Consider the following 109,559-nt stretch of genomic DNA (forward strand, 5'->3'; position numbering starts at 1 on the left):
ATATCAAATTATATTTTTTAGGGTAGGCTATTGTGAGTTTTCCTGGATGACATGTGCAAGTTAATATATCATTTTACACACACACACACACACACACACACACACACGAAAGTAGGTCAGTGTGTCAAAGAGAAACGTCACACTGCGTTAAGCCTCTCGTGAGCTCAGCTGACATGTAAATAAGCCTCATCTTTGTGTTGTGTTTGACGAATATCTGTTCTCATAAAACTCGTTCTTCTGTTTTCAAGGTTTGTCGGCTTAAACAGGACAACATGGGAACTATTTTGTTGGAAATATGTTTATAATATGGAAGTTTTGTGGTCTGTAAAGTTGTTTTGTTTTTGAAGACGTCTCATAATGCTCACAGAGTCACCGAGGATCCATATATTTGATCAAAAACACATAAAAACTGCAATATTGTGAAATATTAGTACAATTTAAATCAGCTGTTTTCTATGTGAATATATATATTTATTTCTGTGATCAAAGCTGAATTTTCAGCATCATTACTCCAGTCTTCAGTGTCACATGATCCTTCAGAAATCATTTTTGCTGCTTAAGAAATATTTATGATTAGTTGTGCTGCCTAGTATTTTTCTGGAAACTGTGATACATTTATTTTCAGGATTCATTCATGAATAGAAAGTTGAAAAGAACGGCACTTATTGAAATAGAAATGGTTGTTTAAGATGTCTCATACTGAAAAACATGTAAGATAAACAAAATATATGAACAAGTGGAACAGTTCATTTCTTTAAAAGGGAAGTATGTTGGTAATAGTGTTGATACAATGTTGGGAGACAAGTTTTTTAGCTCATTTTTGGTTTTATATGCATAAAATAAACAATTAAACTGCCTTAAAATTGCTTCTTTTGATGTTGATGTGTTTGAAAACTGAAATGTCTTTATTAACACAATAAAATTTGGCATCAGCTTTAATTGTTAAAGCAACTTTTTATATATGTATATTAAGGACACTGCACCTTTATGGTAGTATTTTGTGTTGTTGTATAAGGTTATTGAGCAGAAACGTGACATCACAGGAATATAGGACAAGCAACCCTTATTGATTCAGGGTTCAAGGTTTCTTCTGTTTATGGTACAGTACAGTGGATCCTGCTAATTAGCCACTCATTATATAGGGCTACAAAAACACTGCATGTACTAAAGCTACACTAAATACACAATATGCACAAAGAGTTAAACATGAAAAACAGTATGTGGCATTAAAAATGACTTGTCTTCACACTAAAGAAATATAGTCTGTCATTATGAAATCAATCTTTGTTTAGGAGGTGTGCAGGGTTTATTTTATGCATCTATGTTTTCATCCATGTGATGAATAATCATCCATAAATGCAAAAATGCTGACATATTTAATTTTTGACAGGAATGAAAATGGGGCTGTAGGGATAAAACATTCAGTAGACAAAAACTCCATAAAATGCTTTGAAAAGTTGTGAGCTTTGAAAGTTTCAAAAGGTTCAAACATTCACCGACTGTCCAGAAGGAAACATGATTCATTAATAACCAGTGGGTGTAGACGATCTGAAGATCAAGGTAAACTGTACTTTAGATGAGAAAACTTTCATGTACAGTAAATACCGTAGCACATGCTGTACGCCCAAACTGATTTGTAGCCATAAGTACTTCTTACATTTCGTATTTTTGCAGAACTGAGAGACAAGGGACAAGGTCTTTTGTCAGAAGACTAATAAACTGCTCTATTTTGCAAATTATCAGTACTGCAATGCAATTTGACAGGATGCTGAATTTATTTTACTGTACTGTAATTGACACTGTACTGTATTGTATTCCAAATTTATGTTCAAATCTTTGTTATTTCAACTTTTCTAATGCTTTTCATCTACTGCAACAAAAAAATAGCTGTAAAAAAAACTAAACAGATTTACACAGTTAAACACTGTTTTCCATTAAAACAGTAATATACCTTAAAAACAATGCATTCTGGGTAATATTATTTGTCGTTTTCAAGAAAGTAGCCTATACTTAAGTAAGCTTAAGTAAGTTCAGTATTGACGCATTCCGGTGTAAAAATCATTAGTTATTAATTTAGTTCATTTATCTAGCTCAGGAGAGCTGTTAACACTGTTGCTGCGGGTTGTTTTTCATGTCCGCGGGTTGAAGTGACGCCAAATAACATTTAGCCCCCTGGGATGAGAAAATTATTATGGGAACCCCACCAAAAAAATGCGGATTTTAAACCCTGGAATGCGATTTTTACTGGGGGACCCCTGAAATGCGACTGGGCGGGTTTTGTTGTGAAAACCTGGCAACCCTAGCCGCAGGTTGTTTTTCATGTCCGCTGGTTGAAGCGGCCCCAAATAACATGATATTAAGCCCCTGGAATGCTAATTTTACAATGGGAACCCCGCTAAAAACGCGAATTTTAGTCCCCGGAACGCGATTGGGTGGATTTTGTTGTGAAAACCTGGCAACTCTTGTCGCAGGTTGTTTTTCATGTCCGCGGGTTGAAGCGACCCCAAATAACATGATATTAAGCCCCTGGAACACATTTTACATTTTACAATGGGAACCCCGCTAAAAATGCTAATTTTATTCACCGGAACGCGATTGGGTGGATTTTGTAGTGAAAACCTGGCATCCCTGGCCGCAGGTTGCTTTTCATGTCCGCTGGTTGAAGCGACCCCAAATAACATGCTATTAAGCCCCTGGAATGCGAATTTTACAATGGGAACCCCGCTAAAAACGCAAATTTTATTCTCCGGAATGTGATTGGGTGGATTTTGTTGTGAAAACCTGGCATCCCTAGCCGCAGGTTGTTTTTCATGTCCGCTGGTTGAAGCGACCCCAAATAACATGATATTAAGCCCCTGGAATGCGAATTTTACATTGGGAACCCCGCTAAAAACGCGAATTTTATTCCCCAGAATGCGATTGGGTGGATTTTGTTGTGAAAACCTGGCATCCCTGGCTGCAGGTTGTTTTTCATGTCCACTGGTTGAAGCGACCCCAAAAAACATGATATTAAGCCCCTGGAATGCTAATTTTACAATGGGAACCCCGCTACAAACGCGAATTTTAGTCACCGGAATGCGATTGGGTGGATTTTGTTGTGTAAACCTGGCAACCCTTGTCGCAGGTTGTTTTTCATGTCCGCGGGTTGAAGCGACCCCAAATAACATGATATTAAGCCCCTGGAACACAAATTTTACAATGGGAACCCCGCTAAAAATGCTAATTTTATTCACCGGAACGCAATTGGGTGGATTTTGTAGTGAAAACCTGGCATCCCTGGCCGCAGGTTGCTTTTCATGTCCGCTGGTTGAAGCGACCCCAAATAACATGATATTAAGCCCCTGGAATGCGAATTTTACATTGGGAACCCCGCTAAAAACGCGAATTTTATTCCCCAGAATGCGATTGGGTGGATTATGTTGTGAAAACCTGGCAACCCTGCCGATACGGCCGGGGGTTTCAACTGAGATTGTGCTGAGGGGTCGGTAAGTGTCTCGAAGCTTCGGTGACGGTGTCATAGGTAACATCACTAGGTTTGGAAACCTCTCTGCGACAGCAAAATCCAGCCAAAAGTCGCGTACCGTGAGCTTGCCGCAAGGTGGACGCGAACCTAACAACTACAAACTTCTCATGCGCACTGTAGCTCCAACACTACGCATTACTGAAGCCCTTGAATCTGCCACGACGTCATTAACGTCTGCGCAGTTGGCAGCGGCTGTTGACGTTCTCGAACACACTGGGAAAATTTTGCGTTGTGGTCCGCGCGCCCGTGTGATAGTGCAACATTCCGTATGGATTTAACAATCTCTAGCGTGACTTCTGTAAGGACACACTCTCCTGCTGTGTGTACTAGTCACCACACACGTTTGGTTTGTGTTTTGTTCGATGTGGGCAGGTTCTGAGGACGTACGAGGCTGCTAGAGACTAAGGAAAGTATATGTTAGCCAGCTAACTGCTGTCAGTCAGTCTGAAAGTGACAGTAAAACTTCCCTAACAAGTGACTGCGACGTCCTGTTGGGGCTTAAACCTGCTGTTCCTGTGACTTTGGATCATCACTTCGCATGAAAGGTAAAGAAATTATGCTGTTTTGTGCTCTTCACATCTACTGTTTATATTAGCTTCGGGACAGACGAGTGACGAATCTTCGCCTGAAATACATCTCTTACCTCATTTACTAATGAGAAGATTTCTGAATGTCTGTAAATAACATCTGAAGACACGCCAAAGCTTGGTTTCATTAATTACTTGCAGTATTTCACACTTTTGTATATGCTCAAGTGTTGATTATCGAGCTCTAATCTGCTTGAAACGGACGTTTAAAAATGCATTTGTAAATGTTGAAATTAACTAAGATGCTTTAGAAATGTTTTATTGATAGTTTATGTCGACTAATGTAGGTTAAACAAATGAAACCTTATTGTAAAGTGTTACCGATAATAATTATTTTTTATATCAATTTTTTATGTTGTTTTGATATCTGTTTAACTTACAAAATGACGAAGACAAACAATCAGCCATTACAACAGCAAGTAAATTATAATAAAAAATAATTAAAGCTGGTCAGTTACAGAGATACAGAAAACAAATATTTGAGACATAATATGCTTCAAAATATATGCAAGACTAAATTATAATGATAATTCTTTAGTCATCAATGAGGTGAACTTTTTTACTATTTAAAAGTCCTGTTTTAAAGTATTTAAAATCATGCTTGTGATTTAGGAATTGTGTAAATATTGATTTATTCTAGTGTACGTTGCCTTAGTCACGTTCACATATTGTGTCTTCTTGGAAGTGAGGATTTAATTCAAATTTAATTTAAATGTGTCAGTAACATTCAGAGGGTGTTAAGAAAGCCATGTCGGTTTTATGAGACTGTTTTATTATGTAACATTACGGTTTAAGTATGTATGAATCTTGGTAACACCATGGTACCTTATAAATATCATGCTTGATATATTCATGTAATTGTTTTTCATAATTTGCATTTCAAACATCCAGCAAAACTGCTCAGAATCACTATTATTTGGTCGTATTTGCTTCACAGTTTGTTGTCTAAAGTGGTTCAAGAAAATGTAAACAGCATGGAAAAGATTGATGTTTGCTCTTGTGGGTCAGAAAGCTGCATGTGAGACACTTGCATGTTAGTTTTGCATACACACTTGTACATGCCCTCTTGTTTTCTCCAGAGGAGGAATGGCGTTGAGCACTAAGCTGTGTCGTGTGACTCTCGGGGTCGAGGGTATGACCTGCGGCTCCTGTGTTCAGTCCATCGAGGGCCGGATTGGGAGTCTGACAGGTGTCATTCATGTACAGGTGAGAGTGAGTTTAATGCCATCACATCAGACGCAATAATTGAGTTAGGGATGCACGATATATCGGCCACAATATCGGTATCGGCCGATATATGTTCATTTTAATGTTATCGTTATCTGCCCAATTAGAAAATTTGGCCGATATTTTAAAGCCGATAAATAATGGATTATTTTTCCTTCAGATGCGCACTGTTCACCATGATGGTTTTGAATTGCTTGAAATATGATTGAAATCACTTCAAAAAGGAAAATACATTTAAGTACAACATGTGCAGCGCAAGTCTGTCATATAAAATACATAAAATTATAATTGTGTGCTTGGGACATGTGAAACTTTTGTTTTTGTAATCAGGCTCTCAAAAATTATATATGATTTAGATTTATCAGCCGATATAAATATAAAGGATTATCGGTTATCGGTATCGGCCAAAATTTCATATCGGTGCATCCCTAGTAATTTGTTATAATACAAATTTACTGTTTTGACCCTTTATCAGTATTACGGTTATCAGCCACCCTGACAACTTTTAATATACAATTTTTTATAGATCACTATTATCATATCCAACTTTATTGACTGTATATCATATCTCTCTGAGCTGATAGCAGGTCTAACCATACAGTATGTTTAGTTTGATGATTATGATTATTAACACATTTTATATGTGCCTTTCCAGCTTATTGGCGTTTCCACAATTATAATCAATGTAAATTTCATCCTTTATCCCTAAACAAACATATAAACCTAGCTAAGCCACAGATTAAATTTCCAGGTGTCCTTTTTCCGTGAATCATTGTGTGAGACCAGACTCTAGGGCTCTTTGGGTGGCTGACAGAGCAATCTGAGAGCAATATATGGTGGTAATAATATTTACCAGACCTTCCCTCCAGCGACTGTCACGTAATTGAAGAAAGCCACTCGTATGTTGAACTTAGAGACACAGCCTAATTGTTGAAATTCGTCTTGCCCTTTCCCTTAAAACACAGTTACCCTGCAGACATGGGTCAAACAAGCAGATAATTTAATCATTTGTTTGTCTAAGATGCCGTTTTAATCTTTGAAAAGCAGACTGGTGGTATTACTATTGACCAGTACTGTCAAATGCCAAATACTATAAATGTCTTTGTTACGAACAGAAGCAAACAATATGGCTCTTTCTCAGCGAGTGGTCAATAAAGCAACTCAGTCTAGAATTGTGCTTATTGTGCAAAACAAACTTCCTGTTGTCTCTTCATGAGGAATTCAGGGTTTAAGGGTCATATGATGATATGCGTGACTCAACAGTGTGAGCTGCCGGAGGAATCACACTGGCTTCATCGTCACACACACATGCGTTCGTTTAAAGCTCAAATGATCGCAATGCACATGCTTAACCCTTGTGTGTCAAATGTCAATTAAAAAAAGTTACACACAGGTCTATAGAGGAGAAAAATGTCCATGTCCAAAAGCTTGGGAGCACAGATTTAAGTTTGGTCTCATTTTAAAGAAGACCCTTGGCAGATTATTTTTTGAAGAAAAATAAAATTAAAAAGTGAAATAAAATAAAAAAGTTATAGAGGTTTAATTTTATGAAAATGATTTATGAACATTATTTTATATAAAATATATATTTTATGAAACATGTTGAACTCTAAAACTGCTAGAAAATCAAATCCATGAATCTAAACAAGTTGTGTTCCAAATATGAAGTTGATATCTCAAAAAAATGAGCTTTCAGTAAGATTTTGTTTGGGCGCAGTATCGAATTTTCCCCGTTAGATGCCAGAAAAGCTCCACTGGTGCACACAGTGGTTGGATTTGTAATTACAGTAAAGTTTTTCTCTCTCGAATATTACACACAATTTTTTTTATTACACGCATACAAACCACACTCTGACATCCACACCAACACAAATACACAATTATAGTTGCATAATTTATCCAATTGCGAGAGGTCCCGGGTTCAAATCCCGGACGAGCCCCCAATTTCATGTTACGCCCTGTCTTATAATAAGCAGAAGCAGAAATTAGGAATAAAGTGAGTATTTGCTTTATAGGCCAAACCTGAGAAAATGGCACTATTTGGTAAAAAAAAAATAGTAAAAAATTTAATTTTGAAGCCTTAAAACATATACTGTATCATTTTATAGTTAAATGACCCTGGGATTAAAAATTGTAGTTTTAATGGGTTTCAATGGGGACATTTTTGTCCTTCAGGTCCTGAGTGGAACTATTTTATGTTACTAGTGTAAAATAGATTTATTAAGGGAAATGAGGGTAAAATAGTAAAATTCCAATAAAAATACACACTTGTGCCAAAATGTATGCAGTTGGCATTAACACAGGCAAAATGATCAAACAAACAAAACTGAAAAAGACAAAAATATCCATAAGGACACACAAGGGTTAAAGCAATGAATACATATTTTTAACTACATGTGGGTTAAAACTACACATAACAGCAGCTCACACTCGGAAAAGTTTGTCAGGAACATTAACTAGTGATCCATGCAATTTTTTTTTATTGTTTATGAAAGAAGTCTCTTATGTTCATCAAGGCTTCATTTATTTGATTAGTAAAATCAGTAATATTGTGAAATATTATTACAATTTAAAATAGCTGTTTTCAATGTGAATATATTTTAAAATATAATTTATTTATGTGATGCAAAGCTGAATTTTCAGCATCATTACTCCAGCATCATATCATGTGACACTGAAGACTGGAGTAATGATCTTCAGAAATTCAGCTTTGCATCACAGAAATAAATTATATTTTAAAGTATACTGCAATAGAAAACAGTTATTTTAAATTGTAATAATATTTCACAATATTACTGTTTTTTCTATATTTTTAATCGAATAAATGAAGCCTTGTTGAGCATAAGAGACTTTTGACCGGTACTATATGTATCTCAATACAGCTGGAGTGCTGTATTAAACAATCAGCATCCAGGACCGGAACTATCTGCTGCATAATGAAGTATTGTGCAACCACAGACACGTATGCCATTTCTAGTTACTGGAACAATGCTGTTCTACGAGTAACTGTATGGCTTTTATTGGGCAATTGGACTGTAATAGAGGACAGATTAGCACATTATGACCTTTTTTTTTTTGCACCATAGGTGTCTCTGGAGCTGAGCAATGCAACTGTGACATATGACAACACTTTCCATAGTCCAGCATCCTTAGCAGAGGCCATTGAAGATATGGGCTTTGAGTCCAGCCTGACAAACGCTACATCAACACCAGTTCAAACAGAAACCAAAGTCTTCAGCAAAGCAGGCTGTAGCACAGACTCTGTCCAACTGGCACGGAGCGCACTGGCCCAGACGAAAGGAGTGCTTGAGACGCAGGAGAGCGATGATAACCAAAGCCTGTCCGTCACGTTTGTCCCGTCTCTGGTCAGTGTGGAGCAGCTTGGGGAAGTGATGCGCCTCCTGGCTCCTGAAGCGCTCAGTCCACAGGAAGGGCCGACTTCTCGCAGCTCGAGCGGGGTAGAGGCGGTGAAGATGCGTATTGAAGGAATGGTTTGTCTGTCCTGCACTACAACCATCGAGGGCAAGATTGGGAAGTTAAAAGGGGTTGAGAAGATTAAAGGTACCTGTGACATTTACCTTTGCTTGAGTAAAACAATTGAACTTTAACAGTTACTGGTGAATTGTGAAATTGTGAAGTTTGCATGGTAAAATTAAGTTTGAACACATTGACCTTGTGCTGACAGCAACTGTAGATAAGAATCCGATCTTACATAATCTATACATTTAGGTTGTACAGATAATGAATAAAGATGACCTTCACTTTCTTATATCTTGCATTTAACTCCACTATCTGACAGTTTCAAAACAAATGTCATAGGTGACAAGTATGAAGTTACCGAAAAGTTATTTTGTGATGCTACATTAATGTTGTCATGATACTAGAACTTTAATACCTTGAAAATATCGATATTTAATGACTTTTTTTGATACCACAGGGAAAAATTGCCACAACATTAAAGGCATAAAATTTTACCAATTTCTAAGTTCATTTACTTTTGACCATAGACCAAAGTATTATTATTATTATTAACTGAAACTCTGCTGTTCGAGATTCCTCAGGTCCGACAGCTCTAAGAGGGATTACATAATAATAATAATAAATATAGCTGCAAGCAGCAATTAATAGGGTTCATGCGTTTTAAGGCCTTTAAGCACATGCGTAAAAATATTTTTTGTTTTATTTAGCAAGCCTGTGCCCATCTCGATCATACCAGGAAAAGACACATTTACAGCCAATACAGGCAGTTTATCATAGAAAATATGTGTTTTTTAAGGTTTTTAACAGTTATCAAGGTTGAGCCATAAACCTGGGACTTGTTCGCCAAAGTTGTTTTTTTAAATAATCTCTAATATTTAACGAACGAGTCGATGGACCGCGGCAGTCCTAGAGGCAAAGTTGTTCAGAATGAGGAGTTCTACTATGTGGTATGAATTTCGAGGGTGTTTGCAAAAAATCGTGCACTACATGATCGTTTGTGCACGTGAAAAACGATTTCTTTCAAATTTCTCACAGGCCTCTAGCGAGTTTCTCTCCGATCGACCTCCGTTAACCGCCTAATAGCTGCTCAAAATTCATTGGCTGATGGTGGACATGTTTTTTTCGAGATACGTCAGTGTCCTCGTAGACAATCATGGCACCTCGGACAAAGACACTGCATGCCAATTTTCAAGTCGATCGGACTAACGGTGAAGTAGTTATATCCATTTTCATGTTTTTTGCTGTTATAGTGCCACCAAGTGGCCAGTCGCTGCGTCCTTTTTCACGCGACCACAGAATGAGCTCTTATGATGTTGTTTAAATGTTATAGTGATTTGAAAATAAATTGCCAATATGTGCCTCTCTGACACCATCTAGTGGTTATAGTGGTAATTTTTTAATTTTAAAATAAAAGTTTTTGTTTTTCATAAGGGTTAGTTTTCCTAAATCGCAAAACTTACGATCAAAGCAATATGTGATTCATCTTTGGACGCACCACACACACATTGTATTTGTCACGTCAAGATAGTAAGATTGGATGACGGTGTGGTAAGAAATCAAGTCCCCCCCAGGAATCGGGTCTCCTTTAGGACCCCGAGTGATCCCATTGGTGCCTGATTATAATTCCTGCAAAATCACATTATGATTTATATCATTTTAAATGCATCATAATGACTCGATTTCTCATGACAAAGTCTGCCATACCTTGGCTTTTGGTGAAATTATTTTGGCTTTTGGACCAATTTTTTTTATTATTAACTCTTGATGTAACATTTCCTCAGTATTGATGATTTTGGTTCTGTTCATGCTTTTTCAGTCTCTCTAGAATCCCAGGAAGCTGCTGTACTTTACCTGCCTTATGTCATCACGGTGGAAGAGATTGTGAAACAGATCGAGGTGGCTGGTTTCAAGGCCATCGTTAAGTCCAAACCTCGTCAGTTAAAGCTTTCGGCTAGTGAAGTAGAGCGTTTGCTCGGCTCTCCCAAACAGACCGCCTCCTCTCCAGAGGAGAAGGTTTCCGAACCTTCCACAGACTCCAGGATCACCACACTGTTTCAGGTTACAGGAATGCACTGCAAGTCTTGTGTGGTAAACATTCAGGACAATATATCCAAGCTGCCTGGAGTGAGCTCAGTTGTCGTGTCCTTGGAGAACAGACAAGCTTCAATTCAGCACAACCCAAAACAAGTCTCAGTGGTGGAGCTACAGAAAGCCATTGAGGCCCTTCCTCCAGGGAATTTTAAAGCTATTATCCCAACTTCACCAGAGCCAAGCTTCCTCCAGCCTCTGGTATCAGTAGCGGAGATCCACATCGAGGGCATGACCTGCGGCTCCTGTGTTCAGTCCATCGAGGGCATGATCTCTCAGAAGAAGGGAGTGAGATCAGCCCAAGTGTCACTGGCCAATCATCAGGGAACCTTTGAGTATGACCCTTTACTGACATCCCCTGAAGAGCTGAGGGCCTCCATAGAGGACATGGGCTTTGATGCCTTTCTGCCTGGTAAATGTTTCTTCTATTCCATTGGGGCATATCTTCCCTTCTGTATGTCTGAACTACTGGCAGCTATAGGCTGGTTAACCGTTTTATATCGTCCCATTTATGGTGCTTATTGGTCGTAAATACCTCTGATGCAGCACTTCATATAGCTAACAAACCTAAATTGCAAGATTGAGAATAACAGGATGAATCTGAGGCAAACCAATTCCGTTTGAACCAGGTGGTTTTTACATGCAACTTCCAAATAAGTGTCTGTCTTTGGTAATTAGGTAGTATGATTATTGTTGGGTAAAAAAAAGCAGGTTAAAGGGTTAGTTCACCATATATTACTATATTTGAACCATGACTGCCACAAAAAAGAAGGTCCACTTCTTGGTGAATTTTGCGAACATATCTTGGTCATAGTTCACCACAAAATCAAAAGAACAAAAACAATAAATTTGCATTTGCATTAAAGAACCCAAAAAATGAAAATTCTGTCATTTACTCACCCTCAATTTGTTCCAAATCTGTTTGGTGAACACAGAGGACAAATAGGAGTAAACAAACAGTTGATGAACCCCATTGACTTCCATAGTAGGAAAAAAATACTATATAAGTCAATGGGGTCCATCAACTGTTTGGTTACTGACATTCTTCAAAATATCTTCTTTTCGTATTCAGCAGAAAAAAGAAACTCATACAGGTTTGGAACAACGTGAGGGTGAGTAAATGATGACAAAATGTTCATTTTTGGGTGAACAATAAGACAATGAACTTTACTTTAGGGTCATTTTTTTCTGGCATTGTGACTCTTTTGTCATTACAATGGAGCACATTTCCTTCCCATTTCTCAACACTGTCATGTGTCTGGATTGTTTGGGTTTTGAATTTACAGAAATGCAAGTCATTATGACTCGATGTTATTTAAAAAATGAAATCTGCATCAATTAAAGGCAGTGCAGTAAATACTACCATGATGTGTAAATAATATTTTATTCTTCTTATTATATTTAGTAGCATTGCACTAATAATAATTGGTAAGAATGCCACAATAATTTTAATAGGGTTTTTGGCGACTGCATTTGATTAAAAAAAATAATAATATTGTGAAATATTACAATTAAAATAACTGTTTTCTATTTGAATATATGTTAAAATTTATTCCTGTGATCAAAGCTGTATTTTCAGCATCATTACTCCAGTCTTCAGTGTCACATGATCCTTCAGAAATCATTCAAATATGCTGATTTGCTGCTTAAGAAACATTTATGATTATTATCAGTGTTGAAAATAGTTGTTTTTTCAACAGTTTTTTTTCTCAGGATTCTTTGATGAATAGAAAGTTCAAAAGAACAGCATTTATTTACAGGTACGCTATGTATAATGGGCGTCCATACGGGATTTGCACAAAAGATTAACATGACGGCACATGCTAGTGGATGAGCTGAATCAACTCCACAGCAACTACATAAATTTATCCACTAACCATTCAGAAACGTTTAAAAGTTGTAACTTCTTCCTAGGGCTGCACGATTTGGAGAAAAAATCTAATAGCAGTTTTTCTGGTTAAAATTGCAATTTGCGATTTAAAATGCGATTTTATAAAACAAATGAAAAAAAATTTATAAACAATACCAGGCTTGTTTTGCTTGTTTGTAGGGCTGCACAATTTGACCCGAAATTTTGTGCTAATATATTATTTTGACTAATTATTTTTATTATTATTATTATTATTATCATCATTATTGCTAAATAAAAATATTAAACCAAATAAGAAATATTACTGTTGTAATAACTTTCATTATTAAAGTATTTAGCATTAGTATTTAATTAAAAATATAACTATAATAATTAGAAAATAATATTTAAAACTTGTATGACAAAATGTGGAGTTACCTGTTAACATGCAAGCAGTATGTCTATAAATCATTAGAAAGGTCTATGGATTTATTATCAAATATTATATTATTATGATAAAAATCCGTCTCAATAATTTCTTTATTTTTGTCAGGAGGTATGCAAAATCAAAAGTGGAGTCCATGTATTTAAATATGAACTACGTGCCTCTAATGCATCCACTGTGGAAAAAAATCCCCTGTTTATATATGTATGTATATTTATATAATTTAAAATCGCAGCCTTTGCAATGTCATAATCGCACTAAGCCAAATCGCGATTTTGATTCGATTACGATTAATCATGCAGCCCTACTACTTCCTGAGTCTCTCCATCAGTGTCGACTCCGGTTTGAACAATGTAAGGCTGAACACCGTTACTGACAATCCTCATTTTGGCTGCGTGAGATTTTCCAGCTTTGTTGTTGTTGAGCGACCGAAGCATGAGCTGTTAAAGCTCCGCCCTCTTCTGGAAAGGGGGTCGGGAGCAGCAGCTCATTTGCATTTAAAGGGACACACACAAAAAGCGGCATGTTTTTGCTCACACCCAAATAGGGGCAAATTTGACAAGCTATAATAAATGATCTGTGGGGGATTTTGAGCTGAAACTTCACAGACACATTCTAGGGACACCAGAGACTTATATTACATCTTGTGAAAGGGGCATTATAGGTCCCCTTTAACACTTTTTCCTGCCTTTTTTACAGAGACAAATTCATTGGTGCCTTCAGTGGTCAAAAGCCCATCGTCTGTCCGCAGCTTATCGTTATCTCCAGTCTGGTCAACTGTGAAAGAGAACGAAGCAGAGAGTGACGCGGAGCCTTCAACAAACACTATTTCCAAATGTTTTATCCAGATTGGAGGAATGACCTGTGCCTCCTGCGTGGCCAACATTGAGAGGAACCTCAAGAATGAGCATGGTAATCCCTGATATTTCCAAAACAAAATAATGCTAGATTATATGTGTATATGTGTCATATTGTATGGTTATAATTAATTCTCCATTATGTCTTTCTTCCACAGGTGTACACTCCGTTTTGGTTGCACTGATGGCCAGTAAAGCCGAGGTTCGATACAGCGCGTCAATCACTGATCCTCAGAGAATAGCGGAGTTTATCCGAGAGCTCGGTTTCACTGCCACAGTCATGGAGAATTACGAGGGCTCAGATGGAACCCTGGAGCTCGTGGTTAGTTTTTCAGCTTTATATTTGTTGATTTTTGACCAATTTTTCTATCAACAAGAGTTTGTGGACAATGTGTCTCTTTTCAATAGGTCAGAGGGATGACATGTGCCTCCTGTGTTCACAAAATTGAGTCTAACTTGATGAAGCAGAAGGGCATCCTTTATGCTTCGGTTGCATTGGCGACTAATAAAGCCCACGTCAAGTATGACCCAGAAGTGACCGGCCCTCGAGATGTAATCAGATGGATCGAGGTGAATTCACCTTCATTTTCATGTGAATAAATATCATATGTGACATAGACAGTATTTTAGCTTAGTTGTTTGCTAACAAAAACAATTGTTTGTTTTACATAAGGAGCACTGGTTTGAGTTGGCGTTCTGAATCAGTCACTTATTAAATTCAGTGTCAGTTTATTATGTTTAAGAAAAAAGCTATAAATAATATTATAGGGAACTATGCTGTCTGTTTTGTAGCATGTTCTTACATGAACTTCCCTATTTTTGATGAACAGAACATGGGATTTACAGCCTCTCTAGTGAAGAAAGATCGTCCTGGAAGTCACTTGGATCACAGCCATGAGATCCAACAGTAAGTAAATGAACGAATATGTTTCTGGAATGAACCTGTTTTTGAAAGTGCCCCTATTATGCTATTTTAAAGGTTTTGTTTAGGAGTCTCCTACAACATGTTTACAGGCAAGTCAAAAAACACTTTAATTTTCTCATAACATACACTGCAGCATCAGCTCTTTTCTCACAGTGTCTGAAATCATTAGATAAAGGATGTAGTCTCTCTAATCTCCTTCTTCCCAAGAGCTCTGCTCTGCTCTGATTAGTCAGACGGCCCAGTCTGTTGGCCAAGTAGATCTCGCCCCTCATTGACTACCATAGTAGGAAAACAAAATACTATGGTAGTCAATGGGGGGCGAGATCTGCTTGGTTACAAAAATTCTTCCAAATATCTTCCTTTTTGTACAGCAGAACAAAGCTTTGGAACAACTTGAGGGGGAATAAATGATGACAGAATTTTCATTTTTGGGTGAACTATCGCTTTAAGTCTTTAAAGGGTTAGTTCACCCAAAAATGAAAATAATGTCATTTATTACTCAACCTCATGCCGTTCCACACCCGTAAGACCTTCATTAATCTTCAGAACACAAATTAAGATATTTTTGTTGAAATCCGATGGCTCAGTGAGGCCTGCATAGCCAGCAATGACATTTCCTCTCTCAAGATCCATTAATGTACTAAAAACATATTTAAATCAGTTCATGTGAGTACAATGGTTCAATATAAATATTATAAAGTGACAAGAATATTTTTGGTGCACCAAAAAAACAAAATAATGACTTATATAGTGATGGCCGATTTCAAAACACTGCTTCATGAAGCTTCAGAGCGTTATGAATCAGCGGTTCGGAGCGCCAAAGTCACGTGATTTCAGCAGTTTGGCGGTTTGACACACGATCCGAATCATGATTCGACACGCTGATTCATAACGCTCCGAAGCTTCATGAAGCAGTGTTTTGAAATCGGCCATCACTATACAAGTCATTATTTTGTTTTTTTGGTGCACCAAAAATATTCTTGTCGCTTTATAATATTAATATTGAACCATTGTACTCACATGAACTGATTTAAATATGTTTTTAGTACATTAATGGATCTTGAGAGAGGAAATGTCATTGCTGGCTATGCAGGCCTCACTGAGCCATCGGATTTCAACAAAAATATCTTAATTTGTGTTCTGAAGATTAATGAAGGTCTTACGGGTGTGGAACGGCATGAGGGTGAGTAATAAATTACATTATTTTCATTTTTGGGTGAACTAACCCTTTAAGTAAAGACCAAACATTCGTTTTTGTAATGCTTATTTTCCGACAGTGGAAAAGCGGCTAATAACTCCATTTATCTGCACTTTGATCTTTGAAACTTTGCAGACCTTTTACATTCACAAACAGCTGTATTACAGACTACATGAAAGGTAATATCTGAAAAAGCATAATGGGGCACTTTAAAACAGGTAACCCAACATAAGAATCATGGCAAAACCTGATGTCCACTACCTGCTTTCAGCTTCTTGATAGAACACAGCTAATGTCTTTTCTTTTGACCCGTGTGCATAAGTTGGCTTTGCCGTTTTCTCCTAGGTGGAAAAGATCGTTCCTCATCAGTTTGTTTTTCTGTGTGCCGGTCATGGGCATGATGATCTATATGATGGTCGTGGATCACATGATGGACATGTCCCACCACCATAACATCACAGCTGAGGACAGAGCGAAGTACCACTCCACCATGTTCCTGGAGAAACAGCTTCTGCCAGGCCTCTCCATCATGAACCTGATCTCGTTTCTCTTTTGTATCCCTGTGCAGGTTGGTCCAGTTTCATCGTTATCAGTGTACTGTGAGAGGAAAATGTCTCACTTTCTAAATTTGAAGTTCCTTGTCTACCAAAAATATGCAAATACTTCATTTAATGACCATACTGGTTTTGTCTCTCTGCAGTTTATCGGTGGGCGGTATTTCTACTGTCAAGCCTATAAAGCTGTCAAGCACCGGACGGCCAATATGGATGTCCTGATTGTACTGGCAACAACGATCGCATTCACATACTCTGTGGTGATTCTTCTGGTTGCCATGGTAGAGAGGGCAAAGGTGAACCCCATCACCTTCTTCGATACTCCACCCATGCTGTTTGTGTTCATCTCGCTGGGCAGGTGGCTGGAGCAAATAGCAAAGGTGAACAAGCATTTCCAGTTACACAAGCTATTCAGCTACCGCAGCTATTCAGCTTGTAATATTATCTCTTAAAGTGCCCCTATTATGCTTTCATGTATTATATTTCATGTAGTGTGTAATCTGCAATAGTCTGCAAAGTTTCAAAGAAATGATAAGTGGAGTCATTGTCTCCTAAAAGAAAGAACCGAAATAAGTCGTCAGTTATTCCAGTCTTACTTCCTGCACAAACCTACATAGGTTTGTAACAAATTTGCATAATGCCAGACTATGGTCTTTATTGGCTGCCTGCAAATGATGTCTACTTTGCCCCGCCCTTAAAAACTGTAACTGTAACTGATACTGGAAGAGTTTGACCAATCAGAGCAGAGTAGACCCTTGGAAAGAAGGGGTGTAGAATAGTGCTGTCAATCGAAAAAAACTAATTAATCGCACATTTTTTGTAATTAATCATGATTAATCGCACCTAACATTAAAGTTTTTAATATAGTTTTTAGGGCTTCAAGCGATTTAAAAATTTTAATCTAATTAATTACATGATGTGGCGATTAATTTAAACAGATAATTTAAAGTCATTATTGTGTAGAGCATCAAATAGACATTACAAAAAGTAGCTTAAGAAAGAAATATTTGATTTGATTCAGCGTATAATTTTACACATACATTTTTGGACCATGAAGTTGAGTAAATGATGACTGAATTGTCATTTTTGGGTGAACTATACCTTTAATGTTTTTTTTTTTTAATAATATGGAAGTATACATTTTTTTTAATAGAAATTATACTAAAACTGCCAGTAGGTGGCGGTAAATATCTTAATGATTAAGTCATTCATTCATTTATTTATTCGATTCATTCAAACGGCTGATTCATTCAGGAGTGAAGTAAATGATTCTCTTTATGAATGGTCCATTGAATCATTGGTTCACTCGATTCGTTCGAAACACGTAATTAGAAATGAAGCGCCGCTGTGTGTTGCTCGGAGACAAACAGTTCTGCTTCATCTTTATATTTTCGTTGTCAAAATTAAGCAAAACAGACAATATTGTGTGCAAAATAACACAATATTAACTTCTGATTTATTGGACTGTTGAATAAAATCAGTATCCCATTTGCACTCGGTCTATTCTGGACAGAAAAACAGTAGTTGTGTGATATTGCGCTTGTTACTCATGTGATATAGCTATCTGTATCATATAATGTAAATATGAGACACAAACTCATACAGGGGCATTTTTTTGCCCCATAAAATATCAGATGACCTACGTAGGTCTGGAGCGGGGCAAGTGCGTTAAATGCGTTAATAAATTTAACATTATTTTTTTACCATAATTATTTAATCTAATTAACGCGTTAAAACGACAGCCCTAATATTTTTATATTGTAATAATTTCAGATTTAATCTCCAAATTAATGTAGAAACAACATAAAGACAGCATAAATTATAAAATAAATATAGAATAATCCTTATTAAAGCTATAAAAGTTAATCAGTCAAGAGCAGTGAGTGATTTTCTCTTTGTATTTTGTTCTTTGATTACATCACAGCAGCAGGTTTATTAGGCTGCTGTCACTTTAAGAGCCGACGCACATGACGTAGGTCTGACACACATCCGATGTCCTCGCAACTCTTTACGGTCATTTAAGACTTTATTTCACTCATTTAAGACAAGGATACTTGACAAAGCTGGCATTTTGGTGTACGTTTGTGTGTTTTTGTCCATTTGAGTACAGATTTAAAGGGTTAGTTCACCCAAAAATGAAAATAATGTAATTTATTACTCACTCTCATGCCGTTCCACACCCGTAAGAACACAAATTAAGATATTTTTGATGAAATCCGATGGCTCCGTGAGGCCTGCATAGCCAGCAATGACATTTCCTTCTCTCAAGATCCATTAATGTACTAAAAACATATTTATATCAGTTCATGTGAGTACAGTGGTTCAATATTAAGATTATAAAGTGACGAGAATATTTTTGGTGCGCCAAAAAAACAAAATAACGACCTATATAGTGATGGCCGATTTCAAAACACTGCTTCAGGAAGCTTCGGAGCGTTATGAATCAGCATATCGAATCATGATTCGGATCGCACGTCAAACCGCCAAACTGCTGAAATCACGTGACTTTGGCGCTCCGAACCGCTGATTTGACACGCTGATTCATAACACTCCGAAGCTTCATGAAGCAGTGTTTTGAAATCGGCCATCACTATATAAGTCGTTATTTTGTTTTTTTTGGCACGCCAAAAATATTCTCGTCATTTTATAATATTAATATTGAACCACTGTACTCACATGAACTGATTTAAATATGTTTTTAGTACATTAATGGATCTTGAGAGAGAAAATGTCATTGCTGGCTATGCAGGCCTCACTGAGCCATCGGATTTCAACAAAAATATCTTAATTTACGGGTGTTGAACGGCATGATGGTGAATAATAAATGACATTATTTTCATTTTTGGGTGAACTAACCCTTTAAGTTCTTTTTTCATGCTTGAATGGTTTAATAGCACTTGAATGAATGCTAGTGTGATCATATAATGTAACGCTAGCTAAAGGATGACGAAAAACCGATGCTGCGTTAATTGCATTAAATATTTTTAACGCGCTAAACTGAAACATTTGCATGCGTTAACTCACTTCATTTTGACAACACTAGTTTAGAGAGACTGAATCCTTTATTGAACCGTTTCAGACACTGTAAGAAAAGAGCTGATGCTGCAGTGTATATTATGAGCAAATTAAAGTGTTTTTTGACCTTGGATGCCTGTAAACATGTTGTAGAAAACCTCCAAAACAAAATTATGAGCCTTTAAAAGAGCATAATAAGGGGACTTGAATTTCCTGCATCGTTCTGCACTAATGTTGATGTTGTTTTGTCTTTAATCGCAGAGTAAGACTTCTGAGGCTCTGTCCAAGCTGATGTCTTTACAGGCGACAGAGGCCACCGTTGTTACACTGAATGATGATATGTCTGTGTTAAGGTTTGTGCGACTGTGTAGTTTGTATTTGCTTTCAACAGAAATTACATCTGGCTGACTTCCACATATGACCTTGTGTTGTGTTATCCCTCTCTCTCAGTGAGGAGCAGGTGGATGTTGAGCTGGTGCAGAGAGGAGATGTTGTGAAGGTTGTGCCTGGAGGGAAGTTTCCAGTGGATGGCCGAGTAATTGAAGGACACTCCATGGCAGACGAGTCTCTCATTACGGGTTCGACAGGGCAATTTTCTCATTACTGAAATAAAAGGAGGCAGGATGATTGTTGTGTATTCTATATATAGTGACGTCCAGAAGTCTGAGATCACTAGTGAAAATACTTCTCTTTTGCATTTGGTGAGGTTTTTCACTCTAAATGATATTAGCAGCATAAAAATTTGAATGAGAATTATAAGGGGCCAAGCACCAGAGGTGTGATGGCATCTATTATAGCTATTGCTGTTCTTATTATTCTTCTTCTGCTCTGGGAGTCTACGGCAGCCCTAACATTAACTACAGCAAATTTGGTGTCTCTAGATTTAACTCTCTAGCGCCACCACAAGTTTCACTCATGTTTACGCAAATAACTTTTGAACCATACAGGGTTAGAAATAAAAATACGATTCGATTGCACCCTATGACACCATTTTCCGTCATGAAACTTTCAAAAAACCTACTTTTTGAAACTCCTCTTAGACAGTTGCTCCAATTTTCATGAAAATCAATCAGACTATGTTGGCAAAAAGTTATCAAAAGCTTTTTGATAAAAACACAAACATTCTCGAATAAAGCGCAAACAAATTCAAAGAACATGCCGAATTGGACGCGAGGCTATAGTGTATTCAGACCAAACTTGGTACATGACCTGAGGTGACATGCTGCGTTTCGGCATAACGCCACCTAGTGGTCCGGAGATAGCAAAAATGGCTATAACTTCCAAACGATCTTGTTAGATATAGGGCAGCATGCCGAGTCAAATGATATCCAATTTTACCATATCGGCCATTTTGCATTTTGTAGCAAAATTCTGTATTTTTTTTAATGCATTGGCATATCATTAGGAAACTCGGTATGGGTCATCAGAATGATGCCCTGAAGGAGCCTGAGAAGTTTTGAGACAGCGCCACCTAGTGGTGTAATCAATTATTCACATGGTCACAACTATTTTCATGGGAGTCATTTCTTACTTAATTTTGAATGCATTTTGTTTTTCCGATTCCGAGATTCAATTAATTTCAAATCCCTAATTTTCAGTGTGACTTCTCAGTGGATAATAAAATTCCCATAGGCTTTTGAGGGAGCCAAGCCTTGTCTAATGATCAGAATCACATATGATGGTGTGCTCTTTTGACTCGGGCCAGTAGGTAACCACATAGCAATGGCTGAGCAATCCAACCACCCACAATCCCCCTAGCATGAGCAAAACACCTCTCGCATGTTCTTTAGGGGAAAAAAATATATATTTCAGTGTAATGTTTCTTCCCTTCATTTTTCAATTTGTGCAGTCACTGAAATGTGGTGGTCTAAAGATGTGGTCTTGTGGTGTAGGTGAAGCCATGCCTGTCACTAAGAAGCCGGGGAGCACCGTTATCGCAGGCTCTATCAATCAGAACGGCTCTCTGCTGATCAAAGCCACTCATGTGGGCACAGACACCACCCTCTCTCAGATCGTCAAACTGGTGGAGGAAGCACAGACTTCAAAGGTGCGTCTGTCAGCTCAGCTTCTGCTATCATATCATCGTCTTTTGATAATAACAGCTTCTGAATTTTCAGATTATCACAGATGAATGCTTCCTTATTTTTTTTTGCTCCTTTATATATATATAATTTTATCCAGTGTACTGGATAAAAAATACACACCATTACACACCAAACCATATATATATATATATATATATATATATATATATATATATATATATAGTATAGTGTGTGTATATATATATATATATATATATATATATAGTATAGTGTATATATATATATAGTATAGTATATTGCATCAGCTTATCTAACCTCACCTTTGGCCTATATAACCTTTTTTTTTTTTAACTTTCCAATCTCAGGCTCCCATCCAGCAGTTTGCAGATAAGATCAGTGGCTACTTTGTCCCGTTCATCGTTGCGGTCTCCTTCCTGACTCTCGTAGCCTGGATTGCGATCGGCTTTGTGAACTTTCCACTTGTGGAAAAGTATTTCCCTGTGAGTGAAGCCCGTCTTCTAGGGTTCCTCAAATCCTTCCAAAATACACTTTTGTAGCATTTTATTTTTCTTCTAAAGTCCACTTATAATGTTATTCATGGTTTCTTTAGGTCTCAATAAGCTTTGTTTTGTGAATATTAGAGTGTGTTTACATGGCAGATTGAAAATCCTGTTTTCTATGATATGTCCCTTTTTAAACTATTCATACTGGAGGGTTTAATCAGGTCTTTTTAAGCACACTAAAATGGTGGATGTCTCTCTGCAGGGTTATGATAAGAGCATCTCTGAGACAGAGGCCGTCATCCGCTTCGCCTTCCAGGCCTCCATCACTGTCCTCTGCATCGCCTGCCCCTGCTCGCTGGGTCTCGCCACCCCCACGGCGGTAATGGTGGGAACAGGGGTGGGAGCGCAGAATGGGATCCTCATCAAGGGAGGAGAGCCGTTAGAGATGGCACACAAGGTCAGAGAAGCTCCGGTCTACAGATTTCAATATTGTTGTTGGTGTGTAGCTACAGTATATAGATTTATAAATCTGCCTGCTCTTTTAGATTCAGTCTGTGGTGTTTGATAAAACCGGCACCATTACATACGGAGCTCCCAAAGTGGTCCAGGTGAAGATGCTGGCTGAAGGGAATCGGATGCCACGCTCTAAACTGCTGGCGATCATTGGCACCGCTGAGAATAACAGTGAACATCCGCTGGGTGCTGCCATCACCAAATACTGCAAACAGGTCCGTTTGACTTACTGGCGTGTTTCTTTACTTGCAGGCTGTGGTGGGGTTTACAAGTCACATTGAGTTACACATTAAAATAAAATAATAAAATGCACTGGCTGTACAGCATCATTTACGAAAGCAGAAAAGCCATAAATACTTTTTAAAACAATTAATTTAATTTGTATTAATTATAGATGATTAATAAAAACGTATAGCAATGTACGTAACACTGACAATCATTTTATTTTTCAAACTGTTGTCAAATAACTTGAACTTAAGTGTAAATAAGAACATTTAAATAACATTTAGGAACAAGAAAATTTATTTGATCTTTTTGTTTAAAAATTACAGTACATTTTAAGCAATAATTGTCATTATAAAAAGTGTGTCTGCATTAGATGTGAATCATACCAAAAGTTATCTAAAAGTTATATACCAAAGTATATATATATATATAGTAAGTTTAAAAATATTAGAAAAAAGTGAAGAAGTTATATATTTAAACCGAAATATATTTAAATATAAAGTGTGTGTGTGTGTGTATATATATATGTATATATATATATATATATATATATATATATATATATATATATACCGTAGTGGTCAGAATTATTGGCACCCTTGGTAAATATGATCAAAGATGACTATAAAAATAAATCTGCATTGTTTATCCTTTTGATCTTTAATTCATAAAATTAGCAAAAATATAACCTTTCATTGAAGGAAAAGAATTGAAAGTGGGGGGAAAATCACATTATGAAATAAATGTTTTTCTCCAAAACATGTTGGCCACAATTATTGGCACCCCTAGAATTTTTTATGAGTAAATATCTCTGAAGTGTATTCCCATTCATATTTAGATTTTTTTTTAGCACACCAGGGTGACTAGGAGCATGAAATTGTCCAGCCATGACTTCCTGTTCCACAAGAGTATAAACATGAGGAAACACAAAGGCCAAATTCCAGTAATCATTCATCACAATGAGTAAAACCAAAGAATATAGTTCTGATGTGCAGCAAAAGATTGTTGAGCTTCACAAAATAGAAAGTGGCTGTAAGAAAATAGCTAAAGCATTGAAAATCCCCATTTCCACCATCAGGGCAATAATTAAGAAGTTCCAATCAACTAAAGATGTTACAAATCTGCGTGGAAGAGGACGTGTGTCTAAATCATCCTAATGCGCAGTGATGAGGAAAGTTTGAGTGGACAAAGACTCTCCAAGGATCACAGCTGGAGAATTGCAGAGATTAGTTGAGTCTTGAGTCTAAGAAAGCCTAAAAAAAAAATGATCAAACAGCACCTATATCCCCACAAGTTGTTCGGGAGGGTTTCAAGAAAAATCCTCTGCTCTCATCCAGAAACAATCTCCAGCATATTCAGTTGTCAGGCAAGACTGGAACTTCAAATGGGACCGTCTTCTATGGTCAGATGAAACTAAAACAAGAGCTTTTTGGCAGCAAACCCACCAGATGGGTTTGGTGCACACATGGATAAAAAGTACCCCATGCCCACGGTTAAATATACTGCTGGATCTTTAATGTTGTGGGCCTATTTTTCTGCTGGAGGTCCTGGACATCTTGTTCAGATACATGGCATCATGGATTCTATCAAATACCAACAGATAAAATGCCATGACCATCCCAGTCCCCTGACCTGAACACTAAAGAAAATGAGTGGAGTGAACTGAAGAGAAGAAGCACCAACATGGATCTGGGAATCTGAAGGATCTGGAGAGATTCTGTATGAGGAATGATCTCTGATCTCTTGTCAGGTGTTCTCCAAACTCATCAGGCATTATAGGTGAAGACTCAGAGCTGTTATCTTGGCAAAATGAGGTTGCAAAAAGTATTGAATAAAAGGGTGCCAATAATTGTGGCCAACGTGGAGAAAAACATTTATTTCATAATGTGATTTTTTTCCCCCCACTTTCAATTCTTTTCCTTCAATGAAAGGTTAGTTTTTTGCTAATTTTATGAATTAAAGATCAAAAGGATAAACAATGCAGATTTATTTTTATAGTCATCTTTGATCATATTTACCAAGGGTGCCAATAATTCTGACCATAATTTCTGATAAATTATATATTTAAACCACTTTACACTATCTTTCAAAAGTTTGGGGCCAGTAAGCTGTTACGAAATATTTCTATTTCAAATAAATGCTGTTCTTTTTAACTTTCTATTCAAAGAAACCTAAAAAAAAATCTCAGTTTTCACAGAAATATGAAGCAGCACAACTGTTTTCAACATTGATAACGATCATAAGTGTTTCTTGAGCAGCAAATCATCATATTAGAATGATTTCTGAAGGATCATGTGACACTGAAGACTGGAGTAATGATGCTGAAAATTCAGCTTTGATCACTGGATATAAATTACAGTTTACAATATATCAACATAGAAAACAGTTCTTTTAAATTGTAATAATATTTCACAATGATATTTTGGTGTGCATAAGAGAATCTTCGCAATCTGACCACCTGCTCTCAGTGCCATATTTTTAAGTACAGCTTGTTTTTGGGTATAAACATCAGTCCTCGTATTGGTGCTCAAATGCTCCTCTGAATTGCATGAGAGTCTTTATTTGGCATCTGGATTGACGACGGCTCTTCTGTGTTCAGGAGTTGGGTACGGAGTCACTTGGCACCTGTACAGATTTTCAAGCTGTGCCAGGTTGTGGGATCAGGTGTCTGGTCAGCAACACAGAGAACTTGCTGAAGAGAGAGGACAGCGACAGTGAGGAGAACCAGCGCAATGCTGTCTTGATTCAGATCAGTGACACTAGAGCCCACAGCAATGACCACCCGCTCATCATGGACCCACAGCCTCTCAGTGAGTGTCACGTGACAGTAGGGATGCTCACAACTAACTGGTTAACCATTAACTGATAAATCTTAATATATCGGCCATATTTTCTTATCAGACCGATAACGATAACATTTAAAATGAACATATATCGGCCAATACTGATATGGTAGCCGATATATCATGCAGAAATATGCTTGGCATAACACCACAGTGGGGCGGTGCTCACGCTGAACGCCACAGATTGTACAGCGGACTGTTTAAATTGGGCAGTGTAACTTTTTATATGTTTGACTGTATTTTATTTTGATAATGAACAGGTTGTGATGTCAAGTTAGCAACGCTAGAACTGAGATTGTGTGTGTGTGCGCATGAGGCGCCTGCGCGATCACTTGAATTGTTTCCTTAAAACAACTTAAAATACTCCGTCATTAATGGTCATACAGATAAGAGTAAGACATCATTCGAAACTGTACTTTTATTTGTGTGCTTGTCAGCTTATTTGCCTTAGTGTCCTATTATGCTATTTTGTTTTTTTTAGTCTCCTACAACAGGTTTATATGCTTTGAAGGTCAAAACGTTCTGAAACGGTTCGATAAAGGATTCAGTCTCTCTAAACCCCTGCCTGCTCTACAGCTGTATAACACGCTACATGAAAGCTAATATCTGCATAACAAAAAGCACTTTACAGAGACATTTTAAAGGAATCGTTCACCCAAAAATAAAAATGTACTCGCCATCATGTTACTCACCCAAACCTGTATGACTTTGTATGACATGGGACATGGACTGAAGCTTTCAAGCTTCAAAAAGGACATACATTTATGAAGATGTTAACATTACAAGAGTCTAATGGTTGTGTTGTGTTGTTTCAGCTATAGTCCAGACGGCCTCGTACACTGTGCTGATAGGAAACAGAGAGTGGATGAGGAGGAACGCGCTGCAGGTGCGAGCAGATGTTGATGAAGCCATGACGGAGCACGAGAAGAGAGGACGCACTGCAGTTCTGGTGGCTGTGGACAGTGAGTGAGGCCGCATTATTAATTTCAGCCAGACTTTGATCTCTAGGTGCTTCAACAAGAAAGCTCTAAGAGCAAGGCTGTTTGTAAAACTACTTCAGATTTTGAGATGCACCTTTTAAGAGCAATAGTGCAGACATATCTATATAAAATACTTCAGTTCAGTTATTATTTTGGCTTGACAAAGACAACATGCTGATCCACTATTTAAGCTTATTCTTCATCTTCTGAGACTACATTTTAAACAGTAACTCCTCCTAGGGCTTTTAATCTACAACCACCAAACTCAGCTCAGACCTTCAGACTGTCTGAATCGGTGTGCTGTATCTTTTCTAACTGATCCGACTCACGGTTTTCATTAAATGGACGATCAAAACAATGAAAAGTCCCATAGACTTTCATTGAGGGGGTCAAAACTTTTGCACAGTAAGACTTAAGATTATTTAAGCTATCACTAGCAAAGTTTAACGACTATCCTAGGACATGTTAATTCATGCTATCAACATACTAAAACATGTTAACAACATGTTAATTCATGCTATCTACATGTTAAAAAATTATAGCAAAATGCCAATTCATGCTAGCAACATGTTAAAATGTGCTAACAAAGGGTTAAAACATGGTAACGACATGCTAATTCATGACAGCAACATGCTTATATATGCTAGCAATGTGTTAAAACATGTTAGCAACATGTTAAAACATGCTAACAATGTTAATTCATGCCATCAACATACTAAAACATGTTAGCAACATGCTAATTCATGCTATACATGTTAAAAAATGCTTGCTAAATGCTAATTCATGCTAGCAACATGTTAAAATGTGTTAGCAAAGGGCTAAAACATGGTAGCAACATGTTAATTCATGCCTGTAACATATTAAAACATATTAGCAATGTGTCAAACTTGCTAGAAATTTGTTAAAACATGTTAACAACATGCTAATTCATGACAGCAATGTGCTTATGTTAGCAATGTGTTAAAACATGCTAACAACATGCTAATTTGTTATCAACATGTTAAAACATGTTAACATGTTAATTCATGTTATCAATGTTAAAACATGTTAGCAACATGTTAAAACGTGTAAACAACATGCTAATTCATGTTAGCAATGTGGTAAAACATGGTAGCAACATGTTAAAAGGTGTTAGCAACATGTTAAATCATGTTAGCAATGTGGTAAAACATGGTAGCAACATAGTAACTCATGCTAGCAATGTGGTAAAACATGGTAGCAACATGTTAAGACATGCTAATTCATGTTAACAATGTGTGAAAACATGTTAATTCATCCTAGCAATGTCTTTCTGTCTCTTTCCACTAAATTTAAAGCTTTAATAAAACTTTCAAACTTTCATACGGCTTTGTCAAGCAAACATCAAAGGTTGTCTACAAACTTTTCAATCTAGTTGCGTTTGTCCTCGGAACAGACTGTAGTTTTCCCAGGCTTTGACAAAAATTAAAGGCTGTTGTCTGTTTTAAAAAAGACAAGCATTGATACCTTCCTTTTACAAAAGTGAATATGTCAACACAGGAAAAAACAAATGCTTTGTACACAATTTAATGTGGTTTTTAATTGGAATGGAGGTTAATTAATTGCAAATGAATTCAAATATAACTACATAATAAACAAATAAAAGTGACGTTGTCAAATAGTGCACAGTGTTTATTTTGAGCATGTGTGCTGTTCTGTTTTATTCTCAGATGAGCTTTGTGCCATGGTGGCCATAGCAGACACAGTGAAGCCTGAGGCCGAGCTGGCCGTCCACACGCTTACAGCAATGGGGCTGGAGGTCGTGCTGATGACCGGAGACAACAGTAAAACAGCTCGAGCTATCGCTGCACAAGTAAAGAACCCTTTAATACTCCCTTGAATAATAGTTGTCCTCGTGCAGCAGTGAATTTAACAGCTGTGCTTCTTTTGTTCCAGGTGGGCATCAGGAAGGTGTTTGCAGAGGTCTTGCCGTCTCACAAGGTGGCGAAAGTTGAGCAGCTCCAGCAGGCGGGAAAACGCGTAGCCATGGTTGGCGATGGAGTGAATGACTCCCCCGCACTGGCCATGGCAGACGTTGGCATTGCGATAGGCACCGGCACAGATGTGGCTATTGAGGCTGCCGACGTGGTGCTAATCAGGGTATGAACACTGTGATGGCGGAGTTACATATGTTACAGCATTATATTGTTTGTTGCCTCAAGCTAAAAACCTAGATTTGTGTTCAACTCGAGATGTCACAGACTTTTTGATTCATCTAACCAATTCTTTGTTTTAAACAGAATGATCTTCTTGACGTTGTTGCGAGTATCGACCTTTCTAAGAAGACTGTAAAAAGAATCAGAATCAACTTTGTATTTGCACTAATCTACAATCTTGTGGGGATTCCCATTGCTGCAGGTGAGAGCAACTAAACCAGACAACACTACTAGATAAAACATTATTAATGGCACTTTTCTCAAATAAGGTACAAAATAGGGCCTGGAAAAGGTGAAAAAATGTGCATTTTCTGGTAATCTGTAGAAAATGGTGATCGTGTTGAACTAAATATTAAATCAGCTATTTTATTTTCTATTCGTTTTGCACTACTGTTCAAAAGTTTGGGGTCAGTAAGATTTTGAAATTTACTTTTGTTTACGTTTACATTTTTTTTCCCCTGATAGCAAAACTTGGGACATGTTTAAGAAGTTATGATTTGTGTGATTATTTTCCTGCAATAAACAGTAATTGTACCAGTGTTAGTTTGTAGACATTTGATGTGTTTAAAACTAGCGACTTATCATTGTAGGTAAATATTATGTTGGATAATAGTTTGTCAAACATACCAAGTAAAGTAAACAAAGTGTAAAAAACATGGGATTTGTGCCCCTAATGCTGTTAAGCAATGTGTGTGTTATTGACTGAGTTTGTTGTCTGCAGGTGTGTTTATGCCTGTGGGTTTGGTGCTGCAGCCCTGGATGGGCTCTGCTGCGATGGCTGCCTCATCAGTGTCTGTAGTGCTGTCCTCGCTTCTACTCAAATGGTAAACCTCATTTCGCATACATTAGTAACAGGGTAAATTATTTTGATGCAGTTTTAAGGCAAGACACTACAGGCAAAAACTAGCCAAGTGGAAAGAAAACATTTTTTTTTTCCTATGTGCGCACAGAGTTCAATTACAATCCATATTTTCAAAGGCAGTTTTCTCAAAATGAGTTTTAACTTCACTAGCGCTTGCACTAAAGTTTACATTTTTATTCCTATCTGTATTCTGAAGGCTTTTATAGAGGAGTTTGTTCAGATATCATATGCAAGCAATGTGCCAAAACATGCTAACAACATGTTAATTCATGCTGTCAACATGCTAAAACAGGTTGGCAACATCCTAAAAAATCCTAGCAACATGTTAATTCATGTTATCAACATGTTAAAACATGCTATCGATGTGCTAAAACATGTTAACATGTTAATTCATGATAACAACATGATAGCAACATGTTAAATCAGGTTAGCAACATGTTAATTCATGCCAGCAACGTGGTAAAACATGCTAGCAACAGGCTAATTCATGTTAGCAGCATGTTAAAACATGCTAGCAGCACCTTAAAACATGTTATCAACATGTTAAAAAATGCTAAAAACATCTTACAAATGTTAGCAACATGTTAAGTCATGTTACCAACATGTTAATTCATGCTATCAACATGTTAAAACATATCAACATGCTAAAACATGTTAATTCCTGTTAACAACATGTTAGCAAAGTGTAAAAGATGCTAGCAACATGTTAAATCAGGCTAGCAACATGTTAATTCATGCTAGCAGCACCCTAAAACATGTTAGCAACATGTTAAAACATATTAGTAACATCTTAAAAATGCTAACATGTTAAATCATGTTAGCAAAATGTTAATTCATGTTATCAACATGTTAAAACATGCCAGCAATGTTTTAAAACATGTTAACAACATGCAAATTCATGTTATTAACATGTAAAACATGTTGGCAACATCCTAAAAAATGTTAGCAACATGTTAATTCATGCTATCAACATGTTTAAAAAAGGTTTCAATGTGCTAAAACATGTTAATTCATGCTAACAACATGTTAGCAACATGGTAATTCATGTTAGCAATGTAGTAAAACATGTTAGAAACATGCTCATTCATGCTAGCAACGTGTTAAAACATGTTAGAAACATGCTCATTCATGCTAGCAACGTGGTAAAACATGCTAGCAACATGCTAATTCATGTTAGCAACCTGTTAAAACATGTTTTAAAGAGAATCTATTATGCTTGTTTAGATTTTCATCTTTCTTTAGTGTGTAATGTTGCTGTTTGAGCATGAAAAAGCTCTGCAAACTTTCTAAAATGCGTCCATTGTAGTCTTGAGTTTTCCTCCGGGAACGAACACGTCACATTATTCCTCATTTAAATAATTAAAACGCAGAATAAAGGGGCGGGGCCTGGTTGAGTTAGTTAGTAGTGTGTTGAAACTGGCGGTTATGGTAAGGGGCGGGACATTTCCCAAACACCAATCACAACACACTGCTCCAGCCGACCAATCAGAGCACATTGTGCTTTTTAAGAAGGAGGGGCTTCATAGACACAGGAACTAAACAGAGCGTTACTGACAGACTGGGAAGAGAGGAGCTGAACAATGGAGAATATGAGGAAAATAATCAACATTCAGTCTAGTAGAGCCCAAAAACAACACTTTAAGATAATATGACACTCATGTCCTTTTCCTGCAGTTACACTAAACCCACTGCTGAGAAACTAGAAAGACGACTGGGCGTGATGAGAAAACAAAGCAGCCTATCAGATGTCAGCGTTCACATCGGCATGGGAGAGCTGCGTCGGTCCTCGCCCAAACTCAGCCTGCTGGACCGCATCGTCAACTACAGCCGGGCCTCCATCAACTCGCTCCGCTCGGACAAACACTCGATGAACAGCATGGCCCTCAGCGAGCCCGACAAGCACTCTCTGCTGGTGGGGGACGCTCACTGCGACGAAGAGATCGTTTGAGGCTCTCCGGCGCCTTGCTTTACCTCAGTGCCTGTAGACGAGCAGGATCTGTGTCCAAGTCCAACATTCAATCAGGTTCCTCATGAATATGACCACAGTTGTGCTCTCACTGTGATGCGGCATGAATTGACGCTTTGATTGTGCATCGCTATAACACGAGGCTTTCTGACAGTCTCTGTTTACACTGAGTCGGCCATTTTATGATGACAATCCATATGAGTAAAAGCAGCTACTCCGCAGATTGTCTTCAAAAAGTTTTAAATCAAATTTATTTTTGTGAAAATGACAATTTAAGAGGGATTTATTGTGTTTAATGGTAATGATTAAGTGGATATTTATTACAACATTTATTTATAGCATTTTATGTAGTTTTTGTCTGACATGAAGGAATGTGAAGATTTCTTTTAAACGTGAACAAATGAACTCTATTTTCTAAGGCCGTTTCGGCTGCGCGCAGTACATTCCAAAGAAAGCAGTGTTCCAAGGATTGGTGAACCGTCGTTCGTAATCAGGAATGATCGGGCCACAAGTTAGTAACCAAGAAAACCGTAGGATGTTCAGCATACTCATTTTTTTTTATTGTTTGTAACACTTGAGCTGCCTTTGCTATATTTAAATGTGCTCTTGCGCTTTTAAATGTATTGTTTTTTGCTAGCTTGACTTTGTTTTAAAACCTAATGCTCTGTCTGAACCGAGACTGACATTTTATTAGCGGAGCACGGCCGTTTGTGCATTTAAGCCCTTAACAGATAACATGTCACTACACAGCCTGAATCAGGTTACTGAAATATATTACTGACATTCTGAGCTTTCAAAATACTTAATGAAAATGATCTAAAATAATTAAAAAAAAAGTTATTCAGAGGAAGTTTTGTTACTGTATTATTCAAGGTCAATTAAGAAATGCAGTCTTTAAACGAAACAAGTGCACTCGAGATTAGCTGTTGCTTGTTTTTGCCAAATGTGTTCGAGTTGACAATGTGAACATGCTGAAATTGTGATTTATGCTGTCGATTGTTTCAGTAAATGTTCTCTGGGACAATTCTTATTGTAGTTTTGCATCATATTCTCTTAATAAACAGCCAGTTTTCAATTAGCCAACATTCATTAAGTCCTTTTTCCAGTGTGATTGTTGATTTACATAAAAATGTGCACTTGCTCGCACATAAAAAATAAGAATTCTGTCAAACTAGATGGCAATTTTGGATTTCTAAAGTTTCGGTCGCATTAGCGACAAAACAAAATCAAAGTAAAGTGTAATATTTCCATCTGATAATCTCTTAAATATCAGTCAGAAATGGCACGCATCTGTATGTGTTCTCTCCAGTTTCTTTAGACAGTCTCCTTGTTTCATTCCTTGAATTGTTTGTTACTCTCATCACAATAGTGATGCTGATATGAGTCCTTTTTTGTAGCTCACTGTTCACATATACACATCAATGATTTATTCCCTGATTTTCTTTAACAAAAAATGTGAGATATAACCATTTAAACTAAATTGTTACACCTTTTGTGTTGAACTGTGAAATCTGGCTTTACACAAAATATTATGCTTTTTTCCACTATTTGTTAGATTTGTCTCAAATTACTTCTGTAAAATACATTTAACCTCTTTTCCTACACTCTCTCTCACACACACACACACATTTTTACCCTCCCACTGGTGCTGCTTTTGTTTATAAACATGCTCACGCATGAACACAATGATTCTAAAATTAATGTCTTAAAGAGGTGGTTGATTATGATTTCACTTTTTTAACTTTAGTTAGTGTGTAATGTTGCTGTTTGATCATAAACAACATCTGCAAAGTTACGACGCTCAAAGTTCAATGCAAAGGAGATATTTTCTTTTTAAGGACTACAACAAACGGCTGGTAGGGACTACAACGAGCTTCTATCCTGGGTTAGTGACATCACAAACCCTAAATTTTACATAAACCCCGCCCCCGAGAACACACAACAAAGGGGATGAGGCCATGTTGGGCTGCTTTAGAGAAGAGGAAGAGTTGTTGTAGTAGAGTGTTGTTGTCATGCCGTCATTTTACGCCGGACTGCTTCACAAACGAGGGTCAATTCAACGCTGGATTTGCACAAAAGATTAACATGACGGCACATGCTAGTGGATGAGTTGAATCAACTCCACAGCAACTACATAAATTTATCCACTCCATCAGTGTCGACTCTGGTTTGAACAATGTAAGGCTGAACACTTTCGTCATTTTGGCTGCGTGAGATTCTCCAGCTTTGTTGTTGTTGAGCAACCGAAGTGTGAGCTGTTAAAGCTCCGCCCTCTTCTGGAAAAGGGGGCGGGGAGCAGCAGCTCATTTGCATTTAAAGGGACACACAAAAATGGCATGTTTTTGCTCACACCCAAATAGGGGCAAATTTGACAAGCTATAATAAATGATCTGTGGTGTATTTTGAGCTGAAACTTCACAGACACATTCTGGAGACACCAGAGACTTATATTACATCTTGTAAAGGGGCTTAATTGATCCCCTTTAATGTGTTTGTAGAGCAAAAGTTCACAGACCAAATAGTCTAAATTTGCAAAAGGAAAGAGTGTTTCCACATTTCACTTTGCTGCCACCTATTGATGAACCACTGCAACATGAAGAGACTCGAGCTGTTTATCATCATAATTTTTCAATATTAAAGTAAATATTTATGCAAGTAAAATGAACATATTTTGCTTGAAAACATTTCAGAGTAATATAGATGTTGTTTTGTTAGAAAAAGAACAAATCTAGACTGTTCTAAGCAGTCATGAGTTAAAGCATGTAATTAATTTAATTAAATCCACTGAAGTCAGTGGAGATGGTCATTCTCATATTATATGTTCATATAAATGTAATCTAATGATACGGATTCAAATAAAAATTCTCACGAATATTGATATAATTTTTTTTGTTGTTGTTGCATCACACTGGTTTTTCATGTAGTTCTTAAGAAATTTGAAATTTCAAAGAATTTCTCTTTTTTTTTTTAAGAATAAAAAGAGGGTAAATGAAGTAATAGCATGGTAAAAACATGGTAACATTCAAAAGTTGAATGTTTCTGTCTCAAAATAAATGTTGATAAAAATAAACTAACCAGAAGATGACATGAAAACCACAATATTCTTCTCTCTAAAAAAATGCTGGGTTAAAAACAACCCAAGTTGGGTTGAAAATGGACAAACCCAGCGGTTGGGTTAAATGTTTGACCAACCTGCTGGATAGTTTTATTTAACTCAACTACTATTTAAAAATTACTGTATTGCTCACTTAAAATGAACCCAAAATATGTTGGAAATTAACATTTATTAATATATTTAATAAATGAACATATATGAATACGTTTAATGAGTAAACAATAAACATTTATTAAATTGCTTAAATGTTCACCTAGCATGTTTTAGAGTGTTGACTTCGCATAAGATGGCGTTGTTTAATTGTTGGCGTAATTATTTCGAATTATTAAATAAATTTTTTTTTAAATTATTATTTATTTAGGCTATTTAATGACTTTAGCAGATACGTTTGTTTGGACAGAGGTTTATAAATTATAAAATGTGGTGATCGACATTCAACTGTCTTTAAAGGTGCAGCGCGTGAACTTCGCTACTCTCCGCAGTGCACGCGCAGCGCCGCATCCTTCATTCATCGCGCGTTCATGTGCTAGTCTTGGATAAAGAGGGAGGCACGCGGATTTCGGAGGATAACCGGAAACAGCAGGTTGTTGTTGAAACATCTCTCATAACAACTAAACAAAACACAAAATGGCTTTGACTCAAGAAATGATCTTAACCTTTTTATTGGAGCACGGGGGAAAAGTGAAAAACTCGGAGCTTGTGAGCAAGTTCAAAGGACTCATAAACTCCAGCGACCCCGCGGAAAAGAAACGAAACAGAGACCTTTTCAAACGACTGGTCAACAACGTCGCCGTGGTCAAACAAGTCGATGACGTAAAGTACGTGGCTGTGAAGAAAAAGTACCAAGGAACCACAGGTGAAAAAATTACACTGGATAACAGTTCATTCGACTTAAAATCGCCATGTAGTAGTAGTAAACCCGCGCGTGATTCCAGCGAAATAGAGAATGTGGATATTATTAATAACAATTATTGTCATTGCTCCACCCAAACTGTGAGTAATAGCAGTACAAGTGGAAAAGATGCTGGAAGACCTGACTATAATGTAGAGTCTTTGACAGCAAGAGTGCTCAGTGTGACAAGTGATGCTAGAAGTGGGTCTGTTTTCGCTCTTGTGGCCATAAAATCTCCACAATGTGAGTCGCAAAATGATGAAAATGGGAAAACACGCCTCAAAACACTAACAGCAGATGCCGAACCGCCGTCTCCAATGACTATGAAAGTCAAAACAACTGCATATCAGAGCTGTTTTGCTGGAGAAGGTTTTCCATACAGGTCTCTGAGGGCCAAACGAAAGGAGCTAGAGGCACAGGGTTCACCGCAACTGCGAAGGTGTAGCAAAATCACCAAACCTGGTGGTAATGACTCAGATGTAATTCCGTTGGGATCAATGGAGCATGAGTGGCTTGTGAAATCCGCAACAGGAAGCTGGCGTCAGATCTACAGCCTCCTGCTGCAAGACCCTCATCTGGTAGAGAAGAGGAATTTCATGTCTGGATTCACAATCCTGCACTGGGCCGCTAAAAGCGGAAACGGTGAAATGGTGTGTAAAGTCATTGATGTTTCAAGACAGAGCGGTGCAGGGATCGATGTTAATGCCAAGTCTTACGACGGGTACACACCTCTCCACATCGCCGCCATTCACAGCCGTGAACGTGTGTGTTCACTGCTGGTGTGTGAATATGGTGCCAGCACTAACATACGGGATAACAGCGGTAAAAAACCCTACCGTTATCTAAGTCAAGATGTGTCGACTGAAATCAGAAAGATGCTCGGAGACCCTCGCTGTCTGCAGCAGGATGCTGGGAATTATTTGAAGGATGACCAGAACCTCCATAGAAGATTCAACACTCTGAGTAAACTATTTCAACCCCACGTCGCTGGACATAAAAAGAAATACAGACGTCGACCAAGCTTCCATTTCATTAGAGAGAAAGAGCATTGCACTTAATCGTAAACTGCTACGATGAAATATCCCAACTTGAAAGATAACCTCTCACAAGAAATAGACTTTATTGTATGTTTAGTTTGTGTACTTTTTAATTGGTAACTGTACAGTGACAGCTGTGCACTCGACTGCTATTTATATTTGTTAATGAGGTTAGTACATAAGAAAATAATTTAATATACTAACACAACTGAAAGGGTTAAGAACGTGTTTAGGTCATATTTTACCCCCAAAAATGACAAGGAACACTTTGGGCCCCATCATACACCTGGCGCAATGCGACACCGAAGTGTTTTTTGCTAGTTTCAGCCCGACGCAGTTATCATTTTCACGTCCTGCGCCACGTTGTTTAAATAGCAAATGCACTCGCGCCCATCTGTTCGCCCATGGGTGTGCTGGTCTGAAAACGAGGTGTGTTCAGGTGCATTGTTGGCGTGTTGCTATTTTGAGGAAACTGAGAACGACTGCGCCATTGACCAACCGAAACCTGCTCTAAAGTCAATGGCGCACTATTTTTGTTATTTAAAGGGTGTGTTAGTAATATTCGCCTAAAGGCGGGTGCACACAAATATTTTTAAATATCAAAAAATAAAAGGATTCCTCTCTGGAGAAGCGTTTAGTCTTTCCGCTTGCAAATTCCGCCATGTAAATAGCGACTCCATCATGGTGCAAGCGCAACTGGCTTTTAAGGGAATGGGAGATGACACTGATTGGTTTATTGCAGGTTACGCCCAAAACACACCCATGACTCATTAAGAGACTAGGTACAACCTTTTAGACCATGCGCTGACCATTTTTTCCCATCGTTGAACTAGCAAAAGAGGATTCAGACACGCCCTAAATGCACCTGCGCCATGTGCTTAGATCGTTAAAATAGGGCCCTTAATTTTGATGGTCCCCTTTAGACATTCTGTTGACTATAAGTAACTGTGCAACTACATGGAAACTTTTTCTATGCCTGGAACAACAACACAGTAAAAAGCGTCTAATATCCGTTTGAGTATCATTTTGTGTTCTCAACTTTGTAGCTGTACTGAAAGTAACGTTAACCATTGACAATTCACCTCGGATCATGAAAATAAATAAAAGGTCACTAGAACATTCAAACGGTCAAATCATGTACTCATCCATTTCATTGTGACCTCAGTGTGCTTCCCAAGAGAGCCCGCCCCCATGCTCTTCTGATTGGCTGTGGTATTTGATTTTGTCGCATCGCGTCTGGTGTGGACAGACAAACTGCTTGTCGCTAGAATCTTATCACATCGCATTTGGTTAGGAGTCGAACACTGTATAATCCTCAAATAATACTCTAATGAGAGTGTACTGTGTAGTACACTAGTGATACTCTAATGTAGGTGAAACATTACTTATAATCAACAGAATAAAAGTCTAAAGGGGACCATCAAAATAAAGTGTTACCAAAAAACATAACTCAAAATATAATTTCTTAATAAAAATTGTAATTCCTCAAAAATTCTCATTACTGTTAATGCAAAAAACAAACAAAAACATTTAAAGTTAATTAATTAATGCTGAATTGAAGGAAACAACTTTATTACAATATTTTTAAGTCTACACTCTAAAAAAATGAGTTTTTCAACCCAAATTTGGGTCAAATATGGACAAATATTAAATATTTGCCCGTTTTTTAACCCAAATTTGGGTCAAATATGGACAAATATTAAATATTTGCTCAATTTTCAACCAACATTTGGGTCAAATACGGACAAATATTAAATATTTGCCCGTTTTTCAACCCAAATTTGGGTCAAATATGGACCAATATGAAATATTTGCTCGTTTTTCAACCCAAATTTGGGTCAAATATTTTTTTTTGAAACAACCCAACATTTTTAGTGTATTGTGAATCATTATTGAAAATATTCGGAATTACAAAATAAATAAAACATAAAATGTCTTTGTAATGCAAATTTGGGGGAAAATATGCTTAATTGTCATACAAATAATGTCACCGTGTGACTTGCGAGAGAATTTTCTAGTTTGCCTCAAACAGTAACTCTGTCATCGTTCATATCTGATTGTTGTGCTGTGCATAATGCCTGGAGAAACACTCGTGTCATTGAGTGAAGGGAGAGAGGCCTCTGTGTGGGATGTCGGCATGTCGTCCTTCAACTCATGTTACGCTTGATGCGACGTCTGTGTAATACTGAAGAGATAAACTCTAGCTCAGGTCTGCGATAGGCCTTGGCAAAATTAGGTCAAACTTTATGCAAATTACCACATTACTGATTATAATGTGTGAGAAAAAAAAAAACAGTTTTAACCGGGAATTTATGAGTGTAAGAAACAGTCTGGAAAATATAATGAGGCCTTTGTCAGGCAGCGATTCAGGCATGATTTCATGGGCGCTGGAGCTTAGCATAACTTCATTCAGAGGCTTTTGACTGGTGTGCAGTGATCTGTGATGATGTCAGTGCCCTCGTCTCTCAGAGCTGCTCTCGTTCAACTGTGAGGTCAAGGTCGCTTCAGAAAGTAGATCCTTTTGGGTTCAAAGCTATCCTGAGCCAAATTTGAGCACTTAAACCGCACATTCTGACTAAAATTAGTATATCTTAAGCACAAAATTGTTTCTTTGATTATTGATATTAATAATTTATGTAAATAAATGTAAGAGTTGTTTTAGATGCATTTTAATTCTTAGTTGTATTATTGTCAATCTGTCACAATTGTAGGCAGTCGGTATCTCTGTGTTAGAGAAAGCAAAATAATAGTTCTTTGTGTTTTGCTGCCTAATTTATAGGGTCATTGTTCAACCTCCAGGATGGGACTGCTTATATGTCACAACTTATTTGGCTGAGGAAGAATACAGTTCCACGGTATCCCTTCAAATTAAATGGCAAATTAAAGAAAAAAATAGGCACAATTGAAAGTCATTGTTTCCTGGTGTTTTTGTTTTAAAAACCAACTGAGGTAAAATTCAGAATGATGTAAAGTTTGTGATGCCAAAACTCCAACATTCTTAAGCTTCAGTTGAATGCACTGTTAAAGGGACAGTTCACCCAAAAATAAAAAATCCCCCTAAAATTCACATATTTACTGTAACAATGCTCAGGATGAAAACACTGACCCAATAAAACACAATCAAAGATTTTATATAGACCTTATGCAGCCCTGCCCCTTTTCAGCGCTGCACTCTTTGTCTTCCGGTTTGTATTTCCACAGCGATCTTATATATTTATGCTTGTTTTAAAATCTTCCCGGTCTACTGACATTTGTTAAGACAACTGCTATAAACATTACAATGCTCACAATAACTTTCATTAATTCTATAACAAGCAAATCCACTTCACCAGCTAATTATTCTTTGCCACCAATGTCACTGAAATGTACAGAGCTACCGCAAAAACGGAAGTTCAAAGACAATATTATAAAGATGGCGGCGCGCTTGTTTATCTGGCGCTAAGACGGTGCACTACTATTACATCTGAATGGGAGAAAGTGCAACGCCCAATATGGCGAATAAGCCCCACCTTCTAAGTGAAAGAGCCAATCGTTGATTAGTAAAGTCATCACATCACTGCCATTAGAAGCTCCGGTTGCTATAGAAACAGCCAACGTTCTCAGACTCGCGCTCATGACTGCGAATGCGCATTGGCTGGTCTAGCGTGAAAAACAAGCTTTTTTAAGCACTATAACAAACAAACTTTATGAGACTGTTGTTGTCAGATTTCATTGGTGTTTTTTAATCTAATTTAATCGGAAGCTTAGGGAACAGTTTTGGAGATGTTTCCCCATTCAAAAAGATAGGCGCTGCACTTGGATGCCCGAGAGGCGTTTCTAAGATGGCCGCCGAGTGAAATGACTTGTCTTAAAGGGACTTTAGTGTGACCAAAAATACTAATATTTTCCATCTTTAAAGCACCAATTTAATATTTTGCCCAATATATTAAGGCTATTGGGAGTTTGGGACATTAAATGTAATGTAGCCTAGTGAAGTGACTGCAGAATCAGAGCATTGATGCTCAGAAGAACAGGCTATAAATATGTATGATAATTTATGTTGGGAAGAATTGTGTCCTCGTGACGCTAGTTACTGACATGTTTGCAAAAAGCCCTATTTCTGTTGTTAGACGAACTCGCTCTATTCGGCATAAAATCCTAACTTGAGCTTCAATTATGTAGACCTGATCAAACTCATCGACAGCGAGTCCAAAATAAATCTTACTTGATACAGTTTGTGGACACCTATACCGTCTTTGGTGGCAAAAATTCGCCGTGATTGCGCACACCTGTCCGTCAGTAAGGGCGCCGGAAGTGAGGTTTGGCCGAAGACTCTGAAGTCTTCTCCGGACTGTTCTTAAATAAACGCACTTTATTTATTATGGCGACGCCGCTTTTTAAATATGGTGCGCGTTGTTTCCTATCCAGAACCGTTTTGGTTCTCGCGGTCATCTGCCTGTCATTTACATCATGCTACAACTTTGAAAACGAGTCTGTGGAACCTGACGTTTCCCTTCACCATGGTAATATCCTGAGCCCTTTGCTGAAAGCTTTGTCAGAGCAGAATCCATGGGGAGAATTCCCACCACGAGCCAAACCTGACTCCAGATATGTGCGTTACATGAAGAGGCTGTATAAACTATCATCCAAACCGGACAGGAGTCACGAGGCCTCTCACCTGTACAACACTGCGCGTCTGATCACGCCTCGGGAGGAGTGTCTCGAGCAAAACCGAGGTGTGTGTCTCATAGTTGGATCAGATATGTTTACAAACTGTTTGAATAGATGCAGTTGCTTTATGAACCCGGAACTCACGTTGTTACATGCTTTAGGATAAATTTATTCAAATGCAAAAAAAAAAAAAAAAAAAAAACATATATATATATATATATATATATATAAGCATGAACCAAAACAAACTAGGCTACAAGATATTATTTCCTTTGTTTGAGGCAAAAACGTATTTAACTACAGTATGCATCCCATAAAGCACTGCAAAAGATGAACAAAAAATGATGGTACTGTATAGAACTATTGATTTGTAGACTTTTAAGTAAAATTATTTTATACAGGGTTGCCAGGTTTTCACAACAAAACCCGCCCAATCAAAGCTACTCAAAACTAGCCCAGTCACGTTCCGGGGGTAAAATCCCTGGTTTTGGCGGGGTTCCCCTTGTAAAATTTGCATTCCAGGGACTAAATATCATGTTATTTGGGGTCGCTTCAATTTGCAGCCCGGTTTGCCAGGTTTTTTTTTACAACAAAACCCATCAAATTGACACTCAAAACCAGCCCAAATGCGTTTCAGGGGGGTCTCCCGGAAAAAATTGCGTTCCGGGGGGGTAAAATCCTTTTTTTTTTTTTTGGCAGGGTTCCCCTTGTAAAATTTGCATTACAGGGTCTAAATATCAACCCGCGGACATGAAAAACAACCCGCGGCCAGAGTTGCCAGGTTTTCACAACAAAACCCACCCAATTGCTACTCAAAACTAGCCCATTTGCGTTACGGGGGTAAAATCCGCATTTTTGGTGGGGTTCCCCTTGTAAAATTCACATTCCAGGGACTAAATATCATGTTATTTGGGGTCGCTTCAATTCGCGGCGAGGGTTGCCAGGTTTTCACAACAAAACCCGTCAAAACCTGTGTTCTGGGGGTAAAATCCACGTTTTTTGGCGGGGTTCCCCTTGTAAAATTCGCATTCCAGGGGCTAAATATCATGTTATTTGGGATTGCTTCAACCCGCAGCAACAGTGTTAAAGTAGCCCAGTTCCGTGGGAAAACCATGGACTTGGCAACATTGATTTTACATTTATTGCAAAATAGTCAAATACAAATATCTAAACTTAGTAAGGAAACTGATTTGACTTCTATGGTGACAACGCCTTCTCTCATTGGTGGACCCAAAGTCCTGTTTGCTGAAAGTGATAGTTCACCTAAAAATGAAAATAATGTCATCATTTACTCATCTACATGCCATAAGTCCTTCGTTCTCCTAACCCACTCGATTCATATAGATTTCTTTTACGTTCTGTTTTTAAGTGTCAAAGTTTCGGTTGAGGAACAGAAATATCTCAGGTTTCAATAAAAATGTCTTTGTTGGTTTTTTTAAAAAGATGTACGTAAGTTCGGAATGACATGAACGTGAGTAATGATGACAGAATCTTTAGGTGAACATTTTATGTTTATATGTTGAGTAAACTTTGTTATTGTTACAAATCAGTTTCTTTATGGAGAAAGTGCATGGGACTTTTACTTCCAGAACCAGAATGTTGCCCTCTGTTACAAGTTTCTATAATATTTTTTTGATTTTGTTAATATTTTTTCTGTAGAAAGACAAACATAAATAGTGATTAAAGCCAAAATATTAAATGTCACAGATGTATATTTACTGAGTAATCCACTATTTTGTAAAGGAGGATCAAAATGACAAATTGACCAATTTACTCATGGAGCCGCATTAAGATCTCCATATCTCTGGGAATGAACCATCGAGGGCCTTTAAAATGAAGATACCAAAAGAAAAGTTAGTTAAGAACCAGAATCTGAAAGGATATTAAGATATCTTTAATACTTCTTGAGTTACAGGCCTGCAAACTTGAGGCATAAACACACAAGAAGTGTTTTTTCCCCATTTTCGAACTGTCACCATTGGCATATAATGAAACAAAGATTGCTAAAGTCAACAGATTTTATTAATAGATCTACCAATCTCTGTATGAAAATAAAATAATGATGCTGCCATCTTTCTAAAGACATTTTTACACCCCTATAATTTGGCTCCAAATCTCAGGTGAATGGTCATTTTGACCCCCCTCTACAAAATAGTGGATTACTCAGTAAATATACATCTGTGACAGTTAATATATTGCATTTCATCACTATTTATATTTCTACATAAACACAGTAAAACTGTGGTCAAGAGAAGGATGTGTTCCTCAACGGCATGTGTTATCTTGTCAGAATTCTTCATGCAGGATATTTCCTACAGTCTGAATCGAGTGAGGACTCAGGAGCAGTTACTGAAGTCAGTCCTGCTGTACTCTTTCGACCACAACCACATCACCCCGTTCACATCGCTCTGCTATCTCGATGTAAAGGAACAGAAACCCTCGAAGGATCAGATGTGTTCTCATCATCTCATCACCCAGCAGTCGGTCCCCCTTCTCAGCTTCCGCGTCCACACCGAGAGACGGGTCCGTCGCCGCTGGGTGGAGGTCGACGTGACCTCCTTCCTCCGTCCTCTCATTCAGGCCCATAAGAAGGACATCCATCTGCTGATCAACTTGACCTGCGTTGAAGATATGATCCCAAGATCTGGAGGCCAGATTCATAAGAGCCCGGTTGAGCTAACTCACAGATCTCCGTCCCTTCTTTTGTACCTAAACGACACCAGCGAGATCGCGTACCAGAGAAGAGCCACGCAAGGTAGGATGGTGGATCTGACGTCAAACCACTGGGATAGAAAGTCCACGTTGTGGGAGTCAACTTCACGAAAGCGACGAGGAACCCTAAAGAGCACCAATTCGCCTCACGCGAGAATGGAAACCAGCATGCCCAAACTCGTTCCCATGTATGACTTTCCGACAGATGACTGCGACCTGTATGATTTCAGAGTGAGCTTCAATCAGCTCAAACTGGACCACTGGATCATAGCGCCTCACAAGTACAATCCGAGGTACTGTAAGGGATTTTGTCCTAGGGCTGTGGGATATATCTATGGGTCACCCATGCACACCATGGTTCAAAACATCATTTACGAGAAGCTAGACTCCTCTGTGCCAAGACCTTCATGTGTTCCCTCAGAATACAACCCCTTAAGTGTTTTGACCATTGAGAACGACGGATCCATTGCCTACAAGGAGTATGAGGAGATGATCGCGACCAAATGCACTTGCCGATAAGATTAATAACTTGGCTGTTGAATCTTTTTTTTTTTTTTTTTTTTGTGATGCATTGCTTTGTAAAACACCATCCTTTTTTTTTTTTTTGCACTGGCCATTCTTATTATGAAGATGATTATGAAATGACTTGACCACATGTATACAATAATTTGCGGATTTTTGTTTTGTTTTGTTGTTTACCATTACTCTTTATCAGATTCAATAATGCTTTGGTGTTTTCTTAGACACATTTTTTTTGCTGTAAAATAGTTATAATATGGGGGTATTTAATTGGCTTAAAGGATCATTTTCTTCTTTGATGACCAGTTATGTTGTTTTAATTTTTTTTCTTTAGGTTGGTGGTCTTGTCTTGCACTTTCTATTCTATAAAAATGAATGGCAAAAATTTTAATACTTCTAGTTCTGGACAGAATATGAAAAGTGTAGTTCTATTGTCTTATCAGAACACTTTTACATTGTTTTTTTAAAACCTGGGAATTGCAGACGGTTGTCTCATGGGCAACCTCGCTCTTCTTGACGTCCAGAAAATAAGTTGCCTTAATTGTGGGCAACTTGATATGTGTTTATTAAGTGCTTTAAAGAAAGTAATAGATGAGAATGTGTGTCACATGCCTATTTATATTATTTATGTCTGTGTAATTTGGTCTAGCTGGCTTTGGTTTCACAAAAAAAAAAAAAAAAAAAGTGGGGAAAAAATCCCATATGAAAATCTAAAATAAAATAAAAATCAGCAATCAGACTTGATTTTTTTTTTTTTTCCTCTAAATCAAACGTTAGATTGTCATTATAAGTATTTTGTAGTTTAGAAGAAAAATAAATTCACTGATCTGAATTCTTTATTACACATATTTGACAGGACTAAAAGTCCCTCTTAAAGGGATAGTTCATCCAAAAATGAAAACATCAGCTGCGTCCAAAATCGCGTACTGCGCAGGTACTACGTTTGAATATAAATTTACTTCATGACCGTTGAAAAAGTACGTTCTATATAGTACGAATGGATGTAGTATGAATGAATTTGGATGCATTACATTCGCCATGTTGTTAATGTCACATGACCTACCAGCGTCAGTTATGTCCCTTCAACTCCATTCACAAATCCTCTCCCGTGGCCTCATGGGATAGTAAAGTCATCAGGGTACTTGAATTTGGACATATACTACTCTTTTCGCATACTATATAGTAGAGAAGTATTCGATTTAAAACGCAGCTATCCATTTTTGGGTGAACTATTCCTTTAACGAATGTGACGATTTTTGTTTTCAACGTGATTTTTAAGGGACCGTTTACACGACACCGTTTTCAACGAAAAACGGAAAACTTTTTATGCGTTTTGGCCGTTCATTTACACGACAACAGCGTTTTAGTGGCCTGAAAACTCAAACTTTTGAAAAAGGGTTTCAAAGTGCAAGTTTGTCATCTCCGTGTAAACTGCAAAAACGCGAATCTGGGAAAACGGTGCGACTTGCACATGCGTATTACGAGTCTATCTACCTTATTTTTCCACATGAAGATAAGGTGTTTTCTGTGTATGTGTGAGACTTCCGATTTATTAGCAGCTATGGGGAAATAACGAGAAGAATATCGTGTAAAAATAAGTTGGATAGGCACAAACGCGAGTGCGCTGTAAAAGAATGCGCATGCGCAGGCGCGTAGTCTTTATTTACAAAGCGACGACATCAACTACTTGTCATAATACAGCGTTTTTAGTCATTTTCGCGGATCCGTGTGAACGGATAACGTTTTCATCTGTGGAAAGAAAAACCTTTTTCGATTTTAGTACGTTACATCGTTGTCGTGTAAACGTAAACTCCTCACTCAAGATAAAACTGGTGTAGGTAAAATATCTCCAATTCCATTACCTCCTATAAAATTTCGAATTTTCCTAAAAAAACATTTATTTAATCACAGAAAATACACGACATATCCTGTGCTTTGGTTACGTTTCGGACAGTACGTTTTGTTATCTCTGTTTTGTCTACACGGTTACAGGCTTTTATTTTGAAGTTCAGCGATTGCGGAAGTTGTTCAGTTAAGAGTCCGACTGCCTCTTAGGTAAGGAAGTAAGTTTTGGTTAGTAAGCTGTATGTTGTCAACAACAGAATAAGTGGAAGTCTCCAAAAGTGTATTTAAATTTACCGTTTCTTATGCAGTAAACTCCATATATCTGTAAACTTTGTTCGCTTTTTTTAAACGTTTGTAAGGCTAATTCAACTGTTTTCCTAGTAGAGACAGTCCACAGGAAACACAAGGGGAACCGCCTGTGACACAAGGCATCTGTCAGTTGATTCATAACCGATTAACTCTGTCTTAAAACATACAGCCCATCTAGATGTACACTGTTCAGAAAAGCATGCCTAGGTAGGCACCTCACTAAGAAGACACCCATGCTGAAAGTCCACTTAGGAGCAGTTTGAAAGGTTTTGTCATGGATCCAGAGGTGTCCCTCATGCTGCACTGTGATCCATTACAAGCTCTTGGAGAACATCAAACACACATAGAAATTTCAGACAGGTGCAGTATCTTTCCATCACACACACACACACACACACACACATATATATATATATATAAACTTTCAAAACATTAAAAAGTGTTTCCAATACTATGTATGTATATATATATACTTGTATGTAATGAATAATGACAAGTTACAGAGTCTAAAAACGCACACTTTATACATTTTAACCAGAATTCTTGCTGCTGTAAAAATGATAGTCTTTTATTTGCTACTCTCCCACACTAGATTCAATCGTCAGAGTTTTCCTGAGATCGAGCAGCACATCGAAGCCGTGTGGAGTGACAGAGTGACCAAAGAACCGTGGCTCTTCAATGGCGCTAAATTCAGACTGCATTCAGCGGAGCTCTGCGTCACGGAAAACGGACCAATGGGAGAACAGGCTGTCCAAAACCTAATGCACTTACAGTGTGGTGAAGGAGAGCAATTAGAAAGTGGCAATAAATCATTGGAAAGATTAACAAAAGATGAGCAATCATGTGTGCTAAAATTACAGTTAGGCCTGACCTGTTATAAAGACTACCTTGGAACTAACTGGTCACGAGAGGCAGGAAACCTGCAGAGTCATGGACGGAATGAATGTGCAGATCCACAGGCCTTCCTCGCGCAGCCGCTGGGGGTGGGCGCTGTCATGGCAACCGCAGATGGAGATGTTGTCCTACTGAGGAGAAGTCAGAAAGTGGCAGAGGCTGCAGGACTGTTAGACATACCTGGAGGTCATCCTGAGCCAAAGGTGACGTACATCATCAGGGTTTCAGGAAAAAAAAACCTGTAGCTTCCCCTTTTTCCCCAAATAATTTTGTCAGATAAATACCTTAAGCAAGTTTACTGTTTTATTCTTCCCTCATATTCAAAATATTAAAAAGAAATGTACACTATTTTCCTCATATTTTGATGGCTTAATCAAACTTGTAGGGTCATTAAAAACCGGACATCACTTTCAGCCACTACTATGTAAATTTCTATATAATTAAGTGTATTAATTATTAAGAAGATATCATCTGAAATGCAGTAATCTCTCCCTGTGATGTAGATGGTGTGTCCAGAGGTCAGTGAGGAGGTCATATGTGTTGAGTTTCTGCAGGGTAAGGAGAGAGCCGTTGTTTCAGAGATCTTCTCCTCTGTGTGTGCAGAGATCCGTGATGAGGTGTGTATCTGCGCACTTCTTTAGTCACGTATTAAGAAAACTTTTGATCTAGTTGATCATTACTTATTATTAGATACACTGTATGCAGTTGGTTTTTCTCAAAATTCTTTATTGTGGTTTAACTCTTATTTACATAACAGAAAACAATGTGTTGTTGTTCAAAGGGAAACAGTCTGAAAGAGGTGTACCACAGGGCTCAATACTGGGTCCTCTTAATTTTTTATATTTTCTCTAATTTACATAACAGAAAACAATGGGTTGTTATTCAAGGGAAACAATCTGATTTATTTATTCAAGAAAGAGGTGTACCACAGGGCTCAATACTAGGTCCTCTTAATTTTTTATATTTTCTCTAATTTACATAACAGAAAACAATGTGTAGTTATTCAAGGGAAACCATCTGAAAGAGGTGTACCACAGGGCTCAATACTGGGTCCTCTACATTTTTTTTTCTTTTTTTTTTTCTCTAATTTACATAACAGAAAACAATGTGTTGTTATTGAAGGGAAACAATCTGATTTATTTCTTCAAGAAAGAGGTGTACCACAGGGCTCAATACTGGGTCCTCTTCTTTTTTCTATTTTCATTAATGATCTTCCCTTAGTTCTTTCGCACTCTTCTGCTCATCTTTATGCAGATTACATTGTCATTTATACTTTAATTATTTGCGACAGTAACTGATATCATATTCTTTATATTTCTTTTTCTTACTCCTTCAGTTAAAAAAGTTTTTAGGAAGAAAGTATTTAGATATTGGCTCCTGCAGATTGGAATAATCTACCTTTTAAATGTACAAACTTTTATTTTATGTTTAAAAATGTTTTTTTGTTTTGAAACTTGTAATTGCTTTAGGTGAAATGTCTGTTTATATTTATTAATGGGCAAACATTCATATTTATGTGTTGATTTTGTAGTGGTGTGTTGTTTTGAATGAGATGATTGTTGTTGTCTCATCTAACGTTTTTTTATTAGGACCCTCTTGAAAATGAGATGACGCATCTCAAAGGATCTATCCTAAAAAATAAATGTTACTAACATGGTGGCCGTTGGTGCCACTATATTGGTCTCATCATCTCTTTCTTTGCTCTTGTTCCTACTCATTACAGGTGAACGTCCCTGTCAGTTCTCTAAGCAAGCCGTTGTTCATGGGAATTGCGCTGAACAACACTAGTGCAGGCCGGCCCAGCGCAGAGTTTTATGTTCGGTAAACCCCATATTATGTCGTTAAGTCTGTACACAATGAGCTGTTATCTTACAGAACTACACAGTTGTGTTTTTTACTCTGTGAAGGTGCACTTTGACGACGGAGGAAGTGAGAGACTTCTATAGACGTGGAGGTCCTGAGGCCCATGAGTCCACTGACATACTGTTTCTCAGTCGAGCGGTAAGCATTTATATCCACCACATCAAGAGACAATGCTTTAACTACACCCGTTTATTTCATATTCACATCTCTTAACATATGCAAGATGTCTACAAAACAATCATTAAAAACACAGAATAATACATTCCGTATATAAAGATTCCATATTTCTCTGTTCTACAGAAAATGCTCCAGTTAAGCGAGCACTCCCCCCTGTGGTCAGAGATGTGTCCTTCAGCAAAAGGTGCAGTGCTGCTGTATCAGAGGGTGATGCCTGATTACTGAATTTAATCAGATGCAAAACCGCCTCTGAATAATGGCACAAGCAGCAGTCAGTTAAACTTTTATGATGTATCATTGACAACATTGTGAGTTGTCTTTCATACAGTAGTGTATTGTATAAGATACTTGTTTGAAAAATTGCAAAAACATACCATATAAATATATATTTTGTATACTGGTGGAGGATAAAGGTGTAGTTAAAATATTTATATATAGAAGTTCTCGTACTGAATACATATAAAGGTTTCTGTTCCTGCTTTGAAAGTCCAGGAACTCAAAACAGAGAACTAAAAAGATCATTTGTACAATGAATCAAGCTGTTTAATTCAAGTCTTATAAATATATAAAAAATATATTTTGCAGAGATACCTTTGAAATATATTCTTTGTAAACAGGCTGAATCTGAAAAAGCAATTTTTCATATTAAATTAGAAGTTTGAAAACAAATGACTAAGACTTTTTAATTTGGTGCAAATTTTGGGATTCACAGAGAAAGTCTTTTCAAAGAAGCTCAAGGGAACAAGATGATATACGAAAGACCTTGCATGTGTTATGATTAAAACACTGCTATAAAGGCAAAACAAATGATTAATCCTTGTACGTCAATTAAAAAAGTTACACATAGGTCCATAGAGGAGAAAAATGTCATAAAAATTTGAGCACAGACTTAAGTTCGGTCTCATTTTAAAGAAGACCTTTAGCAGATTATATGTTGAAGTAAAAAAAAAAAAAAAAAAAGTTTAAAAAGTGAAATAAGAAAAGTTATAGAGGTTTATCAACATTATTTATGAACATTATTTTATTTAAAATGTTTAATAAAATGTTGAACACAAACTGCTAGAAAATCAAAGCCATAAATCTAAATAAGTCGTGTTCCAAATTTGAGGTTGATATCTCAAAAAAATGAGCTTTCAGTAAGATTTTGTTTGGGCACAGTACCAAATTTTCCCCATTAGATGCCAGCATAACTCACAGTGGTTGGATTTGCTTTATATCTGAGAAAATGGCACTATTTGGTAAAAAAGTAAAAATTGTAATTTTGAATCCTTGCTAACAGAATGAAAGCCTATTAACAAAGACTGCATCATTTTATAGTTAAATGACCCTGGGATTAAAAATGGCAGTTTTAATGGGTTTCAATAAGGACATTTTTGTCCTTCAGGTCCTGAGTGGAACTATTTTGTGTTAATAGTGTAAAATAGATTTATTAAAGGAAATGAGTGTGAAATAGTAAAATTACAATAAAAATACACACTTGTGCCAAAATATATGCAGTTGGCATTAAAAAAGAAAAAAAAAAAAAAAAAAACTGAAAAAGACAAAAATGTCCATAAGGACGCACAATTAGGACCTGGAAAATATTCTCTTTGTACTAGTCACACTATAAATAAATGTTAGATGTTTGAACCTGATGAGAACTTTGGGTTCACGTTTATTGATAGAGCAGTTTTCACAATAAATACTTTCCCAAAACAGTTTTACAGAGAATATTCCCTTACAAGCCACAATGAGAAAATGTGACAATGGCAAGAGAAGCTCTGCAGATTTACACACATTTACAAAATGTTCTTGAATGTATTTTCAGTGCAAATAAGTAAGATGGATGTTAAATACTTCTATTTTCTTTTTTACAGTACACTGATGCTGTTAATATCTATGAAATAAAATTGAATTTTATGGTTTGTCAGTCTTTAGAAAATAGAATAAAACCATATAAAATTTGGATCAGCCCTAAAAATACTCTGAAAACCTCTGCTATAATGTTCCACAGATGAAAGTCTCAAGACATGAGGGTGAGTAAATGAAGACAGAATTTTTCATTTTTTGATTAACTACCCTTTAAAAACAAACTGCATTCTGGTACTCAAGCTCCTCATTATAAGCAATGACCTTTCTAAATGAAATTACAGACAGACAGAACCAATTACTGTTATAAAGGTGAAGCACTGCTAATCAAAAAACATGCTGATTTGGGATGTTTTTCCTGCTACACAAAAGTTCTGGGTTTATCAGAAGCTTTCCGTCTTACTTCAATAGCCATAATAAATGCTCCCGTAACAACTCTGGTTTTGCTCAGAAAAGCTCCACTGCAAGAAAAACAAAGATTTATTAAGTATATGTATATTGTGAATGCTATTTTTTTAATAAGCCATACTTTGTTTTCTTACCTGCCCAGTGTACGGTCTGTAATACTTCCTGTATCTCTGTGGGTCACTGCTGCATCCGAAGGCAGATGGACGGCAACTCTAAGAGTATAATCCACATCAGTCGTCATATAAATGATTTAGTTTTGAATACCTAATAATAGTGCAACATCATCACACTGACAAACTTACATGTGTTTTCTGAAATGCACAGTGTGAGTGTTGATTGTGACAGCCGAATGGACCTCCCCTCCAGCCTGGGAAAATGAAAACGCACATGTGTAGAGCTGCGCAATTCTGGATAAACTGAGAATTAATCATTTAAAATAGAGATCACATTGTCCCATAATTCTGAACTAAGCAAAACAACTTACTAGAGGTTCTGACAAAATATTAATAGCTGCAGTCTATTTAAAAATATTTAATTCATTAAAAAAAAAAAAAGGTTGAGTGAATGATTCAATGACTCACTCATACATATTTCACTTGTTTCATTACTGGATGAATCAGTGTTTTTGAACAAATCTCTTGAATGAATGATTCAATGTCAGACATTTTTCTAAACGGTCACTTGTCACCACCTACTGGTGTAACGATGTAATTGCCACCATCTTTATTTGAAGCGTCGAGTTACTTTCAAAAGGTGATTTACTTTATTTTGAGTGACCACAGACATCAGTGTTTATATCAGAAGAACTATAAACTTTTGTGATAATCTGAATTATTGTAATCAGGGTTTCTGCAGGTTCTACGAAGGTAAATTTAAAACTTTTTAAAGACCAACAACAGGAAATTTAAGGAATAAATTGAAGGGAAAACAATACAACAATATATGTTCTCTAAATGTAAATGTCTAGGGAGAAACACAATGAGTTGTTTTAACACTTCAGAGTTTGAAAACATGACTTCCAACATATATCCATTACTTTTTAATTCATTTTACAAAAAAGTATTGCTCTGAATTGCTCTGCTCTCGACCAGTAAAATACGGAAATAACTTCTACTGTACCTTCTGATCGCACTGCAAAAAAAGTGATGTTCTTCCTCAGGATTTTTGTCTTTTTTTTTTTACAAATAGCTAAACATTCTTAAATTAAGATACATTTACTTGAGACGTAAAATGACAAAATATGAAGTCTGAGAAATTTACCTTTGAAATTTAGTTTGATTAAAACAATAACAAATATTTGCCAATGGGCTCAGAAAAATCAACTTAATTCAAAAAAATTCAAAGCTAAAGTTTAACTCATTGACAGATATTTTTCTTGTTTTAAGCATGAACTCACTTCATTTTGTTCAGTTTTTCAAGACTTAACTTTACATTTGCAATTCAAGTAAATGGATAATGACTTCAAGATATTTAGATATATATATATATATATATATATTACACATACATACATACACACACTATACAGGTGCTGGTCATATAATTAGAATATCATCAAAAAGTTCATTTTTTTATTATAAATTATTTTTAAAAATGAAACTTTCATATATTCTAGATTCCCTACATGTAAAGTAAAACATTTCAAAAGTTTTTTTTTTTAATTTTGATGATTAGAGCGTACAGCTCATGAAAGTCCAAAATCCAGTATTTCAAAATATTAGAATATTTCCTAAGATCAATCAAAAAATGGATTTGCAAAACAGAAAAGTTCAAGTTCTTTAAAGTATGTTCTTTTGTGCACTCAATACTTGATCGGCAGGACATATTACAGCAAATGACTTGCTCCTAGCACAAATTACAGCACCACTGAAGTGTGGCATGGAAGTGATCAGCCTGTGGCACTGCTGAGGCACTATTGAGCCTTCAGATCATCTGTATATTGTTGGATCGACTGTTTCTCATCTTTCTCTTGAAAATATCCCATAGATTCAGGTCAGGCATATTGGCTGGCCAATAAAGCACAGTAATATCATGGTCAGCAAACCACTTGGAAGTGGTTTTTGCACTGTGGGCAGGTGCTAAAGTCCTGCTGGAAAAGGAAATCAGCATCTCCATAAAGCTTGTCAGCAGATGGAAGCATAAAGTGCTCCAAAATCTCCTGGAAGATGGCTGCATTGACTCTGCACTTGATAAAACACAATGGACCAACACCAGCAGACGTCACGGCCCCCCCAAATCATTATTGACTTCAGAAACTTAACACTAGACTTCAAGCAGCTTGGATTCTGTGCCTCTCCAGTCTTCCTTCAGACTCTGGGACCATGATTTCAACATGAAATGCAAAATTTACTTTTATCTGAAAAGAGAACTTTCGACCACTGTTCACTGTCCAGTTCTTTTTCTCCTTAGCCCAGGTAAGATGCTTCTGACGTTGTCTCTGGTTCAGAAGTGGCTTGGTAGTCCTTTTCCTGAAGATGTCTGAGTGTGGTGACTCTTGATGCGCTGACTCCGGCTTCATTCTACTCATTGTGAAGCTCTCTTAAGTGTTTGAATTGGCTTTACTTGACAGTATTGTCAAGCTTGCGGTCATCCCTGTTGCTTGTGCACCTTTGCCTACCCAATTTCTTCCTTCCAGTCAACTTTGCATTTAATATGCTTTGATATACACTCTGTAAACAGCCACCCCATTCAGTAATGACCTTCTGTGACTTACTCTCTTTGTGGAGGGTGTCAATGATTGTCTCCTGGACCATTGCCAAGTCAGCAGTCTTCCCCATTAGTGTGGTTTCAAAGAACAAAAGATACCCGGAATTTATACTGTAGGGATTGTCATTTAATGAAACTCAAATGTAAATAATTTTATATATATATATATATAGACCTTTTTAAGGCCTTAATTTGTTTAAGAGTGAATTGAGACTTTAAGATGTGCAGAAACGACGTGTAATACAAAAATAATGATACTGTGTGGCTGAAAACACTGTTTGTGAAGCTGTTTCATATCTATACATGACAACTGCTCTCTCGAACACAGATTTGAATGTTTCCGGTGTGATTGTATTTGTGAAAGGTTTAACAGACACAGCCGAATCGTTGTCATTTATGAATAAGATAACATGAGAGTCAATATCATGCTTCAGGATAAAAATCTCAATGACGCAACAGCAGAAGTGAAATCATCTCTCAGCATCTCTTCTTACCGCAATGATGAATGAGGCGTTTTTGACTTCCTTGTCTGTGTTTCCTGCGTTTGGAAGGTGCGGGTAGGAGGCGGCGCGCTTCCTCTTTATACAGCGTTAAGAGCTTCAGGGCCTCTTCAGAGCCGAGGTCCACAAACGTCACCTCGTCCAGATGCTCTCCCTGCTCTGGCAGTGTGAAGCTCACTGGAAACGGAAAGAGAGATGAAAAATGTTTCACAGCAATGTGTCCTGATTGAGTAACTCGAGTTAAAGTCTGACCTTTGGCTTTAAGAAGAGTCATCTCCTGAAGTGCCATGCCCTCCTCCTGCTGGCGCTGTATGAGACGTCTCCTCCACATCTCGTCAGGTGGAAAAACCACCACCGCTCTTCGCTGGTAACCACGGAAACAGAGCATCTTGTGTCGCTGGGCAGATGGATAAATGTTGGCCTTGGAGATGAAAGTGAAAACGTGAGAACACATGAATGAAAGGACAGCTGATGAAGCCGTAGCTCACACATATTCCTGATTACCTGATCAAGGATGTAGTTCCTCCGCTTGGTTGCAGCTATCTTGATCAGGTGACTGACGCACTGAGTGGCCTCTTGCAGCATCAGATCTCTGTGATTGGCTCCAGGAGGCTCCTGTAGGAAAACATCAATAAAAATATAATAATGTGCCATTTTTTGTGATTGGTGTGAGCAGGTCTTATTTCTGACACAATAATCTTGATAGATTTTCTCACCCTCATGCAGTTCAAAATGGAGTTTGTACTCAGAAGATTGTAGCGTTTCCTTGGGTTCTGGAGCATATGAGCCTGAGCCCAGTGGGTCTTCCCAGAACCCGGCATACCAACCATCATTAGCACCTGACAGATGGAGAACGAGGGTGAATGTGACAGAAAAGATTTTATATCTCACAATATTAATATTCATCCAGATGTGTGTTTAGTTCATTTTCTAACACACTTTCCTACCTCACATTCACTTTTAGATGCTGTCGGCAAAGACGCGCGAGTCCTTTGACCAGGAGGAAGTACGGCTAGTGTGCAGAAACCAGCAGGAAAAGGATGCCAGGGAGTATCTGGATCAAGATTCACCGAAACCGAACAGTTTTTGCAAAGTACGTGGGGATAGAGGGCTTGACCTTTAAGAGCAGAAGAGGTCAGGCGAAACGCCACTCCAAGAGAACGCCCGTTTTTGTGAAATGAAAGTGTGGCTTCTCCCGTCTCACTGATGAACTGGATCAGGAATAGATACAGATAATGAACCTGAACTGAATTAACACAAGAGCAATGTGATCTGAAGAACATAGTGTGCATGAGCTAAGTAGGGCTGAGTATCGATACAGATGTCCTGATTCGACTCCGATTCACAAGATCTCAATTCGATTCTCGATTCAATTCAATTTTCACTGTAACAGTAGTTTTCAGGCACAGAAACTGAAGTCCTTCTAAGGATGCAGCCTCTGAATTGGGACACAGCTTTATAACCTACTTCTGTACAATTATTTTTGAATCTTACTGCATAGCAGCCGATGACATCTCCTTCTGTGAAGGGCTCACCAAATGCCTCTTCCTTTCCTCCAGTTACTATCCTCCCCCGTCCATCAAAACCATACGACAGCTCCACCTCTCCTGAGAGAAAGAAAAATCACATAAAAGATCTTTAATATTTGATTAATTTATAGCTGTGTTAAGCTTAATCTATAACAGGATCCTTAGCACTGCATTTTTTAGCACTTTCTAAAATTTCTATAATCTTTATAATCGTCGAAACCTTTTAGTATTCATAAAGACTTGCTGATTTACTATTTAAGACTATTATTATTTTTCCGAGCCAAAATTTAAACAGTATCGTATCGTGTATTTAAGCGGTCTATCACTACAGCAAATAGGCTTAACTATCTACATATACTATTTATATGTCTAATCTATCTATCTATAGACCTTATGTAGCCCCGCCCCTTTTCAGAAATGTACAGAGCTACCGCAAAACGGAATTTCAAAGACAATTTTATAAAGATGGCGGCGCGCTTGTTTCTCTGGCGCATAAGGTCTATAGCAAAGCCTAAATGTTTAACTAGCCTAGGACATGCTAACGTGTGCTAAAATGTTAACAATGTTTTAATTTATGCTAGAAACATACTAGCAATATGCTAAATCTCGCTAGCAATGTTAAATCATGCTAACAACGGTAAATCATGCTAATAACATGTTAAATCATGTTAACAACATGCTAATCATGTTAGCAACATGCTAGCAATGTGGTAAATTATGCTAACATGTTAACAACACGATAACAACATGTTAAATCATGCTAGCAACATGCTAATCATATTAAGTTAAATCATGTTAGCAATGTGTTAAATCAAGCTAACAACATGGTAAATCATGTTAGCACCACACAAACAATGTTCCAAACCATGCTAACAACGTGTTAAATCATGTTAAAAATATGTTAAATCATGCTAGCAACATGCTAATCATATTAAGATAAATCATGATAGCAATGATGCTAAATTATTTTAAACATGTTAAATCATGTTAGCAATGTGTTAAATCAAGCTAGCAACATGCTAGCAACACACTAACAATCTGCTAAATCATGCTAGAAACGTGTTAAATCATGTTAAAAATGTTAAATCATGCTAACATGCTAAAATGTGGTAAAATCATGCTAGCAACATGGCAAATCATGTTAGCAACACATTAGCAATGTGTTAAATCATGCAAGCAAAATGCTAACAACACGATAACATGTTAAATCTTGTTAGCAACATGCTAATCATATTAAGTTAAATCATGATAGCAATGATGCCAAATCATTTTAAACATGTTAAATCATGTTAACAATGTGTTAAATCATGTTAAAGTACTAAATCAAGCTAGCAACACACTAGCATTGTGTCAAACCATGCTGACAATGTGTTAAATCATGTTAAAAATGTTAAATCATGCTAACAACATGCTAGAAATGTGGTAAAATCATACTAGCAACACATTAGCAATGTGTTAAATCATGCAAACAACATGCTAATCATGCTAACATGACAAATCATGCTAACAATGTGCTAAATCAAGCTAGCATCATCATAAATCAAACTAGCAACATGCTAAATCATGCTAACAATGTGCTAAATAATGCTAACAACACACTAGTAATGTGCTAAATCATGCTATCGACATGTTAAATCATGCTAGAAATGTTCTGATCGTGCTAACGACACACTAGCAATGTTAAATCATGTTACCAACATGTTACATGCCAAATCATGTTAACAAAACATGTCAAATGATGCTAGTAACATGCCAAATCATGCTAGCAATGTGTAAAATCAAACTTTAAAACTACTTTAAACTTCTTCAAACAGAAAACCTTCAAACTTCAAGCTTTTAAAACCTTTTCAAAATTTCTGGCCTGGCTTTTTCAAGCCAACTTCAAAGTTTGTCATCAAACTGTACTCATCTAGTTTTATGATGTTATTTTTACCTAACTGAAGGCTCGTGTTGTCCACAGACCAGCCCACTCTGAGCACGTGTAGATCAGGGTCGTAGCTCGTGTCTAATGCAGGTGCTGACAGTCGCTTCACAAACTAGAGACCCCAAAAAATATATATTTTAATAATTCACCAATATGAAAATGAAGGTGCCGTTTAACAAATTACTTTTGTTGCTAAACGTAACATTTCCAGGATTCACACATTCACACCTTGGCTTCGAATCCAACCTTCCCATGACAAAATCCATGGGTCATCCTGCACCCTGACCAAAGAAGAGGGAATTTCTCCCAGAAGAGCGGCTGACCACTGCTTCCGTCAGAATCCACCTCAAAGTGCAGGTCACAGTTATCTGTAAACACAAACACACGGTTCTTCAGGACAGACTTTCATCTTGAATCAAATGACTTATTCAATATCCGAACATGGATTGAATCTTGATGAATTTACAGGAATCGAGTCGAACATCCTCAAAATCTATTTCAGCTTCTTCCTCAGGCTCCGGCAGCAGCTCTGGAGTCTTCGCTCTGAGGAAAAACAAGTCAGAAATGCTCATATATACACTACCATTCAAAACTTTGGGATCTGTACGACTTTTTAATGTTTAATGTTTTTAAAAGAAGACTTTTCTGCTCACCAAGGCTGCATTTATTTGATCAAAAATACAGTAAACACAGTAAAATTGTAAAATATTATTACAATTTAAAATAGCTGTTTTCTTTGTGAATATATTGTAAGCTGTAATTTATATCCAGTGATCAAAGCTGAATTTTCAGCATCATTACTCCAGTCTTCAGTGTCACATGATCCTTCAGAAATCATTCTAATATGATGATTTGCTGCTCAAGAAACATTTGATTATTATTAATGTTGAAAACAGCTGTGTACAATTTTTTTTCAGAATTCTTTGACAAATAGAAAGTTCAAAAGAACAGCATTCATGGAAATGCTAAATAATAATCCCCTTAATTACAATAATTATTCAGTTTAAAAATAATTACACTAGTAACAACATGCCACTTGGCGCCTTCTGTGCCAAATCTAGGTGGCTCATCTTACCCCAAGAGTGTATTTACTTCAAAATAAAAACTATAACTCCACAAATATAAAAACATGAATGTGTCCACAAATCCCTCATTAACAAACAAACACAAAAACTTATATTCAACATAATACAATGCCATACATAACTATTTTTCAGAGACACAAATTTAGATTAACCAGAAAACTGCTCCGCTTGAAGCGACTGTCACGGCGGCCGAGCAAATCCGCCGTATTTTTAACAAATACTACACTTGTTTTACCACGAACTGTAGTTTTAAGAGTTTTTAGGTGAGAATGTATTTGTTTAGACCTGAAATATGTGACTCATATTTAATCATAGCGCCTATTTTACAATTTGTTTCGACGTTTTCAGAGATGTGAGCTCCATCAGCGGCCGTTCAGTGCTCGTGTACCCGCCGAGAACAGCTTCATCTCAGCCAGTGCTTCAGGGATTTGCCGCTGGCTCTTATAGTGGTTAAACATGAGATATAATTCATGTTGGGTACATAAAACGGGCAATCTTTGGTCTTATTAATCTATTACTTGTTCCAGAGCAAATCGAATTGGGCTGTGTTAAATTTATTAATTTAATATTAAGGCTATATTTAACTTACATCCTGTAGAGCACTGCTTTTGTACGTTTCACTGAATTGTACAATTGTGTTTATTTCCTGTTGTCATTTATAATGGCCATTGTAGTTAATACTAATAAATATTATTTTATATAAATAATATGTTGTATTTGCTATTGAGAAAGGGCCCATTAGTGCATAATATGGATTGAGTAAAAGTTACATTAATACGCCATTAAATGGCGGCAAACTTTACGAGTGAATGAGTCAGTGAGTCGCAAGAGACTTTTAATTTGAAAGGGACTTTTGTAAACAAAGGACGTTGTTTTAGCGCTGTATGTTATGGAAAATTCCCTTAACTGTAAAAAGGACAAATACAAAGATCGCTTTCCTCAGCGGACATTCAAACGGATTTTTATAATGATATAATATTATAAACATCGACCTGAAGAATGAATGTTATATCAGACACGGGTAATGCTCGCTCAGGCGATCTCTCTCTCAATAATACTGTACAAAATACAATGCGTTTCAATGAAGGGACTCAACATTCCTTCATTACTAGTTCTAAAGTAATGTTTTAGAATTAATAATGGATTTGGATCAAACTGTTAACTTGAGATTTGAATCCGTGGCGGAAGTAGTTCTGCACAAAAGATGGTTTTAAAGACACTGCGTTGTTTTTTATTTTTTATTAACACACGTGCCATCGAACTGTTGTATAAATGCAATATCACACTCGTAGCCGTGCGATATGGCTGAATATCAGCACGCCGATTACCTACGGCCGAATCACAGCCGTGCTGATATACAGCCATATTGCACGGCTACTAGTGAGATATTGCTCATATATGTTCTTATACATACACACATATATGATCATGTTTGGACGTGTATCATGTTCTTTGAAGAGTATCATCAGCTCATGCTGTTGTTATAGATCAATACCTTTTGTAATGAATCTCCTCTTTGAACTCATAATAATCTCTGCCTCTCTTCAGCTCCGTGTTTTCCTCTGGGCTGGAGTCCACTGTCTCAGCTCCATGTGACAATCTATGGAGCACTGCAGGAGAGAGAGCCAGTCACTGTCATATGATCATTATCTTGAAATATCATTTTATTATACCTTCAGTGAAAAAACACTTCTTCAATTGTGCTCTAAGGGTGACTTACAATGGTCTTGATCCTGTGGCGCTTCTGGCTCTGAGATGGCCAAGACTGATGATGACTCTGCATCCTCTTCCCCTGTAGCAACGGTTGCCAGGGAGACAGGATGTACAGACTGTGGATTCTTCTGCTGTTGTCTGGATGTAACGGCCTCTGGTGTCCTAACGGTCAGCGGCTCGGCGATGGCTCTCGGGGCAGTGCATGAGCAGAGATGAGGTGGATCAGTCTGTGTACTTTGATCAGCATAAGCATTCATGCTCTTGCTAGTAGAACTAGTGCATACTGGAGACTGCGTCCTAACACTCGGCTCATGTTCCAGAGAGTGAGACTTTGGCTGTTCTGCAGCCTCTGTACTCGTCGCTTCACTCACATTTTCCCCTTCATCTCCACTTTTGATGGACGCAACACCAGCTTCAATCGCAGAAAAGAGCCGAACCACTAGCTCGGCCTTCAGGCCCTTCGTGTCCAGTCCTCGCTCCGATAACATGGCCCTCAACTCGGCCACTTTCAGCTTTTTGACTTCCGCCAGCAACATTTTCAACAAAACCTGTCAATTCCACATTAAATTTAAAAAGCGAGCACACGCAGTATATTGTTATTAATAAAGATTGGTCAGTTAGTCCGCACTCTCTAACTTTTTAGAAATTTTCACACCCTAACTAGACTACCAAGACACGCGACCCGCTGTAAAGCGATTTAAGAGAGTGAACTGGGCGCTGATTGGCTACCGTGAGAGAGCTGATCGTTGATTGGTTACCAGCAGTGACGCAGTTTGACTCTTTTCCGCGAATCGGTTCTTTAGAACAAGTTGTTTCAAAGAACCACCTAAAAACGTTTCAAATCGTCTATTTGTAGGCATTTTACCTCATATTGTAAGAGGTAAAATAATTTTTTGGGCCGTATGACCAAAACTGATACTTTCCAGTATTTTTTAAAATAATTAAATTTTGATATTGTGGCTTTATATATGATCATATACTTGCATGTCATTATGTAGACGCTTTACACAGACTGTGATGACGCGTTTTAACGGTCATCAATATCGTAAATCCTGCAAAGTTTTTTTTACATTTTCATTTTTTAAAAAATGTATGTACATTTATAACACTATACATTGTATTTATATTACCTTTGCATCAAATTACAAAAAACTAGTTAACGCTGCTGTGAGGGTGTTTCTAATACAGAAGTGACGGTAAAGTTTACATCTTATAACTGCCGTTATCAATCGCTCTCTATTTTTTTCCTCTTTTTGAAAGTTATAAAAACACTATTGTGGAGTTTTTCTTTTGATATTTGTGCAAATGGAAACACACACAAAAAAAATGATCTCAATTTTACCCAACGACAACTTCCGCTTCGGAGACATCTGGAAATGTGAAAAGGGTTAACATTTTACCAAAATCAAGCTCAAATGAAGTTATGAAGTTTTTGATCAGCTAATGTCTGTTTTTTCCCCCCGTCATTGCATTACGTTTTCATCAACTTACAGGTTATAAAGTTAACTGTGGGCGCTCAGTTTTTTTGTTTTTTTTTTTCATTTGGCCAATAATCTCATTATAAAAGATGAAGCACTTTGCACAGACTGTTTAAAACATTGTTGGCCATTTATGACTCGACGACAAATGCTAAGACACTCTTCTCTGCTCCTCAAGCTTACATAAAACGTAGTGTTTGTTGAGTAAACAAAATTATTTAGCTTTGCATTGCAAACAAGCAAAGACGGACCATTCAGACAAAGGCGGGTGAGAGCTTTAAAATTTTACTGACAGTTTGAGGATCCAATGGAGTTACGATGTTTAGTCACAAGCATAATACTCTCTTTATTAGTTAATTATAGACCCTTTTCAAATGTCCAGGTTTCTCGAAGTGGAAGTTGTCATAGTTGGGTAAAATTCTATGGCGGTGAATGAGAGAATACATTAAGTATATTTTTTATATCCCCATTTTCTCAAATAGCAAAAGAAAAACTCAACAACAGTGTTTTCACAACTTTCAAAAAGAGGAAAAAAATAGAGAGAGATTGATAACGGCAGTCAGAAGAGATGTCAACTTTACTGTCACTCCCACAGCCGCTGTATTAGAAACATTTTTTTTTTTTTTTTTTGTAATTTGATGAAAAGTTAATACAATACTAAGTATAGTGTTATAAATGTAAATTAAAAAAAAAAAAAATATATATATATATATAAAACTTTGCAAGATTTAGGATGCTGATGACCGTTAAAACGCGTCATCATAGTCCGTGAAAAGGTCGCAAAACCCACAGACAGATGTAAAGGGTGACCAACAGTAATGATTTATGAAAATAAATAAATAAATGACATGTGGAGATACTATGGTTTCAGGAGACATTTTATTAATTTATAAAGTAATTGTCGTACAGAGTTTTAGCATTAGAGTGAAATAATATAATAATAATTTAAAAAAATATTTTTTCTCCTCATTGTAATTGCCCTCCAGCCATGATTCAGCTTGTAAAAATATCAAGTGGTTTTGAACCTTAATTTACATTTACATTATTCATTTTAGAATAATGGATGTACACTCTGAAAGTTTTTTTTTTTTTTTGCACGTTTTGATAAAACGTAATTCATTAAAACCAGTTCGCATGTTTGTTTATAACTCTCGTGTTGAAGTTGTTAACATTCCCGGGATTCGACTCAGAAAAACGATTCATTCACGAATCTGACGTCACTAGTTACCAGTTGACTCGCCCCGCCTTCCAGTGCCACATTTTTACGTTTTTATCAAGAAAAACCAGAACATAATTCTTCTTTTAAGCGTAGCATTTATGCTTATAACAGGCAGCAGCGATATTTTAATCCAGAATAAATCTGTCTATATACGGTCGAGTGAAAGGAGATTTATCACATGCACACTATTGGTCAATCCGAGGGGTTAGAGGTTGATATGTAAATATCCAACATGGCGGCCCCCGTAGATGACATGTTTTCTCGCTGCGTGGATTCTGCCAAAGCTAGTAATTGCGTGGAGGTCCGATTTATCGATAATGTCAAGGTATGCAACAGTAGTGCCACGATAGAGATACATCCTCCTCAAAAAATCCAGTTCAGTCATGTTTTCTGAAGAGGTTTAGCTTTGATTATGGTGCTCGCACCCCTCCCACGTCAGCCGGCTTATTATGCCAGAACCTAAAACAATGTGCAAACTGTGACAAATAATCATATAATTATGTTTTCTAAAACGGAGACATATATGAGGACATGCATTTTCTCCCATCTCATGTTCCAGACAGCAGCAGTTAAATGTGTTATTTTGTAATTATCTAATCATATTTCTCCAGGGCAAAGGATTATTCGCCAAAAGATCGTTCAAAAAGGGTGACACTATTTTCATCGAGCAGCCTCTAGTCTCATCTCAGTTCTTGTGGAATGCCTTGTACAAATACAGAGGTGAGTGCATGGATTCCTTGTCATTTATCCAGATGTTCTTGATCATATATTGGTGATGAATTACCTTTTCAAGCTATTATTCAGATTTGTGGGATATAACTAAACAGAATGCGAATAAGACACTGATCTTACTGATGAAATGTGAAATCAGTGGAGATTGACCACCACTGTCACTACCGAAACATATATGGGCCATTCTACAGAATTGGTGCAAACTGCTGTCCCACAACCAGAAACACATTTAAAAAGCATTTAAGTATTCAAATGTTTACTAAGATCCTTTTATTATCTACTGAATCCCACAATAATATTTAAAATAACAATATGATTAAAATATATAAAATCATCATTTATTGGGTACTTTCAATTGGGAGGTGTCTGTCCCGAACCCTAACCACTAAATTGCAACTTGTGAAAATGATATTGAAATTGTTTTTGCAGTTTTTTCCATTGTTGTTTTTAAAAATATATTTTTGATTTTTTTTTAAAAAGTGAAATAAAATGTGTCCTTCATGTTTGTCACTACCGAAACAGTGTATGTTTGAGTCCATTGGCTGAGACTGATTTTAACACACTTCTACATTTTTGATTAGGAAATATTCCTGTGTCCCTCCCTCTCATAGCCTCTCTTTCCATCATTCCATCATTTTGAGTTAAATGTGTTCAAAAGTCTGGAAATCTATGTGGAACTTTAAGGAACGTCACTAACAAACACCTTTTATCTGCAATTAAGCAAACTTTTTTGGGTGTTATTACATAAAATTTAGTTATTTTCTGTGTAAAACTGTCCAGAACTGTGATAGCTAACCATATGCTTTTTATCATCTTTGAGCTAGGCTCAAAAATATCTAAAATTGTCACTGCCGAAACAGTCATGACCGAAATGTGGTGAAGTTTCGGTAGTGACATCATTGTTTTTTTGAGTGTTAAAATTTAGTTTTTAGTATCTTCAAAAATATCTAAAATTGTCACTACCGAAACATGTCATCATTATTTTGGTAGTGACAAAAGGGAACACAATCATTTATTTGGTTGAAATAAACAAAATGTTAGTACAGTTATGCAAATTATTAGTATTTTAATATGTTTTAGTATGCGAGTTAAATCCTGTAATGTGATGTGGTAGCTACCAGCACATTACTGTCACTACCGAAACTGTGCAGTCACGACCGAAACATGGGATGTTTTGTCAAAAATAAAGTATATTGATTTATCATTTAAGATGTTATTATAGTGTTTGGTTCAATGTATATTCAAAGTAATGAATCCTTCACTTTGAAATCAGTATGATAATCTTTATGACTTTTACAAAGAAAGATTGGATTCAAAATACAACAAATCTCATAAATTACACTTGACATATTGTTAAAATTGTAATTGTTATTGATTTACCTGTGAAAACTTTTTTTAAAAATAGCAAAAAAATATATTTCCAAGGTAGATGTAAACAAAATCTCAATAGGTCAATGTGACCCTTCTTATTAAATTATTTATTATTGTGTTTCGGTAGTGACACATTTGTGGAGAGGAAATATATTCCAAAACTTTCTGAAAATACAATAAGAGAATTAACTGCACAATTACTAGAAATGTGTACCTTGGATATTATTCAATTTGCATACATACAAAGTTTGTGGAAAATCAAAACAAAATTCCCCCCCCCCCCTTTTAGGTGTGAAACCTCCAACACTACATTGGCCAGTGTGTCAGTTTCATTGTCCAACCCCTGTATTTATCATTTTCACTTGGTTGTTGGTGTGTCCCTGTACCCGGCATGTTTTCTTCTTCGTATTCAGCATGCGAGTACTGTCTTCGTGCTCTGGAGACAGCAGAGGAGAACGCCAGGAGGTTGAGTGGTCTTCCAGCTCTGAGTCTGCCTCACCCTGAGCTGTGTAAGGTGCGACCTGACCGACACCAGGCCTGCCCACAATGTCAGGTACACTTGACGTTAATGTGTTCCCATGTATTCTTGATGTGATCTGTAGGGTCATTCCAGAGGTCCCCGGCTCAATTTTTTGATTTTGTTAATATTTTTTCTGTAGAAAGACAAACATAAATAGTGATGAAAGGCAAAATATTAACTGTCACAGATGTATATTTACTGAGTAATCCACTATTTTGTAGAGGGGGTCAAAATGACCATTTTCACCTGAGATTTGGAGCCAAATTAGAGGGGTGTAAAAATGACTTTAGAAAGAAGGCAGCATCATTATTTTATTTTTACACAGAGATATGTAGATCTATTAGCAAAATCTGTTTACTTTAACAATCTTTGTTTCATTATATGCCAACAGTGACAGTTCAAAAATGGGGTAAAAGCAGTTTTCAAGTTTCCCCGCCCAAAGTTTGCATACCTGTAACTCAAAAAGTATTAAAGATATCTTAATATTATTTTATATTTAGGTTCTTAACAAACTTTTCTTTTGGTATCTTCATTTTCAAGGCCTTCAATGGTTCATTCCCTAGAGATATGGGGATCTCAATGTGGCTCAAAGAATAAACTGTTAAATTGTACATTTTCCTTGCTCAAAAACCAAATGTGGGTCACTTTGCATACAGTTGTTGAAACAAGAAATGTATCTTGTTTCCTTCTATGAAAACAATTGCAAAGAACATTCTTGTCTGGGTTCCATAAATATTATTTTTCTTTGAACTTTTGCCTATAGTTTAAAAATACCATAGCAAAAACGACTAGCCTAATCAATATAAATTTCAAGCATTATTAAAGACAAGTAAACACTCAGTAATTAAAAAAGAACAATAAGTTGCTTCAGTCCCATAAGTGTTCATCTTGAAATATTACTAACAATTTAAAAGTTATTCTTGAGTTTATGCAGTAAAAGTCAGTAAAGATTTCACAGTAAAAAGACTTTTTACAATTATTATTAAAACTATTATTAGTCTTTCTTGTAGACTCTGTACAACAGGTTTTGATTACATTGATAATTTAGAGTCATGCATCAAATATGCTTTATAGGGCTTCAGATGAAAGTCTGTGTGATGGCTGATGGGATGTCACTTCACAAGCAAATCATAACTGACCAATTATGTCCACTAAAAACAATTGTATTTGCTGTTTTTTTTAGTAATTGTTAGGGAACACAAGGACATTTTTAAGTCATGATGACCTAAAAATATGTACAAAAGTATGTTTTTTTTTTTTCCATTGAATATTTTAGAGTGCATGTGTTCATTTTCAATAGCACTTGTGTGAAGTACAAATCCCTCCAAAAAATAATTTAGTAGTTAAGCACAAGTACTTCAAACAGAGCCGTGTCTGTGTGACTCATCCCTGAACGGACTTCATATGCGTTCCCTTCAGGTCATGTACTGCAGTGCTGAGTGCCGGCAGGCTGCGTGGGAGCAGCACCACAAGGTCCTGTGTCTCGGCCCCTCCCGTGATGATCCAGATCACCCAATCAACAAGCTGCAGGACGCATGGAGGTAAATGCTCACTCATATATAGGGATGGGTATCGACAACCAGTTTCTTTTTTGGAACCGGTGATTCGATAAGTAACATGCATTTCAATTCTGCTTATTGGTTCCTGTTTGCGCATTTTAATGTGGTTTTAACCTTAAAAGGGGCAACGTATCCTGGGGGATACAAACATTTGAGAGGCTGTGGGGAGAGGCAGGGTCTCATTTCTTGGTTTCATGTTGAAAGGGTGTTTGTTGTGAATATTTAGATCTAGTGACTGTTCATAATTTTTTTTGCAGCATTTAAAAACAACATGACCACCTGTCGTAGGAAATCTACTAACCTTCTGATAAAAGTTGATATATTTCACATATTTACAATATTTGGAAGGGACTTACATGTTTAAAAAGTTGTTGTTCAGTGTTAGCTTATTATGTTTATGTTGAAATTTTATTAATTTAATTTTTAAATTTTTCATAATTTGTCTGTAAATGTTTGTATCTCCCAGGATACGTTGCCAGTTTGGGGGTATAAATCAACTGAAAGCAGAATGCTTGTTTGGCAATGCGTATTACAACATTATAGCCAGATTTTTTTTAAACATTTATTCTCTCATAACTTAAACTAAACATTCTTTTTAAAATTCTATTGAACAATAAGTATAATGTATATACTTATATAGTATATATAGTATTAAGATATTTTTGATGAAATCCGATGGCTCCGTGAGGCCTCCATAGCCAGCAATGACATTTCCTCTCTCAAGATCCATTAATGTACTAAAAACATATTTAAATCAGTTCATGTGAGTACAGTGGTTCAATATTAATATTATAAAGCGACGAGAATATTTTTGTTATTATATTCGGAGCGTTATGAATCAGCGTGTCGAATCAGCGGTTCGGAGCGCCAAAGTCACGTGATTTCGACACGCTGATTCATAATGCTCCGAAGCTTCCTGAAGCAGTGTTTTGAAATCGGCCATCACTATATAAGTCATTATTTTGTTTTTTTTGGCGCACCAAAAATATTCTTGTCGCTTTATAATATTAATATTGAACCATTGTACTCACATGAACTGATTTAAATATGTTTTTAGTACATTAATGGATCTTGAGAGAGGAAATGTCATTGCTCCCTATGCAGGCCTCACTGAGCCATCGGATTTCAACAAAAATATCTTAATTTGTGTTCTGAAGATGAACGAAGGTCATTATTTACTCACCCTCATGCCGTTCCGCATGAGGGTGAGTAAATAATGACAGAATTTTCATTTTTGGGTGAACTAACCCTTTAAGTGAATGTAAACAGTTAAGAAAGAAAATGCATGTGTATCAGTATATTGGATCTGTGCAGCTCTTAAAGTGACAGCAGCCTAATATTCCTGCTGCCGTCTCTATAATAACATTAGTTTATTTGTGCAATTGCTAATTTGTTTATTTGTTCTTTTTTAATTACTGAGTGTTTACTTGTCTGTAATAATGCTTATTAGATAGGCTAGTAGTTGTTTTTGCTATGGTATTTTTAAACCGTAGGCAAAAGTTCCTTGTGTAAGTGTTCTTTAGCCTGTTGATTTTTGTTCATGGTATTCAGCTACAATGAAATGTGTTGCATCGATAAGCAGAATCGAATTGTTAAAATTCAAACGATACCCAACCCTACTCATATACTGAAAGTATAATGCAGAAGGTTAGAGAAGTATTGAAGTCCTTGCTTTGTCAGTCATTGATTGCTTTGGTTTGAAGGCTGTTGGTGTTCTTTAGCATGCTCACCTTGAATTATATGACTGCTTTTGCATTAAATTGTTTCTCCATATTATCCAGGAGTGTGCACTACCCTCCAGAAACCTCCAGTATCATGATCATGGCAAGGATGGTGGCCACCATCAAGCAGGTTATTACTTTCAATTTATTGGTCTGTATAAGTTTGCATGAATTAAATGTTATTAAGTGAACTTATCTGCTAACAAACAGAAACTGTGTTTGCTGTTGTTTCAGGCTCAAGATAAGGGACGCTGGCAGAGGTTGTTCTCTAGTTTTTGTAGTCGTACAGCAAATGAAGAGGAGGAAATAGTTCATAAATTGTTGGGAGAGAAGTTTCAGGTAAATAGTAAAATTCAGTGTCATTCTTTATACTTTGCCTATTTAGAAGTTTGAATTTTTCACAGTAGTGAGAAATAAGTGATTTTTATGATGTAAATTAATATTATGTACCCAAAAATACGCTGTGTTTTCCTTTTATTAGGGACAGCTGGCCTTGCTGCGTAATTTGTTTACCACAGCGCTGTACGAAGATCGTCTCAGTCAGGTCAGACATCATCTCTGCCATCTGTCTGTCTATGGTTTAATAAAAAGCAAAAGGGTCATAAACGAACATACACTACCAACCCTCTATGCAAACCTTGGCAATAGAATTGCATTGGCTTGTATATTTTTTAGTTTACTTGCCAGAGTAACTTTTGCTGTTCAAAAGTTTGTGGTCTGATTTTTTTGAAAGAAGTCTCTTTTGCTCACCAAGGCTGCATTTATTTGATCAAAAATACAGTAAAATCAGTAATATTGTGAAATATTATTACAATTTAAAATAACTGTTTTCTATTTGAATATATAGTAAAGTGTAATTTATTCCTGTGATCAAAGCTGAATTTTCAGCATCATTACTCCAGTCTTCAGTGTCACATGATCCTTCAGAAATCATTCTAATATGATGATTTCCTGCTCAAGAAACATTTATGATTATTATCAATGTTGAAAACAGTTGTATACTATTTTATTTCAGGATTATTTGATGTATATAAAGTTCAAAAGAACAGCATTTATCTGAAATAGTCTTTTGTAACATTATAAATGTCTTTACTGTCACTTCAATGCATCCTTACTGAATAAAAGTATTAATTTCTTTAATTTTTCAAAAAAAAAAAAACATTCTTACTGACCCCAAACTTTTGAACGGTAGTGTATAATGTTAGAAAATCTTTCTATTTCAGATAAATGCTGTTCTTTTGAACTTTCTATTCATCAAATAATCCTGAAATAAAATAGTATACAACTGTTTTCAACGATGATAATAATAGTAGTAATCATAAATGTTTCTTGAGCAGCAAATCATCATATTAGAATGATTTCTGAAGGATCATGTGATACTGAAGACTGGAGTAATGATGCTGAAAATTCAGCTTTGATTACTGGATATAAATTACAGCTTACAATATATTCACATATAAAACAGTTATTTTAGATTGTAATAATATTTCACAATTTTACTGTTTTTACTGTATTTTTTTATCAAATAAATGCAGCTTTGGTGAGCAGAAGAGACTTTTCAAAAACATTAAAAAAAATCTTACTGATCCCAAACTTTTGAACGACAGTATATAATATAATATAATATAATATAATATAATATGGCACAATTTTTTACTTTTAAGATACATTCATATGATCTGAAAGCAAAACAACTACATTTTTAACATCAGTCAATCAAACATTTTTTTAATGATAGAACTTAATTAGAAGTAAAACATAGTAAACATCTATGAATGAAAATGTATGAATGCATATTTGTCATTTTAACAGAACTTATGGCTAGTGGTGCTTGAGACGTTGATCATTCAGCAGAGGTGTAAAGTACTTGAGTAAATGTAATTAGTTACTGTACTTAAGTATCTTTTTGGCTACTTTGTAGTTGTACTGAGTATCAAAGATATTGGCAACTTTTACTCTCTACTTGACTACATTTTTGAGCAAGTAAATGTGCTTTTTACTCCACTACATTTGTGATGAGTAATGCAATTACAAATTACATTTTTCATGGCAGCTAACTTTTTCTGCAGCAGTTTGTTTCTGATAGCGATATCGGCATCTAAGGGCACTGAAGGTACTATATTTTGTGCGTTTTGCCTTTACTCACCCAAAACTTGTCATCAAGGACACTTCACGTGAATGTGAGTGCATTAGCAGGTAGTTGCTGATCGCAGATGTTTGATTTATTAGATGAGGAAATGACTGCAGCTGGTGATGAGGCTCAAACCAGCACATACAGTAGACTTTGACAATTTCATTTTACTTAACATTGTTTTATTGATCCGCTATATTGACAAGACCGTTTTGAAGGATATTGGTTTACTTATGGCCTTTCTGTGCACTTGAGCTCAACTGAGACTTGAGAGTTTGTAGACGTTTAAAAGGTTGCTGTGTCGACCTTGATTTATTGCAACATTGAGGTGTTCAGTTTTATTTTGATTTTAGAAAATAAACTTGATTTCTCATCTTACTAATCAATTGTTTCTTATTTTCACTGGCATGTCTCTCAGGACTAGTGCATCTCTGAGCCCACATTCAGCATGAGTAAAATACTGTTAAAATCAGATACTTTAAGACTTTTACTCAAAAATGAATTTATTTTGTGTTACAGTGGTTCACTCCAGAAGGATTTCGCTCTCTGTTTTCGCTCGTTGGGACTAACGGTCAGGGTATTGGCACCAGGTAATATACAAACAATCACTGTTTTACCCTAGAGAGATGCATCCAGTAGAATAATGTTCCTCACGTGATTCTGATCTGACGTGTGTCTGCAGTTCTCTGAGTCAGTGGGTTCATGCGTGCGATGCACTGGAGCTTCCCAGCCAGCAGAGGGAGCAACTGGATGCTTTTATCGACCAGTTGTACAAGGACATCGACAAAGGTCATTTTTCTCTTGGTGTCCCACCTGTTTCTAGAGCTTCGACCCTCACAAACTTGCTCACACATTGATCTGTATACTTGAAAAGATTGAACCCGTTTGACATCTACTTCATGAAGAGCAGTTGAGACAGAGACACACATTTTACCACTTAGACACCCATCGATCTGTGTACAATATTATTGTTTTGAGCCAAAGTGTGAAATAAATCCAAGAGATGAACGGCTTTCATAGATCATTTTTTCTGTTACAGAAACCGGTGATTTCCTCAACTGCGAGGGCTCTGGACTTTTCCTGCTGCAGAGCTCTTGTGAGAATTGTCTTTATTCATATTGGCATGTCTTTTAGTTTGCACAGCTGAGCTGTGATAATTTCACATACAGTAGAAGTTGACTGAGTAGCAAAAATCAGGTCAGCTTAACAAATGAGGCCTGTCTTCTTGCTCTGCTAAAAGAAGTGAAGATTTATTACCGTTTCCTCTCGTTGTACAGGTAATCACAGCTGCGTTCCCAACGCGGAGGCGTCTTTCCCCGACAACAACTTCCTCCTTCACCTCAGCGCCCTCAGTGACATCAGCCCTGGAGAGGTCAGAGGAGGATGTTGGATAATAGATGCTAATCTGATGCTCGGAGGGAGGGTCGTAATATTCTAAAGCCTTGAGTGTTTCATTGTCGGTAGGAATTACAGTCTAGACTCTGAAGATTGGAGCAGTTTTGGCAGCTTGTCAGATAGATTGAAAAGGCCTACATCTGCCTGCATTCATGCTAGAGAGGGAGAACGCTAGTGTTCACGTCGCACAGACTGATTTCATAGGTTTGTTTATCTCAATCATATTAGCCAGTGGATGACAGCTCATCATGAATTTGTAATAGCTTTCAGCGTTGAGCTTTATGAATTTTTATAGGGTTACCTAGAGTCAAATTTATTTTATTTGCTTTGTTTTATGGCATAGTGACCATTTTTTCTCATCATGTTTTTCCCCCTTATAGCCAAGCAGAATTATATTGAGAATGCTTTTTAAATTCCAGTTCGGTTCATAAATTTGATTTCAGGTGAGGTAGCAAACAGGATGTGGAATCGCTAGGAAGTAGAATTAAATGTCGCCATGTCATTTCAAACCTGACTTTTTCTTCAGGGGAACACAAATGAAGATACACTACCGTTTAGAAGTTGAAAGGAGTGCGTTAAATTGATCAGAAATGACAGCAAAGATGTCACAAATTATTTTTATTTCAAGTAAATGCTGTTCTATTCAACAAAGAATCCTGAAAAAAATGCGTCACGGACGGTTTCCTCAAAAATATGAAGCAGCACAGCTGTTTTCAACATCGATAAAATCAGAAATGTTTCTTGAGCAGAATCAGAATGATTTCTGAAGGATCATGTGACACTGAAGACTGGCGTAATGATGCTGAAAATTCAGCTTTGATCACAGGAATAAATTACATCATATATTAAAATGGAAAACAGTTATTTTAGACTTTTGAACGGGAGTGTATTTCCATATAATGACTGCGTATTGAGGGTCTGTCAGCCTCCAAAAAGGACAAAAGAGAATAAATGAATACTATGAATAATGATTTAAAATTTTGGTCTGGTAGTGACCGAAATTGTTACTGAGCATGTAGAAAAATGAAATGTTTACCGACTTTCAAGAAAAAGTTGTATTTTCTATTGTAAATAAGTGTGAAACCAATTTATAAAATGGAAATCAGTTAAAAAGATTTGCTTCTGTATAACTTAATTCCTAGTCGTAACATAAAAAAATAATAATAATAAAAAAAGAAAAACAAATAGAGTTGCTGAGTTCATGAATTTCTCTCATTCTTTCTGTAGGAAATTTGTATCAGCTACCTGGACTGCTGCCAGAGAGACAGGAGTCGTCATAGCCGGCACAAGATCTTGAGGTAAACGAATGCAATCCCTTGTTTAAGCATTCTCTGTGAAACTGCCCAGCTGAGTCCACCTCCAGAGAGGATCAATGGCCTTGGTCCCTGGCAGCCGCTCTCGGCCTGGATAAACCACAGGCGCTGTTGGCTTGCTGCTGGGCCCTTGCTCACCTATTGATCATTTACCTGTCAATCGCAGCAGCTATGCCGCCTGGATGACCAATGAGGGTTTGTTCGGAAATCCCACTTAATCTATATTCACTTTATTCCTTTGAAAAGCCTGACTTCACCTTGAAAAGAGCTGCTGACCTTCTTGGCTGTGAAGTCAAAATTAGAGACGGACCCCCTTGGATCTGAAGGATATTATTTATCTTTACTTATTATGGAGTAAGAATAGATTGAAAGCCCAAATGGCAGATCTTCAACTTGAGTTTAACGATTAGTGGTCCTTACTTTTTATATATATTCAGCATCCAAACATGGATGGATGGATGAATGATTTGATTGGTTGGTTGGTTGGTTGGTTGATTTGATTTGTTGGTTGATTTGGTTGGTTGGTTTTTTGAAGACATTTTCTTTACATATCTCTTGTTCCTAAAAGGGCAAAAGAACATCCACTAAAGAATCATTTAGACTTTTCTTTTTCATTCTTCGCTTAGGGGTAAAAAGTAGTTCGAAATAACCTTTTCAGCGGCAAACTTCTAGCAAACATCCCAAAGCTGCCCATGCTGATAGTGGCGTTTAGCCGAATTGACCAGCCATAGCGAACTTTTCCGTAAAGTTCCTTTAGCAAACTGTTATAGAAACGAACTCCAAACAAACTTTGGTTTGGCCTGATTTTTGTTCGAAATGTCACACTAGTTTATTCTGTGATTTCGCTTGAAGTATATCTTTACTACTTAAAGTCCACCTGTAGTCAATAATTTTATTCCTTAAAGGCAGGAACACACCAAACCGACGCCGACGAACTAGTGGCGACGAAAGCAGACTGCGGGGTTAGCTCACGTCGGCAGCGTCTGGGTCCAAAGTTGGCCTGACACACCAAACCAACACTCGACGGCCAAGTAGCACGTCCGTTCTGCGCCTGCGTAAGATGAAATGCCTTTCCGTACCAGCAGGTGGCAGTAGCTGAACAGCTAATCAGAATGATCAGATGGTCCGACGGCGATTCAACACATCGAATCGGCCGAAAAAAAGCCGACGAGGACCAACTTCAGCCGACGGTGCGGAACACACTGAGAAAACTTAGTCGGCCGATGAACAAAAACTGCCCGATGGCCGACCGTCGGCTTGGTGTGTTCCTGCCTTAAAACTCATCTTTGATCACCAAAATGACACATTTAAATGTTTTTTTCCTTGAATTTTTCTTCATCCCTTCAAATAGCTAAAAAGTAACTACACCCTTGCCTCATTCTGTATAGGCGGTTCCATGAATACACAAATTAGCCCCGCCTCCACTCACTCACACCAGTTTAGAGATCTACTAATTGATGATCACACATTGACGTGATTGGTTGCAAGGTTTGTTTGTTTTTTTTTTTTACGTCAGAAACACCAGCAATTTCAAACCGCGTTTTTGAGAAAATACTCAGTGATGGTGTTGACTTGTGAATTTGCACATGGTTTGTCTTAAAGCATATTAAAAACACCACATAGACATATAAACAACATTAAAAACTTGATTTTCACCACAGGGGGACACACAAAAGTGTTGCATGACTTGGAATATAAGAGCTGCATAACAATTCTTACATTTTTTTTTTTGTGGTTTGAATGAAAATATAAGCTAATAGAGTGCAACAGTCGGGCTCTGGAAGTAAAAACACCATTTTCTCCATAAAAAGACGACCTTACTGTGAGCTATGAGGTTGTTAATCCATGGCATTTGCTTCTGCTGAAGCTGTTAGCATTATTTCAGTGTATTTTTAAACTAATCATGTTTAACAGTGGAATTTAACATCTACGGTTACGAATGTAATCATGGTTCCCTGAGAAGGGGAACAAGACACTGCTTCTTGGATCTACGCTATAGGGGAACGCCATCAGTATGATCTGTGTCTGAAGCATGTGTATACACATGACAATTTCATTGGCCAGTGACAGTCCATGGTGTTTGTTAGACTCTATAGTGATTTAAAAAGACATGAGCTTGAATAAATAGTGGCAGAATTGTAATCTTTGTCTTAATTTTGCTTTTTTAAATTAAAAATTTCACTATTTCCCCCTCTCATTTTCAGGGAGAATTATTTATTCATCTGTTCCTGTCAGAAGTGCATGTCCCAGGTGGATGATGCGGATATGACATCGGAGGATGAAGAGGAAGTGGAAGGAGAAGGCGAAACGGAGGGAGACGAAATGGAGGATGAAATGACAGATGTGTGATTTCACTCAGGTTTCTCAGCCCACCCAAACCACATCACATGTTTGTTTGTGGACCTTTTCAAAGTGATCCTGACACCCTCCACAGGGCGTGATATCTACAGCAATTGAGAAACCAACATCACACTAACAGTAGCAGTACAGTTGTTCGGCTGTTATAACCCTAATATCAAACCCTATGCAAAATATAAGTGGTATTTTTATCATGTGCTTATTTGTCATGATTTCAGCCATGCAATGTCTCATATAATGCAAGATTTATTGTGTTTAATAAGTCACTCAAGACACTGTTTTCATATGCAGGATTTAAACTTGATCGTTTAAACTGATTAGATTTTTGTTTTTGAAATGAGCTTATGAAAAGTAGCTCCACACACACACACACATTTACACATAAAAAACTGTGACCAAGCATGAAACACAATCTGTCTGTGCTCTTATGGGTCATATTATATGATGACCATCTAAAAGAACATGAATTTTCCATTTTGTCACATCTGAGAGGAACTGTACAGTCATCAGGTAAAGAGGAAGAAGTGACCAGCTTCATGTTACTTGAAAGTGACTGAAAGTCAGCCAAATTTACTTCTAAAATATGTATTACTTGATCTTTTTTCTCTTTCTTACAAAAGAAAAAAGAAAAGAAAATGTTTGTCTTTTATAATCTTATGTATGTAAAGATTATCTCCACCCCTTAAATGGACTTTACTTTTCAGCTGACAATATCTAGTTTGCACGGGTGGAGAAAATATTAATCAGTTCATGGCCAAATAACTGTTTTAGCCCATTATTGTAGCTGAAGTAGTCTTTCTGAAATCTTGCCAATAATTAATGTACATGTAATAAAGGTGATGGCAATAATAACAGTAGTTATATTCAATAAGAAGCTCTCAAAGAGTGGGTGTCAGTGGTGTCCTCTACAATCTTTATTTGTGTAGCACTTTTCACAATAAATAATGTCTTAAAACAGCTTTACATAAAGGTCTTAAACCCCTGGGTGAGCAAGCCAGAAGTGACTGTTGTAAAACAAACAAATAAATAAATAAAAATACCATTCAAAAGATTTCTATTTCAAATAAATGCTTTCTATGTGTCAAAGAATCCTGAAAAAAGTACAATATCATGGTTTCCACTAAAATATTAAGCTGCAAAAACTATTTTCTACATTGATAATAATAAGAACCATTATTAATAATAGATCACTGATAATAATTGAGCAGCAAATCAGCATATTAGAATGATTTCTGAAGGACCAAAAACAAGAAATAATGTTTTTGGTCATCACATTAAAATAACATTTGAACTGCTGGAAATGTCTAATTACAGACATCGTGTTTCTTATTCAAATGTTCCCATTAGCTTCGTCTTTATTGAAATCAGTAAAACTGGTATTGGCAAATTGGGCAAGTGTGATAACTGCATTAAAATATAAATACAACATTAAAAAGTCAACCATTGATGGTTATGTGTCGATGTACACAATGACAGCTAACAGTTCTCCGGAAATGACCAAGCTGGCTTAACGAAAACCAGGAAGTAACCGTGCGTATGGTCAGTTAGCCTGATGTTTGATCTGGAAGTTGATTGGTTGCACCTGAGCAAGTTTATAATGGTTTAAGGGGCTGATCACTTTACCAAACCAGGTATTTCACTTATTAAATTTTAATAATCTTCCAGAATGTTTTAAAATGGTATTTTCACTTTGATGGTGAATTGTGTACATACAGCTCAAAAAAGTTAGACTTAATTTATTTTATTTTCTAGGGTGTAATATGACAAAAGGTAAAGATTTTCACAGGGTATGATGACTTAGGCACTGTATATGGTGATGCAGGTAGTGTCCAGTGCAGTCTGGCTGGAGTTGGCAGTCTTGAGTTGAAGCATAGTCTTTTGAAATCCATCCTAAATGACTGGAACAAAGAAGGCAGTGGTCAGAGTAGTGTCTGTTGCTGTCTGGCTTATATAAGGTCTAGTTGGCTGAAGTTTGTAGTCTTTGAAATCCATCCTAAATGGCTGGGATGATGCAGTGAAGTGTTCGTCGCTGTATGGCTCGTGTAGGCTGTAGTTTGCAGTCGTCGCACGGCAACAGATGATGTGGGAGTGGGAAACGAAGCTGGACCAAATCAAACTCTCAAACTCACATTCACGTCTGGCTCTAATCTGTTATCTAACGCCCACTGTTCACGATCCAATCAATTCTTGATGGATAAAATCAAGTCTCTTGTTGAATATTCTGTTTCGCTTGAAAATCCAGCACGTTATGAAAGTCAAATGCGTTGCGATTGCTGCTTCATGTTGACTTTAAAGTAGCCGGTTTAAGTTGTCTGCTGGTAGAGTCTTATATGTGATTAGGTGAAATCAGGTAGTATTGGCTTTGCCATCATCCAATCACTTCCTGCGGGCAATACACCTGCTGTTTGTCATTACAGTCGTATGAGTTCTGCAGCAGTCTTGAGTGCTTCGCTAATCTCACTGATGGCAGATCTGTAGTGAGTAAGCGCTGCCGTCCTAGTTGCCATGCTGATGAATTTTGCCCCACAATTCTCTTTTTGATGTCGAGTGAGGACGATCTGCCATGTTGCAGAAAGTATGAAAATCCTGGCAATCCCATTTTATACATCTTTTCATAATCCTCCAGTTTTTAATACTCTCATCCTCTGTTTATGAAATTCATCTTGAGCTCTCACACTTGCTCTCTTCTCTTCACGCATAATGTTATTGACAATTTCTATGTGTCTTCCTCATCAGACACATCTGCCAAAATAATTAAACACTTAGTGGTGCAGACACTAAATAAAGCATAAACACGAACATTCTCAAAGCAAAACTAAACGTAATGACAGATAGGGAGTCTTCTGGCTCTGAAGATCACACATGAACTGTGTTTTAATGGCGCTTGCTATAAGGAAAGCTTTTCTGTTACTTGTTGCCTATATCTGGTGTGAGGGATTTGTCTTTAAGTACTGAACTTCGGCAGGTAACTTGATGCTTTTGTGTCACACATGAATTATACAAATCAGGCAGCTTTTTGAGGAGAAGGGTGCTATTACATTTATGAATTATGCATTCTGAATTATGATTTTCACCTGATGGATGGCTGAGACAATCAAAAACTTACAATAAAGATGACTGAAAAACATTTAGAGACTAGAATATCAGACTTGTGCATGGGCTCCTGTTACGCACCCAACCAGAGCAACCACATAGCATAGTGGTAAAAATATTAATATGATAAAGCACTCAGAAAACCTTAGCAAACACTTAATAACATGCCAAAGCATGCATTTTTTTTAATGCAACAACCCAGCATTTTTTAGAGTGTACTAAAAACAGGAATTCATAACTGACCATTTTCTGCTATGGTATAAAAATATAAAAATAGGATAGTGCCTTCTGAAATAAAAGGCACTAAATAATAAAAGACACCCACTTCCTACTGCTGATTGGCTCACTTTTTCTCCTCCCCCATCATGGGTGTATACGCCCCCTACTGTTGATTGTCTCACACTCTCCTCCCCTTTCATGAGTGGACACACTCCCCATTGGTTCACTTGCTCTCCTCCCCTATCATGAGTGTATACGCCCCCTACTGCTGATTGGTTCACTCTCTCTCCTCTATCATCATGTGTATACACCCCCTACTGCTGATTGGCTCACTCTCTCCCTCATTATGAGTGGACACACCCCTACTGCTGATTGGCTCACTCTCTCTCCTCCCCCATCACGAGTGGACACGCCCCCTACTGCTGATTGGTTCACTCTCTCCTCCCCCATCATGAGTGGACACACCCCCTACTGCTGATTGGCTCACACGCTCTCCTCCCCCTTCATGAGTGGACACGCCCCCCACTGGTTCACTCGCTCTCCTCCCCCATCATGAGTGTATATGCCCCCTACTGCTGATTGGCTCACTCTCTCCTCCCTCATTATGAGTGGACACACCCCTACTGCTGATTGGCTCACTCTCTCTCCTCCCCCATCATGAGTGGACACGCCCCCCTACTGCTGATTGGATCACTCTCTCTCCTTCCCCATCATGAGTGGACACGCCCCCTACTGCTGAATGGCTACAAGTGTGTTGTGCTGCTCAGTCCGATCCACTTTCAACAGTGTTTCTCAGAAATTGCTTACTGCACCTTTAATATCTATACTACCACTTCTACTCATAATCAGATTAGCAAACATGTTAATCAACCAGAACATAATAACAATCATATAGTAATGTACTAAAAACACTTTAGCAAACAGTGATGGTGTGTTTTTTGTCCTTCAGTTACCACAATTATCTAGTTCTAATCTTGTGATATTAAATGCATTCTATTATCATTCCAGTGATTATTTTTGTACACATTACATCTCTTGCCCCCTTTTTCCTTAATAGGTTTATTTTATCTTCCCTTTTAATTAGCAATTAATCCCTATTTGGGAAGATGAGAGATGTTTTAAATGTTCTCTCTGTTTGCAGCCGGATCGAGCTAAAATGGCAAAAAGTTTGTTTTCTGAGCTCTTGAAAACCCATTGCATCTGCAAATAATATCTGTTTGTGTGTCTGAGCCTGTATCTGCCTCTGCTCCTCTGGATGTTATTTTATTGAATGAGGCTATAATACAAGTTGGACATCCTGTGAGGATGAAAGAGAAGGGAATTACAGGGCAGAAGGGAAGGACACCTGGGGTTGTGCCTGTGAGGAATAACCACTGGATGCAGCTGGCAGCACAAAGCCAGCTGGGTCCTGACAGCTCAGGCCAGCAGCCCCGCAGGAGCGCGTCCGAGTCTACTTTTAAATATTCTTGCAGAATGGCCCACTGTGAGAAATGCCACACAACAAGCGGAGTTCCTTCTTCACAGAGTAAGAGGGGTCAGAGAGCGTACCCCTGGAGGAAAGGGCTGATGTCGATGTTCAGGAGGAAGAGGGCAACACTCAAATGAAAGACAATTATGACTACAGAGAGAAAGAAGTCTTTATTCGGACGAACCCCAGGCCAGAAGAACCGAATTTACATTTTGTAAAAAGTGATTTGAAAGTAGTGATACATTTCAAACTCAAGGAGAGTGACTGAAATAGTACTTGACGTTGTGTTTTTAAAACGAACGAGTCAAATCTTCGGTGTTTACAACAGACCCAGGCCAGGGACTGCAAAGTCCGTAACTAATGAATATACATCGTTTACACTTCAAGATAATGCTAATGAGTGCTCCCTTTTTAGTGCGTAATTAACTTGCACACAGCATTCTCTTATTTGCACACATTTGTTACACTTCAGTGCATTAACACAAATCTGCGTGCTCATATTTCCTTGAACAACAAGAACGAAAAAATATGCAGAACTTTGTCCTTTATCAGCAGTGTCATAAACAGAGTCTAGTGCTCAAGGGAAACTTGTAAAGGAGTAAAAATTGTGTGGGTGCCATGAGTTTTTGCATCTATTAAGTATGCGTGCCATTTCGAAAGTAGTTTGCTTCTTTTGATTTAGAAAATCTTGCTGTTTTAAAGTTCAAACTGTGTTTTAGTTCTTGACAGAACTTGAGTATGGAATGCTGAGAATGCGCCTTGTTCTCAAACCGCTGCAAGAATAAAAAGGATATTGTATAGAAGTGGTATTTCAAGGATTTTAAAACATTTATTAATGTACATTTCAGGTATTTAAAATATATTCACAATGCAGAATACAATTTGCAAATGTATTGTTTTTGTAGTGTTTGCTACAGATTTTGCTGAGCATTTTATCAATGTTTAGCTGAAGTCCATCTGTTTTGTCTGAAATGTAAAGTTAGAAATATATATCACACCCCAAAGTGAAAATTCTGAAGCCATAATAGCTGTATTATTGAGGAACAAACCAAAATTTAAGTCATTGTTTTTGTTTAATCTTGAGGTGGAAATTTATGTTCCACACACAAAGCTATCATCTCTTTAGACCTAAAGGGTTAGTTCACCAAAAATTGAAATTCTGTCATTTATTACTCACCCTCATGTCGTTCTACACCCGTAAGACCTTCGTTCATCTTCAGAACTCAAATTAAGATATTTTTGATGAAATCCGATGGCTCAGTGAGGCCTGCATTGAGAGCAAAGCCATTGAAACTCTCAAGGTCCATAAAGGTACTAAAAACATATTTAAAACAGTTCATGTGAGTTCAGTGGTTCTATCCTAATATTATAAAGCGGCAAGAATATTTTTTGTGCACCAAAAAAACAAATAACGACTTTTCAACAACATATAGTGATGGGCGATTTCAAAACACTGCTTCAGAGCTTTATGAATCGAATCAGTGGATCGGAGCGCCAAAGTCACGTGATTTGAGTAGTTTAGCCGTTTGATAGGAGATCTGAAACAAAAGATTCATAAAGCTCAGAAGCTTCATGAAGCAGTGTTTTGAAATCGGCCCATCACTAGATATTGTTGAAAAGTCGTTATTTTGTTTTTCTGGTGCACAAAAAGTATTCTCGTCGCTTTATAACATTAGGATTGAACCACTGTAGTCACATGAACTGTTTTAAATATGTTTTTAGTACCTTTATGGATCTTGAGAGTTTCAGTGGCTTTGCTCTCAATGCAGGCCTCACTGAGCCATCGGATTTCATCAAAAATATCTTAATTTGTGTTCTGAAGATGAATGAAGGTTTAGAACGACATGAGGGTGAATAATTAATTACATTATTTTCATTTTTGGGTGAACTAACCTGTTAAGGTGCGTCTGAAATCACGTACTGTCTGAGTAGATGCTACATTTGAATTTGAACTTACTTCACGACCGCTGAAAGAAAGTATGTTCTGTATAGTATGAATAGGGGTAGTATGAATGTAATCCGGACATACTACATCCGCCATGTTGTCATTATCACGTGACCTACCGGCGTCAGTTACATCGCTTCACCTCCATTCACAAATCCTCCCACATGGCCTCATGGGATAGTAAAGTGTCCATCGAATGCGCACTTCAGAATCTCACCGGAAGTAGTAGGTCATCCGGGGACTTTTCGCCTACTGTTTTTCGAATACTGTGAATTCTGACATACTCTGTTGGCGTACTGTTTTTCGCATAGTATATAGAAAAGAAGTATTTGATTTCAGACACAGCTTTAATTTTTGTTATTTTGTGCATATATTTGTTCTTTTGTTTCTTTTATATATATATAGAGAGAGTAGCATAAATAGTTTACACAACACCGTTTTCAAATAAAAACGGAAAACGTTTTTGGTCGTTCATTTACACAACAAGGTTTTGGGGGCCTGAAAATGCAAACTTTTGAAAAAGGGTTTCAAAGTGTATGTTTATTACATTATATATACATTATCGTCTCTGTGTAAACTACAAAAAAAGCAATTTGTGGAAATGGTGACGTCATGCGTGTTCAGTCTATAGACGCGTAGTGTTTCTTTACAAATTGACATCGCCATCTACTGGCCTAGCATTAATAATACAGCCTTTTTTTGGCCTTTTTTTGCTGATCGTTTTGAAAACATTGTCACCTGTATGTGAATTTCCATTTTTAGTACATCGTTGTCATGTAAACGTACCCTCAAGCCCAAAGTATAGTTCACTTTTTACGCGTAAACGAGGGTCATCGTACAGTGCGCCTGACGCGAATTTCATTATCGGAAGAGTACGCGCACCGCCGGATTTTTATAATTGTGTGTACATTGTACACACAGGTCAGACATGCGCATTTAATTGTTTTTGCAGTAATTCGTTTATCCACAAGGTGGCAACCATACCCTGGGGGCATCAGTTCACAAGGTAGTCAAAGAAAAACTGCATAAACAGAACAGACAGGAACGCATGCAAGCTACAGCGACAGTGGAGGCCTACACAGACGAGAGATTGTGCGAAGAGATTAGGAAGTACCATCATTTGTACAACTCTGAAAGAATACAAAGATGTTTACATGGGTTGTAACTCGTAGTGAGAGATTGCTCAAAACTGCACATGCGTCGAACGCCTGTGTATGCGTACGAGTCGAATGAAGTATACTTTCCAAGGCTTTGCGTTCGTAAAAATACCAAGTATACCCAGGGCTTTAGTTTTAAGGTGAGACATCTGTGTCTTTAACCTCTATGTATCCTGCTACTTGGTGAGCTAAGCTTACTTGGCATTATTGTAGTTGGGTTTACATATGTACATGTTTATGCAGACGCTGCACAATGAAAAACTAATTAGCGAGCTGTTTTGCTTGGAACCGTTTCTCAAGTTGAAGTATGAAGCACATGGAAACCATCAGCAGTGAGCTGTCCAAATCTGTTAGCGCTGTGAAAGCCATGAGCGCCCAGGAGGGAGATTGTAAACCAGAGTGACTGACTGCTCCTGTCCCGTGGAGCTGATGGAAAGCTCATTTGCACAACTACCCAGACTCCGCTGACATAAACACCGAGACTAGCGCCACAGAATTGGGCCATGAATGTCTTGCGATTGAGACAGTGTTTCACGTTCGTTCTGAATGGCTTAATTTTCTTGAAAGTTCAACAAACCATTCCTGAAATGTTCTTAAAATGGTGGACATTCGTCAGAGAAAATCCCAGCTGGGAGATCACAAGCTTTTTCAAGGTTCACCGAAGGTACACAGCTTTTTTAGTGCGAAAATGTTTTATTAATTCAAGCAAATTCAGACTCGAACTAATGGATATAGGCATCACACTGCTCTGTTTTCTTCTCTACGTTTGAATAGAGACCCATGGAGGCGATTGAGTTCCATTTGTAGTATTTTGGTACACAGCGAGGGTTTTGGGTTTTTATTTTAGCACAGTAAATGGATTGTTGGCTTCCATCTCATTCATTATTCTGCTCTCTCAACAGTGGCTTGAGACCTTTGGAATATGTTGACATTTGCGGAAGTTGTCCAACCCTATCCAATTTTGAATCCCAGACAATCAAAATAAAGCTGTGTTTTTCCAAAAGAACTGAAGTGTGCCCACACACATGATTTCATCGGCACGGGGCGGGCCATAGCTGTCCCAATGCGACTCATGAAGTGTGAAAAGGCGGCTGGTCATTCAGTGATCTGTCTTCTTATCTGGGTTTCTAATTCATTACAACAGGTCCCTTGTTAAATGAAGCTAATCTTTTTTTCCTGCTTGGCATTTTGAAGTTGGGCGATGTAAAAGGAGGAACACTGAACAATTATATTTAACTGATTCTGGGAGTCAATTTAGTAGGTCGCCAAGATATTCCACAAAGATAAGATATAACTCCCTTCTTGTCCTCGGGCGAGCCTTTTACTGGGTTTTATGTTGCACAAAAGGTCATTCATGAAGCAATCATTTCAGAAATGTTTGGCCCACCGCAGAATTAACATGGAGCTTCAACGCGACAATCCTGTGATTCTATGATTTTGACTTCCTTTTTCAGAGGCCATGAATGAACCAATGGAAATGGCATGACCAGTTCAGTAGATGTCCCTCTTGACTGACGAACAATAAGCTGATGTCAGCAACTTAATACTCCCTTTATCTGAGGCTAACTAACATAACAAACTAGATTTTTACATTTTCTGAAGAAAATTAGTGTTTTTTTTTCCTATGCAAAACTCACCATCATGATGCTAAGGTGTTTTGAATGTATATCAGCATGTATGTTAGCAGTGGGGTAAGATGAGCCAGTGGGTAAGTTGACCCACCCCCTGTATCTTGGCAACTGGGCAAAGTGAGCCAAATGCTGTGGGGTAAATTGAGCCAGTGTTTTAACTTACCCCACCATAAGGCATTGAAGTTAAGTTAAATGAAGTATAAACTGGTATAATTTCAATGTAATATTACGCAGCTGGTTTAGTTTATCTTTATTTTTGAGTTTATTTGATAGGAACAGTGTACAAGTACATCAGATCCTTCTCTGATATGAACCAGAAGATGTTTAATCATAAATCTTTCCACCTGTAGTCTCTAATGGCCTAACATGGTCGACATTGCAGAAAAACTACTATGTCAAGAACCTTCTGACTAAAATGTTTATTAGTTTCAGTGACATGTATTCATTCTAATTTAATTTTTATTTAACAAACTCTCTGTTTAGTCTGTTTTTGGGAAGGTTATAACTTTGGTGTTCAACATATTGTTTCAGAAATGCAAACAATTAAAGATATTGAAATTTCAGCTTCATTTGGTTGGTTTTATGTTGTTTAAATTAGCTTTAAGAAAAGAAATATTACTATTTGTAAACGGAAATTTGATTATTAAATTAGTTTTTAAAAGAGGTGAGTTATCTTTACAATTTCACATGGGTTTAATTCAGATTCAGATTCAGTTAGATGGTCGGTTTACACCCACCTACTGACTCGGCTCAACTTACCCCTAACCTGGGGTAAATTGAGCCACAGGAACACTTTTTTATAAGAATCCATATTTTTAGAACCCTTTGTCATAGATGTATTCTGATCATTTAAAATGATATTAAATATCTTGAAATTACTTACTTTTATTGGACTTTTCAATTGGTAATAAGGATCTTGTCTAGCAAAGTGATCAGTCATTTTCTAAAAAAAAATAAAAATTATATACTTTTTAACCACAAATGCTCATCTTGCACTAGCTCTTCAATGCTCCACACATGACGTAATCATGTAGGAAAGGTCTTGCGTGATGTAGGTGAAAGTGCCGCGGTAGGGTGAAAAACATCTCATTTTCTCCTCCAACTTCAAAATCATCTGACATCATTGTCTTACCTTTTTTTGTAAAGGGCGTTTGACTTAGTCTTTGCACATTCACTTTGTAAACACTGGGTCGGTACTTCCTCCTACTTTACACGGGACCTTTCCAACGTGATTCCGTAATGCGTGGAGCATGTAGTTTCATAATTGAGGACCACATAAGTAAAAAATGGCTCATCTTACCCCACTCTCCCTCTATGTTGCTAGATGGTTGTTTATCGCCCCCCAGTGATGAACCATTGAAATTTCGAAAGGTTTCGAAACACTTATGACGTGACAAAGCCTCGTTTACTGAAATCACATGACTTTGGCAGTTTGATACACGCTCCGAACCACTGATTCGAAACAAAAGACTCGTAAAGCTTCATGAAGCAGTGTTTTGAAATCGCCCATCACTAGATATTGTTGAATAAAGTCGTTATTTTGTTTTTTTGGCGCACAAAAAGTATTCTCATCGCTTCATAACATTAAGGTTGAACCACTGTAGTCACATGAACTGTTTTAAATATGTCTTTAGTAGCTTTCTGGACACTGAAAGTGTTAATTATGTTGCTCTCAATGGAGGCCTCACTGAGCCATCGGATTTTATCAAAAATATCTTAATTTGTGTTCCGAAGATGAACTTTGTTAGTCTAAAAGGCAAATGATTTGAGTGCAGTATATATATATGTGAACCTGTTTGGTCTCATTAAGGGAAATGAGCTCCCTGAAAAAAGGCAAGCGATTAAAACCCAGCCTGATAATAACACAAAAGCAGCTGTTTCTCTTTTAAATGGATATCTTTGTATGCTGTGCTTAGTTTCCACTGATTAATTACTATTATATGATGTGAGCTCAACGAAATGTGCTGACACTTTCCTGTAAAGTCACCTTAATTAAGGATGCTTTGTGCTCAGTGACATCCTGCTAACCGCAGAGCGCACCCGATAAAGGACTATACATTTACAAAAAAAAAAACCTGAAAAGGTTTTAGATATTTTTAGAAGCTTTGGTATTTTATTATTCATCAACCTAAAGGCACATTCATTAGCTGCCTTCCTCTGTAAAACATTTGTTGCTGTGGTTAATGTTGGGTATTGATTAATGTCAAAGCCGTTTATGTTGAGGACCATAGCTGTGTTCTTAAGAGTAGTTGCTGCAGTCAATAATGGTGAATACAGTGGACCTGATATTGATTACAGTTGAAGGGATAGTTCACCCAAAAATGAAAATTCTGTCATCATTTACTCACCCTCAAGTGCTCCAAACCTGTATGAATTTCTTTGTTCTGCTGAACACATTTTTGTAAGAATGTCAGTAACCAAGCAGATCTCGCCCCCCATTTACTGCCATAGTAGAAATAAAAAATAAATACTATGATAGTCAATAGGGGACGAGATCTGTTTGGTTACTGATATTCTTACAAATATCTTCCTTTCTGTTCAGCAGAACAAAGAAATTTATACAGGTTTGGAGCAACTTGAGGTTGAGTAAATGATGACAGAATTTTCATTTTTGGGTGAACTATCCCTTTATGGACTTGTGCGATTTGTAAATTTTGACCATGTCGGCTTTGGGTGAGGCAAAATTCAGTAAATAAGAAGTTATTTTCAATTCATGAATGTAAACTTGAATTTGAATAGTCCACAGGGTTTTGAACTGTAGTTTGAATTAGAATTTTCTGAACTGCTTTTCAAAGAAATTCAACACAGGTAGTGCATTCTGGGAAATGAAGTGTCTTCCATCCTGGTCATAAAATGAAAGTTAATTTGTTAGATGGAATACATTTGCAGGTATTTGGAAAAAGTATGCGATCTCCTGGTTTACACTTAATATTTTGTTAACATTAGTTAAAGCATTAGTTTATGACATTATAATCAACAACAATCATGTTATTTTTTTTACATGTGTTCATTAATCCATGTTATACATAAATGTTAATTTCTAAGTGATGTAGAAATGAACATTAACCCAAATGAAAAATAGTTCATTGTTCATTGGTGATTCATTTTAGCTAATGCATGAAATGGTGGTTGATTATGATTTCACTTTTTTAACTTTAGTTAGTGTGCATTGTTGCTGTTTGAGCATAAACAACATCTGCAAAGTTACGACGCTCAAAGTTCAATGCAAAGAGAGATATTTACTCTGTTTAAGGACTACAACAAATGGCTGGTAGGAACTACAACAAGCTGACATCACTAACCCTAAAATTTACATAAACCCCGCCCCCGAGAACACAACAAAGGCCATATTGGGCTGCTTTAGAGAAGAGGAAGAGTTGTTGTAGTAGAGTGTTCTTATCATGCCGTCATTTTACGCTGGACTGCTTCACAAACGAGGGTCAATTCAACACTGGATTTGCACAAAAGATTAACATGACGGCACATGCTAGTCGATGAGTTGAATCAACTTCACAGCAACTACATAAATTTATCCACTAACCATTCAGAAACGTCTAAAAGTTGTAACTTCTTCCTGAGTCTCTCCATCAGTGTCGACTCCGGTTTGAACAATGTAAGGCTGAACACTGTCGTCATTTTGGCTGCGTGAGATTCTCCAGCTTTGTTGTTGTTGAGCAACCGAAGCGCGAGCTGTTAAAGCTCCGCCCTCTTCTGGAAAGGGGGCCGGGAGCAGCAGCTCATTTGCATTTAAAGGGACACACACCAAAACGGCGTGTTTTTGCTCACACATAAATAGGGGCAAATTTGACAAGCTATAATAAATGATCTGTGGGGTATTTTGAGCTGAAACTTCACAGACACAATTTGAGGACACCAGAGACTTTTATTACATCCTGTGAAAGGTGCATAATAGGTCCTCTTTAATTCCTGATATTCAAATTTGAATTAAATTCTACATAATTTCTGCTAATTTAGGAATTAAATTGGAATTTAAAAGGCATTCTTAATTCATTACTAATGACATAAAACCCTGGTGTAGTCAGTCAGGCATAGTTTGATTTCTCTGAAGGTTGTTCATGGCTGCTTTGCATTCAGAGTTCTTCATGAGAATGACCTACAAGACTTCTCTTGTCCCAACTCCGCTTGTACAACCGTTTTGTCATCCTTATGGGAGTTTCTCTTTCCTGTCTCACTAATGGATATACCTTAGGGAGAGTTGAGATCCCCTTGAGGCACTCTTAAGATCAATGGTGAGACTCCACTTGTATTTATTAGGAGGAGAAACAGATATCTCATTAGCATGTTTTCAGAGGGGGCTGGTGTGTTTCTGGTACAGATTGGCTCTGCCCTGCAGTGAAACTTACCACATCATTACATTTTCCACTTTGAACCGCTCTTCCCCTTCAATTTCAATTGATTACACATCAAAACGCCACACAGCAGATCAGCTTTCACATGCCGTCTGTTCTGCTGAAATATTTGCAGAAAAATCTGCAAGGAAGTTTTCTCTTTCTACAGTTTGAACAACGAATCCTTGAACAAATGAGATGATTGATATCTTGCGCTGTGTTGCTGAAAGCATTTTCCCATTCTCTCCCAACAGTATGGCGCACGCCACAAACTTATAGATGTATACATACTCACTCGAGGCTCTGATTTGGACTCCAATAAAGGCCTGTCACACATGCTTTCGGTATTAAACACACACATGAGAGAGCTGTCAGCTCGCATGTCAAACCCTTTCATTCTCATATACACACGTGCATGTGGCAAGTGACATTTCTATTGTCTTCGTTTCTTTACTTGAAAACAATCACATGCAATCAAACGACAATTATGCAGAGAGACCTTTGGGAAAATGGAATCACAGTTTGATATTGTATTCATATATTCATGTTTTAATAATCAAGATCATATCCCAATGGGTCACGTTGATTGAATTAAATGGGACATAAATAAGGTTCTCAATTTTATGGAAAATTACATTCTGTGTGCATGTAATGCCTGCTAACATGCTCTAGATTATATAGAAGATTGCTAAAAGATGTCCAGTTTGCATTGTTTATAAGGAGGCAATTCTAAACAGCAATTATAATAAACCATCAACATTGGTTTGTGTTCACATTCATAAAAAAAATTATCAATGTGAGCACGATTGATGTTCAAATTAAATATCTTTGCATGATTTAGAGAAGAGGAGATTGGGGATGGTAGCTTTTTACTTTAACCCCTGTGATTTTTGAGTTGTCAAAATCCAAGCTAAATATCTGAACAAGGTCTGTGCCAAATTTTAGGTTGATATCTCAAAAAAAGAACTTTCAGTAAGATTTTTTGTGTGCAGTACCAAACTTTTCCACTAGACGACATCCAGACTCCATCGATAACCATATAAGGACTTCCATATATGTTTTGAGTGATCTGAACAATATATTTCCATACTTATCGAAATATTTATGAAGTAGACATCCTATTCAGAAGTAGTTTGGGCAGTAATGTTAATATTTGGTTTGAATTCAATCTCTAAACCACATAAAAATCATACAGAAAGAATCAGAGCGCACGTTATAGTTCAGCACCTCATCACAAATGAAGAATCTCTCGCTATTTCTCTATTGCTCTGTCATTTCTTTTGAAAATCACTCACCAAATATGAATACTAGAATCTGAAAGCTTCCAAATGATATCAAGATTACTTTAGGTTTAGACCATAGACTGCATAAAACAATGGACGTAGTGTTCGTGACGTCACCTGTAGGTTTCTGAAGAGCATTTTTGAAGCCCAAAGTATGTTCGGCAAACATTTAACCCAACCGCTGGGTTTGTCCATTTTAAACCCAACTTGGGTTGTTTTTAACCCAGCATTTTTTAGAGTAAAAACAACACGGGTTGGGTTAAATGTTTGCCCAACGTGTTGGGTAGTTTTAATTAACCCAACTATTGTTTAAAAATTACTGTATTGCTCGCTTAAAATGAACCCAAAATAGGTTGGAAATTAACATTTATTAATGTTTAATAAATGAACATTTATATATAAGTTTATTATAATAAGTTATTAATAATGAATAATAATTAAACAATAAACATTTATTAAATTGCTTATTAATAAATGTTCACACTTTGATTATTATTGTTGCCTCTAGTCTGATTTTTAATTTCCAACCTATTTTGGATTCATTTCAAGCCATATAGTAATTTTTAAACAATGGTTGAGTTAAATAAAACTACCCAGCAGGTTAGGCAAACATTTAACCCAACCACTGAGTTTGTCCATTTTCAACCCAACTTAGATTGTTTTTAACCCAGCATTTAGAGTGTAGATTTAGTTTAGATGTACACTTTTCTCCCTGCACGTTCATTCAAAACAAATCCAGAAATAAACTGCACAATCTATAGGGATTCTCAGATCTTACAGGAAGTTGGCAGGGACACGAGCTGGAGACATGATTAAAGTCGCTGTCTGTGGCCACACTCACAGAGAGTCACACAGCCTGAACAGCAAGCAAATACCTCAGGAAACATCGAGCGTTTATTTCACATAAACCTGTTTAGTGTGACACTGGATAATGCAGCTTAAGTGACAGATGATTCTGTTTAATTCTGCAGAAGTTCTTGGACACTTTTGTGGGTTCTGTTAGTCAGGGCTGTTGGAAATGCTGCTTTTTTGCTGCGACCCCAGTGACACTGACATTTCCTTCACTTTGTGAAAGGCTGCTTCTCTCCCCAGAGAGAAGATATAAAATAAACCCCCTAACTTAGCAGGCTGTGGTTCATAAGCAGCTGCACGCTCGACTGACTGAGGCTATAGTGACTGGTTGCTTTCTGCTGGTTGAACAACCCCTCGGGGACAAATGGGTCTTGTGCAGGTCACTTTTTCCCAACCAACTGTTCAACTTGAGGGCCATATGGACGTTTTAGATTGAGAACATTAAATTGCCCATGTCTGGCCTCCATGTAGCGCTGACATTGGGGGTCAGCACTGCTCCAGGTAGTCCTGTCACTTGTGATTGTTATTACACCCTTATGTTGTTCCAAACATGGATGACTTTCTTTTATTCAGTGGAACTGTTTTTGGCCAAATGTTCATGCTGCTCTTTTATTGAAGGTGAAAATCCTTACGTTGTTCTCATTTACACCTCTGCATATTCAATGCCATGTCATGTTCAGTTTCAAGACACTCAAAAACCAATATCATTTGGCATGATTGATTTAAAACTTGGTGTGGCACATCGTCACATACCAACATTTGACTTTATGTAATTGCAAATTATATATAGGAAATGTCATATGGGGAAAATTTTCAGCTTTTTAACAAAATCTGTGCAAGTGTTTTTTGTTGAGAATCATATTTGATACATCAGGCTCATAGAGTATGATATATGAGAATATGAAGCTCATACTCAAGGGTGAAAAGTACCTAAATTTTATTCAGAGGCGAAAATGTGCAATTTGGTGCAGTTGCTGATATTTATATGGCCAGAAAGTAATATGAAATTCTGATGCTTGTAATGCAAATCAATGAGACCTATATATCAGTATAGCAGACTTACATAAAATGCATATAAATATTTAAATGCTTAGTTTTATGATCAAAGTTCTGTAGTTTTAAAACATATAATGCAATGCAATGCAATGCAATGATGATCGATTAAACCTCAAAAGCCTGATGATATTTAATACTCACATTTTAACATGATTTTTCTTAAGTAAACTTGAGTTGCATTAAGTGTTCATCTTTAAATATTACTAGTGGTATAAAAGTTATTCTTATGTTTACTTGATAAACATCAGTAAATATTGTGTACAACAGGTTTTCAGCAAAGTTTTGGTCATATTAGTAATTTAGAGGCCTTAGAAATTTATGTCAAATAAGTAAGCTTAGGGTTACATCAGTAATGACTTTTGTATTATAAAATTTGGGGTAACACTGTAGTTTATGGTCTTATTCTCACTATTAACTAGTTGCTTATTAGCATGCATATTACTAGGTTTATTAGTACTTATAAAGCACATATTAATACCTTATTCTGCATGACCTTATTCTACATCCCTTAATCCTACACAGCAAAATTCCCAGTGTTAAATTAACACCGCCCAGTGTTCAAATGTGTCTACACTGTTCATCAAAAAATGAACCATTCAAACCTCAACATCTAAACCTTGGTTAATTCTCAATAACAACTTATGCAGATGTATGACAAAAATAAAGTCAATCTGGTTAGTAATAAGTGTAATAATGTGTAATAGCTGGGAGTCAGTTGTAGTTCTTGTGTGTCTCTTTTCTTTAGTCATTCTGCTTGTTAACAGCAGGTGTTCATCACTAATGCTCAATCGTCACTTAATTATCTAATTAATTTACTTAATTATCTAACTAATTAATTATTAATTATCTATTTAATTTTCTAATTAATTAATTAACACATGCTTTCAGTGTTACTTTTTAACACCCTGTAGTGTGGATACAAATGAACACTGGGGATTTAGCTGTGTACCCAATACCTAAACATAACAACTACCTTACTAACTCTTAATAAGCAGTAAATAGGAGTTTATTGAGGCAAAAGTCATAGTTAATAGTTAGTTAATAGTGAGAATTGGACCATAAACTAAAACCAGTTTTGTATTTCTCACACAAAGCAATTGTATGGCTTCAGGATACTTGAAGTATAGTCCCATTTTGGGGGCTTGACAGTCCCAGTCCAAATTTACTTCTACTAAACAGAAAAAATTCACCACAAGCATTCTGCAAAATATGTGTTTCAACAATCTGATGGGGGAGTAAATGATGACTGGGGATTTTCATTTTGGCTGAACTCTTCCTCTAAAGATTGTGGGTTCATTTCATCATTCGCTGGATGCCAGAAACAAACTATATTGGCGTCACTGGTCAATAACTCCATCCTCACCAGCTGAGTGTAAGAAAATGTTTCATAAGTTTTTGTTTTCCTTTCAACCTGACCACTATAGACCATCCCAGAGCAAACACACAAAGCCTGAACTTGTGGGGCGTCTGTCTGTTTGTGCGTCTGGGTCTCAGGGTATTGTGAGGCTTGATCCAGCAGACCTTCAAAGCCACGGCTCTGTGGTAAACGTTGGCAGAGTTGTGTTTTGCACAGCTTGTGCCCCTTCTCAAGCTTACTGCAATGCACACACTCAGGAAACCACTGAATTATAGATGCGGAAACAGGAAATTCATTCCTCCCATAGCCACTGTCGTTCAGACCTTTGACCTAATCAATTAGTCGGGCTAAAGGCAGGGTTCCTCTGCAGCACGAACACCATTTTGGAGAAACGACTGATGGTCACATGCATTTAGTAAAGTGAAAAACAAAATACCAGCTAATTTAAATTGCTTGAACCCCAAATGGATGAATCTGAAGATCTGAATCGCTGTAATTTCTTCAACGTGGATGCTGAACATTGCACGCTTGCATGTTTAATCGAGCAATTCACGAGCACAGCTATATTAATAAATTAACAATTAATGTAATTCCCTGAGATCTACAGAGTGCGTTTTCAAATGTAGATGCACAACTTTTCTTTAAAAGGCATTTAATAGGAAGGCTGGAAGAATCAATAAGCTCTGAATTTCCCATCTGATTTGTTTTTGTGCCACTAAAAAGAGAAGCCTGTCTTTCTACAGTCCAGCTAATTTAAATTCATCATACGTATGTTGTTCCAAACCTGAAGGATTTTGCCTTCAGTGAAAAACAAAATGGGAAATTTTGAAGAAATGTACCGGTTGCTTTTTTCCATGCAATTACAATGAATGGAATTGCAATGACTGGAGATTTAAAGGATGCAAAACATCATAAAAGTATCATAAACCTACACTCTGGGATAAAAACAAAATGGACAAACCCTGCGATTGGGTTGTTTTAACCCAGCGGTTAGGTTAAATGTTTGCCCAACGTGCTGGGTAGTTTTATTTAACCCAACTATTGTTTAAAAATTTCTGTATTGCTTGCTTTAAATGAAACCAGTTATGTTGGAATTACGGAAATTAACATTTATTAATATGTTTAATACATGAACATTTATTAAATTGCTTATTAGTAAATGTTCACCTTTGGATTATTATTGTTGCCTCTAGTAATTATGTGTCTGATTTTTAATTTCCAACCTATTTTGGGTTCATTTTAAGCCAGCCATATATAGTAATTTTTAAACAATAGTTGAGTTAAATAAAACCGTCCAGCAGGTTGGGAAAACATTTAACCCAACTGCTGGGTTTGTCCATTTTCAACCCAACTTGAGTTGTTTTTAACCCAGCAGTGCAGTTTCATTATTCACTGATGATCTTTCTGAACCGAACTGGATCAGTCCAATTTGCCAGTGAATCAGATTTATTTGTGAACTGGATCAACCAATTCATTGAAAAGATCCCCAAAGAATGAATCCTTTCAGTAGCTTGAAAAGAAATAAAGTTGAGCGGGTTTAGAACAACATGAGGGCGAGTAAAAGATGGTCATTGGGTAATCTATCCCTTACATAAAAGAATCAGCCCTTCAATATAACATTTTCTCTATCTCTATATGGATAGGTAGATGGGGTCAAATCCCACCGGATTCAGGGACCAGATGTGAATCTCTCCAATACATTCCCATCTGCGGGAGTCCTGGCGGTCATGTTTTACAGGGAAATAATAAGACATTTGTGAGCCTCGTACTGCTTTGCCGCTTTGAAAAGCTGGACAAACAGTTCTCCAATGACTCAGCTGAATCAAAGGCCCTCTATGGTTTAAGGGAATCCACCCCTGAAATGTTTAATGCTAGAATGGAGGAACTGGTTTTCCATCTTTTGGAAGGTTTCTGAGTCCGAGTCCTTTATCTTTACTATGAATACTGGGCATAATAGATCAAAGCAACTCTTAATACATCAGACACTTCACCACATGTCACTGACACATAGAAGTTGATCTCCTACAAAGAGAATAAGATATGGCATGTGGGGTGGTGTCACAGTCATTATGTTTCAGATATTTTTTAAATCATCATATTAGAATGATTTCTGAAAGATCATGTGACACTGAAGTCTGGAGTAATGATGCTGAAAATTCTTTGATCACAATATATTAAAAAAACAATATATTATTTCACAATAATACTGTTTTTTCTATATGCATCCTTGATGAGCAGAACAGACTTCTTTCAAAAACATTTAAAAATCTTAGCAATCGCAAACTTTTGAACTGTAGAGTATATAATCAGAAATTGCATTACTCCTCCATGTAATTATAAACTATAATTCATAACATGATTATGTTTTGTTAGTTGAATTGTAGTTAATTTGTTTTTTAACAACTGAAATAATTACACCTCAGAAATGGCACTTTAATGCACCATTTAAGCAATTCACAAACTATATGGCTTGAGCACTTTTTTTATATATTTATATTATTTTATTAGTCTATAGGTGTGAACTGGACATTGTCCTGCTTCCTTTTCAGGATAATTCAGGGTAATTTTCTTTCATTATTCCATTTAGAGCAAATAATTAGATTATGAAAGATGTTAAAGGTGAAAAGTAACTCTGAGATTGTGCGTTATCTCAAGGTTTTAGATCCAGTTTCTTCCACTGGAGATGCTCCCGTCAGTTTTGTGGTCTGGCCGTGACCCAAAAGCCACGCTTTACGCTCATTTTCCAACTAAAAAAACATTTGAAGCTGCTGTTGGTTAATTAAGTTTTGACGAATGAGCTCACTCATAGATTGGTGTCACTTAATAACGCTGTGTTAACTTTCATCAGCCTTGATATTTATTTTCATCACTGTCACTGTGGTATTCAGGGCTAACACGAGACAGGAAAAGGATTTCATTCATACAGACTATAGGGGTGTACATGTACATGTATTCGTCCCCAACTGTCACGGTTCGGTGCATACAGTCAGACTACAAAGTCAGTCACAGGCGATCCACACTCCAATCCAGAAGGGGGCGCGTGCGGTAATGCAACACTGTTTGCTATCCGCCACAACAGGAGAAAGTGCAGAAGAAGAAGAACAGATGATCTATGCATAGATTTGTTTACGTGTAATCTCTCAACCAGTGTTTCAACAGCAGAAAGGTATCAATAAAACAACTCAAGTAGCATTACATTTACCTCAGGCAAGCATTTCACTAAATATATGCCCTATATTAGCTCATTATATTTACTTTACCTGTTAGTAATGTCTTAAATATTTAATATAAGTTTAAATAAATCTGTCATGAAAACAAGTTATGACCCGTGTTGCGCATTACAAGTAACGTAATCAGATTACTTTTTTCAAGTAACTAGTAAAGTAATTCATTACTTTTAAATTTACAAAAAAATATGTGTTACTTTTTCAAGTAAGTAACGCAAGTTACTTTGTTTTCCCTTTTATTGACTGACAGCTCTTCTGTCCCCATGTTGAGAGAAATCGTGAGTGCCGAGGAGTTGTGCGTGTTGTCTAAACATGATGGTTATTGTGGTTCTAGACTAAATGTGAGCATTTACTGAGCATTTACACTCAAAATGAATAAAAACATTAAAATGCAATCTCAGAATATTGCACAAACCTGCAATAATTAAATATATTAAATTGAACAAATACACTATGTATTTAATCTCACTTTAATAACCAATGTCTTTGCTGCTGACCTTCGATGATCCAATTCAACTATACTAATAAGCAAAAATGACTTTAGATAAACATCACATTTGTGATCAGCCTGAGGCTCATTCATTTTACTTTTGGTGTGAAAGGGCCTTTACATTTGCCAAAAATAAAACTAAGTAACACAATTAGTTACTTTTTTAGGGAGTAACTCAATATTGTAATGCATTACTTTTAAAAGTAACTTTACCAAAACACTGATTTATGACAGTAACTGTGTAAATTATTATATTTCAAAAATGAATTGGAGTAGAAAAATAATTGAAAATTAATTTTATAATTAGATTTAGAAGTTAATGCAAAGCCTGCCTGAAGTGCAATTTACATGTTTTTTTCTTTTTATTTGAGTGTTGATTATTATATCTAAAAATAAATAGCGACTGAATTTAATAGTTTGGGCTCTGTTGTTAAAGAGTTTCACACCCGTAAGACCTTCGATCATCTTCGGAGCACAAATTAAGATATTTTTGATGAAATCCGATGACTCAGTGAGGCCTCCATTGACAGCAAGATAATTAACACTTTTAGATGCTTAGAAAGGAACTATTTAAAACAGTTCAGTGGTTCAACCTTAATGTTATGAAGCGACGAGAATACTGTTTTGCGCAAAAAAAGACTTTATTTAACAATATCTAGTGATGGGCGATTTCAAAACACTGCTTCAGGAAGCTTTACGAATCTTTTGTTTCGAATCAGTGGTTCGGTGCGTGAATCAAACTGCCAAAGTCACGCCCCCCAGTGGTGAACCATTGAAATTTCGAAACACTTATGACGTAACAAACCTTCGTTTACTGAAATCACATGACTTTGGCAGTTTGATACACGATCCGAACCACTGATTCAAAACAAAAGATTCGTAAAGCTTCATGAAGCAGTGTTTTGAAATCACCCATCACTAGATATTGTTGAATAAAGTCGTTATTTAGTTTTCTTGCCACACAAAAAGTATTTTCATCACTTCATAACATTAAGGTTGAACCACTGTAGTCACATGAACTGTTTTAAATATGTCTTTAGTAGCTTTCTGGGTATTGAAAGTGTTAATTAGTCAATGCAGACCTCACTGAGCCATCGGATTTCATCAAAAATATCTTAATTTGTGTTCTGAAGATGAACGAAGGTCTTACGGGTGTGGAACGACATGAGGGTGAGTAATAAATGACAGAAATTTCATTTTTGGGTGAACTAACCCTTTAATTTATAATCTTTAATATTAAGTAATGTGCAAGAAATGTGTATATAGTTTACAGCATTGGCTGAGATAGGTTTTTTTTTTTTTATCCTTATTTAAATGTTAATTATAATTGAATTTATTTAAAGAGAGACACAATTTGTTTAATAAACCACTGTTTGTTAAAAAAAAAAAAGAAGAAGAAAAGAGAAGCAATTTTATGTTTAGTTTTCTGCCCTCTGCTGTACCGAAACGTGACTTCAATACCGAGGTTCGTACCGAACCGCCATGTTTGTGTACCGTTACACCCCTGATACAGACAGAATCCAATCCGCTCAGGACAATACGAGAGTCACAGCTGTCAATCCCAAAGAAGAGGTGCATTACCTTTAACAGTTCCTTATTGGTGAGGTGCAGGACAGACACCACAAGCAAATGTTCCTCATTATTTATAATGTCTCATAGCCAACAGTGTGAATAGTTTAACAATGAGGCTTCTGCAGGGCACGGCAGCACAAACTCAACATGCACACGATCCAGCCGCCGTCTAGCCCCTGTCTTTTTGGATATTGACTCACCTGCGCACACGGCCGTTCTTGCTTTTTTTAAATCTACTTGCTCTTGAAAACCAAAACACCATTAACAAATTTTGTGGACAGTGCTTATTCCTCCTGCGCTTAAGAGGTTTCACTTAAACTCACATCCGTTCATGGCTGCCCATCTATCTCCGTCGACACACAGACATTTTAATGGCTGCCTTGATATTTAATGGCTCCGGTCACGGAAGACTAAATATACGCATTTGGAATGATAAAACACATATTGGAGTGTAAAAGCAGCCTGTGAAATGTTGAGAATAATGCATTATTCAGCTATGATGCCCTCGCTGGCTTCAAGGTAAAGTAAAACCCCTGTGGTGTGTATCCATGAAGATGTCCATGCAAGTTCTGCTGAATTTTTGATGATACACTGCCAAAATGCATGTTGCAAACCTCATGTAGTGAATGTTTGAGGAGCTGACAAAATGACCGTTTGCTCACTCTCCAGGATGGCAGACTCATTATAAAATGCAAATGTTATCTTTCTTCTTAAACCAACATCAGTGGAAAGCATTTTGTCAGTTATCAAGTCTATTAAAAATGGTGAAATGTCTGCAAGCATTACAATAAGAGTACAAAGCCCAAGCGAGCACACGGCGGCGGTCAGGCCAATATTTGTTGTGATTTGAATACTAGCGGATTTTGCTATTTCAATTAAGTCGGAAAGAAAACAGACCAGTTCCAGTGTTTATTTTGCACCCTAGGCTTTATTTCCAACCCCTTCTTTCCCAACCTCCCAGACCTTTTGCCCTGCAAACTGGTTTCCCCTAATTTGTGTAATTAAGTGCACTCGCAGAAACCCCCCAACTGCCCGTCACAGCTGTGAACCATGTTAGGTCAGGTCAGTCGTTCCACAGTGACCGCCACAGGATCCGAGATGTCCTGCGGTCAGTCCTGTTTCAGGTTTGACGGGCTCTTCCCTGCTGTTTTCCCACACGCTGTTGAAACTTATGGACTTTAAAATCCTTGGCTGTTGACTCAGGTGCCATCTGATTATTTTCGGCCACCAGGGGTGTTGATGAGATCAGTGATAAATGTTAGAAAGCAACCTTTTCACCCCATGTGAAGAGCCAGAGAGACAGTGTTATAAAAACCAAACGATTTTATGAATCTAGCACCGACAGGGATGGGAATCTGATCCATGTGGTATTTCACTGGGACGTGACTAATCTTTCATTAAAGGGGTGATAATGGGTGAAACTTTAGAGGAGCAACATGTGAGGCTCCTTGAGGCATAAATAGGGGCAAATTGTCACAATTTTTACTCCAGTGAATATTTCTCAGGGCAGGTTTATTTTTATAAAAGTCACTCACTTTCTTTATAGACACATGCCTTGAAGTCTTTGGCTATGAAAAAGCTTTGAACATTTTCACTGTTGCAGCACTGGAAAAAAAAGATGCAGTTTGTTTCGAATTGTCACATATGAGGTAGGCAGCTAAAAAATTCCAGGTTGTTTCAACCCAAATTTGGGTCAAATATGGACAAACCCAACCATTGGGTTAAATATTTTAATTAAATGTTCAACCCAACAGTTGGGTTTGTCAATATTTGACACAAATTTGGGTTGAAACAACTGGATTGTTGGCTAATTTTAAACAGCAAACAAATTAACAAAACAGCAAAAATCTAAAAAACTATGGTTTTGAACAACAAATGTTGTAATTAATCAATTACACTGAAAAAAATGATGTAGGATTTACTTTGAAACAATGTTTGCTCAGAAACTGAATGTGAAAGACTCATTCTCTAATCATCTGATTTATAACTTTTAAAAATAATTTTTTACAATGTACAGGATGGTATGTTTTGGATGAAAAGAGACACATCCAAATTCATTTCTTACTGATGCTTTTGCTTCCCACCAAAATGATGTCACTTCCTGCTGTGTGATGTAATTAATTATTTGCATTTTGTTGGTTAAAGGAAATGTACAGACTAACAGGATGGAAGTTGAGGACATAAATTAAAATAATGTTCCCAAAGCAAACATGTTTTGTTTTATTGATTAGAGAAAGGAATAAAAAAAAAATTGAATATTTCTTCATAAATTGCCAGTTTTTAATGTTAGAAGTTAGTGCAGCACCCAGAGACATGACAAAACAAGGTGGTGAAAATGATTATAAATTCACCTATGGCCACTGAATAAATTAAAACTAATATGAAATTTGAGTTTAATAACCCAATAACCAATAATAAATGATATGAAATGTACACTCTAAAAATGCTGGGTTAAAAGCAACCCAATTTTGGTTGAAAATGGACAAACCCAGTGGTTGGGTTACATGTTGCTGGGTAGTTTTATTTAACCCAACTATTGTTTAAAAGTTACTGTATTGTTTGCTTAAAATGAACCCAAAGTATGCCGGAAATGAACATTTACTAATAAATTTAATGATGAAACAATAAACATTTATTAAATTGCTTATTAATAAATGTTCACCTTTTGATTATTATTGTTGCCTCTAGTAATTATGTGTCTGATTTTTAATTTCCAACCTATTTTTAAACAATAGTTGGATTAAATAAAACTACCCAGCAACATTTAACCCAACCGCTGGGTTAAAACAACCTAATCGCTGGGTTTGTCCAGTTTCAACCCAACTTGGGTTGTTTTTAACCTAGCATTTTTAGATTGTATATTTAAGGACACACAGAGAACCAATGCATCATAACCTATTCTGCCCACACCGCGGGTACGACACGCGCCATCTGTTGTGCTGGAAAGTGAGGGGTCAATTACGTAGATGGCAATCCCAGCTTGGAATCTCTTGGAATTGAAACAATCCTTGCTTGTGGCAGGTGTTTAATGCCCTCCTCGAGCACATCTCAGCCGGCGCACACTGTTTTCAGAAAGAAATCTCATGGCTTTACAGCTAAAGTGGAGGATGAAGTGAAGCAAATGTTCAGTTTTTTTATCTTAAAGGCACTTTTACAAACTCGGTGATGCTTGTTACCCGTTAAACAAAAATGAAATTCATTTTTGGCACATGATAAGAGTAACAAATAAGTGTGGGTGAAAACACATTTGTTTGAGAAAAAAAATAGAGAGCAAAGAATTCAAGAAGTGCATACTGATTATGCTCACTATACGTCTCGAGCAATCAGTGGCTTCATTGAGTTTAGACACAAAACTGTGCTTCATATGTCCTCAGAGTGTGAGGCAGCAGCCCCACTGAGGCTGTAAATGATCCGGTGAAATGACATCACTGTCAGGGGACAGGAAGAATCGCTGCAGCGCAGACCTTGGCTCTCATGCCCTTCAAGTGGAGCCGGAAATAGTGTAATTACAAGTTCTGAGCACATGAATGACTGAACAAAGTTGTATCTACAAGTGGGAAACTCAGAATTCTAGGCGATTTGAAACACGGCGTAACAATGATTTATAATAAAGATAATAACATAATATGAAACAGATAGTTCTGGTCCTTGGTTATGATTAGCTGAGCTGTGTTAGAAGCCATTGTAAAATACTGTATAAACACACACTTGTGAGCTCATTACATCAGTATTACTGCACTGCTGTTTCTTGGCAATCAATCTGCTAAATATTGCTGAAAATCTACATGGCTTGGAAGAAGGATTTATCAATGAATGCAATAAGCTTTTGAAGCCGTGTCTTACAGTAATTTTAGAACAGCTAATATAATATACATGTAATATATCTGTATATTAAATATCCATATTTAACTTATAAAGTAAAATATCTAGCTTCCGCCAGACAGCCTTCCATGTTCAAATTACGAAAGAAGCGTAACTTGAATATGGAAGGTGTAGCGTACGCGATTTGAACTGCGAGAGGCGTTACACTTTCTTCGTAAGTTGAATACGGAAGGCGGTCTGGCGGACGCTAGATATTTTACTTTATAACTTCTTAAAAATGGATATTTTTCTTACATCCATCCATCATAAAAGTAATCCATACAGCTCTGGGGTTTAATAAAGGCCTTCTGAAGTGAAGTGATGTGTTTTTGTAAGAAAAATATCCATAATTATAACTTTATAAACTAATTACTAGCTTCAGGTAACGTCCGTCTGCGCGATGTAGGAGTAGCGTAAGCTTAGGTGAGAGTAGAAGTTATGAATATTTTTCTTACAAAAACGCATCGATTTGCTTCAGAAGGCCTTTATTAACCCCCTGGAGTATGGATTACTTTTATGATGGATGGATGCGCTTTTTTGGGCTTCAAAATCTCAGTTACTATTCACTCCCATTATAAAACTTGGAAAAAGCAGAATATTTTTTAATATAAATCAGACTGTGTTTGTCTAAAAGAATAAAGTCATATACACCTAGGATGGCTTGATGGTGAATAAATCATGGGATAATTTTCATTTTTGGGTGAACTATTCCTTTAAGGGAAGTCATTTCACTCGGTGGCCGTCTTTGATCACTATTTCAGTCATACAAGTACAGATCCTATTTTTAAATTAAATTAAATTTCACATGTGAAATCACCAATGAAATAGTCTCATAAATGTTGTTTCATATAGTCAAATATCTTTAATAAAGCTTATTTTTCAGGCTTGATCCGCATGTGCAATCCTAAGCGCGCGTTTTGCTCACTTATTTGCACTTTCTTCCATTCATAGTAACATGAGTGCACCGTCTTTGTGTATATAAAGTCTTTGCTAATGCCTGCATTGGCAGAAACTCATAAATGACTGATTTGGGACTCTCTACATGAGCAGCAATCACACAAATACTGTACTACTCTGCACAGGGGACTTGTCGTACAATTGATTTCAATAGAGTTTGAAGTTAGCATGTTGCTAAGCGAACAGCATGATACTCTAATAAGCTTAAATAGACACAGCACAGACAAATACTGAGTAAAATAATAGATTTCAATGACACTTTTTGTCCAAAAAGGTTCAAAAATGGCATTTGGCTTGACTCCAAGTATACTAGTATAACACATTGTTATTACACCAACTGGCATCTTGTACTGTAAAGCAGAGGAGACAGAATGAGAATAGTTGGCATTATGTAATTCTCACATTAGTTCAGGCTCACTCTTCTTTCACACCTGCCTATGTGGAACAGGAGGTCTGCGCCACCATCACAGAGATGTAGAGGATTAATTATCTATCAGAAAGCTCTGCAGACAGTGTCTGTTATCAGGCCGTGTGATGCTCAGCACAGCTCTTCTGTTTATTCTTTCTTTTGCGGCACCCTCAGTGGTCGTGGCACGGGTCAGGGCAAGTCAGAGCTCAGGGAAGAAAGAGACAAAGACCACACAGAGTTACACGATCCTTACTGCTCTAAAAAAACAGACCCACCAAAAGAGCCGTCTGCTTTAGTCACAGACTTGTGCTCGCAGAGCATTAAAACTAAACAGAGAAGACTGAGATAAGCTGTCTCATGTATTTAATATATGACTTATTTTTATATAATATTGTATTTAATAATTCACTATCCCATTCTAATGTTCTGTTTTGCTGCACATTATTTAGACTTTCTTACTGATTCTCATAAATCAGCAAGGAATATGTTTAATATTTAGAATATTTTAAGGTTGCAAATCAATTTTTAAGATTTTGTTATTTCATCTTTAAATTCTTAATAGAAAAGATTCTTGATTGAAGAAGGTGAACTAAGGCAATGTAATTCTAAGGTTGCAGGGAAATTTGAAATGTTGTTCTTTAGCAGTTTTCACAATTTTGTGAGGCTGAAGGGTCCCCATAATGTGTGAAGTTTCAGCTCAAAATACCCCACAGATCATTTATTATAGCTTGTCAAATTTGCCCCTATTTGGGTGTGAGCAAAAACACACAGTTTTTGTGTGTGTCCCTTTAAATGCAAATGAGCTGCTGCTCCCGCCCCCTTTCCAGAAGAGGGCGGAGCTTTAACAGCTCAACAACAACAAAGCTGGAGAATCTCACGCAGCCAAAATGAGGATTGACAGTAACGGCGTTCAGCCTTACATTGTTCAAACCGGAGTCGACACTGATGGAGAGACTCAGGAAGATGTTACAACTTGTAGACGTTTCTGAATGGTTAGTGGATAAATTTATGTAGTTGCTGTGGAGTTGATTCAGCTCATCCACTAGCATGTGCCGTCATGTTAATCTTTTGAATTGAATTGACCCTTGTTTGTGAAGTAGTCCGGCGTAAAATGACGGCATGTCAACAACACTCTACTACAACAACTCTTCCTCTTCTCTAAAGCAGCCCAACATGGCCTCACCCCCTTTGTTGTGTGTTCTCGGGGGCGGGGTTTATGTAAATTTTGGGGTTAGTGATGTCACTAACCCGGGAAGAAGCTTGTTGTAGTCCCTATCAGCCGTTTGTTGTAGTCCTTAAACAGAAAATATCTCCTTTGCATTGAACTTTGAGCGTCGTAACTTTGCAGATGTTGTTTATGCTCAAACAGCAACAATGCACACTAACTAAAGTTAAAAACGTGAAATCATACCACCATACCATCAAAACCACCCCTTTAAAATGTTTACAGCTGCAGCCCAGTGGTAACCTGCTTTTCCATCACACACACACAGTATAAAAATGTAAAAACTGTCAAGTTGGGTTTTCAGTCCAACAATGCTTATGCTATTACATGCCACTCCAGCCTATATTAAAACATTTTTTCTACTGATTTTCAAAGTCAGTTGCAGATATTTTATTGCTTTCCATCCCTCCAGCGGGCAACACACAGGCAGTTTTGCTTTTTATACGTGCATTACCTTGAAATCCCCTCATAATTGATTCGAACTGTCAGTGCTTTCTTACCACATCTCTCTCCCTCATTTCAACCCCCCCCCCCCCCCCCCGAAGTCAACAATCACCCATGTCACGACACACATCCAGTCCAATCCTAAAAAGAGCTTCAATTTTTAAACAATAGAGCACACTCTCATTCCAGAGAGCTCACAGCTGGAGTCAGTCCTGTCATCAGCGCGAGTGAAAGAACGGACTGCAATGAATGAGATGGATTGATTATGCAACCCCCTCCTGACCGATGAATGGCTCAGTCATGTCTTTTTTAGCCTTCTATCATCATGGTCCCTCCTAACAAGCAAATATATTACTCTATTATTTATATATGTATATATACCCCGATCAGGCATAACATTATGACCACCTTCCTAATATTGTTTTGGTCCTCCTTTTGCTGCCAAAACAGCCCTGACCGGTCGAGGCATGGACTCCACTAGACCCCTGAAGGTGTGCTGTGGTATCTGGCACCAAGATGTTAGCAGCACGGGGTCAGTAAGGGCACCCTGACTGGTCTGCAGCCCCATACGCAACAAACTGCGATGCACTGTGTATTCTGACACCTTTCTATCAGAACCAGCATTAACCTTCTATCATCATGGTCCCTCCTAACAAGCAAATATATTATTCTATTTATTAAATGCAACAAAGTGCATATAGCTGGCAAAAATGCAATGCATGATTGTAATTGTGAGTCATAATGCCCAATTTTAATGAGCTACAATGCTTGCACTGGTATGCACTCATTAAGACTGAAGGCCGTGGCTTATGTTGTAAAACCACAGCCTTGGTGAGAAGGTTAGCAGTTCTCCAAGGCACACTTTGATTGCCAGTATAAACCAGGGCTGTAACCACCATAGACACATCCCCCAGCCAATATATTTACATGTTTTTGATTGACTGATCTTGGTCCTCTTAAAGGGTTAGTTCACCCAAAAATGAAAATTATGACATTAATTATTCATCCTCATGTTGTTTCACACCCGTAAGACCTTCGTTCATCTTCGGAACACAAATTAAGTTATTTTTGATGAAATCTGATGGCTCAGTGAGGCCTCCATAGCCAGCAACATAATTAACACTTTCAATGCCCTGAAAGGTACTAAAGACGTATTTAAAACAGTCATGTGAGTACAGTGGTTCAACCTTAATGTTATGAAGACACAAGAATACTTTTTGTGCACCAAAAAAAAAAAAAAAAAAACGACTTTTCAACAATATCTAGTGATGAACGATTTCAAAACACTGCTTCAGGAAGCTTTATGAATCTTTTGTTTCGAATCAGTGGTTCGGAGCGTGTATCAAACTGCCAAAGTCACGTGATTTCAGTAAACGAGGCTTTATTGCGTCATAAGTGTTTCGAAACGTTTAAAAATTTCAATGGTTCACATGACTTTGGCAGTTTGATACACGCTCCGAACCACTGATTCAAAACAAAAGATTCGTAAAGCTTCATGAAGCAGTGTTTTGAAATCACCCATCACTAGATATTGTTGAATAAAGTCGCTATTTTGTTTTTTTGGCGCACAAAAAGTATTCTC

General features: G+C 37.1%; 6 protein-coding genes across 8 annotated transcripts; 5 read left to right on the forward strand and 1 right to left on the reverse strand.

Annotated features, from left to right (window-relative positions):
* The first annotated feature begins 3,579 nt into the window (after positions 1-3,579).
* Positions 3,580-32,937, forward strand: atp7a (ATPase copper transporting alpha). Its single transcript, XM_051859759.1, has 23 exons — positions 3,580-4,068; positions 5,190-5,316; positions 8,424-8,898; positions 10,634-11,317; positions 13,899-14,111; positions 14,215-14,378; positions 14,465-14,626; positions 14,887-14,963; positions 16,525-16,747; positions 16,880-17,113; positions 20,010-20,101; positions 20,199-20,326; positions 21,641-21,795; positions 22,159-22,293; positions 22,559-22,753; positions 22,842-23,024; positions 25,634-25,844; positions 26,693-26,839; positions 28,546-28,688; positions 28,772-28,975; positions 29,116-29,233; positions 29,753-29,855; positions 31,568-32,937. The coding sequence occupies exons 2-23, from the start codon at positions 5,197-5,199 to the stop codon at positions 31,839-31,841; spliced, it is 4,440 nt and encodes a 1,479-aa protein (XP_051715719.1). The 5' UTR covers positions 3,580-4,068; positions 5,190-5,196; the 3' UTR covers positions 31,842-32,937.
* A 2,556-nt stretch (positions 32,938-35,493) lies between these two features.
* Positions 35,494-36,924, forward strand: sowahab (sosondowah ankyrin repeat domain family member Ab). Its single transcript, XM_051859895.1, has one exon. The coding sequence runs from the start codon at positions 35,602-35,604 to the stop codon at positions 36,922-36,924; it is 1,323 nt and encodes a 440-aa protein (XP_051715855.1). The 5' UTR covers positions 35,494-35,601.
* Positions 36,925-41,259: 4,335 nt separating this feature from the next.
* Positions 41,260-45,517, forward strand: gdf9 (growth differentiation factor 9). 2 transcript variants are annotated; one of them, XM_051859896.1, is made up of 2 exons: positions 41,260-41,618; positions 43,844-45,517. In XM_051859896.1, the coding sequence occupies exons 1-2, from the start codon at positions 41,264-41,266 to the stop codon at positions 44,782-44,784; spliced, it is 1,296 nt and encodes a 431-aa protein (XP_051715856.1). In that variant the 5' UTR covers positions 41,260-41,263; the 3' UTR covers positions 44,785-45,517. The 2 variants fall into 2 exon arrangements, with proteins under 2 accessions (XP_051715856.1, XP_051715857.1); XM_051859897.1 differs by lacking the exon at positions 41,260-41,618 and having other exon boundaries at positions 41,635-45,517.
* A 1,270-nt stretch (positions 45,518-46,787) lies between these two features.
* nudt22 (nudix (nucleoside diphosphate linked moiety X)-type motif 22) lies at positions 46,788-50,541 on the forward strand. Its single transcript, XM_051859898.1, has 7 exons — positions 46,788-46,839; positions 47,108-47,298; positions 47,531-48,035; positions 48,336-48,449; positions 49,556-49,653; positions 49,740-49,833; positions 49,996-50,541. Exons 2-7 carry the CDS (start codon positions 47,213-47,215, stop codon positions 50,095-50,097), a joined length of 999 nt encoding a protein of 332 aa, XP_051715858.1. The 5' UTR covers positions 46,788-46,839; positions 47,108-47,212; the 3' UTR covers positions 50,098-50,541.
* Positions 50,542-51,506: 965 nt separating this feature from the next.
* Positions 51,507-62,295, reverse strand: si:ch211-107m4.1 (heterogeneous nuclear ribonucleoprotein U-like protein 2). The gene is made up of 14 exons (XM_051859894.1): positions 61,593-62,295; positions 61,368-61,482; positions 59,254-59,330; positions 59,016-59,155; positions 58,797-58,899; positions 56,829-56,941; positions 56,282-56,545; positions 56,051-56,173; positions 55,839-55,949; positions 55,587-55,755; positions 55,329-55,511; positions 52,431-52,495; positions 52,263-52,340; positions 51,507-52,181 (listed from the first exon to the last, which is right to left on the reverse strand). Exons 1-14 carry the CDS (start codon positions 62,119-62,121, stop codon positions 52,125-52,127), a joined length of 2,127 nt encoding a protein of 708 aa, XP_051715854.1. The 5' UTR covers positions 62,122-62,295; the 3' UTR covers positions 51,507-52,124.
* Positions 62,296-64,361: 2,066 nt separating this feature from the next.
* Positions 64,362-78,433, forward strand: smyd5 (SMYD family member 5). 2 transcript variants are annotated; one of them, XR_007924899.1, is made up of 13 exons: positions 64,362-64,607; positions 64,894-65,002; positions 66,799-66,938; positions 68,325-68,446; positions 70,246-70,315; positions 70,420-70,524; positions 70,667-70,729; positions 72,836-72,906; positions 72,999-73,105; positions 73,356-73,412; positions 73,594-73,776; positions 74,939-75,009; positions 77,229-77,321. XR_007924899.1 is itself a non-coding variant. In XM_051860448.1 (13 exons), exons 1-13 carry the CDS (start codon positions 64,515-64,517, stop codon positions 77,371-77,373), a joined length of 1,248 nt encoding a protein of 415 aa, XP_051716408.1. In that variant the 5' UTR covers positions 64,362-64,514; the 3' UTR covers positions 77,374-78,433. The 2 variants fall into 2 exon arrangements, 1 of the variants encoding a protein (XP_051716408.1); XM_051860448.1 differs by having other exon boundaries at positions 73,594-73,688; positions 77,229-78,433.
* Positions 78,434-109,559: the final 31,126 nt, after the last annotated feature.

Source organism: Ctenopharyngodon idella, chromosome 14 (assembly GCF_019924925.1).
Source record: "Ctenopharyngodon idella isolate HZGC_01 chromosome 14, HZGC01, whole genome shotgun sequence".
Lineage (NCBI taxonomy): Eukaryota > Metazoa > Chordata > Actinopteri > Cypriniformes > Xenocyprididae > Ctenopharyngodon > Ctenopharyngodon idella.

Bases quoted from the DNA above. Each gene is read 5' to 3' on its own strand.
- atp7a (XM_051859759.1), top strand. From the start codon at position 5,197: ATGGCGTTGAGCACTAAGCTGTGTCGTGTGACTCTCGGGGTCGAGGGT. The intron at 22,294-22,558 runs GTGAGTGAAGCC...GTCTCTCTGCAG, and splicing joins TTGTGGAAAAGTATTTCCCT to GGTTATGATAAGAGCATCTC. The intron at 25,845-26,692 runs GTGAGTGTCACG...GTGTTGTTTCAG, and splicing joins CATGGACCCACAGCCTCTCA to CTATAGTCCAGACGGCCTCG.
- gdf9 (XM_051859896.1), top strand. From the start codon at position 41,264: ATGGCGACGCCGCTTTTTAAATATGGTGCGCGTTGTTTCCTATCCAGA. The intron at 41,619-43,843 runs GTGTGTGTCTCA...TTATCTTGTCAG, and splicing joins GTGTCTCGAGCAAAACCGAG to AATTCTTCATGCAGGATATT.
- smyd5 (XM_051860448.1), top strand. From the start codon at position 64,515: ATGGCGGCCCCCGTAGATGACATGTTTTCTCGCTGCGTGGATTCTGCC. The intron at 66,939-68,324 runs GTACACTTGACG...CGTTCCCTTCAG, and splicing joins AGGCCTGCCCACAATGTCAG to GTCATGTACTGCAGTGCTGA. The intron at 73,689-74,938 runs GTCAGAGGAGGA...TTCTTTCTGTAG, and splicing joins GTGACATCAGCCCTGGAGAG to GAAATTTGTATCAGCTACCT.
- nudt22 (XM_051859898.1), top strand. From the start codon at position 47,213: ATGGATCCAGAGGTGTCCCTCATGCTGCACTGTGATCCATTACAAGCT. The intron at 49,654-49,739 runs GTAAACCCCATA...TACTCTGTGAAG, and splicing joins AGCGCAGAGTTTTATGTTCG to GTGCACTTTGACGACGGAGG. The intron at 49,834-49,995 runs GTAAGCATTTAT...TCTGTTCTACAG, and splicing joins TACTGTTTCTCAGTCGAGCG to AAAATGCTCCAGTTAAGCGA.
- si:ch211-107m4.1 (XM_051859894.1), bottom strand. From the start codon at position 62,121: ATGTTGCTGGCGGAAGTCAAAAAGCTGAAAGTGGCCGAGTTGAGGGCC. The intron at 52,341-52,430 runs GTAAGTTTGTCA...TTATACTCTTAG, and splicing joins GTGCATTTCAGAAAACACAT to AGTTGCCGTCCATCTGCCTT. The intron at 52,182-52,262 runs GTAAGAAAACAA...TTTTTCTTGCAG, and splicing joins ACAGACCGTACACTGGGCAG to TGGAGCTTTTCTGAGCAAAA.
- sowahab (XM_051859895.1), top strand. From the start codon at position 35,602: ATGGCTTTGACTCAAGAAATGATCTTAACCTTTTTATTGGAGCACGGG.